Below are 144,179 nucleotides of genomic sequence, written 5' to 3'. Positions count from 1 at the left end.
CTATATACTCATAAGTTGCACCTTATTTCATACATATATGAATAAACATCCCCCCAGTATGTCCATACAAACATTTTCAAAAAGTAATGTCAATTTAACTATTTCACTAGTTACACTGATGATGCAAAGTTCACTAGTGAGCAAGCTAATCAATATGGACTGCTTCAGTGTTTATGAACAGGGAGGGGAGCATCTTGATGATCTACACCATCTAGCGTAGTGGAAAACATGCATACTTCGGTCAATAATTCCCCTCCCCTTCAATTCCCATCCAGCATGCAAACGCAGTAGTCCAGTCCAATCATCTAGCTGAGCTATAACTGTGAATGGCAACATACTGACTGAATGTGGCGTTCAATTCATCTAGCCCTTAGCCAAGACATTATTTAGTCAAGTCAAGTCAAGACAAGTCAAGCCAGATTTATTTAGTATAGCGCATTTAACATGCACATCTACGTACAGTATGCAATATGTAATACACATAGGCTAGGCCAGTCATAGTTTTAGGCACTATACAATATGTACAATGTCATAGTACACTGTACAATGTCACAGTTGTATGCACTTATGCACTGCACAGTATGTGATATTTTTATGAACATAGTTTATGCACATATGGTTTTATGCACTTGACAGAATTGATAATTACCTGTACAAGCAATCCATGTAATCTGCCCCCTTGCTGTATTCTTCCCAATATCTGTGATACATCACAAGAAGCTTTTCTTCTGACTCAAGTACTTTCTGTGACAGAAAAATAGTAATCAGATGCATACAGTTGACAAGCTAAATCAGATGGAGTCAATTATTCAAATCACTTCAATACTGTGTACAAAAAGTTGTAGTTTACCTTGTACAACTGACGAACATGATTCTCTAGGAATACTTTTGTCTCTGTGTACAATCTCTCACCCAGAGGTTCTGGGTAAGCAACACACAATGCATAAATGTCACTGTTCAATTTGTTAAGAATCCAAATATGACAGGAAACACAGAAGTGGTTAAAGTGTAGACATGTGAATTGGCTATAAACCTTTTACTGCCACAACCAGCTTCTATCATAAACATAACTATGACTACAATCACATAAGACTTTGAATCAAATCAAAATCCATAATTACTCCCTTATTTTTGGAAGAAAGAATAATTGGTTGTCTATTTTCGATAAGGATACGAAAATCGATCATTCCATGTTGCTCTTTCCACATAGTCAAGCATTACTACTGCTTTGATTGTCGTCAAGAGCTTGTTCCATGTCTCATCAAAATCCACCACCCGCGGTTTTAAGGACATTCTGTGGTTTCTTGTACAACCTGAAGAATGTTAAACAAAAACAAAAATAAATAGACTGCAACCAAGTCAGTTTCATAGACACATAGAACAGGTAGACAGACAGGTAGACAGACACAGACAAGAGGATGTCCTCCACAATTTGTACAGATATCAGTTTATTTTATCAAAAACGGCTTTTATATCCGTGGCTGACGTCTACAAATTTAGGGTGACATTAAGGCCAGTTCCTATCAAAACATTTGCCCTCCGAACGAGCAAGTTAACTTTGTAGACTCAGACAACAACTAGTGTTACCTGGCTAAACAGCTAACGTAAATATGACACTTGAAGGGTTCAGTTCGTAATGTTACAGACAAAAAATCCTAGATAAATTTCACGTTACCGTTAAGAGAGTGAACCTCTAGAAAGGCTTCAAGAGATGTCAACAATCGGTAACGGTAGCGAGTTACTTTGTTTGGACACAACATAGATCCTACTAACGTTAGGGACGACTTAGTTATTAGCAACGTTAGGCTACAAAGACATTCCATCACCACTCAATAATCATGTAACATTTAACTTAACTACTTTACAAGTTCCCGACCGTAAAGTCATAGTCGCACAACTAGCTAATGTTAACGTTAGCTGGCAAGCTCGAATAACTGCTATCTAATGATGCTGGCTAACTAATGTTAGCTCTTGCACAAGGCCTAGCCAGCTATCAGGAATGCCCCTATTAGCTAGGTGCGTTCGAATAGCTGTTTCTCTTATCATCCAATATACTGTCAATTGCATTTCCGTACATATCCCACAGTAACGAACTGTAACAAAACAATAAGTTTTGTCTTGAACCGACATGTTCGCTTTTTGCTGGTTGTTGTATTGTAATTGAAACGGGGACTTGCTACTGATACGAGGCTAGCTAGCGAACAGGTTAGCCTCCCGATTTGAGTTGAGCGACTAAGCAGTGAGTTAGCAAGCACGTCAGCTCATTGCTTTCTTCCCTGTGATTTGCACAAACCCATGATACACAACATAATTTATTTGTCAAAGTACTGTATACAATGAGAGGTAAGAAGACTGATAGGGCGATTACCTCCAACCAATGTCACGATGTTGGAAGAAAACTTAAGGTCCTCAACTGTCAGGAGCTTGATCTCTTTCACTTACACCTCTTCCATTACCTTACTTCATGGATGTTACCATTGTATCAGCTGTAGGTGATGTCAGACTTCCATAAATAATACATATTCAATACAATAATATGATGTATGATGTATCATTTTTTTAGAGCTCGTTACATACTTTTTAATCTGATTACATGGCATGGTTTGTCTAAAATCTGTTAACTTCATAGTATATATAAATACTACTTGATACTGTGACCCCGGTATTTGATGGTACTGACTAAAACTACGGATGGGGACTAGGATCAAGAAGTGTCATAAGACATTTAAGTTTGCGTACTGACGGAGTATGTTTGCGACAGGGCAGGCGTCAAATTAAATCTATGACATGACAGAATCGGAGACAACAGAACAAGACAATTTTTGTAGACCTTGTTGTTTGGAACTAAATTTGTGCAGGAAATGCTGATAATGATCAAAAATTGTCACACGGCCATGTTAGGCTACCAGGCCTATTTAGCCTGGTTTTTAACTTAATTTTCACTTGAGGGTTACTAGCAGTAGTAGCCTATTAGGCCTAGTAGTAGTAGTAGACTAGTAGTAGTAGTATTAGTAGTAGTAGTAGTAGTAGTAGTAGTAGCAGCAGCAGCAGCAGCAGCAACAACCTAGTAGTATACAGAATATTGCATAAATGCAGTAGGCCTAGCCTGTAGTCTAGAGTTAGTTAGGATCCCTAGCCTAACAATATTGTGGCAATAAAAAATAAATGTTAAAAATGTATGCCATTGAGGATAGATAGATATATAGATTGATTTATTCATTCATTCATTGACTGATTCATAAATAGATAGATAGATACTCTGATTAATCCTAGGGTCCATTAGCTTTTATTCCTACAAAACAATAGTGAATGAACAATAACAGGAAATGCAACAGTATGGTGACATTTGATCACAGAGAGTCAATAAAAAGAGCTGTTTACAGTGATGGAATATGTGCCAGTGAAGACATTGCAGTGATATTCTATGACGCTGTATTTGTTAGGTTGTATTGAGGATAACAGTGCAATTTGATTAATAAACAAATTGCAAGTAAACAGATTACAAGTAAAATGCAAGTAAAACAGATTAGCAATAATTATACAAACAGATATACTGTATATGATGCATAAAGGCTAATAGGGCCTATATCCACAGAGTCCAGTAGCATGGTAAGCACAGAGATGTAGTGTTAGCCTATGCACAGAAGTCAGTCTCCCCGCTCTCCCCTCTCTGAGATGTGTTGTACCTGTATGTACAAATTACCTCCGCAGTCTGTTCGTTGGGCAGTACAGTGACAGCAGTCTGTTACTGAACAAACTCCTCTGTTTCATGAATGTGGTTTACAAAAGGTGGCTGCATTGTCCATGATAGACATCAGTTTGTTAGGTGTCTGCTTCCTAGGATCAGCTCTAAGCCAATCACAGAGCCAGCTCTCATCATCAACTCCAACTGCATGTCTGGCATCCCTCTCTTCTTAATGGTGCCTCCCCAGTAGATATAGAAGAGAGCATTGGTGACGACAAACTAGTAAAACACCAGCAGGAGTTTACTGCAGATGTTAACAACCCCAACCTCACCAGGAAATACAGCTGCATCTACTACACCCATTTTCTCCTGGTAAGCGAATTGCAGTTAGTCCAGTGCATGACTGACCTGAGGTCCGAGTAGATGGAGCCATTTCATGGTTTTCATTTAGTGTGATGACAGCTCACTGGGGTGTGTCTCCTTTGGATGAGGCAAGATGTCTTTCAGAGTCCAGGGACCCCAAGCTCAAGTTCAAAACAGGCTGAAGTGGTTACCCCTCGCAAGTTCGACAGCACAGGCCTTGAGCAATCTTGGACACAGTCCAACCCAGAACTCCCTTGGCATGCAACAAAGTAGATCATATTGTCGACTTGTAAGGCAGCACAAGACGCAAGAAGAGAATAATGTTGGCTGTGAAGGTTTAGCGTGTCTTGAGCATTATAGGACAGAACAGTGCATCAATGGTAAATATTATAAGAAACTACAATTAATCTGACTCAATAAAATGAATTAAATTGACCTGGAATATTACCAAGTAGTTTATCAGATAGTAGCAGAGTGCATGACACGAGGAGAGATATATGAATGGTTGAATTTATTAAATGGTAAGCCATAAACTTAAATGTAACAGGCCCGGGGTGGGTAATCGGGAGAATCAGGAGTATTCCCGGTGGGCCGCTTCACTTTTGGGCCGGTCGAGGAAAAAAAATGTTGACATTTGTCACGTTAGTCTATAAGTAGGCTATACACGTTCCGCATTCTGTGCATGACACCGCTGCCTCTGCATGGGTTGTAGCCTACCATGTGAGGGAGTTCTCCCCTCCCAAAAAGAGTTGTTTGGGTCCATATAGTCCGTCTTTTCCAAAAAGTTTTCTCAGCCGGGCCGGCCCTACAGTAGCCATAAGCGTCAGGAAGGATGGATGGTAGAAAGAGGCCAGGAGGGACTGAAATGGCCAGGTAGATTGCTGCTAAATGTGCATAGCTTCCAGATTACAGACAAAAGTGGCAACTGGTAAAGAGAGATAGCCTATAGGCAATGATTATTTATTATCAATGTAATTATTGGGCTAATATTGGACGTTGTAGCGTTGTCAAGCTATTCGTAAGCAACATATTAAATTACTTAAAATATAGCCTTTTGTATCCGATTCATAGACTTTGCAGTATGCAAATAACAAAACTGAAGCTTGATCTGTGTAGGCCTTTGCGGTAAAAATTGTAGCCTCTGAACAGCAGATCAACCAGTCGACCATTGAAAATGATGAGCCCTATATTAGTGATGAGGAGGCCATGTCACAGGGACAAGTAGAGAGGATAAATTAAAGTTATTTAATGTAAGAAAGTGCAATTATGCTACATGATAAACCTATATGTCTTGTTTGCTCAGAAGAGGGTGTAGTAAAGGAGTAGCCTAGGCTAAATCACCAAACAATATAGCCTACCCATGCAAAAACGCATGTAGCCTAAATATTAGTTCAATATGACTCTTTGTGGAAGCGTGGGATAGGCTACATTTCAAAGGCTTTCTTTCTTTCTTTCTGTTTTTGTTAACTTGTGGAATAGTGGAATATTTTTGTTAGCTTCTCAGTTGAAGTGAATTATTATATAACCTTTACACATTTGTTGAACCATACTAATAAAAACTGCATTCATTTATCCAATTTCCACCACTATGGAAAAATTGGGCCGGTCTTGGGCCTGAAACTCCCGGGCTGAAAAGTGGCCCCACTCCGGCCCTGAAATGTAACCAATATAAATGAAAATGCAATGTAAAGAAATAAAAACAAACAGAGAGAGAGAGAGACCAAGAAGCAGAATGGCCTTCTCTAGATGAGCAAGACAAAAGAGGAAGACAGAATCAGAGTGATCCCCAAGAAAGAAAGAAAGAAAGAAAGAGTAAAGAGAGTTCATTTCAAAAAGTGTCAGTCTTTATTTGGAAACACATCTGCACATGCCCCAACCCAACAGACCTCCTCTCACCAGACCTGTCTGTCATTGGTGTGAAATGATAGGTGAGATTCTATACATAGTTCTTTGTCTTCTACACTGTTACTTCAGGTTGTAATGAAACCATGATCAGTCTGCTGCCCACATCACAAGGATCAATCCAAGACCAAACATGAATATTACATTCATATTATACATTTATGGATATTTTGGAAATAACAATCAGAGGTTCTTTTGTTTTATTTGGAGGGAAATTAAGTGACAATGCTGTATGTGAATTAGCTTTGGCCAGAACCCCTGTGTAGAGAGCACACAGGACCTTTTGGGCCGTATTTTAGTGATCTGGAACACCAGGGGCCCTATTATCGTATTCTAAAATGCATGGTCACTGGCGTAAACCTTATTTAAATTTAGTTGGATGTCCAGTTCACATTGGGAGTGTTTTTGTTATCAAACGTTGGGCGGATAGCACAACAAGGCGTTCCTAAGTTTCTTAATCAGTCATGGGTGTGTTTTGGGCGTCACATCATTTAAACCAATAAGAATGTCATTCCCTTTAACAGCAAGCAGCGCAACTTCAAACAGTGCATCTGTATTTTGATAGTCAGCGGCGTATTTGAAGGAATCCTATCCACACAGTGTTTCCCAACCTTTTTTCCTTGAAGGCCCCCTTGCCTGTGTCTAAGACAAGCCAGGGCCCCTACCTGAACTCCTACCCGCATACACACACACAAAGAATAAAGTGATTAATTACAAACTTATAAGTTCAGAGGTCAGAGGTAATAAATAGCTACATGAATTAAAATGTGGAACAAAAATATGTTTTAATTTGGATTATACAGAATGTTGATTATATAATTGGGTGTGTTATTGGGGTTTTATACATATAATGTGCGCAAATATAATTTTGGTAATTTTGGCTATCGCTACCTACTTTACACCGTAGAAGAAGTAATGAAGCCGCTCTAGTTGCCATGGTGAATCAGTGAATCTGTGATCGGTGGCGGGGTCTATTTGATGGAGCCATGAGCGCACACTTATCCAGGATAGGTTTCACCTGGCTTAATGAATCCGTGTCTGCTCATCCTGGCTTGGTCTTTGTGCAACCAATTAAGCCGGTACGCTCTTGTTTTGGATTCACTGAGCGCAGTTCAGTAACTTATCCCGGATGTCTTAATTCTGCTTTTGTGCAACGGGCCTCAGGTGTAGGAGAGGGCCCTTTGTGTTGATCAGTGGGGTATACTACGAAGCACGTTAACATATCTAGGCTATCTAGACATATCGAGGCTTCACGAAGCCTTGACTCAGGGGTATAAGTTAAGTGATACTACGATAACGGTTATGTGATATATTTGTCAAACTAGGCTTTCAGCTCAGATCTGTGCGCGTTCTCAGTGTTGGGATGATGTTGGCCAATCGTTAAACGTGGAGACGCAAAAGACCGCCTATATTTAAAAACAATTACTTCCGCATTTGCGAGCGATAGCGTAATCTACACTGCGGTCATTTTTAGTGTCTAACCTATAACAACAAATAAATCGATTGTCATCAGTTGTTGTATAGTATGCATGTCCATAGTGGGATATTTGCACGCACAGCACTATTAAAACGTAGTTTTTCAAGACAACTGATTGGTCAGTGGGCGGTAGACTACACTATTTGAGCTATAAATTAGCACATAACCTCCTCCCGACCAGGTTTAGTTGCGAGCATAAGATACCAGTGATATAGTGACGCTAAAACAGATCCACTTTTGTGTCACAGCATACCCTGGCTTTGAGCACAACATACCTCGCTAACCCACTAATCGAGATACGTAATATACCCCACTGGCGGCCCATTTGGCTACGATCTTGTGGATTTTTGTCTTACAGATTGATAAATGAAACAGTAAGATCTAGCAGAAATCAATCTAATTTGACACAGACAGAGAGAATCAAGTCATAGGCTACTAAATCAGAAGAAGTGTAGCAAATTCTCCATTAAGTAGCCTACCTTAAAAAACGTTACCTACAGATGTTGTTGTTTATAACACAGACTATGTTGTTGTTATTTGTTAAGTAAACAACTATTGATGGCACATCACTTAGTAAGGTACGTTTAAAAACGGCAAAAAAAAACGAATTAGTGTTAATAATCAAGGTATTTTTGGCCGGACTAACACACCCAGATAATGCAATCTTAGCTCGAGTTATCTCCTGCATACGCTCAAATGGACTGAAATCAGAGTGTGACATATGGCTGAAGCATGTCTGATTAGGTCCTGTTCCATTTAGTATTTTATAAACAAGCAGTAGGTTTTTATTATGTGCAGAGGAGGGCACAAATACATCAAAAAACTATTTTGTTACAAACTACAAATGCTGGCTCAGTAATGTAACAAAATAAAATACAAAATACTGATGTGAAAAATGTATTTTGTTAAAATACAATTAGTAATTTGAAAATACAAAAATAAATAAAAGTCTTTTTATTATACTGAAAGGTCAATAACACAAATAGTAACAATAACACAAATATGATAAATGTATTCATTCAAAATGGGGAAGTTGCAAAATAAAAAAGCATGGACATTTCACTAAATCATCAATAACATCTCTACAGGTCCTGAAATAGCTCTCTCTGACGCACATGTCATGTATAGCTAAGTTCACACCAGTGGTGTGGTAGGCTACCCTTAATATTGCAAAACATGTCTTTGATGTAGGCTACGTAGCCATGTTATTGTTGTCACTCTCTTGCCTTAAAGGTTGTATCAGCGATGGCGGGGTTACGTCACTTCTGTTGATGTTCAAACAAAACAAAGAGATAGCTCGCTACTCCCTCCCCCTCCCTCCCGTGCAATTAAAACTCTCCTAAACGCGTATCTCGTCGGTTATTGGTTGAAACACTTTATTTTGCCTATGAGTGGTTTGCCAACCGTTGTTGGTAGCAACTGTTTTTGTGTACAGATCTCGGGGCCTAGGCTGCCTACAGAGACGTGTTTTTTTGACGGCCTACCTATGGGGCAGACAGCATAGCGGATCGTAAGGAAAGATTTTTCACCTTTAAAGGAACCATATGTAAGAAATGTGTTTCAATTAATCATAAAATGGCCCTGATATGTCACTAGACATTAAGAAATCATGTTAATTTCAAATACTTATATCACTGACAACAGTAGTCTGGCCAGGATATTGCCTTTTAAAAAGTGAAGTTGCAGCCCTCAACTGATGTTGATGTTGTGTTTTGTCATGTCATGTTGTGTTTTGGCCTGATGCGCCACCCTCTACCTATCTACTAATCACGAAGTCAGTAGTGTTTTGGCATCCGGGTTGGCAACCTCGAGTCGGGGGGGGGATACACCGCTCTACAGTAATTTGAAAGTGATTGCAGTACCAGTTTTGGCCACAATCTTACATATGGTTCCTTTAAGGCTTCAATAAGCGTAAAGAGACCTTCTCACCACTCCTTAGGAAAAATGTATGAAAAGGGATGGGGCAACAGCCATAAATCTATCTGTATGTTATGTGCATTAACAATAGCTTTAATGAGGAACTTTACTGAAAGGACAATAACACAAATATGCTACAAAAGAGAAAACCAAACCATGTTTGTCATTTAAGCTAGTTGTTTTTAAGTACAACCAACTTCTATAATTCAGGAGTTAATCACCTTCTATGAGGGTGGTAGACCATGCAAAAGAAAAGAGATGCTCTACTGGTGCTAATGATGGCAGAGTGGTGTTGAATCTCACAAAGAGCAGCTTGATTAGAGGATACAAGTCCAGTAAAGCGCAGGTCTTTTCTGGGGTCATCCAGGAAGTGAAGGGTCCTCTAACTCTGCTTTGCTGTGGCTTGGCAAGACCTCTGTGTCCATCTGGTTGTCGATTGAGATTGAAGTCAATAAATCGGAAAACAAACATTGTTATCCATATACTTATACATAAGGTAACAATATGACATATGAATAACTTCTCATTTAATGATTAACACCTGAAATTGCGGTTTGCCTCAAGCCTTCTGAAGCAGACACATTTTCTCCTTACCTTGATCAGAGAAGACAAAGAATTAATCTATATTCCCCTCAGTGGTGCTTGTTGATACCATCACTCTCTGACAGAAGACCAAGCTCTTCAGCTGTGTGCAGAATGAGTTGATGTATCCTCTTCTTCTCACACGTTAGTCTCAAATGCAACCACCTCATCTTGAAAAATGGATATGTTACTGCAAGGATGGCTTCGTTTACATCCATCTTCAGCTGCAGGAAGTTGCTGAACTTCCTCTGAAAGCCAGCTAAGGTAGCTTGCAAAATGTGTGAGCAGTGACGCAGGTTTGAAGCTTGCAGGTGTTGTAATTTAGCGTAGATAGCAAAGAGATTTGGTAAAAGCTCACTATAGAAACATGAATTTTCACCTTAAAGGCGATCTATCAAGATGGCAATAGGCTTTAACATTTTGCAATATTCCTCAATGAAGTCAAGTTCCACTTCTCTGAATAATGGAAGTTGCAAGGCAGTCATGATCCCAGGAAGCTTGTCACAAAGACATGTCAGCTGACTCAAACAGTTATATAGAGAATTCCACCTACAAATGCAGGGTGTCTTGAGTTGCTGGTTAATAAGTTGGCTTAGTGTCTCAGCACTCTTTGGTCTGCCAGATGCAGTCCATACGGCTAAGCACTTTGCCATGGCTGAGTGATCAAGTCTAGAGAGAGTTGGATTCTCTTCGATTGATTTCTTGGCATCATTTATTGAGACCAAACTTGGCATCATTTATTGAGACCAAACTCACAGTGTGTGTGGCACACCTGATGTGAGGTGGTAAAATGATAGAACACCCTGACGTTTCTTCTCCATCGGGATCTAAGATCATGTAGGACACATCATGTGCCTCCAGGCCCGTCGCTAGAAGGCAAGCAAACCAAGCAATTGCTTGGGGCCCCGAGCTGGCCAGGGGCCCCAAGACATGGTTAAGAATAAAATGCAACAACAGACTGTGAGCGCCCCTTTGATAGTCAATGCAGTAAAGTGCAACGACACTGTTAATGGCAATATCGGGATCCCCCTCAAGGGGGCCCCTCTCAGTAGTTGCTGACAGCAGCCTGCCAGCCAGGTTCGTGATCTCTGCTGCCGCGAAAATATAAAACCTTGGCAGTCATAATGAAGCGGAGTTATGCGTCCGGAAGCCAGAAAAGAAAGAAGAGAAAGGAAGAGGATGACAAGAAAAAACAAGATAGTGGTAAGTGATAAATTACACTGGATAAAATAGCTCTACTTGTCTTGTACAAATGGTGTAATGTCGCAGCAGGAAGGCTAGCCTAGCAAAAAATGTTTATGTTAACTACCTGCCTGACAGCCCATGCTGCTTGTAACAAACTAGAACATTTAGCGCAACTTTTTTTTCCGAACGGACGGAATATGGTTACATACTGTAATATTCGTCGCTGCCCGATGAAACTCACGTATGTCCAAAACGGTTACTTTTCAGGAAGTAAAAAAACACCGTAATTTCAAAGCAGTTGAACGTAGCGTTGTCAAACTTGGTACGGCAAGTGAAGGGAGAGAACATCTCAGCATGCACATAGGTTCATGTACACACAGCTGCATAGGCACTGACACACACACATACACACGCACACACACAGCTGCATAGGCACTGACACACACACACGCACAGCTGCATAGGCACTGACACACACACGCACACACACACAGCTGCATAGGCACTGACACACTCACGCACACACACACACAGCTGCCTGGGCACTGACACACACACTAACACACACACACAGCTGCATAGGCACTCACATTACATTCACACGTAAACGAGGGAACTGTCACCTCTCTCACTGAGCTGAGCTGTTAATGACCTTTTCCAATATGCTAACAGTGAAATGGTCAAACGTACTTGACAGGTAATTTCAGATTTTTTTTCAATTATTTTACACCATCAACTTCATCCTCCATTCATGAGGAAGAAGCTGACATTGGATTTTATGGTACGGTGGTGTTTTTGCAAATGTTCAAAATGTTCAAAACTAATGCACAGTATATGCAACAGCAGTATTTGCACTGTCAACATTTTTTATTTATATAAAGTGTGGGTGAACTTAAACTGTATGGCTATGCTGTGGTTCCTGTAGGCTTTGCGTGCGGGGGGGGGGCCCTTCATGTCCATTTTGCTTGGGGCCCCCAAATTCCTTGAAACGGCCCTGTGTGCCTCCTCTTCAATTCAATCCCCAACCTTCTCTGGGTGGTTCGACCCTTAACCACAACACCCTCCAGGCTTCCAGCTTGTGTCCTCTCTCTTGTGCCAGAGCCAACAGGAGGCTCTCTCTGACGCTTCTCCCAGCCTACAAACGGCTGCTTTCCTTAAGTGGCCTCTCAGTCCAACCTTTGTCACTAGATTCCACACAGAATAAACTGGGAATCGTCGACATCTGACTTTCACCATCATCAGCCATGTTGTCCACCCCTTGTCCCGGCAGTCATAGACAAGTTGCTGGTATTTGGCTTTTTTCCCTCTCTGCAGCTTCCTCACAGCCCTCTTCCCATGGTACTGTCAACTCCACCAGGATGATCTTCTTTCCCTCTGGAGACCACATAACTAGCTGGTTATTTCTTCCTCCTTTCTTGCTCCAGGATGTCTGCGAGCACTACCAACACCTTGCCATGGCGCCACCTGTATCTCCCCTGTGTAAATGTGACCTTACACCATGACAGAATGTGCGCCATTTTTTCTTTCCCACCACACAACCTGCCCAGTGGGTCCTCCCTCATCCCCCACCTGTGCAAATTGACTGGGGTTGGTAAGGTGTCATACAATGCTCAGAGTAGAAAGGATATATTCCAAGGCATCTAATTGGGCTCCCCTGGATGTTCGGGATCACTTCCCCTTGAAGTAGCTTGAACCTTCCGGTTGTTTTGCCCTTTTGGATCACCAGGCTCCTTGATTTGTTGGGCTTGAAGACTTTGCCCAAGTGGCCATGTGATCCAATTCTGCCAGGACCCATCTTGCCTGCAAGTGAGTTGGTGTTATCAAGGTCATCCATGAATTTCCTGATTGCTGGCTGTTGACAGCCTGCAGTGGTCTTCGGCCCACTTGACTTTGTGACTTGACTCGCTGCAGAGATGAGACAGGTTCATTCCCATGATGAACAAGATGGGAGAGATTGTGCATCCTGTCACTATCCCCTTCTCCACTGGCTGCCACAATGTTGTAAACTTGGCAGACTGGAATTGTAGCTTGATGTCTCTCAGGTAACTGGTGATCTTGCCCTGGATGTTATGTGGGATATGGTAGTAGAGTCCAAAGCAACTTAGATCAAGTTATGGGGAATAGACCATATGCATATGCTAATGTAGCTGGCTAGACCAGTGGGGGCAGAATTGGAAATATGTCATCTATTGGTTATTATTGGTTTTTATTGTAATGATGCTATTCATAAACTAGGTGTACCGCATAGCGGTACAAAATATGACCGCCGCTCAGACCTGTACATCCGTTCCGCGGAAATAAATCACACTTATCAACAGTGTTGGGGAAGTTACTTTTAAAAAGTAGTGTTTGCTCGTTACTCGTTACTTCTCAAAAAAGTAACCTGTTACTTTACTTAGTTACCCTCTATGGAAAGTAACTTTTTACGTTACTTTTATGTTGCTCGACTTTGGGCAGAACCCAATATCTGTTCTTAAATGTTCTACTATGGAGGACATAACAAGTATTTCTTTTGTGCTCTTTATTATAAAAAATGCCACAGAGCACTTGACAAGAAAACATTGGGCTTATAGGCTTCAACACCACCACTAAAGCCCTATGAAACAATATCAAATAACATAGCCTCGATACATCTTGGGCATATAGGTGAACACAAAATATATGAGGGATTATTTTATAGCCTTTTACTCTTTCATTAAACAGGTGTTCCTCCGAAATTTGGTGCAAAGCTAGTGCAAATCGTATCAATAGGCTGACAGTTGAGTTAACGGCAGTGGACAAAATCAGGGCACAGTGTAGGCTACAACTAACACTCACATTCCTCCCCTTAGTTTCAACGAGTTCAAAGTAATGTGAATACCTCCATCCCTCAGAAGTTAGCGTTGGCTGCGTCTCACTTGCTATGATTGCTCTTCATTGCCACCAGCCTCTGTCACGTACCGTGTGGAGCTATGATTGCACTTCATGCTACCAGCCTCTGTCACGTAGGCTGCCGTGTGGAGCTCGTGCCTATTGCGCAAGCGTGCCGCTGAGAAAGCTGCGTCGCTGTCAAATATGTCCCTGGGAAAAGTAAATATGAAAAAGGAACTACGTTACATTACCAAATTTTTAGTAGTAGCGTGTTACACTACTTTTTTCTCGCGTTACGCACAACACTGCTTATCAATTTGTCTCCATCTCCTACTCCATCCCCCACTCTTGCCTGTGTGTGTGTTTGTGTGTGTGTGTATGTGTGCATGTGTGTTTCTACATTACAATCAAGGATTGATGCCCTTCCATCAAAGACAGATTAACCACGAGAGACATCTCATGAAGTTAGTACAGCAACACAAACCGGGAATGCTGAGAATTTACCCAAACAGGCTGATATCACTGCTAAGGATGAATGCATTGACTTAAAGGTGCTCTAAGCGATGCTGTGTAACGTCACTTCTGTTGACTTTCAAACAAAACAGAGAGCTAGCTCGCTACTTCCTCCCCCTCTCTCCCGCGCTGCTCCCGTGTAATTGAAACTCATCCTAAACGCGCATCTCGTCTGTGATTTGCTGGAACAGTTTGTTATGTTTTTATGGGCTAGGTTTACCCAGGTTGTTTTTGTTGCCGTTTTTGCAGCCTTGCAGCGTTTTTTTTCTGTGTATTCAGGACACAGACAGCTAGCAGTTGGTTAGGTGATGTTTGCAGTAAGTTACATAAAATGTTTTAGCCTAAAAAACGTGTGGCATCGCTTAGAGCACCTTTAACAAAGCCTAATGTGAGTACAGAACATTGGCAAGATGCTAGAAAATGAAATACAAAAGGAACTTTCGCTCCTCCTACTCAAGCGAGTAGGACGCTTTTCGCATCGCTCCTGCTAGCACTTTTCACTCTTTTTTTCTCTCTTTATTTTATTTGACTTATTATTATTAAGTTTGGTCAATAAAGATAGTGAAGCTAGTATATTTTAGTTTAGTGGTTAGTTTTGAAAAAAGACTTTACAGCTTTACAGGAGCCAGTAAAGTGAAAGGGAAACTGAACAGCAAGTCACCTTGAAGTTGGATTAAAACAAAATGGGAAGACCCAAGAAATCCTGTGGAAAATGTACTGAGCTTGAACAGAGGATTTCTACATTAGAATCAAGGATTGATGCCCTTCCATCAAAGAACCACGAGAGACATCTCATGAAGTGAGTACAGCAACACAAACCGGGAATGCAGAGAATGTACCCAAACAGGCTGATATTACTGCTAATGGAGCGGATGAATGCATTGACTTGACAAAGCATAATGTGAGTACAGAACATTGGCAAGATGCTAGAAAACGAAATACAAAAGGAACTGTAACTACCTCAACACCAGTAAATTCATATGTTCCTAGATGTATGCTTGGTATTAGAAATAGAGCCAGATCAGACAAGACTTGGGGCCCAAAGGAAAACCCACAGCCCCTAAGATTATCAAACAGATTTCAATGCCTCCGAGACATGAGAGAGGAACTTCCCAGGGAACAGATTCCAAGAATGATGTGCACAGACAAAGAACAGCACTCGGCACCTATCCATCCCACAACCCTTGTTCTTGGCGACTCTGCTGTGAGACATATACTGTAGATGGGGAAAGGATGATTGTAATTTCAATTTCAATTTATTGTGCTTATAGAGCGCCAAAACATTACACATGTACTGTATCATGGCGCTTTACAGAATGTAGGCAATCAGAGAAAAAAAAGAAAAGAAAGGAAGAAAAGAAAAGAAAGAAAGAAGGCCCATGGGTAACAGGGGCGAGTACGCTGTTTTCCAAATGCATCAGTGTCTGAGACAAAGAACAGACTTACAGAAATAGTGTCAAAATATAAAACAATCAAACGCATCATTGTGCATGTAAGAGCAAATGACATTTAAGAGCATGCTGTATGTCTGAGAAGATTTCAAGTAACTTTTTTCTGTCCTATATGAGCTTGGAATACAAATTTTCATCAGTGGTCCACTCCCAGCTGAGGGAAGCTTTGTTTTTACAAGACTTTTCAGTTTAAACACCTGGCTCGCAAAAACATGCTTTTCAGTTGGAATGAACTTCATTGACAATTTTAACCTTCTCTGGAATCGCAGAGAATATTTCAGACCAAGAAGCACAGAACTCAGTTGGTTTGGAGCCAAAATCTTAAGTGAAAACTATCGCCTCTCTCTGCACCACCCAGCATTTTTGCTGCCAACCTTGAGCCGACCCTCTAATAAGCGCTCAGTAGCCGACAGACGGAACAAGACATCAATAACTCGGCTAAACCAAAACACTCTGCATAAGCTGAAACAGAGTCCCCCCCCACCCCCTGCCAAACCCTCCCTGCTGTAGGGCCCACTGACAATCACCCGGTAGCCACCACTGAAATAAAGACCTTGGAGCAAGCGCTTTCACAGACATCTGTGAACTCTCAGAATCAGTAGATGATCATTTTAAGTCACAAATGGCTATTATGGATGATATTGCTCCATTTAGATTCAAGACACTTAAAGGAGAATTCCGGTGTGATTTTGACCTAGTGTTTTGAAACATGATACCGAGTGTGAACGTATGTCTCATAGCCCATCTCGGCTTGTCCCCTGCCATAGATATATACACTAGATGTCGCCTTGACTACTGCTGTTCATTGGAACGAATGCGTCAATCGAGACGCCATCTTGCTTCAGTGATCCACTCCTCTATAATGCATTAGCGTCAATCTGGGCAAAGATCTAGCGGAAATAAAATCACCATAAATCGTCAAAATCTCAAGCAATTATCTAGTTTTTTGGGTCGTTCCAACTGACAGGCATGTATTTATGGTTGAGTCTAGAGAAAACTAAGCTTAAGACGATAATAAAGATACATTTTACCCGTCTAGCCCCATAGACTCCCATTCATTCTGCACTAGCTAGCGGCGGCCCCTAGAGGAACAATGAGTAAACTGCAACCAGGTTCGATACAATGAAAGTAAACAGGCTCTTCGTAGACAGGCTCTGGTTGAGGCCACATACCCCTCGTCTCGTTTACTCATGTAAGTTGTAATCTCACCAGAAGTTGCTGTATATCTGTAGAACATTTACCTCTGCTACTACATAGGCTACGCCAGTCGTTACTTTTATATGCATGGGTCAGTGCCATGGGCAAACGAGATGTAGCTGAATTCATAAATGACAAAGCCATGAGAAAGGTGATTTTCTTACGTTTCAACAACAAAGAAGCCGATCTGCCATCATTGTGAGAAGTTCCCAAATTTGTCGCTAATCGCTAAAAAGGTTTTCTATCGCTGGGGATGGCCAAACGTCGCTAAATAGGTAACGCTGACAATACAGGAGAACTAGTTTAGCGCTTCAGATCCCTGTACCATGATGGCGGCGGTGTTGACGCATGCTGAGAAGCAGAAGGCGACATCTAGTGTATATATCTATGGTCCCCTGCACTCCGAAATCTGGCGCTAGTTAGCCGATGCTACCAACAAGGCGGTCAATGGTGGTGCCTCGGCATCGGCATAGCCATGCAAATAAATCACTGTTTTACACCATTTACGAGGCTCAATGTATCTCCACACTTCATTGGTAGACTTCCAAGGGCCCTGACATTTAAAACGAGACATTGAGAACTTTGAAAAAGCACTGGTAGTTTACTTACAAGACGATTTATACAGACAGTATCTTCTCGAAGTTTAGCGTTTGCAGCCATCTTGAATTTAGTCAAGATAAGTCGAGCGACGAGTAAGAATGAACAGGTATGATAAGGGATCAGATTCCAAAAATAATTCCGTGGAAATGCATGGATTCCAGTTGCTGCTACTGGAAGAAACTGTAATACATGCATTTCCACAGAATTATTTTTGGAATAAAAAATGGGCTATGAGACATACGTTCACACTCGGTATCATGTTTCAAAACACTTTAGGTCAAAATCACACCGGAATTCTCCTTTAAGGACAAGCGGAAAGCACCATGGAAACAAAATCCAACGGTTAAAATCCTAAAAAGAGAATGTAGGAAGACTGAAAGAAAATTGCTCAAATACAAACTTCAGATCCACTATGAAATCCATAAAGACATGCTCCGCATGTATAATTATGAAATATGCAAAGAAAGACAGTCTTTCTTCTCAAATATCATCATTAGAAGTACAAATAACTCTCGCATACTATTTTCAACTGTGGAGAAGTTAACAACCCCCCCCCCCCCTCACAATTAGCAACATCTGGAACTTCCAGCCTCAAGGGAAGGGGAACTTAACTTGATGTCAGAGTTTGATAGACTATGAAACTCTTGTAAAAACTGTCCAGAACTCCTCCACATGTGGCTTAGACACTCTACCTACCAGTTTCTTTAAATCTGTTCTTCACCTCATAGCAGCTGATGTGCTTCACATTGTAAATGCATAATTACTGTCTGGCACATTTCCTAAGTCCCTGAAAACAGCTGTTGTAAAGCCCCTTCTCAAGAAGAATAACTTAGATGCCACCATGCTAAACAACTACAGGCCCATATCGAATCTACCTTTTATTGGCAAAATTATTGAAAAAATAGTCTCTAATCAAGTAACCACCTTCCTAACATCAAATGGGTATTTTGATTACTTTCAGTCAGGTTTTCGGGCAAATCACAGCACTGAAACAGCTCTTATTAAAGGAGAAGTTTGGTGTGATATTGACGTAAAGTTTGTTGAAACATGATACCGAGTGTGAACTTTTGTCCCCTGCACGGCTTGTCCCCTGCACTCCGGCACTAGTTAGCCGATGCTACTGTAGCAAGTAGACCTTCTCTGCCTGCTATTTCCTATAACACCTGCCAGTGCTAATGAAGGAGGTGGGGCATAGGCAATTAATCAATCTGGCACCAGTGGAGCGCTACTTAAGAGGGGCAGCAGCTGTTAAGCACATTTGTGGTGTTTCTGGTGTATTGCTTGTAACTTTGCTGTGTACCTATGCTGTGTAACAGGAGAATCTTTTATGATGCTTGCATGATATTGGTGTGGAGTTCCATAGTTGCCACCCTCAGATCTCCACTTCCCAACCTTTGTGTATTAATAAATCCTTTGTTTTCCTGGAATTCATGTCTCCCCTGTGTAATTTTGAACCTGTAAGAGCTGTCTAGGTTTAGAGGTATGATCTCTTAAAGATTCCCTGATGCATTAGGCCTCAGGGTGGCGTAGTCAGGCTACTGTGATTGGCCCCTTGGCCCTTCCTATGTATCACCCTGTTACACTACCAACAGGTTTTCAATGGGGGTGCCTCGGGCATCGGGCCATGCAAATAATCCACTTTACAGACACACATATTAGAGCACTGGGTTGGACTTTCAGGTATAGTCAACTGGGTCAAATCATACCTACAAGAACATGGTGAAGCAGCGTTTAGTTGCTACTGTATGCACTTCAGCTCTGGAACCAACTTTCAGATAAGATCAAAGTTGCCCCAACTGTAGCCAGTTTCAAATCTAGACTTAAGACCAAACTTTTCTCAGATGCTTTCTGCTAACTGATCACTTATTTTTTACATTTCTAAATCTGGGAAAGTCTTTCAACTAAAATGTTAATAGTTTCTATGTTTTTTGTTGTTGTTTTTTTTAATTACTACTTTTTAAACACTTATTGCCCTTTTATGCTTTTATGTAACCTTGTGTGTTATGTTTTCTTCTTATTATTATTATATTATTGTTCTTTACTTTTTAAACTATTCTTTGACTATTGCCCTTCTATGCTTTTATCAACTATTCCTGTTTGCTTTTGTTTATGTAAAGCACATTGAATGTAACCTGACTCTCGGCAGATGAATTTCGTTCCGCCTAGCTCCACTCACATCCATTTGGGATCGCTTCCGTTGAGAGTGATTTCGGCACCAGATTTTATGGTAGCGCCAATCAGGACGCAGGGCAGGAGTTTATGTGACGTAGCGTAGAAGCGACTGTGAGACTGTTCTCAGCGTCACAGGTTGGTTTCGATGTGAGTGGTTGAAGTAGCACCTCAATAGATGACGGACAAGTGGCTTATGCAATCATATGCAAGAATTTTTGATAATACCCAGCCTTCTAAAACACCACTCCAATGGATCGATCCCAGATGGATGAGTGGAGCTAGGCGGAACGAAATTCATCTGGCGGGAGTCAGGTTACATTGAATGACCTCTGTGTATAAAATGTGCTATATAAATAAAGTTGACTTGACGTGTGTGTGTGTGTGTGTGTGTGTTCAGCTGATAGTCATTTTTAACAAACAGTTTATGCTTAATGACTCCCCCTTTATGCAAGCAAAACAATTTACAAATATGATCAGTTACTTTTAAAAATTATTTTTTTGATTTAGTCAACCAATCTAACAATTCATTTTTTGATTAATCTAACAATTAATTTGTCCATTAGCGATTATTTTCCCATTCCCAAATATCAGAAAGTTTCTTATTAACATGAGGGCTAGTTATTTCAGGGTTATAACATCAGCATGGTGTGTATATGTGTGATACCAGGGCTGTATGTTAACTTTTTTCATAAGTAGCCTACTGGTGCAAAGGTCAATAGATTTGTAGCACCACACCACAAAATCTGTATAGCATCGTTATAAAACCCTTAAAATCTCTAAAAACAATCACAAGTAGGGCAGTTCATTATGTTCATCCATTGCAACTGGACTGATGAAAGGTCATGTACACCTGTGGGCTACATCGTATTTAGGAAAAGCAGAAGGTATCAGCATAATGTTATTTATTTATTTTTATTTATAAATAAATAAATAAAACAAAACAATCCCTGTCAGTTCCATGCAGTTTTCAACAGCCATCAAGAAGAGAGGTCATGCCATGGATTTTTGAATGTTTCTTCTTCTACATTTGTAAGATTTTAGTCATATTTAGTTCATATGATATTCAACTTTATTTTCAATGCACAAATGAAATACCAGTAGTCTAAAACGAAATGCAGTTTTACATCTAACCAGTGGTGCTGAGATGTCCAAAAGGGCCTTCATGAAATGCGTCGCTAGACTGTTCCATACATAAACATACAGTAGCTGAAGGTCTGTGGCTAAAGCAGCGATAATAAAAGTGTTATAATTGTTTGGATACGGCCCCAACTGTGGCACAGCTGGCTGGGGCACCTGCATCGTACGCCGGCGACCCGGGTTCGATTCCCACCCCGTGGTCCTTTCCGGATCCCACCCCTGCTCTCTCTCCCACTCACTTCCTGTCACTCTCCACTGTCCTATAATTAAAGGCATAAAAAGCCCAAAAAAATATACTTTAAAAAAAATAAATAATTGTTTGGATACTTCACACACACATGGAGATGCTTTTTAATCACGTAGACTACAACTACCAAGCTGGAATCAAAGCACATCAATTCCCCTCTCACACCCTACTCACATACATCAAACAAACAAGCAAGTGTCTCAGTCTCACGCATGTATAGCCATAGGCAAAACTGTATCAGACCGGTGTAACGTTGGTAAATCATCCATCGCACAGAATGATTTTTTGTAGCACGTGCAACAAATATGTGTACCTACAGCCCTGCCTTGGATACATCTCTCAAAGTGCGCTCTAAAATATTTGGTTTAAATGGAGATATGCAATGATCATCACGAGTGCATTAATAAATCAACATTGCAGCGAGTTGACACAAATTATTCACTTTGACGAATTTATGTAGTCGATTACGCTGACTAATCGTCTCAGCCCTAGTTACTTTACTTTGAGCCATGCTCTTCCTTACTTGAAACACCTTTGAAAATAGAAGATTGAAGTAGTGGGTGTTTGGGAATTAACATTAGCTCAGATGCTTTTTGAGTCTTTTTGTGGTCTTAATGCAACATTTTACAAAGCACTGACAGGGCCACCAAGGACTGAGAGTTAATCAACAGCAGAAAAAAATATTTAGCAAGCAGAAATGTCCCAGCCCGGTGTTTAGGATGCATCATAGACAGTTATCTTTCAGGTAGGGCTGTCAATCAATAATTTTTTTTTTATCTAATTAACTACATACTCTGTGAATAATTAATCTAAATTAATCACATGCATCCATTTTTGCTATGAACATATCTTAAAAACAAGTTTGGCAGATGAGTGAATCAATGAACAGTCAAACCAACATTATAGACTTTAAAATTCAATGTGTCTCTTTTTTATTATCATTTTCCCTTTGGGTCAGGCATCAGCATAGTGCCTGGTGTCAGATTTTTAGCATGATAAATGCAAATGACTGAAGTTGCCACTCACTGTCAATGACATGTGCAGAGTAGGCTACCCTAATACCAAGGTAATGTGTGGAAAACCACCTATGATTTATCCTTTTTTTGGCCATTCAAACATGTAGATTTTTATTCATATAATTACTAGGTTGTTGCCTTTTCTATCCAGTAGGTGGCAGTCCAGGATTAGAAATAGCAGTTCAAGAAAATAAACTAAATAGTAGGAACAAAGAAATTAAAGCAGCATAGTCTACAAGTGCAAATGGAAATGTAATGTGAAGTTATTAGAATGGACATAAATGTAACCACCATCTACATACTTTTGAAGACATTTGTGTTTGAAGTGTGCAACAAATGTAGTCAATTTATTAAGGGAGTTTGCCAGTTAGTTAGTCGGTCATAGGGTAGGCTCAGCAAAACGTTAGCAAAGTTAACTTTGACAAGGCTGGCGGCTAGCATTATTATCATCAAGAGGTGTGCTAACTCGTAGGCCTAACTCCGGATTGTTTTGCATTGAGGTGCTACTTGACGAACTCCTACTATAGGCAACGGACATTCCTTACTGCAGAAATAGATTGATGCTCCTGTAGGCCTAGGCTAAATGTTTCATTCAAAGCAGTGCTTTCTTGGCTGTCTCCTTCAGTCACAATAGCCAGACTGCACTGGGTCAAATGTCACTATGAAATGCGATTAATCAGCATTACATTTTTTAACGCGTTATTATTTCTGTAATTAATTAATCAAAATGAACGTGTTATTTTGACAGCCATACTTTCAGCTATATTTTCCATTAGAAAACCATCGCGTTAGCAAACGTGTTGTGGTAAACTTAGATACTTAGCTCCTGTTAGTAGGCTATGGTCAGAAAAGAATGAGATGACAGTCGAAAGATACAATTACAGTGCTGTTATCAATTTGCTTGGTATAACCGCATTTATGTTTTTTCGTAAATACACCAACAATCAAACTGGCCTTCATCACTCAACCAATGTTAACGGTAACATTATTTTACCTAGGCTATTGATATAACATTTAGCTTGTATAAGATTAACGTACCTGCAGTAAAAACCAACCATCCGATAAACATTCTCAGGTTTATTTCGACTTCAAGAAGAAATGGGAATTACATTTCGTTTGAAAATCATCCTACCCTTATTAGACATTCTCTGCCGTAAACTACATTGTTGTCCTTGTAGGAAGCGTCTATTGTTTTTTCAATCCACTTTAGATTAACTTCCAACAAAGTTACGTCTTTCTGCAACGCTGCACCATCTACTATGTAACGCCAATACTGGAAATGCAGCCTAAATGATGATGAATATTCGGTTTTCCTTTAGGCCTACTGAATTTGTAATTATGTATCGGCCGATAAGGATAGTATGTGCATGCCTGTGTGTGTGTGCATGCGTATATGTGTGCGTGCGTGCGTGTGTGTGTTTGTGTGTGTATGTGTCTGTGTGTGTGGATGTGTGTGTGTGCATGTGTGTTTCAGTCTGTGTGTGTAAGTGTGCGTCCGTACATGTGTGTGTGTGTGTGTGTGTGTCTGTGCATGTGGATGTGTGTGTCTGTATCTGTGGATGTGAGTGTGTGTGCATGCGTGCGTGTGTGTGTATGTGTGCATGTGTGTGTGCGCATGTGTGTTGATGTGTGTATGTGTGTTTGTGCATGTGAGACAATATCCTCTTCCAGCAACCCTTCCCCCCATGGATGAAATTCTACGAAACTAAAGTATAATTACTTCTAGCTCACCCTTAGTAGACACAGAATTAATATTACAATTATTTTTTTACTGGAACGTGCTGTTGCTGGTAACCTGCTCGGTATTGTGAATAAGCCTGCAGTGTTTTCTCACACCTGAGTGTGCCTGGAGATTTTTGACCACGCCTATCTCTAAGTTACCTTTTATCTCAAATATTTCAGAAAAAGTTTTTTTTACCCAGTCTCATCTTATTTAAATACTTTTAATATATTTTAAAAGTTTTAGTCTGGTTTTAGAGCCAAGCACAGCACAGAATCCACTCTTTTGAAAATTCACAACAATATCATCCTCACTGTTTACTTTTTAATCTGGTCAGCTGTGTGGAAGACATTAAATGTTAGATGGCTAGCAATTTCCTTCAGTTGAACGACACAACACCAAAACAGAGGTGTTCATCTTTGGTCCCTCTCAGCCTCTAGCATAAACTCTTCTCTTGGTCCCCTTTCTGCTTATTTGCACAGTGAGGTTAAACATCCTGGATGTTTTTATGGACAGCTCTTTGAATTTTAAAGCTGCAGTTGGCAAGATTTTCTTTGATCATATTCACTGAAACCGACACTATGCACCGACAGAAGAACATAAATCTGCCGGTTTTATTAAAAAAACCTCTACCTCCACCTAGAGCCTGTTATTTGTTTTGCAAAATTCCACAGCTCCCGGTTCTTCTGGTCCAATCAGAGCAAGGCTGTGTGAGATCTGACTGTCAATCACAGTCTGGTGCAGTCTGGTGCGCACTGACGAGCACAAACTCGATGAGAGGGTGCTCGGTGGTAGTGGGGGAGGGGCATGAGAGTTCATTCAAAATTTTGAAAAAGTCCCCTCAATCTGTCTGACTTGCCAACTGCAGCTTTAACAAACAATTGAGTAATGTGGTGAGTGGCAGCTTTTGTCATCTTAGAAATATTGCAAAAGTAAAGTCATTTTTAACCCCCAAAGACCTGGAGATCGTAATCCATGCTTTTATTACTTCACGGCTAGATTACTGCAATGTAGGCCTACTTTATTTGGGACTGCCCCATTCAACACTCCCATGATTAGGCTAAATGGTCCAAAACGCAGCTGCTATTTTAACTGGTACAAAGAAACATCAACACATCACCCCAGTCCTTCCCCTGCTGCACTACCAGAGTTGATTTTAAAATGTTATTGTTTTTAAAGCTCTAAATGGTTTAGCCCTCTATACATTTACGATCCGCTCTCACCTTACTCTGATCCCCGGTCACTTAGGTCATCACTTCAAACAGAAAAGGCACAGTCACCTTTGGATTTCAGGAGTGAAAATGGCAGAGACTCTTTGATCATTGATATTAATGTCAATATGTTTAAGTACCTGCCTGCAACACATCATAAATGCATCTTCACAATTTAGTTTGCCAATTGAAACATCTTAGTGTAACATTGCCAACACTCCCATTTTCGCGGGTTTCTTTTTCGTGCGTTTTGTTATTTCTCCCATAAAACTCCCGGAACTTGCATTTAGTAGTTATAACATTTCCAGTTCAGCTGCCAAGGCCTATCATTAAAATATATATATTTTTTTATCTTCAGACAGAACTGGAAAACAACTGTGACTCAACATATCAGATCATATAGCCTATATGGACCATTCTGATCTTGGCCTGCCCTGAACTCTGGATTTCCAGGGTACCCTGAAATGACAGAAGCTCCAGTTCATCTTCACATAGCCTACTGGTTAAAGCAATGGTTTACACATTGGCATCATGATATTCATATTAAAGGTGCAGTCAGCAACTGCACTGCAGCATTTAATGTTTAAGTTTTGGTTCTATATTTAAATTTCTTAGCAGACAGTCCCAAGCAACATAGGGTCTATCTATATTATATTTTAACCAAGGACCAAACAAAACACAGAGGTGGCTCTCTTTTCTTAACAGTGATAGGACTAGGCCTGTAGGCTATAGCCTAGCCTAGGCCTATATCACAGGATGGGCATAGCAGATCGCGAGGAGATCCTACAATCGTAGAATGCACCTTTAATAATTAATGTCACGACACCCGCTAACAGCAACGAGGACACTCCACTTCCACAGCATTATTAATAGGCTAGTAGTAGTAGACTAGGCTATGGTTAATTCCTACCTGCCAACACTCCCATTTTCGGGTTTCTCCCGTATTTCAAGGTCATCTCCCGTCGCCCTTCCGTTTTGTTATTTCTCCCGGAATTTGCATGACCATCAAACTTCATTTGAAAATTACGGATCCATCAATTTTTTCTGTTAGTCTGACATTTCCCAGTTTGCCAGATTGTGTGGGTTGAAATACACTCTAGTGATTAACACATAACATAAACTATTATTCAGTGTTGTTTATAATGGCAAATTTGGAGTTTTGGAAGTAGCTGCAGGCATCAGGTGAACTGGCACTGCCCCCCCCCCCCCACACACACACACACACACACACACTTTTCAATTCTATTTCACTGGCATTGTGAAAGTTGGAAGCGATGAGCACTGCTCCCTTTACTTGCTGAGGTCAGGTCTTCGGTCTCCACTAGATGTCACCAACAAAGTAGTAATGACCAGAACCGGTATGTGTCCACTGAGAAGTCACAACGTTTCTAGGACACCTTAAAAAGGACAAAGCTGTTTCGTGTTGAAAACTGTTTCAGAAGAACGTTTAACCAAATGTTCCAAGTCAGTTGGTCATTAATTATTGGTTGTCCAATCCAGAGCCATATCTATAAGGCTCTGGTCCAATCAAAACGGAAGATTCTGCCGAAATTCTCACGTGCCAACCATACTTGAAACATTTTGAAATCACTGGCTAACGTTAACGTTCCTGTTATTTATTTTAACAAGTGGACTGCATTGACTCTCACTTTTTATTTACATTGGTAAGTAGCAAGTTTCATTTGCATTGGATTCCTTTAGTTTTGACACAGTTACTATCAGTGTATGAAAAAAGGCATTAGGGCTGATGTGAACACTCATCACATAGTAGTGATAAGTTACCTCAGTAGGAACGTAATAGTGACGATTAGCAGCAACATGACAACCATAGATCCTGGCTAAGATATACTCAGGTGAAGTTTCACCTGTTTTAAAAAATGAATCGAAAAGTGTGTGAAGAATACAAGTAAGCGCCAAAGAAGATATACAATAATTTAAACGATCAAAAGTATACCTTCCGTTAACCGAAGAGCATAAATAAATAACTTAAATCCATAAAGCGTTAGATAAATGTTAGCTTGCTCGCTAGTAGCTTCCATAGGTGCTGCCAACAACTTTCTACTGTTTCTTGTCACCAGGCTGCGACTCCGAAACCAGTTCTAACAAATTATCAGCTGTTTTGTTAGCCTTGGATAGCCTGTCTGAACAAATTATCTGCCTCCTTGCTGATAGAAACTGGTGTTATTATCATTTACGTTTTGATATTTTCTGTCATCAGTGTTGTATGACATACGTTTCCCCCCCCCCCCCCACTTGCTTTGTTTATTGATATTTATGTCAATAGGTTTAAGTAGCCTACCTGACTGCAACACATCATAGAAATGCATCTTCACAATTTACAATAACGTTAGTTTGCCAATTGAAATATCTTAGTGTAACGTTAGTAGACTAATGTAATTTAGCCTAAATGTTGCAAACAGGTTCATACAGACAAATGAAATTTGGAATGTCCAGTTTTGCTACTGGCCTAGCGTGAAGTTGGTTTATAATTTGTATTTTGTTAATAGTAGTTATAAGAACAGCATGGAGGAGGCTTCTCTGAAGAAATCAACTAGCTCCAAATGTTCCTCTCTTCATCCTCAGGTATAAGTGCAGGCATTCATTATGGAATATTAATGACCCATTTTACTAGATGCAGGCTATTATTTGTGGCACTGTAATGGGAGAATCAAGGATAAGTGTATGGGAATAGCAGGAAAACTTACTCTCAGTATTTTATAATGTCAGATTATGTGATATCATTTTAAACAGTACAGCTGAGGAATTAGTAGGCCTACACTGCACATGGCTCAGACTATATGAGTAATTTCACATTATGTCATTTCATGTAGTATTGAGATTTCTTATTTGTAGGGGCCTGCATGTGGCAGTAAAGGAGAGTCACAGGCAGCGACAATGGTGAAGTTGCCCAATGGCCAGATAATGCAAGTACAAAGAGTTATTCAGACACCTCAATCAACTGTCATCCAGTCCCCACAGGTCCAGAAACCTCAGGTAAAGAGTTAAGGCCATGCAACAAAAAATATGTGTAATGGCTAAATGTAATATTTTTCAGAAAGGATTTACACATATCTAAACAATTTAAACAGCAACAATACCCTTAACATTGTTAAAACAAGCATCATAATCATGAATTTGAAGTGGAACTAAAAAGTGTAAACAAGGAACATAATTCTAACACTTTAAAGGATTTTTCCAGTTTACAATATTGAGTAACAATTAAAAACACCACAAAGACAAGGGTATTAATAGAACAGTAATACTCATGTTCAGTTGTGTTCGTATATTTATTAGGCCTGTATATCTTTTGTCCTTCATTAGTCTCCCAAGGCCCAGGTACATTTGTGTAATGTTAGATTGTTTTTACGCCAACTATGGCTGACCAGCCTAAAATTACATAGAGATTGGGTCTCTCTGTTTTCTCTTTTTGAAGCTCGAAGATGCACATCATGGAAAAGATGCTCCAGGTTCTAAGACGCGACGAGAAAACGTCTCCCGTAGAGCTCCATACAGGTATATAAAAATCACAGTGTGACAAATTCCATGCATAAAACCCATGGTAAACCTGACAAGCCTTAGCAAACACTTGAGTAATATGGCACGAGTGAGAGTGGGGTTGGTAAAGGGTATACCCATGATAATCACAGCTGTGGGTATATCCTATATACCAATGCTAAAAACAGCTGGGGAAGGGTGTTGCGAACACGTCGAGCAAACAGGTGGCCAATCATAGAGATTTCAAACAAACGAGGGAACATCACCTCACAATGCAAAAGGGGAAGATCACGCGCATGTTAGGTTAGGTTAGGTCTAGGTTAAAAAAATAAAACTTTATACATCTCTACTAAACATCTGGTATGACTACCAATCGGTTAAAGTTCACAAAACAGGTTAAGGTTTGTTTCTATGTGCCCTAGATCAAAAGTTACAGCATTTTGAATATAATAACAAGTGGACTGTCAGGCATTAGGGGTTTCTGCTCTTGAAGAGCATACCTGAAAGTAATTGTGAGAGATATTCTATAACTTTTTTTATTATTCTATTGTTTTTTTTTATGTTATACACATTTCCCTTTTTATGGTTTGGCATGAAAATTAAAAAAATATATAAATAATAAATATAAATAAAAGTTAGGAAACTTTTAAAATATGCTGTTCAGTAACTCCGTTACTGTAACTCTGTTACCATGAAAAGCAGTTTTTTCCTCCTCCCTCAATGGCATTAAGCCCAAAAATTTCCAAAAGAAAAGCGCCTATCTATATCTTTTTATCACGTTTTTACGTGAGTGTTATTTTCTACTGTGGACCCCAGGAAGATTACAGTAGCAATAGGGCTGGGACAGTATGTATTTTTTCTTAAAATGTTTCATTGAACATAATAAGGAATAAGTTTATTATTTTACATTTAGGCTAATAGAACACCTTGAACAGCATACCGCATGTAAATCTGCTGGCTTCGATTGTACAGGATTGTGTAACCTTACACTTTTCATAAAATTTTGTATAGTGTGTAGCCTATTAAATTCAAAATGAAATGTTATTATGTGTCATGTAGGGCTGTCACGATTTCGGTTTCAAGTCGAAAATTGATCGAAATGACACCCCGATCTCAAACTTCTAATTCAAAAGTAGAATCGACAATGCAGCCACACCCCCAATGTCCAGCATGCATGCCAAGAGGGGGGAAAAACACACACACACGGGTGTTGACGTGCGGGATGTGAACATTAGCCTATATCCCCAAACTTGAAGCTACAGCCACTAAAAAGAAGACTTCAACCTAACTAGAACCCCCTCTTGTTTCCCTGAAATGACCGGTGTGTTCATATAACACATTTAGTCTTTTCAATAAAAATGCGGTTTCAAAATAAAACCCCCCCAAAATAGAACTGGATATAAGGCAAAAGTAAACATGAGAATTACATTAATAGTAATATAATTAAAAAAGATCGAAAATCGAATCCATGACACGCCTAGTGTCATGGAACTTTGCACTCCCCTACACGCGAAAAGTCTGGTTGGCTCCACCTTTTGATTATAAGTTTTAAAGTTTTGTTTAGAAAACCTTGAATCCATGTCATAAGATGATCCCTCACATAACACATCCGACACAGGGGATGACGTTGACAAGTTCAGACCCGTGGGAGGCGTCACGTGAATGCTGTATTGCCATAATGCGTTACCGCCCCAGGCCTAATAGGCAACCACTTAGTTTAAGCTAATGTGGATCAAATAAAGAATAAAGAATAGTCAAGTTCAAAGATATTTAACTATGTTTTGTGTCGTTATTTAGATTTTTGTTCATTAATCCTTCACCCCCAAAAGTAGTTCCATTGGTCTTGCCATCTACTGTTGCCAAGTAACACAAAAATATCACTCTTAGCTTTCAACAGTGCACACAATAATGTGTGTATACTTACTTGTCTTCACGTTACATGTTAATTTGAACCATTCATCCTACTGCATTTACCCCATTTTCTTACTCAATAACTGTCAAATGTGACTTAATGAAATCGCTTCCCTCTTGCTTTGAATGGATGGAATAGGATGTTGCGACAATTCACTGCAAAATGTGGAGTGATTACTAGCAGTGAAGGGTACAAGTGGGGATGTCTTGGGATATCCTCACTCATGGAATGCCTGTCCTCCAATCAGATATTAACAGATCTAACAAATGAATAATGTGATAACCGCAGGTGGAGATATCCTTTACAGTCATGACTGCCATAGCTTTTATAGTACTACCAAAATCTTCTAGGAAATTGATATTTTCATTTGTCCCTCAGAAAAGTCAACAACTTGGCATCCGACAGCCCCTCGGTACCTAGAATTGAAGACAAGGCAGAAGACGGTGATAATTCTGGTGTACCAGCAATTCCTTTGCAGACATCTATCTTTCAGACGAGCACTGGCCAGTACAGTAAGTTTCTTTTATTTTTTTTCTACAACATAATTGTTCATGTATTTTCTATCGTCAGCTGTAAAATACTTTTGGTCAAATTATGCTTTTAATGTGCTGTAAAAATAACTTGACCTTGGATTGTTTTGTGAATTGTGAATTGTGAAAGTGTGTGAGGTCATGTGATGTTATAACAGTATAAAATATAATTAAACAGTATGTGCCATTAAATGGATTTGTGTAAATAATAATAAAACATTTTATTTTTAAAGTACCTTTCAAGACACCCAAAGTCACTTCACAAATCAAATCTAAAAATAGAGACAATTCACAAAACACAAAAAAAGAATAAGTAATGGGCATTGGTGACTCTCCTGGTATTGAACAACACAACATTTTTTTGTCTACAATGCACAAGGATGTACAAAACACAATTTTAACGTTTCTCAAGTAAATTGTTGCTCATGCAACATTACACCAAAACAGAGCAGTATTTTTTTACGATTTACTGTTTTCTCGGTCCGGGTGTATTTACTCAAAGCTGTTTTATCTGTCTAGTTGCTTTCACACAGGGAGGTGCCATCCAAATCACAAATGCTGCAGGAGAGGGATTGCAGGGACTGCAGACTCTGACCATGCCCCCTTCAGGCGCACCTCAGTCTGGGCCACCCATGGTACCATATGGCACACAGTCAGGGGATGGGACCCAGCAGTACTACATGCCAGGCAGCAAGATGATGGTACAAGGTAAACAACCATTATTTAACTAACTTCACTAACAAAGGATTATGGTCTACTGCATTTAGTGATGGAAATAATCAGTAGTTTTTCCAGAAGGGCTCAATCATTCATTCCGGCATTATTTATTATGAGAAAATTGAACAGAAAAAGGATGTTGCAAAAGAAATGGACAAGTCTTATCTGGCAGCATTATATTTAGACATGAATCACATCAACTATGGGCTATATGATTAAAATATGACATACCGTGTTCACAGTACAATTTTTTTCAGTTGCATACGATATGGTAACCCGACACATTTCAATCGAACAGGATTTTTGTATTCACACTGTACGCTCTAATGCTCACACTGCAAGGCAAATTACTGAAAATTCTGATATGCCAGAAATTCACTTGGATTGGACTGGAGTTGAAACATTGATTGTGAAGTTTCCTTATAAGACATTGTGAGCGTGCTGAAGTTACATGAAGCAAAACTTTTGTTAGCTCTGATTTAGGGCTAAAATCACAGTGTCTGCTTGGCACCAAACATTACCTTTGTTTACGTTCAAAATGGCAAGTTCTCTGAGCTCATACTTAATGAATCATGTTAAATTGCTAATTAGTAGTTAATAAAGCCACCAATTAGCATAGTCAAATCCCATGATTGATTGGTGAGGAGATATCTTCAGGGAAGGCGGGGAGAAAGCAGGGAGAAAACTCTTTGCTATGCAGCTGAATCCTTCAACATTTCATCACATGGACATCACTTTTTCAATAATATTCAACATTACCAACAATAATCATACATTATCTTAACTTTTACTAATTACTAATTTTACTACTACTGTAATGATACAAATATTGTATCAGCTGAAATAGCTGAAAGGTAAAATGGTCAATAAAGAGTAGGGCCCTCAAGGAATACATATTATGGTTATGGTATTTTGCAACAAGAGCACCGGGCAAGTTCACTCTGGCTGGGCTGGGAAGGTCTTTTAAATTAAGTGACAAACTTAAAGCTCTTAAATATCCTTTATTTGAGACCTACTGTTTCATATGTGCTCTGAATGAAAGAGGTGGGGGGCATGATTTGTTTGACACCATGCTATTGACATCAGTTGTCTATTGATGTCATAGTGATGTCAATGGCTTTAATTGTAAATGCTTACATAGCTACTAGGAGCTACTAGGTACACTCCATATGGGCAGGATGAGAGTGCATCCTGGAGCTCTATGCAGTACACATGGCTGATACAGGGGATGAAACGGAATCAGGTATGTTCGTCATTTAATATATTATTTTATTTAGTTATTTATTTAACATTCAGATCATTGGCTATGTATGGTGTCACACTATTTATAAACACTATTGTCTATATTTGAAAGTACACATACAAACGGTTGGAATTGAAAACTTACCACGTACAGTAAAGGCGAAGAGAGGAAAAGTTTTGGTCCATGACCATTTCCATCAAATAACCATTGAGATTAGGTTGCAAGATTAATTTGAATGTATCCATTACTAGCCATGTTAAGCAATGTTGTTTCATTTTCACAAGCTTCACTGGAAACAGATCTGTAAAGGTCCATGCAAATCAACAAGTTGAACTCTGCTCAGTGTTTTCGTGGCAAAGTCTTCTGTGCCTTTTCATTGCATGTCCTTCTCCCTTCCTCTCACTGGCACGGTCTCCTTCTCTTGCTGTTTTCTCTCTTCCCTCTCCCTTCCCTTTTTTGAACGCTTGAATGCTCAGCCCATTCACATCTCTGACTGACGTCATCACGTTTCCTGGAATTGAACACCAGCAGGGAAATGTAAATGCTCAACCACAAATAAGATGTACATTGACGTCAGTCCAGGGTTTCAGAGTCACACTGTGATTACAGCCAGTTCCTTTCACGCAAGCAAGACGATAGGAGATTAATCATTTGTTAGATAATATGCTTCTTATGTCTCAGTGAAGATTCAGAATGGGTTCTAAATACAAGAATATGAATGCAGAAAATGCTTGTCATCTGGTATGCTGATTTTTTTTTTGTTCTTTTATTTTCTTTCACTATTGAAATAAATTCATCCTAGGAGTGTTTTAGAATGTATAGTTTACATATTATTTTTGATTGCTAGATGTATTTGCATAATAGATATTCATATGTTGACGCATGCCTAAATCAAACTAACATAAGAGAATGATGTTAGGCATTCACCACTATAACACCAGTCATCCTGGCTTACTTTGGTCTGGACATATCTGGACTTATACTAGTCTATATGGCTGATGTCAGGAGTCAGGACTTAACACCATGCCTACATTGATATTGAAGGTTCACACTGTCTCACTGTTATGCTCATATCATAACCCTAGGTGGTCAGTAGGACATATTTGATTTACTGCAGTGTTGGTTTCTTGTTCATTTAGCTGACGCTTTTTTGACACTTTGGATTTAACCATCAGCTAATAGAAAAAATGTAAATGTTTTTGTGTGCATATCTGTAACCCAAAGACTGTACTTTACAGTCTTTACATTCTGAACCTGCAGTTTCTCGTACTGAGCAGGTTTACCATTGCAACAACACATTATCAGTAGGCTGTCTCACAGCTGTTCTCATTTGTGTACCACACTAAATTCACTATATCCAGCAATAGTGCAGGGTGTGGCTTTCTCTCCCTCTCTCACACATGCATTCAAGGCTCCATGAATGTATTTAGTTCTAGTATCTCTCTGGCTCTCACATAATTACACACATAATAACCTCTTCATGATTCTCTTTTCCCATCGCAGCTGCCACTGGTGATATATCAGCATACCAAATTCGCACCTCCGCACCCAGTCTGCCTCAGGGGGTGATGATGTCTGGGTCCTCCAGCTCCATGCATAGACCCCAGCAGCACACTGAAGAGGCCACTCGCAAAAGGGAGCTGCGCTTGTTGAAGAATAGGTAAGCATAAGTTTACAGACATGCACATATATCATCTACACAAGGCTTTCCATCCACTTCAATTTTACAGGTTGGCTCAACACTTTTCTGCTTTATGGCACTAGGTTGCTACTTTCTGAAACTGTAACTAATCAGATTAACAATGTAACCAAGATATCCAGGAAGAGTTCAAGAAATCTCCAAACATTACGATTACCAACATCGCTTACCACCATGCCAGCCCATGTGTCCCCACGGTCATGGAAAACCTCATGGAATTGTGAAGTCATGGAATTGTGAAATCCCATTTTCCTGACCTGGAGAAATTATGGAATTCAGTATATTCATTGAAAGTTTTGGAAAAGTCATGCAATTTGAATTCGGGGCATAGGCAGAAAACAGTAACACATTTTAATTTCATGTCAGTTTAATTAAATTGTTTTCTTACCTCCTGACCTTAAAAACATATTATTACTAATTAGCCCCAACTTGTGGCGTAAAGTACAAAATTTGATATACTTGTAGATTTTGAAACGTCAAAAAGGTTTTGAAATGTTATCAGTGAAAATGGGGGGAACCCTGTAAATGAAGCCAACCGATTCTGTTACTTTTTGCTTTTGGACAGTAAAAGTTGTGTTGTAGCTGAGCTAGGATTTCTTTCAGCTTGCTAGCTAGACAATCTTTATATCTGACATCTGACAAGAGAAAATGTAGTTTTGAAACTTAAAGGAATACGCCAACATATTTTGAGAAAGAGAACATAGTTCTGTATATATGCTTAGAAAATGGCTGTGTCTCATTTGTCTTCATTGTTATTTGTACACGTTATAACTATATAAATTACAACATGTAAATAGGAAAAGATTGCAGTTCTTTTGTCACTATTGGGAGCTCTCAGGCTTTTGGAGCCGCTCACTTTGAGGCACTGTGCTAAGCTAGGCCAGCGGTGGGTGTGTTAGAATGAGTTACTGGACGCACTGAGACAAGAACGGTATCGACTTACCTAACTCTTGGAGATACTGTAAATAAGCTAATGTCCCAAAATGTTGCTGTGTTCTTTTAAAGTGGAAATGAAGCAGTCAAATAAAACAGATGTCTATAGCACTAGTTAAATATTTAATATACCATAAATACAAATAACGTCGGAAATATGACCCGTTATTCAGAATAAAGCACAAGTTGCATTAATTTCAGCCTGTGCGCAGCCATCTTTGTTTTCAGAACATGATGACATCACGAGAATGATTGGTACAACATTCTAGGTTGTTTACATAGCGGCTGTCATAGCCTCACAGTTAGCTTACTGCCTCAACAAAATGGATATGGACGAATGGGATAGACCCACCAATGAGGGCAGGCATCCAATTGCTTATGCTTTTGAGCCAGTAAGAGCAGTGAGAGTTTTAGTGCCCCCCACAGAGCCTGACTATGGAGGAGAAATAAATGATCGAGAGAGATGTATCTGAGCGCACAGGAAACAATCGGTGGTGCTTATGTGGGGTTTGTGTCCCTATGTCCACTGACATGGAGAGTGTCTGCTGCCAGGAAATGAACCTGGGACATTTCATCCAAAATAAAAGATGTATCACGTCCAATCCGAAGTGCCAAATGCTGTCATTAGAGCGCTGAGGGATATCCGAGCCGAAACACTGGAGCGCCCAAAAAAACAGCAGTTATCCAGCACCTCTTACTCACACATTAGAAGTTCGCTCCACTGAGTTTATTCACCAATTTATCAGCGATGCAACTGCATTTTCAGGTCGCAGTAATCCACAAGTTGTGCGAGAACATCCAAACATGCAACTGAACAGGAAGTTAAATCGAATAAAGTACTCTCTGATAGGCCTACAGGCTGCATTACAGCGGCCCTTGTTCTTGTACAAACACAAAAACAAACATCAACAGAATTTGCATAGGCATATTGAAATAAAGTGAACGTCCGCTAATGGCTAAAACATCCACAAACAAACGCTAACCATTCTGATGACAAAGCCCCTGCATTTTTAAAACATGGCTGCGCCCTAGTGGCGAAAGTCATTATCGACATGTCATTTTCCAGTGAAACTACTTAAATTTCAGGTTTAATGAAAATCCATGTATTTCCAAAAATGAAAAAGCTACCAAAAAATTGTCACAGTTCTCATTGCTTCATATCCACTTTAAAGACTTGACTTCAAAAAACATGAATGGCTGAAGACACCAAATTAGCTCAGCAACTACATGTTATGGCACGTTGGCCTTCCTCAGCTACCGCTTCTCAGTCTCCACCTCCTCAGCCGCCCCCTTTTCCCATCAGTGCATGCGTGCATTGGCTGGATATCAGAGCTGCTCTGTGGCATCTACCCAGACTGTCCTTGGTATTGTTTTTTTCTCCTTGCAGTTCTTGCGTTTCTTTCAGCTTTAGCACTCTGTATTACCTCTGCACTGGCACTCCTCCCACTCCGTATCCTTGTGTCAAAAGTTTGTTTGTTGTTTGTTTATGTGGACCCATGTTGTTGAGAAGGTATTTCCGTCATATTGGTTTTCTAGTATTAGCTCTCATTGGGCTGCCTTGTGTGACTTCTAGGGAGGCGGCACGGGAATGCCGCCGGAAGAAAAAGGAATATGTCAAATGTCTGGAAAACCGTGTGGCTGTTCTTGAAAACCAAAACAAGACACTCATAGAAGAACTCAAAGCGCTGAAACACCTATACTGCCACAAAGCCAACTAGCATCAGGGGGTGATGTGAAAAGGGACTGCAATTTTTACAGGATGCTATGTAAAATTTCGGGTATAACAAACAACAAACCCAACTAGAAAAAAAACAAAAAAAAACAATGTGATATTCAGCTTTTGTTTGTATAACCACGAAGACACAAACCCACTTACACACACCCCCCCACACACAAATAGCATTACTGAACATTGTCTGATAAGCAGTTTCTGTCATGAAGACAGCTTTGTCTATATGCTTGGGCTAGTCATGACATCTTTGCACCATATCCTCCTTATCAAGACACCTGTGGAGTGTGGCACAGTGCTGCCCTTTCTGTTGCTTATGCTTTGTGCAGGGAGGCTGCCAAGGAGTGCAGGCGGAGGAAGAGGGAATATGTTCGCTGCCTGGAGACCAGGCTGTCTGTGCTGGAGGTGCAGAACAAGAAGCTGCTGGAAGAGCTCCAGTACTTGAAGGACATCTACAGTGTCAAGTCAAGCTAAGACGTTCTTTAGGGTCTACTTCCCAGCAACAGGGAACAGAGGAAAATCAAAATGCTGCCTTGACTGTTCTGCCTTTTTCCCCCTTTCACTGTTACATTCCTCCAAAATGGCTGTTATTTCAAAGGTCTCAAAGGTTTAACTTTTCTACACAGCATCATTTGCTTCACTGCTATTGCAAAATATTTTCCTCTGCCATGGTGCTCAGCACAAATATGTATTACTATTTATGCTGTTTTCTATGAGGGTTTTAGAAACATTTAATCCCCCCCCCCCACACACACACACACCAGTTTTCAAAGGCACAAGAATGAGCATAATAAAGGGCTGTTATTTTTCAAATTTTCTAAAACTTTCCATCCTTAAACATAAGTGGAAAAGATTGGCTGCTCATGATTGTAAAATATAAATATACAGCTGTTTTGGTCTGTATTATGGTATGTTTTGAACAAGTCAATCTCTGTAAAAGGTATTTCCAACCATTTGGTATTATTTCCTTTTCATGTAATTCTGACCTTTTGACCTTTCATGTAATTCCGACCATACATGTGATTTTGTCTGTTTTGTGCTTTAATTGTATTTATATTAAATGGTCTTAAATCTACTACAACTGTACAGCTTTCTAAACTTGAAATAACACTTTGAGCAGTATATGATGATAGACCGTTATTTATTATCATAATAGTGCATAATGCACTACAATGGGCCTGTGTGAGAAAAAACATTGCTATTTAAGCATACATAAGCACAGGAAACATTTCCTCTTTTCACTTTTTTCCTTATTGTTTTGTTAATGTCCGCCTGTTAATTTTAATACTTTTCAGTTGTTGATTCAGTCTATTTTAGTTTGATTGCCACTGTTATGTGTGAAGATTTTGTAACAGTGATTATGATTGTGATTACTTTTATTTTGTTCTAAATCGATAATATGAATATAAAAATATTGGTAGAAAACACATTTGCACATCTGTATTTGTATAGTACTTGCTTGGACGATGTAACATACAAACTATGTACAAACAATTTTCCTAATATCTGCCCATGGTCTTGTCTTGAAAATGTTTTATCTCTGTCTCACAACAAACAAATAGCAAGCAGAAGCAGCTGTTACTGAGATCTCACATGTTTCCCCTAACCCCCCTAGGAACAATAAGAAGTATTTTAACAAAATGGCCCTTCTTTCAAAGTCCAAATTTATCTCAACCCAAAATATCAAAATACCCTTTTTTCTTCTCAATCTATTATTGCTCATTATTTATCCTAAGGGGGGCTTATGAAAAATAGATCTCATTTTGAATTTTGCTCTCTTATGGGCATTACATAGCAAGGTCAAAACTCTTTTCATTCATGGTTCCCCATTGATGGAATTTTTATTATGACTGCCGTGCAGTGAAGCGACGGTCATATAGTCAGAGTTTTGTTTTTTTCCAGATTTTTTTTTTACTTCAGTGATTTTGTGTCAACAAATCCCGGGACACTGAAAGACAGGTGCACGAAACTTGTTTGGGGTCACTTCAAAATGTCCATTCAACTCCATTATAGACAGAATACCAGCTTAGATCATTTGCATTGTTTGTTTTTAATCAGGGCAGCAGTTTTCAGATTACTGTATGTGCTTACATAATTGCAAAAGGGTTCTCCAATGTTTTCTCAGTTAGCCTTTTAAAATGATATCAGATTAGTAAACCGAATGTGCCTTTGGAACATTGGATGAATGGTTGCTCATTATGGGCCATGTATATTGCATTAAAGATCAGTCATTTCTTTCTACAACATTCAAGAACTCCTTTGTAATTATGTAAGCACATAGAAGGGTGTCGAACCGTAGTCGAGACGTGAGATAAACATGACCAGTGCCAGAAATTGGTAGCATACTGAGTAAGGTACAGCCTGATTTTTCTGATATTGAATAGTGGGAAGTGGCACGACCAAGGCAGCGTGGTCAGAGAAGGTCAGTTGGTCATCAATCATGACACCCACATTTCTTCCAACCTTGGTAGGAGCAAGATACTTGATTTTATAGCACTTTGGCTAACTTGTTTTTTCAGTAAGTATACTTCCAGTGAGGCTATTCGCAGGACATTTTTACCAGACATTAGTATTAATTCAGGTAATCCACAAATATAAAACATTCCAAACATTAAGTCCATAAGTAGAGTTATGTGTAATAAAGTGGAATAAAAGGAAAAAACTATTGGACAAACTTAGAAAAAGCAGTACACCTAGGCAAGGAATAAGCTGGGTTAGTGCATATTGATGGGATAAAAGGTTTTTACCAAGGTGTCACACAAGAAACATTTCATGATGGGTAAAAGCATAGAGCTCACCCAAGACCTTCGCAACCTTATTGTTGCATAACATATCATTGGAACTGGTTACAGATGCATTTCAAAACTTCAGAATCTTCGAGTAAGCAGCATTGGGGCCATTATCTGCAAGTGGAAGGAACATCACTGCATCATCAACCTGCCATGCACAGGATCTCCGCAAGATTTCTGACCAGGAATTTAGAAGGAGTCAGAAGAGTAGACCAAGAGCAAGGACCACTCAGAGAAAGCTCCAGAAAGACTTGAAGGCAGCAGGTACAATAATTACAGAGTAAATCATACGCAATGCACTCCACTGTCATGGCATGCACGCTCACCCCACGACTCCATTACTGAAGAAAAACATGCCGACGTCATTTAAAGTTTGCTACACAACATTTGGACAAGCTTAAATACTGAGAGAATGTCTGGTCAGGCGTGAGCAAAATCAAACTTTTTGGATGTCATACTACACACCATGTTTAAAGGAGAAATGGTACTGTACATCACCCTATAGAAATACTTACAGTGAGGTTTGGAGGTGGAAGCATCATGGTGTGGGGCTGTTTTTCTTGCCATTCACCAGGATGAGGATGAGACATGGCTAGACCTTCCAGCAGGACAATGATCCAAAGCATTCAGCAAAGGAAACTCAACTGGTTTCAGAGAGCCTTAAGCCTTGACTTAAATCCAATTGAACAATTCTGGAAGTTAACTAAAGATCAGGATTCACAAGATTTAAAGATTTAAAATAATGGGCCAAAATCACACCTGAATACTGCGACTGATTAGTTTCATCATACAGGAAATGTCTTGAAGCTGTCATTACAAATAAAAGGCTTTTCCACAAAGTACAGTATTTAAGAAATGTCAGTTCATGTGTCATTCAACTTTAATACACATAACTCTACTTATGGACTTTAATGTTTGGATCTTTTTATGGGTGGATTGCCTTAATAAATACTAATGTCTGGTGAAAATGTAATACAAATAGCCTAACTGGAAGTATACTTACTGAAAAACATGTTGACACGTTCAATTCTTGTTTAATAGACTGACAGACAGACATGCAGACTTGAGGGACAACATTTATGACAAGGCAACCAGGTTACTTATAGACCTTGAACTAGAGCTAGATCTGGTCTCTTTGGCTATGTGATTATGTTTCAGGCTATGTGGAGTCTTGTCTGGCTGAAGAATCAGCAAATCACCAAAGGGATGCTCTTCGATTGTCTCACCACCTGTTGTCAGCTCTACCAATGTCCCTTGGTATCGGTCCCCTCTTCTGGGAGTGACTTTGTACATGGAGACCTTCCTTCACTGACATCAGAGCCATTTCGGCTGAGCGGCCGTTCTTTAAGTCAGTTTGATTTGGATCGAGGAGGTAATTCCATGAGAGGAATTCTGAGACCTGTTTTGGAGACTACTCTTTCGATAGCTTTGAATAGGAAGGGGAGAAGCAAAACTGGACAATAGTTCTCAATCAGAGTAGGATTGAGAGAGGGTTAATTAAGTTGTGGAGTTGCACAAGCCAGTTTTTGAATACTTTGGGAAATGTGCTGGTAGTCAGTGAAGCATTTATCACATGTATGATTGGTGTGATCATAAGAGAAATGGTTTGTAGCAGTTGAATGGGATCCAATGGGCATGTAGCAGGACGGTTACATGTCAGGAGTTTAGATACCTCACTCTCAGGTCCTGTCCACATTAAGCCAGGTAAATCACACATAATACACTGCTCAAAAAAATTAAGGGAACACTTACAGTTTTCCACAATTGTCCACTTTTTTGAAACCTTCCACCCTTTTCTCCATTCTCAAACTACATTCACAGAATGTCTGACAGTTCTTGCAAAATAATAAAACACTCGCTTCAAAAGTTTTACTTGTGCTTAGAACCAAACAGTGTGAGAGTACCGATCCAGTGTATGATTGAAGTGTTCCCTTAATTTTTTTGAGCAGTATATTTTGCCATTTAGCCCTTAGAAAATTATAATGTGGAAGGAGAATCATTTTCACCTCATGCTAATTTAGGCCTATATTTACCCTGGTTAATGTGGACATGACCTCAGTGAGAGGGGTAAATTAACTGTGTGCATTAACTTACCTTGAGACCTCAGATAATTTGACAATGTAATCACTTTTCTTGGTAAAATCCACATCATTGACTTGATCTGGTTTCAGTCACTTAGACTGTATTCTTAGACTGTTCACACCAAGCAATTACAATCTGTTGATGTAATTGCATATTTGACTGTTTGACACATTCCATTAACTTCTGCGAACAGACCACCGTGTCGTCCATTATCCCTTACTTAATGTTATGGTTATAATGCCATTGAACCATGTCGGATTTGTAGGATTTTAAAAATGTTTCAATATTAAACAAACTGATAACATCAGAGTCCGACATTGATTTAGAAGTTCATGTCAGTAGAACATTAATTTAAATTAATTTAAATTTAACAATTGTTTGCTATCTGGGCTGGTTGGTGCAGGTTCATTCAGTCTCACATACCAGAACCAAAAATGTCCCACTTCACCCTCCATTTACAATTTGCGCAGAATACATTTTTTGTGCTTCCTGTCCGTCTCATAGTTATGACATAGGCAAGTGAAAAGAAGCTGTGGGAGCGAGTCCAGACCAAATTCCCCGACCTCAAATGTTGTGGGCAGGGTCAATTCAGGCTAGTGTGCCTATCCAGATTTACAGTGTAGTTGCAAGCAATTTTTCAAGTCCAAAATATGACCTGCAAAGATTCTTCAAAAACTGCTGTTATGACCAAAAAACAGCAGTTTTGAAAGTTGAAAACTGCATTTGTTTTTTTTTTGTAAAGGAGATTAAAATTACAGATTAATTTGAGGTAATTTAAAAGAGATTTTAGGGCCTCTGGTAGCCTACTTTCAAATAATTGCTGATTGCTGGGTGTGTGGAACAACACCCACACACCCAGCAAATGCACACTACAAATACAAGCAACATTCAGCTCCCCTAACTCTCACATAAGGCCAAACTGGAGGCGTCGTTGCAAGTGCAAAAATGGCAGATGTTTTTTTTTTTTTATTAACTTCATAATGCAGTAGGCCTAGGCTACTAGGTATTCTGAAAGATATAATCAGACACCTTTTGTGATTTAACGGCCTGCTGATTGGCAGATGCGCTTAAAGCCGACTAGCCTATCATTGACCGTAAGGGAGGCAGCTGTTTCAAAATAACGCCGTGAACAATAGCCTAATCCAAGTAAAATGTAAGTATGCTGGAGATATATCCTCCTTATCGTCTGAATATTGTGTTTTTATTGAACGCGAAGGGAATGTTAGGGGCAAACGGATGCACTATGTAAACGGACCTAGGCTACTTTGTTACCACCCACTTGAACCGGAACCATTACACTGGGAACAGTCGCCTCCGTAAGCCTGTAAGCCGAGCCCTACATTGACAGCTGACGCTGTTAAAATGTTGCTTGGGCTATTTTAACATAGCCCTTCTTATATTTTTCGACGGATAAAAAATGCTTCTGGTGCGGTTTTTGATATTGCTGTGGTAGAATTTTGACAGCAACGGCGGCTGTTGCGTTATCGACGCGAGCTGCGTCGGTCGGGTCGGGGGGAATATTTGGTTGATAATTGGGGTGGGGTGGCCAGTAGCCCCGGCGATTTATTTGTTATGTGTCGGTAAATGGGTTTATATTAGGATTATTGCAAATTAGAACCCAACAAGGGTGCATAAACTCCGTGAGGTATTCTTGCGTTTCCTATTTTAGTGAGTGTAGCGTCGTGATACGCCCCAGCCTGTCCTCGTGCCAGCTGTATCGAAAGGCTAGGAGAAAGCTGGATATTACACTGCGTAGCGCTACCATCAACATTAGCCTCTGCAAGGAAACCTAATCATGGGGAATACGACCTCTTGCTGCGTATCGTCCAGCCCGAAGATTCGGAGAAATGCGCACTCGAGGCTGGAGCCGTACCACCCGGAGCCGGAGCTTCCTCGGGACGACACTGGGGGCAATCTTCAACACATCAGCGATAGGGAGAACATTGACGGTAGGATATCACACCTTAGAAACAGATGATTAAAAAATATCCCACTTCCATGTAGCCTACCCCAAAGGCAACTGTATAATATCCTAATGAACGACAAAATAAAGAAAAAATACAGCTGAATGACACGCATCTGTCAATTGGTCACTGTAAACGAGCAAGGCCGTGAATCCAGCATTTGGAAACCGCGTCCGTGGTTCAGCTGCTGCAAAGAATAATCAACATTTAAGGTCAATTTAAGAAAAGCAAAAAAAATATGTTATACTAACGTACATTCCGTATCTGTAATTTAGGAACTAAGGAGTCTTATACCCACAGCTTACGTATAAGTTAATCTAAGATACTGCTCTCTTTTCGATTCATTCGTAGGCTTTGTTCAGGCCTAGGCTACTTACAAATAAAATAATTAGTCACATCAGGCTACTTATCGTGTTATTGTGCTATAATGATCTACTGTGACATTCACTCGTTACTTGTCCTAATTTTTGTCAGTGATGGTCTGAGTTGAGGACTGCAAGGATTTGACAGGCCTTTAACCATTTCACACTTGGCATCTGTGCATAGTTGGCCTCACTTATGTGAATTCATTACTTCTCTCTGCAGTTTCATTTAAGTGTAGGCCTACAATTTGTAGTATTTCCTTTCTCTTGTAATTATTGATATCGTTATAGATTTATTTGCAAAGTATCAGACAGACATGCAAGTATGCCAAATGAAAACAACAAACATGTCTGCAAACAAGTTTGTTGGAGTATGGTACATCTGTTGGAGTAGTTAGTACACTCATTCTTGTCTCAAATATGCTCTGAGGTCAGACACTAGGCTTTCAGGTGTATGCCAAGACTGAAAAAGAAAGACGTATCTTCTGTTTGCATGCATTTTCTTTTTGCGTGTTTGTCTGATAGCAACACAATGAACAGCAAGATGCACACTGGTGTTTTTGTCAGGACACTAAAGTTCTGCGCTTCTAATTGATATGAATAGAGCCCTAGATTTTGGTTATCTGACGGCTTTTCATATTGTTTTTGTGCTTGTGTCACCTCTAGGTGGCTTTTCTCTTAATACAATTTCATGACTAAAAGTGGAGCCAGAAGCAGGGTTAGCCAGGTTTCAATAAGTCATGTGATTGCAGAAGAACATTATTGTTGGTAGCTTTAATCAGTCTTTCTGCAGTAGACCAGTCCCTAGTGTGTGGTGTGGTTGGATTCTGTTTTAGAGAACTACTTTAGCTGTCTTTGTGGGTGGATAGACTGAGGAAGATCAGCACCATCTGAAGGGTCTGTTCTGATATGCAGAGAAAGAATCCCTGTCTATGAATCCCACTGATTTAAAACGTGGCACTGTGAGCAAGACAACATGTGAGTCACTGTAAGAGAACAGTCTATTCACTTGGCATGGGCTGTGTGCCTATGTTTTTGCTATAAGCCACTGAATCAAGTAAGATTATCTTCAACTTTCTCAGTCAGATGACCGGTCCTCGAAAGGGTGTTTATTTAAGTCACGAAGAACTGTGTTGTGCTTACTAACTGTGAAGACACCAGCAGTGTCTTCCCTCAAAAAGAAAAAAATGTGTGGCATTAGAGTGCATTAGTGTCTCCTGCCTGTGCACAGCTCCCAGTTAAAGTAATGAAGCTGAACAATGTTAGCTCTGTTAGCAAAAACAAAGAAGCTATAGTGAAAATATGGATATTGAGGAGGATGCATTTGTTATGTGCTTGTGTGCGTCCTTTTGTCTGCCACCATGTTTCTCTCAAAGATATGTATTCTCATCTCCCGTTCTCCTCCAGGGTAGTGAAAAAGAGGCATGCAATAAAGCTGTCCTGACAGTGTGCACAAATGTATCCTTAAATAGGCAGGGAAGTCCCTGGTTTCCTGTACACTCCAGACCTGATCTGATGAATTGGGTCAGATGTGGGTTGCCCACATTGTACGGAAACATAACAATGATAAACTCTGAAAACAGGCGTTGCACATCAAAAGTACATAACAATGACTTTTGGATAAATGCTGAAGTACAAGCACAGTTTGGGAAGGCACATTGAACTTATGATGCCCACTCGATACAGTGCATACGGAAAGTATTCACAGCGCTTTACTTCTTCCACATTTTGTTATGTTTCACTCATCTTACAATGGATTATTGATATTATTTAGCAATTATTTACTTTTTCTCATCAATGTACACACGATACTCCAACACCCGACAAATTGTTTTGTAAATGTATAAAAAATAAAAGACTGAAATATTCCATTTGCATAAGTATTCACACATTTTGTTATGACACTTGCCATTGAACTCTGGTGCATCCTACTTCTATCAATGGTCCTTGGAATGATTCTACAACTTGATTGGAGTTCACCTATGCCTAAATGAATTCACTGGACATTATTAGGACAGGCACACATTTCTTTATATAAGGTCTCACATTTGACTGTGTATGTCAGAGTGAAAGCCAAGCCACGAGGTTGAGAGAATTGTCTGTAGACCTGCGAGACAAGGTTGTGTGAAGACAGATCTTGGGAAGGGTATAACATTTCTGCAGCATTGGAAGTGTCCAAGAGTGCGGTAGCCTACATCATTCTCAAATGGAAAAGTTTGGAACAACAGTCTTCTTAGATCTGGCCGCTCAGCCTAACTGAGTAATCCGGGATGAAGGGCCTTGGTCAGACAGGTAACCAAGGACCCAATGATCACTACGAATGATATCTAGAGTTCCTTTGAGAAGATGAGAGAAGCATAAAGAAGGACAAAAATCAGTGCAGCTCAGTGCCTGGTTTCTTCCATTGGGTATTGTGGCCAAATAGTTCAGTCTTTGTTCGGTCCTTCTTTACACTTCTCTGAACAGTCAAACCAATAGACTATGATAAGCTACCCTACTTGGTAGAGATGCACCAAAATGGAATTTTAGGGCCGATAACGATTACCGATATTTATCAGTCTGTTGTGGCCAATAATATTACCTTTGGAAAAAAATGTGAAAAGTGAATTGGGGACAGCATTTAATAAGCATCATGTAATTGCAGTAATTTTACCTACCACCAAGGATGGACAGAACTCAGTCCTCAATGGTACAGCAGTCAACAAAAGTGTTACAAAATCGAAGTCCGTTGCTGTAAGGAACTAGTTGTTCGCCATAAGATCCATTCTATTTATAAGGATCAGACTGCCAGGACATACAAGGAAACTAAACAAGGAACCAAAATGGAGATGATTAATTTCAATATTGACTGAACAAGAGACTGTTACAGTTACTGTTAGAAGACTGTTAGAAAGCATTTTACAATATTGGGAGATGTGTATAACAGCTTTCAAGGCAAAATCACATCCACACAAGGCGCTGCTGCTGCTGCTGAACGGATTCTTCTAGTATTAAGGGTGTTCTTATTAAGTCACAGAAGCAGAATTCACTTTGAGTAGCAATGGACAACTTCAACAAAGAAGCTTGTCCCAATAAAGAGCATTATTGTAAAATATACAAAAAATATAAAACATTTCAAGGTCGCTATACAAAGGGTCAGGACATGTAAACAAGCAAGCAACTTACACTGGAGAAAAAATATATAATGCAGAGGTGGAGAAGGAGAAATGTCACTCCACTGCTCGTCGGGGCCGCATTAACGTACCTCGTACGTAACGTGCATTATTTTTCTGTTAACTGATCGCTGTGTCGTCCATTATTATCCCTTACATATTTTGGGGTTAGGGATGTAATGATTACCGGTTTAAACCAAGATAAAAAAAATCTTGACTATAACAATTACCGTTTGATTATCTTAATTACTGAGCTGCAAAAAACGTGTGTAGAATTCTTTCCAGTATCATCCGAGTCCCCTCAAAGTCTTGTCTTCCATGCCTGCTTCATCCTGACCGGAACGAATTAAACATTCTGCACGTTCTTTGACAGAGAATAGATGTAGGTTTCTAGTGACAAAATAGTAACTTTCAGTGTGGCACGATCCCTTTGTAAATTGCATTTAATTAAAAAGTGTTTTTCCCTGGCTCTCCCTTAGTCTAGTAGGGCAGGCATGCACAAGATGCAGCTACAATCAAAGGAGTTGCAGCTTTATTTAGTGACCACCAATTAATTTACTTTACCTCAGTCACCCCATCTAACTCCTATTAGTTTTGCGTATGCGTTTTCTCTCTCCCTCTGCACTAACCCTAGATGCACACAGTTGTGTTGCTGTTGAACAACTGTCCCCCTACCAGCTCCTCCAACCCCAGCACCAATAATAGATTAACCAAACGTGACGATACAACGAATCCTTGCGAGGGTTGGAGTAGCTGGAAGGGGGAAAGTTGGTAAGTGTTCTTAACAGTCTTCTGTAATAAACTCCGGGTTCACTAAAAATACTGTCTCTATGGCTTATTTGTTAGACCTTGGGGTCAATTTTCGGCAGAGTTACACTTTAATTGCGTTGCGATTAACGCGTTAATACTGACAGATTGATCTTGATTGCATCATTGTAGTTCATCATAGCGAATAACTTGATCGTCACACATCTGGTTCAAGGATGGCAGCATGCCATCTAAAAGCAAAGATGGTGGGGCAAAGGCAGCATAATGAGGGTTTTTGTAACACCATTATAACGGGATCTCTGTATAAAAAGGAGCCCCCCACCCTCTCTCTGTTAAAGTGTGTGCAAGTGTGACAGGGGAATTGCTGACTGGGGATAGTGAACGGTTTCTGTACTGCCCTCCTCTTCTGCTCCTCTCGTCTCTTCCTCCTCACTCCCCAACCTCCCCCAGCCATATTTAACCTCATTCCAGACTGGTTCACAGACCCCACCCCCACCAAGTTCATAGGCAGGCCTGCTAACCCAGTGCAACTTATGTACCACCTCTTCTTAACTCAGGCACACCATACTCACCTATTTTTTCTTTAAGTGCATCCTGAAGGGAGATGAAGAGAGGCAAATAGACAAGCATTCTGCATTTGTTTGGTGCTATACAGGCACATGGAAACATTAGATTGATAGAAGAGCAATAAATTAAAGGATCCACTTAAACTCAGGTCAAGCATATTAAAGGGGAATTCCGGCGTTTTTTCACATATATTCTCTATCTGCCAGATAAGAAGACCCCATAGAATGCCTTGTCCAAGTAGTGTATCATATTAAAATAATAATAAAATAAAGTAAAAACACAAAACAGAGCTTTAACTCAATACACAGCCCTGGACAATTTGCCAATCCATGCAGCTTTATGGACTACAAAACGTCACACATGAATGGACATAGAAACTCCATATCCATGTCGCATTTAAAGCTTGCTTGTTAGACCGTCTCTGAGGCATGAAGACATCCATGTTTAAAATGGGATTGAGATTAGGAATAATATGGTGGTCATAGGCTATAAGGTTTTTTGAAACCATGTTTGATAACTGGCATCTTTAGAGCCCCTGTGAGTCATTGCTGAGCATTGCTCAGAAAGGGAGAGGGCTGACATCAGGTGCTGAAAGAGTGCGTTGTTCAGAAACACAAATATCCCTGACCTTTCATCTGAAGCCCCTGGAACTAAAAGCCAACAGCCATCTCTGCCAAGTGGTCCTCTCTTAACAGTGCTCTTTCATTCTCTGTTTAATACTGTGGGTTTCTTTTATCTCTGAATCTTTTGTGTTCTGTATACCTCTATAATAATATAGCACCTTTCCCAAACCCAAGGTTTTGTTTCTTCACTTTTATTCCTGGCACAGTGGTGTCTATCACCATATTGCTGTATTTCCCCCTAAATCACATCCCTTGAAATGGGATTCCCACCAAAATGCAACAGTCCCCATATTCTTCATTAAAGGGACATATTTCTTAAATGAGAAGACATACTATATGACCATTTTCTCAACTCATCTCTCTTCTACATGGGGAGTAGATGAATAATATCTTGATTCATTTGCATGTTTGAGCAGACTCTGCCTTCCCAGCCCCCTTACTCACTCATTCTCAAAGCCGAGGGTTCTTACCCGGTATGACATCACATACACAGCTGCCCAGTGTAGTGGAACGACATGCCATCATGGCTTAATAATTGCAGTTGGTATATGTGAATGCACAGCAAAAGATTATGGCACAACCAAATGGAGGGATGTTATGATCTTGTGAACATTTGAAAATGCAGTCGAACACACTTCTGGATTTTCCCTTAAATGTTCCCACCAGCTGGACGTCCATTCAGCCCAGGGTAGTTTGTGTACTAGCTAAAACTTGGCATATAGAATGAGTCAGTAAATGGTTGTTATGTTAATGTTCATTCTGTGAGATGTTGATAAAATTCAGATAACATATGCATGATTTTCCTGATGACCTCAGCCAGTTATCCCTGTTGGGTTAACCACAGGAGAGAAGGGGATCTGAAAAAATAAGAGTGAGCAAGAAAATAAGCACTTGAGAGAGCAGGTGCGAGTAATTATCTCCAGAAGGGGCTCTCTTCTCAGTTGAGACCATGATAAATTGGCATATGCTAGAGGCCAGGAGCCCATCTTCTATAGGCCTATCAGTTATGACCAGATGAGCCCAAAAATCATGCATTATTATATGAACCCTGATAAGGTTTCAGGCACATGACTGCGCAAACCCTTACAGAAATTTCAGACTTCTGGCAAACAGTTGCTGCAAATTTGTGACAAGGTCATATTTTCGCATGCAAATTGGGTCTCTGACACTCTGCCAATGGAGATCCCCCCTTTATGCAGACCAGAGTAGGCCCATGCTGCACTAATGTCAATTTGAGACATAAGTGGATGGAATTTCTCCAATAAATTGATCATTAGTTAGATAGATAGATAGATAGATACTTTATTGATCCCCAGGGGAAATTCAAGGTCTCAGCAGCATACAGACAACACATACACATTCTTTAACAGCAGAAAAAGTAATTAAAGTATATAATATAAAAACACAACTAAGCAATAAGGACAGTAGAAGATAAAGAATATACTAAATATACTAAAATACAAATTATACTAACTAACACTTAATCTAAATCAATTCTAAAAACAGTATCCACATAGTGGTGATTAATCAATCAGAGGCGCTTGCAATGACTAATCAATGAATGATTATGTCTTTCTGGATTTGCTGAGGTTTTTTTTGGAACAATTTATCATAAACCCCCCAAAGCAAAAGGGATGCTCTTCGATTGCCTCACCACCTGTTGTCAGCTCTACCAATGTCCCTTGATATCGGTCTCCTCTTCTGGGAGTGACTTTGTACATGGAGACCTTCCTTACCCTACAGTCACATTAGCTACAGGAGGCAGCGACAACTCTGCAACCTGCAGCTGAGTGGGCATTACAGACTTGTAAACAAGGCTGGGCTTCGCAGGTTAGTTGCTTGCTAACAGCACAAAGTTAGTGGCTGGCAGATGGATCGTTCATTAACTCAGATGGAATTCTTGGCTACAAAACCAGAGTTTTCAGATTTAATAGTGCTTATTTCTTGCTAACTTTTACAAAATATAAGGGCTCAACTATGAAATACTGCCATCTATGAGTTAGCTCTGCCATCTTGAATTATTTTCAAGAAATGTACGTCACAGCGCCTTCACTTCGCTTGACAGTTGCCGAGTTGCAACACTCAGCATTTGCATAAAATAGACTTCTTGTCTATTTTGGCCCTGCTTAGCTGGCGTCATAACGACCACTTGTATCTGTCGCTGTGAAGCGCCCACTCTCATTGAAAATGAATGCCCGTCTGTCACTTTGTCACTGTCTCTTGTAGCTAGTGTGACTGTAGGGTTACTCAGCACAAATAATTGGCTCTGACACTGCTGATTTCTCCCTTCCTCAGGGATACTCTTGAGGGATCTGTCCTTCAATCGGTCACATTTTGTGCCCTAAAACATTATGTAGTGCCATAATTTAGGCTCTCCCATATTAGTATTAGAGTTCAGTGTCAACTCATGCTTAGTCTCTCATTAGCAGCTAGTTGGTAGGTTTTTGTGTGTGAGGGAGTGAGCATGAGATCTCATCTATCTGCCTTTAACTGTCTGGAGCAACTGAGCCTTTTCATGTCTCTGTTGCCTAGCAACAGTATTTTGAGTGAGAGTTGAGGAGGGGGTTGGGTGAAGGGGTGGGCACAGCTGGATTGGTGAAGGGAGGGGCGGTTTTGGTGATACCTTCTCTGCCCAGCCTCTGATGTTAACCAGCTGGTTATAATGTGATGTTTCCCACATTAATTTGCTAGTTAATTTGTTAGTTAAGGTGGTGGCTGTTGGGCCGGGGGACGGATGGACGGACGGACCGACTATATTCATGGAACTATATTCTCATTCAGGCAACGCTACATGGGATGTGTTGTGCAGAAGTAACACCCAAGCTATTCAGGTGCTGTGTGGATATCACTCCACCCAAGTAGCAGTGCTTTGCCTGAATGAGAAGATAGTTCCAAGTTTGTATGCTTAGAAAATCATTGGTTTTTGAAATTTGAAAATGTTGGGAGTTCTTTTGTCACTTTTGGGAGCTATAGGCTAGTTGGTTTCAATCACCTCATTGAACTATTCTAAGCTAGGCTAATGGTTGGTGCATCAGGCTTACTGCATGTACAGAGGCGAGAATGGTTTATATCATCTTATCTAACTCAGGTGGAGATGGCAAAATGTTGGTGTGTTCCTTTAATTGAAGAGTTTGGTCTATGTTGTGATAAGAACTTAGCAGAGTTAACTTGGATAAAACCGTTTTGATCGTGATTTAGCGTCAAGGTGGACATAGCTCTACAATGAAAATATTTTATCTAATTTAAGTAGTACAACATAAATAACAAACAAGTCAGTGGGAAACCCTTATTGTTATTATTATTATTATTTGACATCACAGTTAAGGTGGGAGTTATGTGTCGCTTCGGCAGCCACCTAAGCTGAAACTCCCAGTAACCTGAGTCAGCTTCACACACTGAACCCTGTGCTATCTGCATTGTATTACATCACTATATACAGGTCAGTCCATCACTAATATTGCTTTTATTCCTTCTATTTTTCTTTATTCACTTCCATTTTCTTCCTGGTTTTATCCACAGTCCCTTGCTTAAAGCAACACCAAAGAACTTTTCCTCTGTCGCATGCACGCTATTTGTTTATCCAGTACTGGCTTTGCAAATAACGATGTCCACAGACAAGGTAGAATATGTTGCATGAGTTTATCAAAGTACGATGTATTGCGACATCAGATGCAAGTCAAATTTGTAGTTTCTTATGTCTCATTCCATTGAACTACAGATCCGCTACCCGATCTGGCAAACTTACATAGTGCGGTTATAGCAGATAGAGGGCCGCAAAGCGAATGCAGAAGTGCCGTTCACCCTGTTAAGATTTTGGAAACATTATTTTAAGGTACAAAAAACTCTTTGGTGTTGCTTTAAATGTTTTTTACCTGGCCTCTGATTGGAGAGATGGTGTGCCTTACCCTGTTGGTTAAAGGCTGCTTCAATTATGAGATGGGCGCAGTAGCAGTTTTGTTTCCTGAGAACATGCATCCAACACTCTTTTTAAGCATGCAGAATAGTCCTCCCTTACTCACACTCATTCTCAGATGATCTCAGAGCCGACAGGATTCTGGCCAGTTTTGTTTCCTGAGTGCATCCATCCAACACTTTTTTCAGGCATTCAGAAATGTAATTAATAGAGCTCATGACCGCTGTAATTTAAGACCCCCCTTCTTGAGAAAATACTATAATGATTCTGTGCATTTGTAATTTAATGTAGTTCATTTTTAGCGAATATCTTAGTCTCTTATAATGTCTCCTGTTTTTTAGCTCCGATGCAGTAACATCAGTGAGAGAGAATGGGCTTTGACGTGCCTTCTGATGCGTTGCTATGGCACCGCTCGGGAGGCTAGCAGATCTCAAAGGTTTGGTGTCCGGGTGGGGTAGCACTTAAACTTTACCTAATTACAGCTATCCTTCCTGCCCATTTCACACACACACATACACACACACACACACACTGATAGGTGGAGCTGTTAGTAAAAGTAAAACACACACAGGTATTATGTAGGCTAGATAGTTGATATTCTTACTCAAAAGCCAATTAAATTACTGTCCTTCCCTCCCTGCTCCATAACCCAACATGTTGATTGGCTGAAATAGTGTATAGCTTGGTCCAAGGCACATTATTGGTTAGAGGATCGTTGGGAGATGTACTACTGGATACTTTGAAGTTGCAATGGCTTGATGATAATTGATGCATTCACTGTATGTTGGTCATATCCAGCACTAGTAATACTAAAGATGGCGGGATGGATAGAAGTTACTAGCAACCATGGCGTTATAGCAATCATTCTTTACACATAGACAAGCTAAACGGATGAGTCAAAAAAGCAAAGAAACAAAGGTTTTTTTTTTATTCCCTAGGTTTGTTGAATTCTCTGAGTTACCATTGGAGCGTATTGGAAAATTGTCATGCCTTCAGATGATAGATGTCGTCTACTCAGGATAGTATTTTGTGATGTCAGGTACCAGGCAAGTATGCTTGAGTTACCTGAAGCACAAAATCGCTGTATTTCATGATTTGCAGCATGTTGGCTCGTTGGCATGTTACGCAAAGCCAACTCAGTTGGCCAAATGCCAGTCTCTTCATGCAAACACCACGCCATAACAAAATACCTTAATTTACTGGGATATGCATTTACAAATAAATTACATATAGAATAGACTTTGGGGGCAGCTTTGTTACGTCAAAGGAAATCACTTTTTTCAACCATCAACAAGGCTCTGACACATCTATCTTGCCATAGTGAAGGTCTCTACAGACAAACTGAAGTATTTTAACCTGAAGTGTGAAAAGGGTATAAAAAGAGACAGTCTGTTCAGTCAGTGCATTATCTTACTATTGTTCCGGTCACTGGCATGTTTTTGTTTTTTTTGGTTTTGGGCTTTGTATGCCTTTAATCAACTAAGTTAGCAACTTTGTTGGTTGCAATACAATCTCACATTGCCCACCAACTAAGTTGCTAACAGGTTAGCAACTATGGTTTTGGGAAACGTATCCCAGGACAGTAGAGAGAGTGACCAGAAGCGAGCGGGAGAGAGATGGGGTGGGACAGGGAAATGACCCTGGTCGGACTCAAACCTGGGTTTCCGTGGGCATATGGACCTGGCTATGGTATGAACACTGTAACCAGGCTGTGGCAAAGCCATGTAGTTGTAACAGCATATTCCGGTCTTAAAAGGGAATATTAATTTTGTGGAAAATATCTGTATTTTCACAAAATCCTCTTGCTCCTGTTGCACCTCCTATGTGACTTGGGCAAGCAGCGCCACCCCATCAGCATTCCCCGTCCTTTTCCCCATCCCCTTATCTGTGTCTGTGCCAATCTGCCCAGCATTTACAACACAATGGAACCCACCCACCACACACACACACACACACACACACACACACACACACCAGACGCCTCACGCCACCAACACCCCACACACAATGAGTCTATTCATTTACTTGCCCTTAAAGGAAAGCAGGAGGGGAGAGGAGGGAGGGCGATCGGGTGAGCTAAAACAAGAAAAGCTGAAACAAAACATTCGATTTGTTCTATTAGGGGTTTGGGTGTTAAGATTTTTTTTTTAATGATATTATGCATGTGGCTTTCAGTCCAAAATGAGTTTCACACACCCTTATGTGTTGCTTTACTCCTTTTTATTGTTGCTCCTCAGATTGACAGTGCTATTTGTATATGTAACAGCAACTGATTGGGCCACCTGATAAACTGGGCACTTACACTTAGGTCATTGTAGGTTTCAGTGCTACTTTTGACATACAAAAACCCTTTATGTATGCAGTGGGTGACTAACACATTCTTCTGTCAGGAGGAGTTGCTGTTTGACCACTACAAAATCCATACAAACAACATTCTGAAACTTGTCAACCACGATCCATTTTAATGACCACTCATTAATCACTGTTTTTGTCACATTGGACATCAATGCTGTGTACCAACGTAGTGGTGGGTTGATCGTGAAGATCAGTACTTCTAAGTTTTGTGTGCGTCAGATCAGTTGAACTGCCCAGACTATCAGGTTAATCAACTCCTGCCAAGTTATTGGAGCGTACATCAAGCATTTGTCATAAAATAACCCACTGTGTAAACTAGCCCACTGAGGCCACGTCAACACAATTGACTGGTATGGTGTATGTCCCCACCAAAGCTGAGTCCAAAACTATGCCCTTGACTATTACCATGATTATTTACAAGCACTTAGGTTTGTCCTGGTACTCTGTCCTGGGTTGGCCTTATTTGAGATAATCAGGTCTGCTGTGAAAGCACTCGCAGGACTAGGAACTGAATAAACTGATGCAGACCATTTACTCAGTGCTACCAAGAATAGTGAGCTTTAAACATATTTCATTCAGTAATTGTTAACATTTATTATTTGATTACAACAATAAACACATACAATATTGCATCATTTCCAACCCCCAAGGCTTGCACCATTAAAACAAGTGCTCAAATCACCCCTTTCTTCATCATCTCCATCTTTACTGAACAACCTTTTCAAACCCCACCGCCAGAAAAATCATCAATCAAGTGATGATAAACATATATTCAAAAGACTCGTCTTAGAATTGCATATAATCAGTGTTTTTAGGTGTAGGCATTATGCGTCATCATTTTTATTCCATGATTCTGCTTGTATTGGATAGGCTTCAATTATTTTTCACGCACCTTACACTTATCTAATGCGAAGTTTGAGAGAGAGAAAGTCCCAAGCACAAACAGATAGCTTATCATAATATGGCCACTTTTGTGGCTGGTCCTTTTATTGTCTGCTTTGCTGTAGATGATTGCTATATGAGCTTTACTCTCAGTGAAAGAACATTATATTAAAGTAAAAGCCCTTCAAGGTCACTCTCAATACCCTGGTGTTGGTGAAACATAGCTGTTCTATTTTCTTCTGTTTCAGATGGTATGCGCCAACACATTGGGAGTCATGCTAATGATATGCAAATGGATTTTTATTTTTGTTTGTATCTTGTATCTGTCTTAGTACCCATTCATTTCTGGGATTCACCAATATTTTCTTATTTCTGCCTTTCTCTTGGCTAAGAGAATTTTACGCACGGTCGAGAAAATGTCGAATTTTCACATTCCACTAATTGGCTGACCAATATAAGGAAGCAAATGCATGAATTTAGTAAGAAAAGATCATGAGACCTGCTAATTTAGTTTATTCCATGCTTCAGCGAATCTTAGGTAATTAGATTACAGATTACCAGCAACAGTATTTTAAGGTAGATAGTGTTCATATTTAAAAGACTGAATGCTGTTAAAGTGTCTGACAAATCTATAGACCATTAAAAAGAACTGCTATAGATTAATGATATTTACTTAAAACTGACTGATAGCACATGTAGGCTAGAGGACCTAATGCTACAGTATGCAACTACAAAGCTACATACGAAAGTGCGCACCACAAGTTGAAATGCTCTTGCCGGGCCGTGCACTTCCAATGTATGACCAAGTGAGATTCGTCGTTCTGTACACCAGGGTTAGCAAATTTGAGTGGTAACAGTGTTTGTTGCATCCAGAGTTGAGTTCTCTATTTTTTTTCTCTCTCAAAAGAAAATTAAGATGGAATTTAAGAGAATATTGCTGCATGAGGTACATGTGTCCTAAGCTTTCGCATCGGTGGTATTTAAATCTAAACTCAACTAGCCTAGCGTACTCCAGGAGAGGTCCAGATTTCACTGGTTTTGCACACCACACGGTTATTACAATTTTCTCCTTGTGGACTCCTGATCGTGGACTTGGATATTTAAACGTCTCTGAAATTGTTAAAATAATGGTCATGCAGGAATTCCTGATGACACTGAGTTCTTAGTGAAATGAAATTAAAGCTCTCATTTTCAGATTGTGTCAATTTCCTTACAGGCCCTCTTGCTCTTGTACTCTTTGTTCTCAATGATTTATTAATTATCAAAAAATAATGCTTGGTTTTTTGCTAACCTCTGTTCATAGTAATCCTTACCAAGGCTAAGTTGACAATGAAATGAAAATCCTGATATTTCACAGTATTTCATATGAACTAGATATATTCAGTCACAAGGCAGGGCCCAGCTCCGTAGAGCTACTTTTCCCATAATCATCTTGTCTAGTGTGCTGAATCATGCACAGCACAAATGTGGCACATGTCCTGGGGCATTCTCACAAAGTAGGCCTACAGTTCCATGGACCCACCATTAAGATATGTCATGTTCATTTGGCTCCATATATTATTTTTTTTTATACATTTTGGACAGGTGGCTGTATGCCTTTGTGCTAGTGTCTCCTGAAGTGGGGTAGGCTCAAAAGAGTTTTATACAGGCCTTCATTCTTTAGATATTGGACAACTTTTGTCACATTTTGTCCATTTAAGGCCAATCATAACAGAATTTTGTAGGCACATTAAAATAGTATAAGTATATATATACTCTTTTGATCCTGTGAGGGAAATTTGGTCTCTGCATTTATCCCAATCTGTGAATTAGTGAATGAGCTGCCTGCTACAGCAGTGCTCGGGGAGCAGTGAGGGGTTAGGTGCCTTGCTCAAGGGCACTTCAGCCGTTCCTACGTTCCTACTGGTCGGGGTTCGAACCGGCAACCCTCCGGTTACAAGTCCAAAGCGCTAACCAGTAAGCCACGGCTGCCCCCAATAAAGCAATATAGAAGCTATTTAACCAATTGTTATCAAATCATCAATAAGAAGATAAGATAAGCTACTTTATTTTCCCATGCAAAAATGTTTTTGTCCAATATTTGACATCAAACATAAATAACAGTATTACACACAAAGAAATAGCTCATGAGAATTATTAAGTCAGTGGGTGAGTGAAGGTCAAGCATAGAGAATGGTGTACCATAGCATTAGTCAATTTGAGTGTACATTTACATACCACATTCAAAATAATACAGTACATTTACAGCCATTCAAAATAATAGACCTTTCCTGGATGGGAAAAAATGTTTTTAATTCTCATTCTCTCACTTTGTGGAGGTCATATTACGCAGTGCTTTGCAGTATGTATGCAGTATCAAATTCAAGGCTCTTGCCTACAAAGTAGTCTCCGGTTCTGCTCCCGCCTACTTGAATGCCCTCATACAGACATACGCTACCTCTAGACCGCTGCGCTCCTCAGACGAACGACGTCTAGCTTTACCACCGGTACGCTCAGTCCAATCCAAACTTTTCTCATCTGTTGTTCCTCGTTGGTGGAACACACTGCCAGTTCCTACAAGGGCAGGGACATCCCTCCATTTTCAAAAAACTCCTGAAGACCCAGCTCTTTAGAGAACATCTCCTCTCATAGCACCACTTTCAACAAGTCTTGCTGATCCTAGCACTTACCAGCCATCTTGAACTGACACGTAACTGTTAGAAACAGCACTTACTGATGCACTTATTCTTACTGTACTCTACCGTTTTTTAAATTGTCCTAAAATTGTTGAGAATGCTTTAAAACTTAAACTGTTTACCATGTTGTTAGTCGCTTTGGCTAATGCATCAGCCAAATGTAATGTAATGTAAAGTATGTCAAGTTTGTAAGGGTGCTTTGATTATCTCTGTTGGTTCAATGGATGAGAGTAAGATTACAAAAAATCTCTATAGGACTCAGAACATTTTGTGCGCGCACACACACACACACACACACGTGCACACACACGCATGCACACACACACAAAAAAGCACACACACTTCTTAACCATCTGTTTCTGTTTCCTGACCTGCCCTCTGTTGTGGGCAGATAACTTTACAATCTACAACTTCATATTGTAGCTTCAGAGTTGGTGGTACACTACAAGTACTGCTTGAGTTATTGCTAATCAGCCATGATGTATCCCAGTATAAGTATTAGACTACATTAATATTAGTTGTGTGTGGATCTTATTTGGACTGAGTGGTCTGATTTCCCTATGGACAGGATCTACCAGTTAATGATAAGGGACACCGTTCAAAGGAAAGGAACTGTCTTTCAAGGACAAATACCTTTTGGTATGTTTACTGGTGTGTTTACAGTCACTACATATCATTATTCTGTGCTCAGGCTTGTGTGTATGTGTTTTCACCAAGAGCTGAGCAACTTAGCTAGTTACCTCTTATTGTGTGTGTGTGTGTGTGTGTGTCCTGTAGTTTGGGAGGAGGGAGCTTGTGTGGTTGCCTGCTGATTTCTTTTCCTGCAGTTTCCTGCTGGAAAGGAAGTTTTCTGTGACGTCCATTCCATTCTCTGTATAAGGGTTTAAGGCACTTAAATCATAACATTGCTTTGACACTAGCGTTGAATATATTCTCATAAAACACCCACTATGAACACAGTTTTACATTTTCTACCTTTGCATTTCAGGGGGCTGAGCTGAATGTGCTCATGCTGCTCTCTTTCCTTTGAGCTTTGAGCGGCTCGTGCATACAAAAGGCTGATACTTCAAAAGAGTGTGCACACAAAAGATATGACATGTTTACGTGGGCTGCATCCTTAACAGTGCCCTTTTTAAAGAGTGTCTCTGTTTCAGCCATATCAGTGTTTGTGGTCATTTGTCCCTTTTGTCTGTGACATTTATTAGCTAATTTCTAAGATCGGATTAATTTTTTATTTTTTTTTAGTTTAAGGGTTCTCCACTCCCTCAAGGACGTTGAGGGAACCACACTTAACGTTTAACTGTAGGATCAGTTATGTGCCACCTGGTGTTGAATGAGCGATATTGCAGTTAGGGGAATTACCTCTAGTCTGCTGATTTATAATGGGCTCTTTCTGTTTAAAAGCAAGACACTCTGAACACATTGGTTTATTGTCATAATGCCAAATGGCTTTCTTTATGTTGTTACTGTGCTGTGCCACACAGATCAATATTCTGCATTGTGGCTGTGCCAAAACCATACCCACACACCCTTAATGATCAATAGTTGGTAATAGCAGTGTACATCTATGAGTTGCCTACAAACTCTATTTCTCATCCTCCTACATTTTTCACTTAGATCCAAACATGGAGTACAACCCCTCGGATCATCCACGTGCCAGCACGATCTTTCTCAGCAAGTCTCAGACAGATGGTGAGTAAACATCTAATCCATCCCTTGCAAGAACTCCTGGACATTCCTACACCTGCCTGACCTTCACATTAGCCCGGAAGGAGAGAATCTGTTAAGCACATAACGTAAACAATGTGCGGCAAACTTATCTTCATTTACATGATATTACCAATATCCTGTCCTCATAGGTATATGAACACTATAAGCCATCGATGTGAAAAATGTCTTTGCTCGGTTCCGCACACTCCAGGCTGTGGTTATCAAGTGACTGCCAAAACAAATTTAAAACTTAGACCAGCACTCTCTTTTTTCAGTTGCTGCCCCCAATAAGAAAGGTAAGCTTGAGTGGATAGCTGTGTGTGTCTCAAGCGTCTGGGTGCACATTGGCAGTGTGCTTGAATTTGTGAGTGTTCATATGCAGTGCGTCTCTGTTGTAGTGTGTTGTGGGCTCATTGCTTTATACAGAATGATCTATTTCTAGACTATGAGGTTTTGATGTAACTCTTTATTCATAAAGAAGTCAATTTGTTAAACAGCCCATGAGACTTGAATCCAGTCAAAAATAATTTCCATGGGCAGTTAAAGCAGCCCTAAAGAGTTTTTATTTTACCTTAAAATGTTTCCAAAATCATTTTGATGGTATGTTAATAGGGCGAACAACACTTTTGCCGCACTCTGAGCAGGTCACATTACTTGTAATAGAGACTAAGCAAGTTGCTTTAGCGGGTCGGAACACTGAAACTCTCCCACCACTAGTAGGCTCGTACAGTAGGTGGAGTTAGCCAGATAGCGATGTTAATTGATACATACTTTGATATCCTACAAAGATAACAACAAATGTCAGGTCGTAAAAAGTTGCCTATTTATCAGTTTATGTTCCTAAGCCAAGTTATTCAAGTAGTCAGCGGTTTAACCAGTGGGTTAGCTAATGTTATGCCCACTGGCTTCGACAGCTAGCATGCTACTTGCTACACTCCTAATTGGAGTGTTTGCAAAAAGGATGACTGCCAACCCACAACAGATGTCTGATGTGAATGTAATTTACTTCCATGGCAACAACTTCTGAAGATGTACTGTAATGTTCACTATGCACACATCACAGCATAAGTCATCTTGGTTACTATCACTGAGTGGCAAACAGATGAATTCAGTAGAAGCCTTCCATTTGAATCTTCAGCAAAAATCGAAATGGAAAAGAGCTGCTATGCTATAGACTGTAGAGTAAATAGATAGGCTACTTACATGAATTTGGAGCTCTTTCTTTACAGACTGCTGTCCATGCATTCCCCTTATATGGTATCGGAGTTATGTTTATAGTTTGTTACAAAGATGCACATTTATTATATTAACAAGTTCATTTATTATTGCGCTTCTCAACTGAAAGGGGACCCTGAGAGCAAATCTTTAGTGCTGATTATACTCTTGCAATGTTACATGGGTCTGAAATGTCCTTATAGGTCTGAATCAAGACTGGAACATAGGCTTCCTGCTGTCATTGTATATTGTTGATTTTCAGACAGTGTTGACAATGAGAATAATCAGTGTGTTCAATGATTTTCAACTGTAATATTTAGGGCTGTCAAAATAACTGATTAATTTTGATTAATTAATTTGAGAAAAAATAACTGATTAAAAAAATTAGTGCAGATTAATCGATTCCGTATGACCTTTGACCCCGAGCCGTTCTAGTCAGTAAAAATTAGACTGTAAAATGAATGAGAGAGAAGAAAATGTGCTGCCTGGATCATTGATTGGAACATTTACTTTTAAAAAATGGCCTGATGGTGTTGATAAAAATAAAGTGTTGAAAATAAAGTCCTCCGCAATGTCTGCAGCAAGGAATTTGCATATCACCGGAGTTCATCAACTCTATAGTCACACATCAATGCAAAAAATAAGTGTTGACATTGAGGGGAGGGTTAATTTATTTTCATTGTGTCCCCTAGGTTATATCTGTGCCCTGAAATGCCTTGTATGTGAAAAAAAAAAATTCTTCCCGAAGCACTGTGGAATTTATTTCCTCAGCATATTAGGTCATATCATAGATTATTATGGCCATTATTTGAACAGTGAAAATAATAATAAAAGAATTTTTGAACTTTAATGTCACTAATGCTGATTATTCAATGATTCATTTAAAAATTTAAAATACTTTCACAGCAAAAATTATATATGTGATTAATTTAGATTAGTTAATCACAGAGTATGTAATTAATTAGATTAATTTTTTTAATCGATTGACAGCCCTAGTAATATTTGTTCATATTTGACCAAAGTGTGGGACCAATGGCATATGGGCCATATTTAAGACGTTAAGTTAGTGCAGTATGTGTGAGAGAGATGGGGCCATTGATGTGGAGGGGTTTCATGTTGCATGAGAACAACATCTGTACCCTGCTACAGTATGATCCTGCTGCTCAAACACATCTTCCCAGGAAATTGCAGTTTCTTTTTATTGTTTGTCAACATAATGATGGATGTCACCTCAAAACTCTAGCCTACTTTTGTGGCTTAGTAAATTTAATCACTTATTATCATTTCCCAAGCAGCATGGTGCTACAGACACTGGCCAACATCTGTTGAGTGTGACCTCTTGGTTGGGCTTTGCTATGCAAAGAACTTGAGCCCATCAAACTATGGCTCTCTTGAGAACAGCACTTTTTATTTCAAGTTATTTTTTATTTATTTTTATTTTTGAGTTTCACCACACCAGTGTAAAAAAAAATGATGTTTGATTAAGATTCACCATAGTAATCAACCTCGCAAACAAAGGTTCAGTCACAGAGGACAATATGCCAGCTTCGCCCTGTACAGTGATTATTCAAATATGTTGCTGCTATCCATGATCTACTTTGTTAGATCTGTCGATCTTTGCTTGACCAAGGTGTTGGTCAGCCCTTTCCGGTGTAGTCCTGATAGAGATAATTCAGGCAGAGGAAGTGACTGAGATTTGCTGTGACCATTGCCTCTGGGAAATAATCTGTTCCCCTTTGGTAATGCTGCTGCCATTTTTGCTACTGCTGCTGCTGCTGTTGTCGTTGTTGTCAGTGAAGTGTCTTTTCAGTTTTTAACTTGATGTATGTGATTGCTGTCACGATAATGTTTTATCATTTTGTCATCAAATTTGATATTAGAATAACTTGTTCTGACCAAATACAGAATTTCTAAAACATGTCATTTTGATGCAGTGTGTGCAAAATAGTATTGAATAGCACTGTGTTGCTCAGTTAGGTGTCTTCTTTTGAGAAAATAGTTTTACTTTTAATGACTCTACTGTCAACAGTACACAACAAGTTACACCATCTTTGAAATACATAAAATAGGGGCTGTGTAATATAATTATCTTTCATACTCTGCACAGAACATGTGCTTTGGTTAATTCTGTCCTCCTTTTTTCAGTACGGGAAAAGCGGAAAAGCCTATACATTAACCATGTGAGTATAACCATCATTTTTCTGCTAAATGGATTTCAGTGCTGCACAACCATGAAAATGTTTACAGAAAATGTGAAACATATATGTACATTCACAGTTTCAGTTACTGTTTTAGTGTAATATTTGCTTGTTTGTCTTTGTGCACACTAATGACAAGTGTAAAACAGACATGTTTTACAATCAGGAAAGCATGACAAAATTAACTCTGCATGGTATTATTCAGTGCCTCATTTGCATTGCTAATTTTAGTTTTTTTTTCAAAATGCCTTACTTAAAAATACATGCTAATGTCTTCACTAGCTAGTTATGGTGGACATAAAGGCTGATAAATTAATATGTGAATTACATTAATTATTCATTCAGTTAGAATGCTTTGCAAGTCTAGCCAAGGCTTTACTGTAGCCTGGCCCTCCACTTATGTCAATTGTTAAAATGTTGATCTCCCCCTATTGCTTTGCAAGTTAACACACATCTCGGAGTCCAAGGTACAGTATGACTGCACACCTTCACATTTCTGTCTTTTTAATTTGTGCTTGCCTGTTGCAATGTGTTTAATTTCAAGTGCCTTTAACACTTTGACTGCAAATAGGGTGTGTGGAATGTACTTACTATATTACATACAGTACAGTAAATTAGATTAATATAATGCATGGACGCTCCCCTTCCCTCTTCTGGTAGACAGAAGCACCACGTTAGACCAGCATTAGCAGATGTGACAAACACAGAATTATTGTAGTGGAGATATGGGGCAGCTGCTGTCTGTAGGCTCTTCCCCTTTCCCTCCCTCGACAGGAAGCAGAACTTCCGCCTGGAGGAGAAAGGCTTTAAATTAAGGCTCCAGGTGGCCTATTCTGCAAGTCCTTTGGCAAGGTTCTGTCATCCCTGCTGACATTGACCCATGTATCCTGTGTGTCTGTCTGTCTGCGTTTAAGCATGCGGCTGCCCCCTTGAGACGCAAGTACAGCTCTTGTTCAACCATTTTCTTGGACGATAGTACCGTCAGCCAGCCCAACCTCAAATACACCATCAAATGGTAAGTTACTTTTGACAGTCTTGAAGAACAAATGTCAATGCTACATTTTTAAATATTCATACAAAAAATATACAAAAAGTCACTTACACTAACTGTTTCTCTTACAGTGTAGCTCTTGCAATATACTACCATATAAAGAACAGGTAAGTATTGTAATTGCCAAATAGCAGAACCTTCTTAGAGGTTCACTCTTCAAAGGTTTCGTACATTTCCCCTTATTCAAAAGATGCAAAAGCCACACAGTAGAAACTCCGACATTTGTTTTTAAATTGTGTAAGAGGGAAGATTGTTCATGTGTGAGTGAGTATTGTTAGTATGGTTTGTGCATATTCTGTATGGTTGTGTATGCCCTTGCAGTGATATTGTGTTTTATTCATGTGTGTATGCATATGTGAAATTCAAGCATAATCAACTAAATATCTAAAGACAGGGCACTTTGTTAGAATTTCACTGTGGTTTTCATAGCTCCTCCTGCATATTTGTAATTGGAAATAAATGAAAATCAATGTTTAGATTAATTTGATCTTTTCCTTATCGTCTCCTTATTGTCTGACTTTCTCTCCCACTTTTTCTTTGCAGAGATGTGGATGGTAGGATGGTATTAGATATTTTTGATGAAAAACTCCATCCTCTTTCAGTAAGTTTTACCTTTGTAATTTACCATTGAATAGTACTTGTCTTACACTTCTCACTTATCTTAAAATGGTACCAATATTGGTTCAAATTATGATATAATGTCAACACTTCTGTGTGCAGAATTAAATCTCTACGAATGAGCATGTAGTATAGAGTAAATGTTTATGTATTTGAAAGGCTTTACTCATTATTCACCTATGCTTCTACCTTTCTCCACAGAAATCGGAGGTGCCGTCAGACTATGAGAAGCATGACCCAGAGCAGAAGCAAATTTACCGGTTTGTGCGTACACTCTTCAGTGCAGCTCAACTCACTGCTGAGTGCGCCATCGTCACACTGGTAAGTGAAACGGCCTTTGGAGCGTTACCCCATATGGCAATGCACAATGCCATATGTTCCGAAAATGTATGGCAATGAATATAAAAAAAAAAAAAATAAGATTATAAAAACGGAGAACAAAATACTTGAATAGTTATTTTTTTTAAAGGTGATGTTGCCCAGGATCTCAGGAACTCAACTGACAAAACTTCACTGTTTATTATTTGTAACAAAGTACAACATTACATATGCGAATAAATAATTCTGAAAGCTAAAGTAGATTTAGTGTCTGACAATGTCTGTATGGTGATGGTGTGGGGTAGTGTGATATAATTGCTGGCAAAAGAGAGGAGAGAAGGTGCTCTCTGGTGTTACACAGGCCTGCTTATAGGCCTGTCATTTTGTAATGATGGTAATTATTGGTATATTGGTAAATAGTAATACCATTGACCATACTTAGATTGTCTTTGTAAGCAGATATTAGAAGCAGGAACAGGTGCACTTAATTCAGGACAAGTTTATGTTATGACACCTCCAATGTCTTCACCACAATGTGCATGCAAATGTTTCTCTAGATCACAAACTTCATGCTGGCTTTGGGTGGCATTGTATGTATGATGTTGCTACTCTGTGGAAGCATGTAATGCAGTGGTCTTTGGCATCTCAGGGGCAGCCGTGGCCTACTGGTTAGCACTTCGGACCTTTAAGCGGAGGGTTGCCGGTTCGAACCCTTACCAGTAGGAACGGCTGAAGTGCCCTTGAGCAAGGCACCTAACCCCTCACTGCTCCCCGAGCGCCGCTGTAGCAGGCAGCTCACTGCGTCGAGATTAGTGTGTGCTTCACCTCACTGTGTGTTCACTGTGTGCGGAGTGTGTTTCACTAATTCACAGATTGGGATAAATGCAGAGACCAAATTTCCCTCACGGGATCAAAAGAGTATATATACTTGGTACGAACAGAATAAAAAAAAAAAGACAAGCAACAGCTGCTGGTGTAGCCACTCCCCTGCTGGGAAGTTCAGTGCATATAGCAGCTGGGCTTTATTAGGAATGAAATATAACTGTTTATGTTGCGGTTTTAAGGTGTGGTCCAGGCTTATCAGGTAGTCATTTCCGGAAGTGTTCCCTGGCAGGGCACAGTTGGAGGACAGTTCGTGTTAGTGTGTGTGCGTGTGTGTGCCTCTTGCCTGTACCGCCGTAAGAGTCGGTGTGAATGCCACAAAGCAGTGATCCTACGGGAGCTTATGGATGGATTCCGGGAGTAATTGAGGGAGGCCCAGGACCTGATGGTTATCTGCTAAAAATAGCCACAGGATCTGTGTGCGGAAAGGAGACTCAGCAGGGTTAGTCTTTACCTCTGTAACAAACACACCGACATAGGAGAGGCACTTCTCTGGAATTTTTAGTTTTTGGTTTTTCGCTTCTACATGTCTGTCTGCATCGCAGTTAATTATCAGTTGCACTATTTTACCTGCTGGTGAGTCTGTGCTATATGCTCCCATCACATTGCACACCTCCTGATGCTCAACACCCTTGTTGTTACCCACGGGGGAGAGCATGTGATGTCTTCACAGCGTTGCCTTCCCCTTTCCTCGTGAAGTCTGGTAGTCTGTTTTCCACAAAGCACAAGCATCTCATGTGTAACGTGTGACTCCTCATGCTGCTTTTGACGTCAGTTATTTGTGATGGTGACATAATGCTGTTGAGCATTTGGCGTTCTCTATAGAGCTGTAACTACCCAGGTAACTGATAAGATTTGGTTCCAGCCTTATTTCCAAATTGCTGATTCATTCTTTCATTTATTTTTCTAAAATACATACAATTTTCATGGGCAGTCATCATGACCATTTTATTGTAACTATGGATGCATCGATCTGACTTTTTCAGTCCTGACACCAATAACGATACCCAAGTATCGGCTGATTGTGAGTACTGTTCTGATACCAGTGATTAATTAGTCTTTAATATTAGTCATAGAACTTAGAGCCAAAGAGGCCTTAAAGAGACCAACGCTGAATAGATTGATTGAATCACTGAGCAGTGAGCATGGATGGGTATATTAAGAGATGGTTCTGTAGAATGAAATGTGGCTTTGCAGAATTTATTCTGCCCTGTAATATAAGCCCTTTAATGTTTTCATTTTTATGTGTAGTGTGGCCTTCAGACCAAACGTTTCTTTCACAAAAAGCCTGTCCATGACTATGCTTTATTGTAGTAAAACCAACCATTTAAGCAATTTAATTTTGTACCATGACCCAAGTTCTTTTACGCGCTATATGAGCAGGTCATTCCACTGTGTAAAATAATAACAGCTTTTCCTCTGTTGTGACATGGAGGTGTCTGAAAGAGCTCTCTAAGTGTGTACTTTGAAAATGTACTACTGTCAGCCTACAGTCTATATAGCCTACAGTATGTCATCATTAATGGGACTCTTGGGTGTCAAAGGGTTGTCCACAACAGCATTCCTACCAGTCTGCCCCACAACAAAAATCTTGGTGTATATGGTTCATGGAGGTATTATATATAACTGGAGAGAGTGACTAAATCCCGCCACCATTCATTTCAATGGCCCATGCTAGGCTAGCTACTTCAGCCAAAAAAACATGAAATTGACCGCAGCCATCTTTACGAAAATGGCGTTTCATGGGTGTTCGATTCCGGCACCAGCTAGAATTAGCCTATTAGATTCCACGTTACAGACGGAGACAACGTAAGGTACAACGGTATGTCGTTGATGAAGATTGGACATTCCCTCAGAGGAAAAGAAGTTGTTCGGGAACGCCCTTCACCTCGTTATAAGCGCAAATTCATTTAATTGGTTGGGATAATATTTTGGGAATGGTGGTAAAGTTTGCCCTGTCTCTGAAGTCCTAGGTTATTTAATGTGAGGTTCATATGTGATAATAAATTATGCGAATCAATATTGTGTCACTTTAGGCTTCACAAATAATGATCCCTAAATACTATTTGGACAGGTTGTAGGCCTCTTAGGCCTACGCAATAGGCTATCCAACGAAAATGACTATTAATTAAGTAGACATGGTATGTAAGAAACGTGTGGATAGCTGGGATTTTTGCTGCACCCAGTGTGAATTCGCAGCTTGTTAAGCCTAGGCTACATTTGCAGGCAGACGAAAAGAAGCCAACGCAAGTTAAACTTCCGATAGAAGCGCACATCCCTCGGGTATTGTGGTTCGAGCAGGCATAGAGTCTGCAACTGTTGTTGGACATTTGGCTTTTGCCTCGACTGGCAGCCTGAACATTTAAATCAAATGCATAGCCTAATCATGTCAATGTTGCAAGAAAGCAAACGAAATAAGTCATTGACATTTGTTTCGTTTTAAATCACTTGGGGAGACAGGTTATATGATCCAGACGTTGCGTTCTACAGAACTACAGCCTGTGCGTTTGAAAATAGTCTTCATACACAACGCAATGAGTAGGCTAATAATTGGATATAGGTCATTGCTATGCATCTGCTAAAATGTATGGTCATAGTCAGTTACCTTGTCAACCCACACATAAGGCAAATAATATCCTGATATGACAACATTTAATTTTTCTTTTAACCACAAAGTCCGGTATAATACAGCCTAACCATGTAGGCACTAAAACAAGTATCAGTAGCTTAATCCAAGTAGGTAGTTATTTATTTGTCGTCTTCCAGAAATGCAAACCAACGTGGACGCGCGAGGACGCTCGTGCCCAACACTAAACTCGTGCATGAGCTGTCATCTACCAATCAGCATGTAAAACCTGGTGCCGGAAGTTGCAACCATGTAACGCCATGTTTTCAAAAATGTCGGCGGCCAAATGCCATGCTAAGTGGCTGAAGCTAACCCTTCAAATCCTGACCCCCTGGTATGGTTCCACAAATTCAGCCGAGCAAAGTTGTGTGAGTGTGTATGTGTGGTGAATTGTGATTCAATTTGACTCACGCTATTGTGTGACTGTTCACTTTGATCACACTTCAAAGCTATAGCACTACAAACCAAATGTAATATGCTGTGTTGCTTTATATTTTCAAGGTAGCATAACTGATATGTACTGTATGTAGTGTTGTATTGCACTTTCCCCCTGAAGTTGAAGGCCTTTTGTTTAATTCAGAATGAACAAGTCACAGGAAAATCTTTTTTCGTTCTGGATGTGTAGTTAAATGATATGGATTCAAAAAAATGTCTCATTGAATTGAGATTTATTTTCATTCCTGATGCAACCTTTAGTTCTATGAAATATGGTGGAATTAGGGTAGCCTGACGAGCCAGACCCACATCAAGATGTAGGGTCTGGGGACTCACCATTTGCAGTGCTCAGTCCGAGGGGCGGGATAATCGGTTGTCTTTCAAATTCCCTCTGCACGCAATAGGATAGCGCTACAGCTCATGAGTCCCATGCGTTTTCCTACCAGCGGAGCAAGTTGGCTAGTTCAAACTTTTGCCAACTTAAAAAAAAGTTGGCAAAACGTGTCACCCTGTTCGCCAACAGCAACATCCATCATCTTTGTTTTCAAGTAGCAGGGAATTCACGCCTAACCGTTGCAACTCTGCCATCAATCTTTATGTTAAGCCCGCCTACCGACTCTACACACGATGTGATTGGCCTTATCGAAGTTTAATTTTTCCAGCTCGCAAGCCAACGGAGAGTTGCTAGACTACATATAATTATATTTGCTGCCGCTAGGGTGCGTCTAGATTTCTAGGCTAGGAATTAGGCTGATTAGCAGCAGGATAATGACTTTGAAAGTGAATTTTCTGAAGTGCTTTATCTGGCCCGCAGGTCTACCTTGAAAGGCTGCTGACATATGCAGAGATTGACATATGTCCTGCTAACTGGAAGAGGATTGTTTTGGGTGCCATACTTCTGGCCTCCAAGGTATGGGATGACCAGGCAGTCTGGAACGTGGACTATTGCCAGATTCTAAAGGACATCACCGTTGAAGACATGTGAGTGTTTGTGAGATTGCCAGATATCCACAGGACTATCTATAGTATTTCTGGGTTGATACATATTGACACATGCTATGTATGTACCAAGGTACAAGTTTATGCTTTGAAGAACAAGAGAGAAAGAAAATCGAAGAGTGAATAATTGTCATGTTTTTTTCAACTACAAGCTATTTTGATGCAGACTAGAAATAGCTCTGGTAAAGGTGTAGTCTGCCATCATGGGGTTGGTGGGGGGAGGTATTTGAGCTGACAAGCAGTATATCACCCTTTGGATTGTTGGAAGTGTATACGACAGCCTCTGTCTGGGTATTTCCATTTCCATTTCCAATAATACTCTCTCAGATTTTTTCAGTCTATTATTAATATAATCCCACATAAAACACACAACGCAGTGCTTGGTGATTCCTTACTCTGTGAGCATGTTGATATCCTAGATATCTGACCTGTGTGGATATACACTTTGTTATTTTGCATAGATTAAAGCTGCAGTTGGCAAGTCTGACAGATTGAGGGGACAGTAGCCAAAATCTTGAATGTTTACAACGATCATGCCCCTCCCCCACTAACACCGAGCACCCTCTCATCGAGTTCGTGCTCGTCAGTGCACACCAGACTGCACCAGACTGTGATTGACAGATCTCACACAGCCCTGCTCTGATTGGACCAGAAGAACCGGGGATTTTTGCAAAATAAATAACAGGCTCTAGGTGGAGGTAGAAGTGTGGGTTTTTTCCTAAAACCGGCTGATTTATGTTGTTCTGTTGGTGCATAGTGTCGGTTTCAGTGAATATGATCAAAAAAGTCTTGACAACTGCAGCTTTAAGGCAGATGTCAGTCACATATCAAATACCAGTGGTCATTATATTTCTCAACATTTCTGCTTTCCTTTTTCGTTAGCCTCCACCCTGCGCTAAATATAGTGTGTTTGCTCCGTTTGTTAAACAGCAAAACTAATTGGGCTAACTTTTGGAAGTCATGTCTCGGAAAAATGTTTCCCATCACTGTATTGATTTAAGATGTAGACCTGCATTCTCGTTCTCATTCTCTATGGTCAGACACTGAGGTTGTTCGCTTATACTGTATGTATATTATCTGTGTATGTATTCTGTTTTATGTTGTTTTGTTAACCACCAGGAATGAGCTGGAGAGGCAGTTTTTGGAGCTGCTTCAGTTCAACATCAATGTGCCGTCAAGTGTCTATGCCAAGTACTACTTTGACCTGCGCTCACTGTCGGAGGCCAACAACCTAAGCTTCCCTCTGGAGCCCCTTAGCAGAGACAAGGCACAGAAGCTTGAGGTGAGCCGCCTCTTTGGCCTGGACTGAGCTGACCCTAGAACTTGATTTAGACTGTTTTGTCTTAGCTTAATCATATCCCCTGATAAGACGGGGACATCCTTCATGCAGCTGTTAGTGTAATTTATACCATACTGAGGACACTTGTTGAATTAGTTTAACAGGTTAGCAACTATGGTTTTGGGAAACGCACCCCAGGTTGATTTTTATATGAAAAACGTGCATCCATAATGTAACTAATTTGTCATTTATCTTTTTTCTCTCTCTCTCTCTGTTATCTCTTCTCAGGCCATCTCTAGATTGTGTGATGACAAATACAAGGACTTGAGAAAAGGCTCCAAGAAGCGATCAGTCAGTGCCGATAACCTAACGGTGGTCAGATGGTCCCCTGCCATCATCTCCTAACAACCAGAGACCTTGGGACAGATAGCCAGAACATGTGAGGGGGCCAGGGGCTACAAGAGGCATCAGACTCCTCACAGGCACGGGCAGGTCTCTCGTTTAAAGGGATGCCTCTCCTGCTTAGATACACCACTCTTGATCAGAGCCTGTGAGGCTCTCACAGAGTGGGGACTCCTCCCCCCTCTTACTCTAAGGTTTTTCCTACCATAAGTATTACAGTTTGTGTCTCACTGTACATAAGAGATGGTCCATCACTTCCCCCCTCCACCATTTGCTTTTCTTTCTGTTCCTCCTCTTTATCCTCCTCCATCTGGACAGCATAAAGTTTGATTTTGAAGAAGGCATCCCAAGTTGGGAAGGACATCACCACTAGTCACTTGCCACGAAGGTCAAGGTCAAGGACATTTGAAGAGGACTCGTAAAAAGACCAATTTTTGCAAAGCCACCCACCAAGTAATCGGAGCAGCCACCTACCACTAAGAGCACCATTCCAACAGTGCAGTTCAATCATTAATGGCTTCCTGCTGTTGCTTTGATTTGATATTTAATAGCTACCTATAATTTTACATTCCTTTTGATTCTAGTGGCTTTTGAGTAACATTGACTCAGCATGAGATGTGCATCAAAGACAGCCCTCATGTTTGAAGTCATTAAGTGTGGACATAGTGGTCTATGCTCCTTCCCAGAATTCCCACCATTTAGAAGATCCTTCTTGTTTTATTTTTCTACGATTCTAATCCTATTCTTGGTCAGATGTCAGTCAAGGTGCAAATGTTTCATCAAGCTCAAAGTATGCCCCAGAAACCCAACTAAGGTCAGCTGTATGAGCAGGAGCACAGGACTTTCTCATCTACTCGAGCGTCAACATTTTGGTGAAGGGACCTATTCTAGTCTTTGAATGGCAAAACAACATGTGAAGCACAGAGAGGCTGAGCGGAATCATTCCTCTCCTTCATACAGATTGCAGTTATGTATGCTGTAGGCTTTTAAGGTGCTTTTTTAGGTCTGTGAGGTTTACTGCTGCAGATCTTTTCCCTAGGCTTGCCCCTCTCTCTGATCAGTAGTCATCAGCATAGTGGTGAGGCCCTGGGAACCATTTTCAGAAAGAGTCATCTTTGAAGCAAAGAAGGATGAGAGTATGGAAGGTAAAGAAAGTAAAAAGTCACATTACTATTGGCAAACACAGATGCCACCAAGTGGAAAGACCTACACATATTATCATTGTTAATTTTGAGATTACATTACATTTTAAGATATTCTTTCAGTGAATCTACATGCAGTGACTTAAACCAAGGCCATCAGGAAATGACTTGTACATTTAGATTTTTTTTTTTTTAATGTTAAAGATTAGTGAGATGTAGCCTTCGGTAGAGGACTTTAGTCTTCATTACTGGTGAAGTCTTGTGCTGCTAACCAACTATTTGGACTAGGGCCGGGATAAGGCCGAAAGTGGCTGAAGAGATGGGCTGTGTAGCATTTGTCTGCTCTGCCATGTAATGTCCTTAAACTCAAAAGTCCTGAGTTGACTGAATTTCTGTTCTTTTTTATTTTCAAAAGAAACAATTGAGATTGAAAACATGTTATGGAAATGATGAGTTGGCACGTGAGGTCTTAAAAAGTTTAATGTCACCATTTTTATTTCAAAATAAACTGGAGTTCGTACACTAAACAGAGATGGTCCATGCATCACCGTGTAAATGGACTTAGAATATTTATTTTCTAAAATATGGTATAAAATAAATTTTCGTGAAGATTCATACTGGTAGCTGTTATTTTTTATTGAATTTCTGACATACACCTAATCTCAAAAGCATTATAGAATAATAAATGTTACATTAAGATTGGTTTGTACAATGTATATACAAGACCCTATGCGCTCAGACCGTGATTAAAAAAAAAAATGAAAATGATGTATATGTAACAGATCAGTATTGATATGTAAGAAGTAATCTATCAGAGTGTAATATAACAACACCATGAAATAAGGAGCCACTGATTTGGCATTATCAAATACAATACGGAAAGGGCGGTATATTCTTCTGATTTCAAAAGCTTTTCATAAATTGAGTGTTGACACGGCATCTGAAATTTGAATGAAATTGGAGTAGTTTTCATTGTTTTTCTTGCTTTCTATTGTGAGAACTTTATTTTTGCAATGATGATTAATTCAGTTTGTGCTATTTCTGCCTATCCGTAATCGAGTATCAGATTTCTCCAAAATATCAGCTGTACATTGTCCACTCTTAATTTTATTGTTTACATAGTTACAAACTGTATTGTGACAGTAGTCCCATATTTCATTTTGATCAGTTATTCATGGTTAGACATTTTGTAGTGATTCAAAAAGGGATGGATCTTTACCAAAGTAAAAAAAAACAAACAATGAAGGACTCTCCTATGAGGAGTACTAGTGCTTTAGAGGCCCTTTGCACATTGTGTTTGGATGGCAGGAGTTAGAGGAGCAAGCAAGAGAGAGAAGGAGAGAGAGAGGGGGGAATAGTTGCCAAGGAGAGAATTAAACACAAGTGTCTAATTTGGGTTGGAGGTTGGTGTCGTCCCTGGGGAGGCATTGGAAAAAGTATTCAAAGATTGTATTATCCTATTTATTGTATGTGTGAGTGTGTGTTAATTCAGAGCCTGCTGTCATCACTGACCCATGGCAGCTATCTGAATTGTCTGATAGCCTTGTGCACTCAACTCTACCTCTGTTTAGACATGCTTTGTTGTTTCCTTTTCTCCCCATCTGTCCCAGACTCTATATATATATATATATATATATATATATATATATATATATATATATATATGCATATATTTAATTGCCCTATCTGTCTATCTCAGTACCTCTCTTGTTTGTCGCTCTTCAATTTCTTTTTATTTCATTTTTAGGATTTACAAATTAATCTTTCCAATTTGTCTTTGTACTATTGGTGGTTTCCTGTGTTAACATAAAGAGAACTGCTGTAAACTGTATGTGAATTCTCCTGTTTTTTTCCTTTTTGAATATTGGTCATATGACTGGTAACAGTTAATGAATTATTGTTGTTATTGTTGATTTTTTTTTTTATGTTCTGTAGGTCAACCCCATTATCTGTGCGCAGTTTGCCAAAAGCTAAAGCGCTATCTGTTTGGATATTCTCTTAGTTCATCATCAGTCTTTCTTTTTAGTGAGGTCTCTTCAACCTCAAGCGCCCCTGGGGCCAATAGGTTTAAACGCTGCATGCTGACTCTTCAACCATGGTTTTTAAATGATGATCCCAGTTCAGAAGCAATGTTTAGGAACCTGCACAAGAAAAATAAACTTTTAAAACTTGCAATAAAAAACCCACCTGCCTCAGACCTCCTTAATATCTGAGTACACAGACATTTTTAGTTGAAACACACTAAAATTGTGCTACTCTAAATCAGGTTCTGCAGGATGCAGAGGGAGCTTCTTCACCAAACCTGGACTATTTGAAGAGCAGTGATTCAGAATGTAGTGATGAGATTAAGGGTCATGTACCCTGATTACAGACTAAAGGTCAAATAACGACTGGTCAGGGTTCTGAGGACCGTGATTCTTAACATGTTAAAAGGAGTTGGTGCCATGGCATGCCTGATCAAGATGCAGGATTAACACTCTGTCTAAATATGGAACAGCTGGGCCTGTAATTAAGTTACAGACAAGTAGTGATGATGAGGGCAACTAGATTTTTTTTTTTTTTAAATCACGGACATAATTCAGACATTTCTGAAGCAGAGGACCATTTAATCCACCAGTGCTTAATATGATAAATGTTTCACTGATAGGTCTAGTTCATATTAAGTTTACCAAAGAAAAACCTATAATGTACAATACATATATCTGCATGTATCTGCATGATACTTTGTTTACTGTTTGATTGGGACAGCGCTCATTGATCAACAGAAACAATATTGTAAATTACCTGTATGGTCTAATTTTCATCTGTTTTCTGTAGCCAGTTCTTAAAGACCTAGCCGAGAATAAAAAAAAAAAATTCCAACAGGAAGTTACAGTAATATCACATGACCCTCGGACAATGTGTCTGTCTATGGTCTGACTCCAAATGCAGAAGTTAATGAATAAGATGACACCAGACTTGCTCTTGCCGGGCTATAATCCACATATTTTATGTTTTGTCAAATATATTGTGAAGGTAAAGGATGCCAGAACTCAACAGCCTTCAAACACCCAATTAGACTAGGTTCAGAGTCATAGCAATTAAATAACTATTACTGAACTCTAACTAGAAGACATCCAATGATATGCACAATGACATTAATTTTAGGACAAAGTACTCCACACTACTGTCCTGTCCTTTGTTTGTACCTTACTGAGATTACTTCAATAACAGATTTCTGTTCATGCTGCCACTGCTTTTGTTGATACAGCAATAACTGGTCATACCCATGAGTTGCCCTGGATTTTTAAGGCATGAGGACCAGATATGGCTGGTGTCAGAATTGACCAAATTAATTAAGTTGTCATTCAAATATGGTAACTACTACATTATTGTAACTGTAAACTTGAGTAAACTGTGAACTGAGCTGAATGAATGAGTGACAAATGACATTCAATCAATGAGACATAGCACTCAAATTTTGTTTTGAGCGATTTATAACTGGTTATAAACAACTAAGAAATATATACTGTGGTCAGTAGATGATCTTGCCCCTCTGACCAAGAGGCTACATCTCGACCTTGGAGTGCATTCTTAATGTTGACACTGACATGCTTTCCATTTTACATGAGAACTTAATACTGGTTATTTAATGGCTAATCCAGAGGCCTCGTTATTCTTCTCTAAGGACAAACAACTCCACAAATATCTCCGCAATGTCAGGAGGGTGACGTGCCTTTGGTGGGTAAGAATAGCTTCACAATGGGGCTCACTGCCCTCTTCTTCTGTTGTCTGAGAACAGTTGTTACTAGGACAGGGGGAGAAAGAGAGGTAAGACGAGGAGACAAAGCCCAGCAGTAGACTGTGAGAGGTAACTGGCTACCGTGAATTCTACACAGACCTAGATTTGTATCACCTCAACATGAGTGAATTCACTGGAAGCAGGATTCCATCACCCTGTTGAGCTGAGAAGTGTGAGCCATAAGACAAAAGGCCTGCAAGACTGGGTCCAACCCCCAGTCAATATGGGGAGCCAATCTGCATCTGAAGCTATTGTTGTTACAGTCAACCACAACATCACTGTTGTAGGTGAGTAGAAGTAGGAACTCATTGAGACATCTGTGATGAGACATTTTAAAAGGAGTAGGGTGCAGTGTGGCAGTTGAACTTTGAGTTGTCAAATGTATGTGGGCTTTTGCTGAAATCAGTCATCAAACATCAAATGTTTCTAGGTCAATTGGTCTGTAGGCTATATTTAAATACAAAGGCAAGGTGAGTCACAATGACTCCTCACGCTATGTTTATGAGTTCACCAAATGATCAGACTATGATTTAAATGGAAGTAACATCCCAAAACTTGGCATGGCTTTTGATGGAAACATGACTTCATATATGCTATATGTGAAGCCTTGCCATTTGAATAATCCTGAAACTCACTGTAACATGTGGTGTACTTCTTTTACAGGAAAATTATGGCTGCTCGTTATGGTTTTCCTGCGTATTGTCATCCTCATCTTTGCTGGATACCCACTCTATCTGGATGAGCAGGAGAGATTTGTTTGCAACACAATTCAACCAGGCTGCTCAAATGTGTGTTATGATCTTTTTGCTCCATTCTCCCTCTTCCGTTTCTGGCTGTTTCAGTTTACCATCCTCTGTCTGCCATATGTGACATTTGTTGCCTACATCATTCACAAAGTGCTATCAGATTATGTTGTTTTCTCTGACACTTCACACAAGATGAAATCCATTGAAATCCAGCAGGGATCTACCCAGAAAGGAGCCCTGCGCAAGGCAAGTCACATTCAAGCAGAGCTCAGCATGTTGAGGAACTTCAATGGAGCTTACATCCTCCAGCTGCTCCTGCGGATTCTTTTGGAGGCAGGATTTGGGGCAGCCCACTACTATCTATTCGGTTTTTACATTCCCAAGCGCTTCTTGTGCCAGCAATCACCTTGTACAACTACAGTGGACTGCTATGTCTCCAGACCCACAGAGAAAACTGTCATGCTGAACTTCATGTTGGGGACAACTGCCCTTTCCCTTCTTCTCAATATTTTGGACATGATCTGTGCCATTAAGCGCTCGGTAAGGCAGAAGTCCAAAAGGAGGATGCTAGTGCGGAATATGTATGAGGAGCAGCAGTTTTACCTCTCACCGGCAGAAAGCCACGGAGCCATTGATGCTAATGTGTCCACAGTGGAGGAAATGGTGGCTTCAGTAGCAAATGGAAGTTTCAGGAAAAGAGGGATGAGTAGGTCCAGCAGGGATGATGGTGTGTCAGCACATCTGGAGGATCCTCCTTGTGGTCGAGGAACACCTCTTGTTCCCATGCTGGGTCCTGTGAATGCTAACAGTGGGGATAATGGCTACCTAACACCCACTCAGGAAGAATGCCCTGAGAGAGAGGGCAGTGATGTGGCACTGTGTCCTACAGAGCAAATTGGTACGCCCAGGCCCATCCGGGTCAGTAAACGGAGCCGTCTTAAACCACCCCCACCACCCAGACGGGATAAGCCGCCTGGGACAAGTTCTGTAGATGTGGTTACAGCAGCTACTGCAGTCTGTACCAGAAGAGTAGGACACTACACATTGGTAGAGATGAGTGGCCCCGACATGCCCTCAAACAGTAGTGACAACCAGGAGAAGAAGTCGGAGTGGGTCTGACAGAAAGACATAAATACAAAACAGATCAGAATGCAAACCCATTCTCTGTGTTCTCTGTCACAAGCTTGTAGTCTATGTGAAGGTGAATTGTATATTAACTATTGGTTTATGTATTCAAAGGCTAAAGTGCAATAGTCATCACAAAGTGCTTGTACACAAGATCCTTGGTACAGCTCTTCTCCAAATGTTTTTTCCCCCTGCGCAGCCCACCTGGTTTTGTTTGCATCACCATCCCGTTTTGTCTCAACAAACAAAGGCATACCTTGACCTGTCTTCACCCCACTCAGAGGTCAACAATCATTCTAACATTGTGCTGGAGTTACACAGCTGTAAGGCTGAGAAAAGCGGTTGGCTCAGTTGTCTGTCACTGCATCTACCATTTATCACCATTGACATTGTTATTCATTCTTACTATTGATAATCTAGCTGGCTGTCATGACAGACTTTTTACCACTTTTAACATCCTACAAGAACTTCATACCCAAGGAAGTCAGACCTGAAGCTGAAGATTAGCAAAACAATTACAAGGCAGACTTATGAACGGTATTTATGGAAACGACTTGTCACACTATTTCAAGGTGCTTGGGGCTTCAGTCTGAGCTTTGGAGATATATTCAAACCCTTAAAATAGAGCCTTGTAGAACTGTGTAATGTGAAACCTCTGTGATGTCCAACCTTCCCCCATCACGACTTTAACCTCTCTGCCATGCTATCCACTGTCAATCCCAGCCTCTCTCTATTGACCTTGGCAGCCCAATATCACAGAAAAGTAGACCTAACAATTCAAGGATATGATTTTGATTGGTGTTCTGGTGTATTAAAATATAATGAAAACTCATCTGAATGCTTTGGAAGCAATGGCACATGTGCAACTCTCCCTTTGAGGATAGGGAAAGGCCTCCCTCTAGTGGTGTACTACATCACATTAGAGTTAGGACTGAGGATGTGCATTTAGGCTAGAGCACAAATGAGCTAAAAAAAAAGAAGGTATTTGACACATGCTAACATTTGTACCATAATCAATCATCGATATGATTAAATGTTTTTTGTCAGTGGTATCATAGGGTTATATTTTTTATTTTAAAATCAAGTTTTTAAGTTAATACAACTCTGCACTACCACAGCAACTAAAGAATGAGCAGACCACATATCAACGCATGAACACATATCAAAAACAATAAGAAAAATATATGTGCAAGATGGATAAAGTTTTAAAAGGTGGTTAAGGTAAGTCTATTTTGGGCATTTTGGCATTGTTATTGTTTGAATATTGCTATATAAAAATGTAGCATCCCCTCTTTGCAAATCTGCAAAAGTTTACTTCTTCCTCAAAGTTTCTCCTTCCCTTTGTTATTTAAAACTACACTGGGTGAAATTCCAAAGCAAGAAGTAGTCAAGCCAGTTACAGTAGCATAGTATTACTTTTACACAGTAACACTGAAAGCCAGTCTGTTTAATTGGCAATTCTGAATGTTGAATCCCAACAGCTTATGGAAATGTCATGTGTTTGGAAAAATGTCAAAAGTGTTATCACAATGATCTACTATTTATCCTATGATTCTTCTATTTCTCTTCCCTCTTCCGTTTCAACCAACGCAACCAAGAGCTATTTGGTCATTTACTAACTTCAGACAGGGCCTAGTATCATATCTACATATCCTGAAGTACTGTAAAATCTACCAGTATGTGGAAAAACTACATTTTACATTATAGTACTCATCTGCATCATCCTGCAAAATGTGATACAGTAGAATTCAATGATGACACACACACACACCATTCTGACATTTTTATTGCTTTCATTATTATACTGATACAAGACAGCTTATTGATTTGATTTCTGAAGCATGATCATGGACAAAGGTCATGGCAATTTTAGTGTTAGTTCTTTTTTTTTACTGGAGTTAGAGAGAACCTGGCTCCCATAATGTCGTTCAGTGATGAGCGCAGCAACCACACAGTTCCCTTTTACATGGTGGATCTAAAGGTTTAAACAATGACTGGCAGCAGGCAATGTTTTGACGGTTGAGCTCTCTTCAGAAGAAAAGGATTAAAAAAAAAAAAAACATGGCAGGATTTTTAACAAAAACAAACAAAAAAACAGACCCAGCCCTGTCCAGCAAATTTGCACAGTGAAGACACAATTGTAAAATGTGCTCTTAGACGATCCATTTCTCTGCACAAGTGATATGAATTCACAGTCAAGTGCTGATTGTAGTGATTGACAGTCTTTCATTAAAGAACTAATGTACTCAATATTAATATATCAACACTTCTATTGACATACACATTTTAGTAAAGACCCTGAGAGCTGAAGAGGAGGGAAATAATATGAAATCATTCATAGATCAAAATGAAGATTTAACATACAAAATCAAAACAAAACACTCTACCCTACAGATTCACCAAGAACAGCTGAACACAATAACTTTCACAGTTTTATATAAGAAATCCACTAGAAAGACATAAAATAACAAGAAAAAACCCAAACCATACACTCTATCAATACATGAAAATCAAAGTAAAGCTTTAGATCAATAGTGATTATTGCTAGGAAAAAGTCTCAGATCAAGGCTCTAAGACAATTGCGTTTGAATCCTTTTCTGCAGCATATATGTATTAACACATGGCTTCTCTCCAGGTTGTATTAGCTCCATTAAGGAGTTAACCCAAGTTATAATAAATATACTTAAATGAATTTGTGTGCATTCTTGGGTTATGATACATGCACACTGTTGGTCTCTCTCCAGTTGCTCGCCCTCTCTCTCTCTTACACCCCCCAAACCCCACCCCACCAACACACACACAGACCGAAGCTTTACCATAGCGCAATGCATACGAACCCAGTGCCTTTACAATGTGTGTATTTACACCCTAATCATGGATGGACCAACCACAAAGAGGAATCTCATTACAGACCATCATTCCAAGAGCAGCAAGAAGAATAACCTTTTGTAGCATCTTTGAAATTATCTGAAATTATTCTGTCTTGTGTGTTCTTAAACACTCTTTTCCATGGTCCCGTATGTCAATAGGGTTTTGAAAAACAAAAAACACAAGCTGTTTTGAGGTTTTTGCAGTTTGAGGTTCCTTTATGAAGAGAAATGAGACTTATACATCAGGAAAAATACTTTAAAAACTTAAAATTATGATTGACTAGGGTGATGATAGGCAGCAGTACGACACTGTTCAAGTTCACAGTGAATACGTAAGGGTAGTGTTCTGACAGATAAAAAGGAGAGATATCTGTAGTAAAAACTGAAAGGAAACAACAGGATCACAGGTAAGGCTTAAAGTGAAGGTGTTATTGTTTTTGGAAGACGTTTTCAAACAGGAAAGTGTATAGAACAAAACAAAGCAGGGAATCTAATCTTCCTAGGCAAATATTGCCCATATTTACTGTTGTAAATATAATTTCTTCAATGATGAAACAAAACAAGAAAAACACTGACAACATTATTCAGTTACTCTATTCATTCATTGCACTCCAACAGAGGTCATTGGAGTCATTCTGTCAGTGGAAGTTTTATGTATTCTGTAGGCATAAAAGAGGCAGGAAAGAAGTAATTTTGATGCCCCATGTGACCAACATATTATATACACAGCTATGGGAAAAATTGAGATCACTGCACATCCTACGGTTGCTGAGTGACATTCGAAGTCATTTTTAATTTTGAATATGACCGTCAACTCATTCGAACGTCACTCAGCAACAGTAGGATGACATCAGAAAAAATGTGCAGTGATCTCTAATTGTTTTCCAGAGCTGTATGTTGTTGTTGAGCTCTTTGAGACCCCCCCCTCCCCCATCTTCCAGTTACGAAAACCCTTGACAAAACCTGACACAGGCTTGCATTCTCATTGATCAGCCTCTTCAGTTCCAGCCAGGCTGGATCACACACACACAAAAATATCATTCACACCCTCTCTAACATTAATATAGGTATTCTGTTTATTGCGTCTGTAAAGTCATTTAAAAAGATAATCATAAAATACTGAGCTTAAAAAATCCATTCAGCACATACTGATACAGACAGAGCCCAAAGAAGTAGCAAGGCACTTGGAAACACCATTATGCTCTGAAAGTCCACGCGGTCATCTGATGTGTCCCTTTATATTTAGTTTCCGCAACACTTCATTGTATGGCACAGTGTCCAGCAAATCCGCAAATGTTTCACTGCATAGAAAAAAAAGAGCACCTCAAAATAAATTGGGGGCTCTTCCCTTAATCCACCCCCACAAAAGGATGCTCAGCAGATGGCTGCATGTGCTCATGGGAAGGCTTAGCAGTGCGGATCTCAAGTAGTCCCTGGATGAAACCATTACTGGGGGTATCCACTGAATCCTCTGGCTCTGGCTGAGGGGGGGAGGTCTTGGAGGGGAGAACACCTACTTTTCGCGCTGCTTCCTCGGGCATTTCAGAAACTGTATCTGGCTCAGGATCAACCTCAACCCCTGATCCGGGCTCAGCCTCAGTGCTCGAGGTCTCTGATGGGTCCTCCACTTCGGGGGCTTCTCGAGGATCCTCTGCAGTAATGACTTGTGCGAGGCCTTCAATACTTAGCCTGTCTGTGAGCTGTGGGCTCGACTGACCACTGTGCGCCTCACCCACTTTCTCCGTCGCCTCACTCTCCTGCTCATGCTCATTCTCAGAATGAGGGTTGGTGCCAGGTTGAGAGCTCTCTCCTTCACTAGCGGAGCCCCCTAACGATTCCGACCCCCCACCATTGGTCACCTCGCTCTGAGGTTTTTGGTGGATGCGCTGGTGGCGAACCAGACTGTGCTTCAGGGTGAAGGTGCGCTCGCAAGTAGTGCACCGGTAGGGCCGTTCTCCTGTACGTAAAAAATCAATCCAAAATCACTCAATCAAAATCAATCCAAAATCCATTCCAAAAGGCAGTCCAACTTGTCCCAAACTCAACATCACAATTTAATTCAAATCAATTGAATTCATTTATGTAGCACATTAACAATTGTCTTGAGGGACTTTTGGGAGCTGGTGATGGTGAAATTGAAGACGTTAGAATTTAAAGGAGGGTGGGCCCTGGACAGTCTCACTTGGTAATGTTCCATCACAACTTCTAAATGTATTACACAGTGAATATTGAACTAAAGCTTGACTGTAAAAAAGTATATCACAAACAGGAGCATGCTGGCTCACTGTTTCTAAACATGCCCAGTCCTTTGACGTCATGTTTGGTAATCAAACGCACACTTTTCACTATGTTTGACAAGGTTCAGAGCATCAAACCAAGCTACCAAAATTCCTTGCATGAACATGCATAGGTGGAATTTCATTCCAATTACTTTGGATAAACGTGTCTGCCAAATGAATAAATGTAATGTAAATGTAAATGTAATATTCCCAAAAGGGCATTTTCTGACTAATGAGTTTATATGCCACGATATTCCGGTTAAAAGAGGCATATGCCAGTGGTGTTATTCAGGTTTTTATTAAACAGAATATGAGCTTAATTGTGTTATGGCAGTTGAAATAAGGTGTTTACATGACTCACACACAATCAGAATATTGTCATTATTACGAATAAGACTGGAATATGGTATGAAACATAGTCATTTGCGTGGGCCGCGATTAATTTACACTATAGTACAGAATTTCAGCACTGACATATTAAAACTGTACATGTGTGTGAGTGCTGAATACACTGCTGATGATGAGGAAACAACGGTCATGGTATTAACAAATATGGATGCATTCTGTGTATGTGTGTGTATGTGTGTGTGTGTGTGTGTGTGTGTTACCTGTATGAGAACGCATGTGTCTGGTTAGGTCCTGTAGACTCCAGAAGCGCTTGCTGCACACATTGCAGACCTTCTTCCTCTTGTCTGCCTTGATCTCCAGTCCCCCTCCAGCATCACCCTCATTGTCCTTTGGTTCTGAGCCTCCTTCCTCATCACTCTGGTCCACCTCCTCATCTTCCTCTGAGCCACTCTCCATGCTGCTCTCTGCTGCTCTTTTCTTCTCCCCCTCGGCTTCCATTTCTTCCTCCTCCTCCTCCTCCTCCTCTTCCTCCTCCCTTTTTATTTTTGTGCAACTGTTCTTATCTTCCTTGCAATGGCTCTCAGTAATGCTCTCACAGATGTGAGCCTTCTCGTGTCGGGCCAGTGTAGCAGCGTAGCGGAAACTTTTCCCACAGGTCTTGCAGGTGTGCTTGGTGTCCTCTGGGGGTGGTGCTGAATCCTCTATCTGTACTGCTACATTCTTCCCACTGCCTCCATCCAGGGAGTATGTTTGGGACTGTGGTCCGTGCTCCGAGAGCTTGAAGTCCATCAGTTTGCTGGCAAAATTGAAGTCTAGGCTCTTGCTGCTGTGGGCATCATCGTCGTTGTCATGGGTGGTAGGGAGGTTTGTGCTATCCTGTGCAAGGTCTGTCAGGATCTCAGTCTCCTCCTGCTTTGTGCAGTCTTTGTCAGTACTGGGGGTGGTAGCATCATTAGAAACGCCTGTCGGAGGGGAAGGCTTCTGAGTTCCAGGGATGGTGGACTGGGAACAGTGGTCGGTACCACTCTCATCCATAGCTTCTGCTGTGGGGAGCTCTGTTTCAGACATACTCTCTGAACACACAGATAGAACCATAGTTAATAAAAAAAAATTACATCAGAGTGAAATACTTTGAAGAGATATTCCTTCTATATACAGGGTTCCCACTTTAGGTCATGTGTAAAATTCCATGACTTTTCCCTAACTTTCCCTGACAAAAACCCTGAATTTCCATGACCTATAATGAGATAAGATTTCAGAGCAGCCTCATAGCATTCAAGAATCTTTGACTTTTTTAGAGTGGAATGTGAATAAATGGCCATTGAATAAAAAAAGTTGGGCTAACCATCACCACTCAAACGAGCAATAAAGCTAATAACCAAATATACACCAATTCTGTGTGGAAATATATTTGTATTAATGTAAGTAAGGCAAGTATATTCTAAACTGCTACAACAAAATTCCCTGATATTCCATGACTTTGCCCCAAATATGATAAAATTCCCTGACTTTCCATGTCTGGAATAGACTTTATAAAAATTCCATGGTATTCCAGAAATGCCATGACCCGTGGGAACCCTGTATATAAATGTCAAGTATAAATGTATATGTATAGAAATGTAGAAGTATAAATGTATATGTATAGAAATGTAAATGTATAAATTTATATGTATAGAAATGTAAATATATAAGTATAAATGTATGGTTCAGGATTTAGCATGTACCTGCACTCTCAGGTGAACCCTCTTCGGTTTCTTTGACCTTTGGCATGACACCATTGCGACGCAGCACTCTATTGGTCACACCATGTTTACGCAACAGGTGACGCTCACAGTTAGACTTTGTGGAAAAAAAAGCGTCGCATTTGGGACACGGATATGGCTTTTGACCTGCAAGACACACACAATTACAGAAGTCTTAGAATAGTTGTTCATTTTCTAATACTAACGGTAAATGTACAACTAATAATTTGGCAAATTTGGGCTTTGGGCTCTTAAGCACCTGGACTAAGTGTGTGTGTGTGTGTGTGTGTGTGTGTGTGAGTGAGTGAGTGAGTGAGTGAGTGAGTGAGTGAGTGAGTGAGTGAGTGAGTGAGTGAGTGAGTGAGTGAGTGAGTGAGTGAGTGAGTGAGGTGAGTGAGGTGAGTGAGGTGAGTGAGTGAGTGAGGTGAGTGTGTGTGTGTGTGTGTGTGTGTGGAGTGAGTGAGTGAGTGAGTGAGTGAACGTCCTACCTGTATGTGTAAGCATATGCCTCTGCAGGGAGCTGGCCCAGGGGAAAACTCTTGGACAAAAAGGACAGGTCATCTTCTGCACTGAGTTTGAGTAGGCATTCTTCTTCCCCTTTGGTGGTGGCTGCAGCTGGCCTGGAGCTGGGTTGTGCTTGCGCACCTGTTGTCCTTTCTGAGGGTGCAGCTGCTGTTTCTCTTCATTCTTCACACTTTTCTCAAGTGAAACTCCTCCCTCCTTCTGACCAATTTCTACATCTTCTGACTGCAGGTAGGGACTAAACTTGTTGGTGTTGGTTGTGGCTAGCATCTTTTCAATACTGGCAAACTCACCACTGGACTCAAGGTCAATACTACTGCCTGTGTTTCCTTTGTTTATGTCTGCACCCTTCATGCATTTCACAGGTCTTTTCCTGCCCCTCTTAGCTGCTCTCTCCAAGGGAAGCTCATCTAACAAGCCATCCTGGGAGGCTGAATCTACTTTGCCAGTAGAGTCTCTCTCTCTTTGCATGTTAGGGCTGCCATTGTTCTCCATGAGAGAGTCTCGCTTCAGAAGATCCGGAGCTCCTGAGACAGAGGAGATGATCTGGGCTATGGAGGCTAGCGGTGGCAACTCTTTCAGGGTGGAGGAGGAAGTGGATGAGGAGACTGGTTTGGGTAGGAGAGGTTTTAGTCGTAGGGCCCGACCAGCAGGCCCCCCTGCACTGAGGGCTGAGGCAACAGCCAAAGGCATCTGGTAGCCCCCTTGCTGCAACAACTTGTCATCCTTCTCTCTCTGTACGGTCTGGTTCACACTGTGGACAAGGGGGGTGATGAATGAGGTCTCCTTCTTGATTTCTCTATGTTCCAGTGCTGAAACAGTCATCTCCATCTTCATTCGCTTCTCTGGGTTCTTTGGTATGGAAAGGTCAATAGGCTCCATGTCACAGTCATCGCTTAATAGAGAGGAGATACTACCCTCTACTTTTATCTGTGGCAATCCAGCACTGCTTCCTCCAACATGTTTGTTTGAAAAGTCCAGGGGCTGTTCGAGCTCCCCACTGTAGAAGCTCAGATCTTCCATCTTCACAACAGGTGATGTGGAGGAGGCAGGCAGGCCATTGACAGGCTGGGAGTTCAGTCTTGGTTGCAAGGCAGTTCCAGCTGGCATTACAGCTATATGCTCCTCAATCTGCTCCTGGATCTCGGGGTGCCCTTTCAGTAGGTGATGGATGCAGTTTCTCTTGGTCAGGAAAGCCGCCCCACAGCGGCGGCACTCATAAGGCTTGCGCTGGCAACCACTGTGGGTACGGAGGTGGATCTGCAGGGCTCGGTAGGTTTTCAGATCCTCCCCGCAGAAGCGACAAAGGGTCTCGCCGGCCCCCACCTGCTCCAGGATGGCCTCTTGGGTAGAGACCGGTGATGAGGCTGTAGTGGTGGAGGTGACATACTTGATATTCTTCTCAATCTCTTTCCGTGTGTTCTTCATATGCTTCTTGCGCAAATGGCGCTCACAGTTGGCCTTGACAGTGAAGGGATAGTGGCAGACACGACAAACATAGGGCCGCTCACCAGTGTGTGTGCGCAGGTGGCGAATCAGCGTGGCTTTGTCAGGTGCCACATAGTCACAGATGTTGCACTGGCGGGGCTGGATGCCCAAGTGGTAGCGCATGTGGGCCTGCAGCAAACCAGAGAAGGCAAAGACCTGGTTACAGAACCTGCAAGGATAGGATGCCTTCTGGGCCCCTGAGCCTGAGGCCTTCTTTTCACCACCCTCCGCACCCTGGCCTGCCTCACTCTTAAGTTTATCCGATTCCTGTGGCATTTCAGCATCGCCCATGCAGTCTGCCTCCATCTGCATCCTCTCTGAAGACACCTGACAACCAGAGACAACGGAGGAGGAAGACAAAGCTGAGGACATTTCCCTAGAGTTACGGAGTAGCTGGCTATTTGGGGGAGGCAGATTGGGACTGATGCAGCCTAGCGAAGCCTGTTGTGTAGTGATCAGTGAGGGAGGGGTAGAAGTACTCATATTGGTCCACGGAGTCACCAGTGGCTTGGGCTTGAGTGGCGGCATCTGCTTGTGGCCAGCTGCCTGCGTAGCGCTACATGGTGCCTTGGACAAGGTGGGCAGTGCAATCTGGTTAGGTGCTGCAGATGCCACCTTCAGGATCTGTTGGATGTCAGCCAGCTCTAGACCACCCTCTCCACAGACGGGCTTGGACACAGCACCCCCATCTGGCTGAAGAACAAACCCTCCCTGGAACGGCTTGAGGGAGAGGATGCTTAGAGCCTCGCGCTGCGAGAGACTCTGGAGTGACAATGGGTCCACGAGGTGAAAACCCATCCCACTCAGCCCTGTCACGACACCGCCCTCTTGTGGCAAGGAGTGCGTGGGCTGCTCCACATGGATGACGCGTATGCTGTCCAACTTCGCCTGGTAAACTTCTTCCTCAGAAGGGGTAGGCTTGACCTTGGAAGTGTGCTGCAGACCCAGACCGCCCATAAAAGAGAACTGATCAGGTGATGGGATCTCGGCTTTCTCAGCTCCAAGAGAGGGGGGAGGGTCAGGTGAGCCATCTTTTTGTTGGTGGGTGTCTTTATGCAGGTCAAGAGCAGACTGGAGAGGGAAAGCCTTGTCACACACATCACACACAAAGCGGTGGATTTTGCTGGTGCACCGACGCAAATTGGTTTCACACCAAACCTAAAAATATATAAATGATTAATGAATTATTAAAATATTAACATGAACAAAAAGACACGGAATTCTAATATATTAATCAAACAATTTAAATAGTCTAGTACAATCACCTGTGCGATCTGAGGGAACTTGTGGCAAGAAAAGTCAATGAAGGCCATGTCATTGAAACCGAGGGGAATGGATGGGTTGTTCTGGATAAAAGGCTGGCCGCTGGGATCTGTGGGAAGTTGGTGGTGGGTGGCGGCATTGTGACGTAGAACACCTCGGTGAGTGCGGAATGAGAGACAGCAGAGATCACATCTGAAAGAAATGACATGAATTGGCATGATTGTACATTCATCAAAGACCCACTGAATGCAGATATGCAAACAATTTGAAGGGTGTGCGCTTTAGTTATTAAGCATGTCTTGAAAAACAAATCTGCAGATATGCAGTCGCAGTTAACACAACTAGTTTCTGTGATTATTTGAATGCAGTCTAGCACATAATATGACAAGAAACTGAGTCACTGAGAGACTGATCACATAACCTTTTTAGTTAGGTGTTGCCACTAACATGTCGTCTGATTTGTATGGGTGTGAATGTGTGTCAAGTGTCAAGTATGTGTGTGTGTGAGTGTGTGTGTGTTTGTGTGATAAGCTATTGCCATGGCACCGTCACTGGCACATAATGAGGCAACTGGGGAGTGTCTGTGGCACCACCCTGTGGTCTTATCACACTGTGACAATGTGCCCATGGATGATGTAAGCTGCTTTCTCATACATACACTGTACACACAGACACGGGCACTCTCACACCCAAACGCAGCTACGGGCACACAGATGACTACAAACACAGTCCAAGTAGCCTTGCAATTTAAGAGGCTTCTCACACTGCTGTCTGAAAACTTGGTACACTTTCCTGGTGTAACTTAGGAGTATATGGTACTTAGTGTCTTCTAGTTTTACAAATGAAACCTAGACAGTAGACAAATGCAGTGTGTGTATACAACTGTGAGTGTGTATTGACATATATGTGATGTTGAATATCTGCAGCGATGCACCAACAGATTATGTGCAACAGTATGTGTGACAGGCCTGTGTGCAGTCATCTTTAATCCCATTGGAGCTGCCTCAAACAGCCAATTCTGCCCTTCCCCCACTACCATAGGAACTGTGACGTGTGAAAGAGCAGAGTACATTTGAGTTGTAGCAAGCAACCATGTTTGGAGGTGCACATAATAGGAAAGTGTGCACATGTAAGTATGTGCATGTGTACATAGCTCATGTGTGAAAGTACAGTTCTGCTGCTTCACAAAAGCCGTTGACCATGGAACCGGCAATACTGCTGCTAATATCCTCTTAACTGGCCCTCTCGGTTCCAGCGATTACCCAGGATTAGAGCTAAATTTGCAGTCCTTGCCTAAAGCAAGACCACAATACAGAGTCTGTGTGTTTACTCACATTTTAAAGACTGGCCTGTTGTGTCTCATTCTAATTTCTGCCTGTATATCTTCCCCTTTTCATAGCATTCCTAAACAGCCTCCCGTCAACTGAAGCTGGGATGTGCAGTGATTTACTTGGGATTTTCAGAGCAGTGGTCTGGAAATTCGGTTTCCTAGGAAACCAGTCCCACAGTCACCAACCCCACCAACAGTGGACAGCATCCTGAGGCCCTCCTTCTGTGATTCATTAAGACTTGACCCCACCACTAACTACCACCACCCTCAGCAGTATTCCACCCACTTTATCCATCCCTTCCTCCCTCCTTCTCTCCTCTGAGCAATACCCTCCCCAGAGCATAGCCAGAAAAATTAAGGTCAGTAGAAGGGAGCAAGAACTGGGACTAAGGGGTTGGACTAATAATGGGACTTGGACAACAGTATGTGCCTTGTACATCTAGACAAATCAAAAGAAGTTCATTTTCAACATTTCAACAGTTCAAAAGCTTGCCAGTGACAAAAGGGTCCACAGTCTGCACAAAAGGTCCACAACCTGATGATATCCTGCTACAAGATATCTGTTGCTGTGTTATGCTGCACTGATACACAGAGTAAAAAGCCTGGACTGGCCTATGTTACAATGACTTACAATGATCACAAACTTAGCACGGACACTTCTGCACGATATAATGTAGGTATACTTGGATGTCCCATCTGTAATTGCTCCATAGCAGATCCTTGTCCCTCCAATATGTGCAAAGGCTGCATGTTTGACATTGCTGAAGGCTGTGCAGTGGGGGTTTGGGGTAAACAGCAATTGCTGGGAGATTATGAAGGCATGCTTTGTGTTCAAGCAGACATAACTTTAACACATCTGAGCAGAGCAGCAGAAACACCACCTGCCTGCTAAATGTACCTTTAGTCCTCCACCACAATGAAGTAAAACCTACTTTGTGTAAACCAGTCTTTGGAAATTTTATAACAAATCAATTGTTATTAAATATTCATAATGCATCACAATAATTCACATAAATCTATAAAACTACGTTTACATAGTATAGTCATTCTTGAGACATTGGACAGAGCATGTCCACCAAATGCAATGGCTATCAGGTTTATAATGAATAATAATGAACATATGTTTTATTTGTAAATGTTATTAAGGATTAATAATAGAATGTATTTCACACAAAATATGTTGAATTTTATTTAGTCAGTCATTACTACACTTTTGTGACACCTAATGACTTGTGGGTTCAAATTTCAATTCCAAAATTATTTATTTATTTATTTCTGTGAGGGAACTTAATTTGTGATCAGGCAGTCATACCCAACATACTTCTTCCAACAATAAATACACAAGAATAAATAAATGCCTAAAGAGCTTGCCGAAAACCCCTGAGAGTTGCCTGTAACAAGTGCAACCTGATATGTTGTCAGAACCCAGGTGCTTTGCTGGGGTTTACGCCCATCAAGACTGAATCACTCATAATGTTAAATTCACTCAACACTGTCATGACATTTATTAAAATGTACTAAAATTAGGAAATATCAAAAGAACACAATGCTCTTTCTTTACCTTAAACAATCCATATTGCTAAAAATGACATTCATTAATGACTGTACCATTATTTCTTAACTGTTGACTTATGTGTTATGATGGAGGTCTTTGAGTTTAGTGCACTGATTTGAGGTTAGGGAATCTATGGCTCCCTTACTTAAATACTTTGCCCTGATGCAACCAGTGCTTGTTTGGTTTGTTGTGGAGCCACTAGTGCTTAGCGTCTTCATTGTGTATGTGTTCATTCTTAATTTTCAAATTTCAGAGTACCAGTACCTTAGGCTAGAGTCAGGGTGTGTTTCCATGTGGGTCTCTAGATCGCTCTTACATCTGAATGCTTTGAAGCAAATAGAGCAGGGCAGCTTGTCATCTTCACCTTTGCCCTGAGGTGCATTTTCAGTATCCCTTTCCTCAGATACCTGTAGGACGGATGGATAAGGACTCAGACAAGCACATAGTACAGACAGACAGACAGACAGACACACACACACACACACACACACAAACAAACACAAAAGGCCCATTTCCACTTCAGGAACTCAGGGGTAGTTTTAGGGGTCTCACACATTGTGCATGTTCCTCCCACAGAACCTACCCCTGTAAGAGTGATAGGAAGTGGAGAGAGAGAGGTGGAGTGGGAACACCGCAGGTCAGATTCGACAATGCCAAGAAGCACCATTTTTTTGCAACTCACAAAGACTTACCAGTGGTTACACAGATAAAGCTATACTTAATCTAACCTTGTATTTATCTTGCTGTGGTTACACACCCTGAATTAACAAACTAACATATGCTGAAATATCAGCTTTAACTAATCAGAGTTTTGATGGTGTATTCACTTCACATTTCAATTACGAAATGAAACCAGCATAAAGTTATCTTTCTTAAAATTTGGAACAGCTATTCTTAGGTAAGCTCTGTATACAGACTTCAATTCACTCCATCGTACTTATTTCCGCAAATACCGCAGGATGAAAGGGCAGATTTTGGGGCCGTTCCTGTAAATGTCCCTGCCACCTGGGTAATGTGCAGAGTTCCGACGATGAAGACAAGACTATAGATCATAATGGAGATCATGATCATAGATACTTACACACCCACATACATTATACCCCTGGGTCACACACACACACACACACACACACACACACACACACACACACACACACACACACACACACACACACACCATCTTGTTGTTGGCTTCCTCTGTTTGCTCTCCATCCTCATCCTGGCTACCCTTTCTCTTGGCTGAGGCCCGTCTGCGCTTTGTGGGAGAGGGTGGACTAATGGGAATGGAGCCGGCTGGCTCCTTGACATGGATCTTCATATGTCTGTAGCAAAGGAATAGGACAATAAGGAAAATCAATTGAAAAAACAAAACAGGAATGGCACGAATAAGGACTGACGTTTGACATTACATTTTCTAACACAAATCTAGAACAACAATCTAGATTTGATCTAGAGAGGTGGTATGCCAACTTCTCATGACCACGCTTTGCTTGTTTCTATTTGATGGGTCAGCCATGACAAACAGATTTTGCAGTCACCTCACTTATGTAAACCCCACATTTTATATTCATAACATTGCCCATGACCAAATAAAGGTATCTTCCTACTGACCTCTAAATCCTCCCTTTCTCAACTTTACTATTACCGTATTTTCCGGACTATAAGTCGCACCGGAGTATAAGTCGCACCAGTCAAAAAATGTCATGAAGAGGAAAAAAACATATATATAAACATATATATATATATGTTGCACCTGAGTCGCAGGACCAGCCAAACTATGAAAAAAAGTGTGACTTATAGTCCGGAAAGTCAATTTTACAAGTTGTCATCTACACAAAGTTGCATCAACATTTGTATAACATACAGTAAGCTAAGCATTTAGGCTAGTTGTTAGCGCTTAACTCCCAACTGAGCAACAGGAACACATCAAGGAAATGTAGGCTATTTTTACACTCATGATTTTGATACACAGGTCTGAATTTTTGCCTATATCTTAAAACTTCAACTGTGTGGTGGCATGCATCAGAGAATAGATTTGTATACGATAGCTCCTTTAACAATCATTGTCAAAAAAACACCCTGCAAATCTGTATACACCAACATCTGGATAGCTCAGGGCCCCAGTAATACATAAAGGTCAGTGACAATTTTTCCACCAGTCACCATCATGAGTCAGCTCAGCTCACCTGTAATGCTGGTTGACGATAAGCATAGGAGGCCACTAAAATAAAGAGGGAGCCCATTACAATAAATTAACAGTTTTGAGTAAAAGTGACTTTTCTGGGCCAGTAAATACAAGGGGCCGCACAAATCTGTATAAAAAAATATACTGGCCCGCCCAAGGGGAAAACGTTTAATTAGACACTGGTGTAAATTGATTTACACATGAGTAGATATCTAATCTATATCCAAAGTAGTACAATAAATGAATGAGGCCCAGCCCAGATCTGAAGAGCCCACATCCAAACAGTCCACACACCCTCAACCAATCAGGTCCATTACTATTCACACACTCTTGTCCTGTTTGGACTGTTAGTAAACATAACCCAAGATGACAGCATTCTTCATCTTTTGACAGTAGTCACAGATGAGGACCCTTGGAATGGAATTTGGCTTTTTGGCAAGACTCTTTTTGACAAAGTTGTGAAATCTCCATAGCAAGATCTCTCTCATAGCAAGTCTCTGACAGTACTCTATTTTTTCGTGAATATTTTGCTTACACAGGCAGCGCAGAATTTAAAAACATTTAAATGCAGATTTGACAGTGGGTTTGGCTTATGAGTTGGACCAATCAACGCAGACCTAGGTCACTAAGGGTTCCTATGCAAAGGGAAAAGACCCGCCTGAGGCAGGAGTTGAAAGCGTTAAAGGAACTGCGGTCAGAACTTAATAATCCCCAAATTCGTCTGGTGCGAAAGCAAAAAAAAAAAGGGGTTCTAGGAACTGCAAAAATTCCTCTGGTGCAAAAGGGACTAATGTGATGTTTTGCCACAAAATGGCTGGCACTTTACCAACGCCACAGACTGGGTATCCTCATGCATCGTTGCCTCCACATCCTTAACAAAGCTCTCTAAACCAAATTTCTTGTTGAAATCTGGAATAGTGTAGACATAGCTTCGGTGTTCAAGAGTATAGACAGAATACAGAGGTCATGTACGGGAATATAGTAATCTACATGCACTCACACACACAACCACCAACTACAACACCCCCCTATACAACCTCCTCTAGACCCTTAACCATAGGCTGTCAGTTGGTTTAAGCACATATGAGTATGGTACATTTGTGCAATCCATCAAGCCAAAATCTTTTAAGGCAAGCCATGCCACTCTGCGGCCATCTTGGTAACGTCTCTGGGCAGCTATTTCGGACTAACAAGATCAGGTTCCTATTCAAATGAATGGAGAGGCATAGATAACTCCAAATAAGGAGGTCATATCGACATAAAAAGCCAGGTGAATTTGTGTTTAAATCAGATTCTGTATAAATATCTCCCTCCAAAACGCTAAAATATGGCTTAAAAAAAGACATTATTTTTTATGTTAACTTGCTCACCACACGTGCAACAACATGCTATTATCATGGTGACGGGGAAGTAAACTGAAGACAAAATGTACATCATGCCATTTCCAACAATGCGGTTGGATATGTGTAGACAACTGCCATATTAGCGTTACAAACTGTCCCTATACATTTCTATGGAGAATTCTGTAAGTGCCATGTCTCTTTGTTAATAAAGTCTCTGATCAAGCTCTACAAACTGAGGAAGTGTGCTATTCATCCCCCATGACTGACCAGCCTGCTGAAAGCAGATACCAGAGCTCCAGAGGCAGGGCTGCTGACAGGTGATGTGGTGATGGAGGAAGGGCCGGAATCATCTTTCTCCTTCCTGCTCCACACTATGGGCTCTCCTTGAGGGCAGACCTTATCCTTAACAAAACCCAAACCCTGCTATTATTGCAGAACCACACCCAAACCCTGTTGCGGTAACCAATCCCAACACACACACACACACACATCTAATCAACACCCGCTGGTTTATCTGTATCACGCACACAGAATGGCCCACATCCTGCCCAAATAACTCATTGAGTGCCAAAAATGTAATATTACGTTTTTCCTTCCCATGCGTTGAGTGTCAAAAACGTAATATTACGTTTTTAGCTTTTTTTTTCCATTACGAAACTAGACACTCTAACACACCGTATATGTGATTTTGGGAACTCTGTGATGAATGGAAATGAAATATATGACTATCGAAAACTCATGAAATGCAAGATCTGGACATTTTATCTGGACGTTTGATTTTAACTCGGCTTTTGATGGTTGCCGCTTTGTTTTCGAATCAGTCACTGATTAGCCTATCAGTGACATGCACGCCAGGTCAAAATCAGGTCATTTATTTTCGTGGGTTTATCACTAGGTGGCAGGTCTCGTTAGATCTCTTCCCAGAAACTTTGCAGGCAACACTTCTCAGGTCATAAAAGAAAAAAAACAGGGATTTTGATGAAAACTAGCCACTGTTTAGCTTGGGATTTCTCAGGAACAGAGGCGTGTAGAAATACACGGTTTGCACCCACCGAGAGCTTAAAGTCTCACCTTTCAAACGAGCCATTGTATGTGTTCATAGCTATAACACAGAATATGCTGTGGCTGTACAAAAATCATCAACAATGGTCTAGATTGCTGGCACTCTAGGACAAAGCTTCCGAAAACAGCTTGGCATTCAATGAGTTAAGAAAAAAAGTTAAAGAAACCACTTAATGTTACACTACTGCTCATAGTGCTTCAGTTGAGATTGTTAAATAGTATTTTAATATGGCTCATCAGAATGCTGCAGAAAGCTCCACTAACATGAACGGGCCTTCCCAATGTTCGGAGGTCCACAAAATCCGTACAAAACTGCTGCAAAAATATAATGAGCGTTGTGAAAGGCAACAGGTTTTGTGCTTCGGATTCCTGTCTTTCATATCATGCCGGGAGTAGTTCATGCAATATGACTTAATTGAAAGTGAATATCAGCAAGTAATACGTAATCTGAAGCTTTCCCGTTCTGTATGTGTGGGGAACAATTTGTTTTCTCAGTGGAAGCCATAAAACGAGAACAAAATAATAATAAAAGAAATGTGTGAGGTTTCTTTTCTCATTTTGGCAGGTAGCCTTATAATATGCGGGGAAATGTATTGTCCGCCGAAAATTTTTGGAAAACAAGTCCCTTCACGACATAACAAGACCCGCTTCATGTCAGGGTCCTGTTCGCCCTGTCGGGACTTATTTTTTAATAATGAACCGGGACAGTACATTATCACTTACTTTAATCATGGATAAGGTGCATAAGGATTGCCATATCATCTCTACTGTGCGCTAGACAAACGATCAAACGGTCATTCCATCAGGCACACTCATCTCTTTTCACACACTCAATTCAAGGAGCATTAAAGAAATCTCTCTCTGCAAAAAGTAACATATATTGCCACAGCTAAAGTATAGTATCTGGCAAAGCCTCTGAAACAATGACACGTGAAAACTATTTTCTTCCTTAAGAATGGGTAACACAACTAACCACCTACAACTACCGGGGGGGGGGTGTGTCAAAACTTTACTGTTTATTCTTGGCCGGGAAGTCAAGAGTTGTAAGGACCATTAAAACAGCAGTAGATGTATTGGTCAAGGTTTCTAGGGTGATTAGGGGCTTTTTGTAATGCTAATGTAAATAAAGGCAATAACTTGGTCTCTGTGTTGATATTGGCTTTTGAGCAAGGCTTTTGAGACAGGGAGACAATAAGATCAAGAAAATGAGACCAAGATACAAATGTGAGAAAACCTTAGAAGAAAAAAAAAAATCAGGCGGGCGTTAGAAATTCTGACCTGTGCATATTGCCGTTGGTGGTGAAAGTTTGTCCACATACAGAGCACTTGTAGGGCCGCTCACCGCTGTGAACCAGCATGTGACGGTCCAATGAGCTGGCAGAGCTCAGGGACTTGCCGCAGATACTGCATGAGTGGTCAGTTGCACCATTGTCCTGATTGTGCTGGAGTGGCAGAAGACAAACAGAGCCAGTGTCAGCAATGCAGTGCTGTCTTAGGGATGTTAACATGACCATCACATCGGTTCCATAGCAACAGCCTGGCATTCTGAGGTACCAATCTTAGATAGATAGATAAATAGATACTATAATGATCCCCAAGGGGAAATTCAAGAATCTTGGCCATTATAATGTTTTTACAGCTGATGATACAAACGTAAGATACCTGTTGATCTATATATTTAACTGGCTCCCATAGCCAATCATTTGCAGAAGTGTCTGCTGTTGCAAGGTTTCTAGGAAATGACACACTATTGGCTACAGAAATCTTGAACATAACAATAGCACCCAGTGTTGTTGTTCACTTCACTGCCAAAATGTCTAAGGAATAGTATAATGTAAGTTGATGTAGTGGTATGTACTGGTATGTTGCTGTATGAGCAAGTACCTGGCGGATGTGTGTAGTGAGCTGATGCTGGGTTAAGCAATCCTTGTCACATAGAGGGCAGATGAAAGATGTACCCTCCTCTTTGGCTTCCTGGAAGACAAACACACACAGAACCTTTGTACAAAGTTGGAAAGGAAAAATGCACATGCATATGGATATCGTTCAATTCAGCTTTAATTTAAACACAGATTCGCCTGATGTACTTTTTATGTCCTATGACCTTCCTTACGTATGCCTCCCCTCACTTGAATAGGAAAATAGCTAGGAAAATAGCTGCCCAATTACGAGCCCAAAGTGCATTACCAAGATGGCCGCCGAGTGGGGGGACTTGCCTAAAAGGACTTTGATGGTTTAATGCAGCTTTGCCAAAGTTACAATAAAAGACTAATCCTAACCCTAACACCAACAGTGTACAATCTAAGTAGTGTCTCACTGCAAATAATAGGCATGTCAATACAGTCATCAAGTCTATCACAAAATAGTTTTCCCTTCTTGTACGTCTTAAGTTAATCTACACAGCTTTTGTCTGTCTGTTGCTTTGGTTCAGTAATGAAAAAAGGTAGCCTGGGTGTTCCCATGCTGCCTTGCGCACGATTTGATTCACGCTGCTAAGGCAGCCTGGAAACTACCGCCCTAATTTTTGCCTCAGATAGGGAACCAATCACAGAACAGGGGGGAAAGCAAGACGATGATGAGCTATGCACAGACGCATTTGATAGACATCCATGGCACCCAATAAACGGATCTGGGCATTTTTTTCAAATACGAGAAAATTAACGTTTGGTTCCCAGACCACGTCTCATTGAGAAGTGGTGGCGCTAGCCAGGCTAGAAAAAAGGGGCACCTAAATACTATTTGTATGAGCAACTGCAATCGAAAAGACTGACAGTCAGGTAACCAGTTGTAATGAGTTGTGTGTACAAGAGAGGGAGGCAACGTATCCTGAGAGGAAAGGTGTGTATGTACTTGTAGCTGATCTGAGTAACCCGACACCTTGAGCTCTAGCACAGACTGGTTGTTGACAAAAGCTGTGATCATTAACTCTTAGATGACTGCATGTAGTGGATTGCCACACACACACACACATCAATAAGCGCTTTCAGACATACGTGTAAGACCGGAGGTTCTGCGGATGTTAAACGGTGGGGCCGTATATCTGAACGACATAACTGGTCATATGGAAGTCCGAATTTAGCCGTTTGTTCTACTACTCCCCCCCCTAGTATTTCCTCCGGACATTATGTAAATGTGCTGTGTCTGAACGAAGCGTAGAACATGCGGTTAAAATTCACACCTAGTGAGAGGGCGTGTCGGTGACGTTTCTTTCGTGCGTCCATGTGGTTAGATCTGACTTAAATGCCAGTGTTATGAAAACAAAGAAAACCCAACTTTGTTCCAAGCTCCTTACGTAAATGCAATAGACACATGGGGAGAGGATGCTTTTGGAAAAAATAAACCATGAAAAAAACGAACCACTTAAAGCGATGGTTCAGAGTAATTTCACCCTAGGGTCCTTTGCACCATGACCCCGAGCCAAACACCCTCCCAGAACCTGTTTTCCCTTGGTCGAACCCTGGACGAGTAGCGCTGTCAGAAACTAATGAGTTTCTGCAGGCGTAATGGAACCAACTTTTATCTCATAAATTACCCCACTAATAATGCCCTGAATGGTACGAAACTTCTACAGTATGTTCTTTACTCATAAAACGAGGCATTGAAGTTTGTAGGTACACCAGGAGTTTATTTAAATAACACTTGCCTGATGGATGCTATCTGCTACTATACTGCTGCGTCGACGTTACTTTCGTGATTTGGGAAAAGCCCGTAAAAGTCCTGTCGTTCACACATAGGTCCGTATAAGGTCAGTATAAGGTCCGCAGGTTAGCATCATATCTGAATCATCCGAAGGGTAGGACCTCCGTTTGACAAACCTCTGCATATACTCCGGAGGTTATATCTGAAAGCGCTTAATGACTGACCTACCAAACTGAAACAAGGGGGTTCTTCCAATTCCACTTACAGGCAAAATATTCAAAAAGATGCATCTGAGGATATGATAAGGCTTATGGTATAGTACTGATGCATGCCAGCGAATTGAGGGAAGCCAATTTCCGGAGTTTCATTCATTTCTATAGACTTCTGAAGTTCATCTACAAAAAAAAAACTGCCATCTTTGCCCATAAGGATCTGGTATATTGTGATTTTTCTTATGGGAAAATAACATGGGGATTTTGAATTATCGAACCTGTTAAATTCTCGTGGGAACAAAGAAGTCTGAAATGCAGATGTTTTACTCTACACACCATTGTCCTCTGCTTTCGAATGGGTACTGTACATTTCAGTATGTTAAGACAGCAAAATTTGCAGTGCAAATGGCCATAGGTAGTTATCTTTGATTGACACTCGGATCTCTTCTTTGGGCTAAGATGGCAGCTTTGGGTACTTTTTGGAGGCAAACTTCAGAGGTCTAATGGGAGCAGGTGATGATGATGATAAGCAAAGATGAATACTATGCAAATGAGGAGTGCATTTTGTGAACGACGGCCAATCAGGTGTTGATGGCTGGTAAATTGCCGGTTCATGGCATTGTTTGGTTTGTTCATTTGATTAAAAACAGCTTGGAGGACTTTGTAAGGTTTTCTTGTTGTTCCTGGCACATTAAACATTTAATCATGGGCTTACTATGACCAGATAGCCAACTAGCTTGCTAATTCTGTCTGTCACAGACCATGAAATACCCACACCGTGTGAAGATAACATTTTACGCTGCTGTCATGTCGTAACTGGTACACTACTAAAAAGTGTTTCACATATTTGTTGTCTCAAGTTTTTGGCAGGTTGTTAGATATGTTTAGGAGGGGAAATGAGGAAGAGACAACAATAAAAACCAAACTGAGTGCTTTACCGTGAGTGTGTGTATATATATGTGTGTGTGTGTGTGTATATATATATATATGTGTGTATATATATGTGTGTGTGTATATATATGTGTGTGTGTGTATATATATATATGTGTGTGTGTGTGTGTGTGTGTGTGTGTGTGTGACTGATTAAACTATGAATGAATGTGTAGACCAGAATGTATGGAATCTTTAGGATGTTTATGAAATGTTTCAGGTCAGCATGTCTGCATATATGTGTGTGTTATGCAAAAGCATCATCCTCGTGCATATATATTTTGTGTGTGTACCGGATTCTTCCTTGCTGCGCGGCTGATGGTAGGAGATCTGCTGTTAATGGACTTGCTGTGGACAGGACTCTTTGTGGGGGTGCATGAGGCTGAATCCACCCCTGACCCGTTCAGCGTGGACACACTCATCACAGTGGACATCATTGAGTTGATGGAGGAGAGGTCCACCCCATATGTCTCCTCCAGCATGTCATCAGCACCCGCTGCTCCATTCTCAGAGCTCATTGCTGTATCTCTTCTCCCTAGAAAAGGTTATGTGGATTAGTGACACACTTTTGGACAGAACACAAGTGTTGTGATGTACTGGGAGTGGATGCTAGTAGGTGTTGGTATTGTCTGCACAATCTGATTGCACAGATCTAGACAATCACATCAACCACTCCACGGCATTTCTGAAGTTTCTCACCTCTGTGGCTACATTTAGATGTGGCCGGCTATTTTCATAAAAGGACATTTCACCCTCTCCGTTTTCAAAAAATAACATTGTGCACAGCTTCAGTAAGTTTTCAGAAAAGTTTTTGTTTACACTAATCCCAGTATATATGCCGTAAAGAGTATGCCAAACCTTTAGGTGGCAGTGTAACGAGAAGCTCAAGCCCACATTAGCCAATCAGAATCCCGAAAATAGCAACAACAGCAACAAATCACTTCCTCTTTCTCTTTGGAACAAAATGTAAACATAGGTCACACTTTTGGTGCAGGTGCAAGTTCTGGCACATACTGTGACGTCAGCTGTCTAAAACTCAGTTTTTCTCATTTTACATGCAAATGTGCAAACAAAAGTTTTCCAAAATCTCCACTCTGGCCGTTATTTTCAGACGAGAATTCTCCATTTGCGTGTAAACGAAAGGCACAAACGAAGGAAAATGTCTCCATTTTTCAAAATAACCATGTACGTGTAAACAGGGTCTGTGTCTCTGAAATGTGTTGCATGAGCCAGAGTGGCACACCTGACATTAATGCAACTATAATTATGGCTTGGCTCTGCTCTGCTTGTTACCTACACCCTGATAAAGGCCGGAAGGCCGATACACGTTGGTGTATGTTAATACTTTAGCCCTAAAAAATAAAGCCTTTCCAACATTTACAATCCTACCCAGTGCCTGGATATGGAAATGTTTCCTCTCCTTGGTAATGAACACTTGACCCTTCCAAGAGCACCAGGGGATACCAGCAGCACTCCAGTTCTCTTTTGTCCTTTCTCACCTCTGTGTTCAACTAGGTCTTCTGAGTGGAGGTCATTGCACTTTTCTTCTGGTTCCTCCTCCCTGGTGGTCATTGTGAGAGCAGCTTCCTCCCCTAGCAACTTGTCCTCTGGACCATTCTCCATCACTACAGAAAATAAAGGAGACGTAGGAAGGAAACAGAGAAAAATAATAGACTGAAAACGCAGAAATTATGGACTTGGAAAACTCACACACACACACACGCGCACACATATACGAGTTTGTAAAAGGCACAAGCTGTGTCCTCTATCCTCCTTGTCACATCACAACAGCATCAGCACAGCCAATGCTTTACTGCTCAAACCTGTCATTCCAAAAGTGTATGTGTGTCTGTGTCTGTGTGTGTGTGTGTGTGTATTGTCCATGTTGGATTGTAGTCAGATTCTCACTCAGCCAACAGGCCCCCACAAAAAGGGACAGGAGTTAGACAACACCACTATACAGACACATGTACATTTATTCATACCATGCATGTACACACAAATCATGAACACACGGCACACACAAGCACATGCACGCACACACACACACCATAAAGCAAACATGCATGCGAAAACACACACACTGACACCAGTTTGCCTCTTTATCTTGGATGCATATCTATGTTTGTCATGTGAGAGAGAGAGAGAGAGAGAGAAAAAAGAAAGAGGTAATTCCAGGCTTCTCCTAATTGTTGTTTCCTTTTCACGGTCTAACAACAAGCTCTTCTCTTCACTTCTTCCTCACCAAAACGGAGACAGAAAGTATGAGAGGACATTGTTGAGCTCCCTCCTGCAGAGGCCCTGAGATGAAGCAGGCAGAAATAGTAGTAGGAATGCACCCCTATTAAGAGTGTTGGATGTTTAAATGTTTTTCAACATTTCAGTCGAGTTAAAGGAGAAATTCTACGAGTTTTCACATAGATCTCCGTTTCTCAAGGTCACGGAGTAGGCTATTGTCGGTCCGAAAACCCCCCAAAAACAATCGTTTTACTTAGGAGTTGCTAAAGCCTGCAGTTAACATAGCCAGGCAGCACTCTGGGGGCATGTCTGTGAGCTCTCGTTGACCTTGAGAAACAGATTTATGTGAAAACTCGCTGGATTTCAATTGGGTAAATGAGAAGGAAGATGAGAGACAGAGGGCAAATAATTATTTTAGAATGGAGATCACTACCCGGGGAATATGTTGCATATATTGCAAAGGTTCCAACAACCTTTACTCTTCTATCAGATCTATGATACTGTGTTTGTGTGTGTTTGTGTGTGTGTGTGTGTGTGTGTGTGTGTGTGTGTGTGTAATTGATGGCTAGGAACAGATGTAGCTCTTTCCAGCTCCCTGCTTCCATCATTCTCACTAGCACACTGCCACACCCTGACAATTGTTTGTAAAATAGGGAGTGGAGAACACAACTGAAATGCGGTTGTCCCGTTGTCTTAACGGTTCAGTAGATTGTGATTATTCAGTCCACCTAAGAAGCACTCCAACACACACACACATACACAGCTGTATAGTTTTTAATTATTCTGATGTTAACAGGTGGCTGGTAAAAAGGTCAAATAGTCCTGTGCAAAACAGACTAAACACCAGGGGGGAAATTACACTGAAAAGGAAAAGCAGCACAAAGGATTTCAACATGCAGGTTTTCTTCTTTGACTACTTGAATTTCCAGTACCAGTTTTCTCTCCCTGGGAAAACAGGAAAAGTTTGTGTCATGGGTGTGAATGTGTGTCCATGTGAACTTGCTTTTCTGAGGCATTCAGTGTCCGCCTGTCCCACTTTTTTATTTTTTATTCCTGTTCATCTCTCCTTCCTCCAGGAAGGAAAAAGTTTCTCACTATCCCTAAATGTACCCCCTCACCCAGCCATCCTCTTCTCTTCTTCCATTTACTCTCCACTACACTCCCTTGCTAGTCTCCACCACTCATGCAATCAATAGGCCCTGTCCTGACTTGCAAAACACGCACATTCACACATATGCTACCTTTGTGCACACTCAACAGCACATCATGTTCAGCCACACACATTTATCAAACTGTACAGGACTTTCAAACCCCAGAAAAGACTGCTGAGTAGTGTTCAAAAAACGTCCTTCTGTCTAATGATACAAGCCTACTAAGATGCACATTATCTAAGTATCCTGACATGTTGCTACCCCCAGTTTTTACGCACAGTGGCATCATGTATGCCTGTATTCTCACATGCTTGTTTTTAATGTAGGGTGAACCACCGGTGCAGTAGCCTAAAAATCTAGATGCACCCTAGCGGCAGCAAATTACATTTGCTTTCAAGACTAGTCTAGCAACTCTCGGTTGGCTTGTGAGCTCGAAAAATTAAACTTCTATCAGGCCAATCAAATCGTGTATAGAGTCGTTAGGAGGGCTTAACATAATGATTGATGGCAGAGTTGCAACGATTTGGCTTGAATTCCCTGCTACTTGAAAACAAAGAAGATGGATGTTGCTGTTGGCCAACAGTGTGACACGAGTTAAGCTTTTGGCTAAGTTGGCAAAAGTTTGAACTAGCCAACTAGCTCCGCTGGTGGAAAAACGCATGGGACTCATAGCGCTGTCCTATTGTGTGCAGAGGGAATTTGAAAGACAACCGATTATCCCGCCCCTCTGACTGAGCACTGCGAACGGTGAGTGCCCAGACCCTACATTTTTTTCCTATTTGATTGAAAATGTAAAAAAGATATATATTCTTTTATTTATAATTTCATTAAACAACCTTACATTTTTCCGTAGCGAGAGGTGTGTAGATGTGGACAAAATCCGACCTGGCTCTTACTGGGAGTATTTACTACCTAAATTACCAATTACGTTTAACATACTAGAAGTTTGGTACTGTGTCACTCTGTCCCTCAAGGTGTTACGAGGGACATTAAAATGTGGTGGTGAATTGAAAGCCAAATTCAGACAAAGTTTTATCCTCTCGAGATTCCCACTTCACTAATCAGCATATTAGCTCAGATTACCTACTACAGAAAGCGTTGAGGGTAAAACTCAAGAGGGAAACAAATTAACATCAGACAACAAATTCTCATTGGGAAAACATAATTCCACTAGTTGCTCCATGCGGTTTTGTACACGCAGTATTACAACACTGTTTACCGCACTTCGAGTGACTGTACATTGTCATTCTCGGCACAAACATAATTTAGGTAAGATACCCTTTTCGGACAGGAGCTTATGTTTTTTCCTGAATCCGCCGTCTTGGTTAGTAGGGAAATTATTATCAATTGGCCCATACATGTAAAGGGATGGGTGGAAATAGGGGAGTGCTCTATATACAGTAGGCTTACTATAAGCACCCACAGCATTAACCTGTATAGTTTTGGGCAGAATCAAATTCAAGAATGCTACACCTTCACGCTTCGAGTTGCATCCACACACTTAAAAGACACTTTTCCCAGACAGACTGACATATATTAAGATCGGTGTTTACAATCACCTCACACCAGGGATACCAGTTTGCTGACTGATGGACATACACTGGCTGTTGTCTCAGACAAGCATTGGCTTGCACTCCGCCTCAAGGAGACTGGGCAGGTTTTGACTAGCTGTGAGGCCCCCAAAAACTCTAGCTGTACCTACCAAACAAGAGTCAAAGAGTCACCCAAAAAAAGCAAATCAGTAGCCAGGTTTTGAGTCTATAGCTCTTTTGTGTCTATTGTGGTGGACTATGAAAGGCACCATATGTTTATTTCGCAACAACAACAAAAAAAGTATGGTGCAAAGTCTGTACCACAAATCAGGTAATACCACCTGGCTGAGTAATGGGGAGTGGAGCTGACACACAAAGCTTTATCTCCACAGTTATGAGAGGGTGTAGGCACACCTGGGGAAAGAGGCTGCATAACCCTGAGGACATTCACCAAGTCTGAAAGATTCTGCATGGCTCTGTATGTGTGTGTGTGTATGCATGAGTCTGTGGCCAATCAGATGGAGAGAAAGGCCTGCTGGCGGTGTTATCCTGAAAGCTTTGGAGGAGACGGTAGGACTGTGTTTAGACAACAGGATGCGTCATGCACACTGACTAAGTCAGACAGCACAGCAGCCAAAGAAAAATGTGATAAAGCATATTGCAAGCCTATTAAGAAGCAAGTCAAAGAATTAGGATGGGACAGTATTGGCAAGATGGATATGGATGTATAGTTAAATGCTATCAGAGGGAAGAAAAAGCAGGATGGCAAAACAATCCAAATTAAAATGTACATAAGCATACTATATTCAAATGTACACATATGGCAAAGTGCTCCATGCTGTCTGTGCATGTAAAAACAGGTCTGAGGGCAGGCATGCTGCAGGTGGTTTCAGCTGCAGGGGACAGTGTCGAGCAGTGGTGTGCATATAAGCAGTTATCGGGCGACATATTTACCCATCCACAGATACAGGTGCTAAAGATGGTCACAGATGAGCGGGGTGCAGGTCACCTCACCTCACCTCACTACACACCTCACGTGCCCAGCAAACACACACTGCTTACACTGAAAAAGGAGATGACAAGAGATGCAGTTTAGTAACAAAAATGTGCATACACACAGACGCAGATCAATAATAAAGACACACACACACACACACACAGGTATCTGAGCTGTTTCCCAGAAATGAGTGGTTGCTGCTTCTTTATTATAAATTGTCCATAAGAGAACTTTCACCCACAAATCAATCTCTTTTTGATGCCTGTACATGAAATAAAAACACTTCATTGTAAAACAGTCGCTCCTCTGTCTACGATTGCGAGAGAACAGGAAGGTGACAAATAGAAAGAGTAAGAATGTTCCTAGAATGTAATCTCTGGCCTCATTAAATGTGGTTATATAAAATAGTCCACCTTGGGCCATGTCAGGAGGAAAGCAGGTCAGGGATGGAGGGAGCAGACATGGAGGAGAGTGACAGAAAGACTTAGGAAGCCAACAACAGCTTATCGTCTTTAGGATGTGAGAACTGGAAAAGCTGGCGAGTGTAGAAGGAGAGGATGATGAAGTGTCTTTGTGTGTCTCACACATAAAAGGAGGAGGGGTGAGGGAGAGAGAAAGAGAATAGTAAAAGATCAAACAGGTTGAAGAGGAACAGTCGTCAAGAACCATCATATGAGGGACAGAGTCAAGGAATGTATGTGGGGGGTTGGGGGGGGGCACAGAAGTCTACAGAATAAGGATGAGAGGATGAGAGAGACAGAGAGGAAGGAGGATGGGAGGCAAAGAGAGAAACAGATTATCAGATTAGTGGCTGGTAAGACTGCCTAATTGAGAGCCACAAGGGGAGTTATAGTGGGTTGATGTGGAGGAAGCATTTCAAGTTGGAACAAAGCAGACATGTTTCCAGAAAAGATTTCACACTGACAAGTAAAAGAGAGGCCTTGCAGCGATTGAATCAAATAAAACCCATACACAGGAAGACTAGCAAACAGGGAAAAAAAGATGACAAACATTTCATGTCCTAATCTAAAATAGAGCACCTCTTGTATGTGGCAGCCCCTAGCAATATGACAAAAAGTAGCAAAATATCCCTGCTCAAGGACACAGCCTTCAAGTACTTTTTGCATGTGTGTCAAGTTAGGGACTAAAATGTTCAAGAAGTGATAGTGCATGGCCTCTCTGCTCTGTGTAGAACATTTGTTTAAAAATGTCGGCTTTACTGTTCCCATACAGTTTAATAGGCAAAGACAACAGGTAACCGTGGTTTTAGGACAGCTGACACTAGCAGAAAGCACACAAAATGCCTTGCTATATTATGAGGAATTTACTAAGCACTCACTTCATCAGGTAAACAGTGCTCGTCACCGCCCTCCAACATTTATTTGCGGTGCCCACAACTGAACAGTAATATTCATTCAAACACGGGCACAGTTGAATTGAGACAACATTAAAAGGATCAAGACAACATTAAAAGGAAAGCCAAAGTTGCTTCTGAGTGGTTCAAAGAAGCAGAACTGGTGCTCTGAATACTGGTACTGTTGTTTCTGAAAGTTTCTCCTATGAATGCATTTTATCACAATCTGGGTTATACCTGCGGAAACATTTGACCACAAAACAGACATACACTGTTTTCATACATATGCCAGAACACCTTTGCTCTTGGGCCTAACACTTCTCTTCATAGCTTGCCTGACGGCTCCCCTGTGCCCCGCAAAATGCGCTTTCATTCATGTGAGGTCTGTACATAAAAATGCCATGTTTAAAGCAGCACTGAAGATTTGCTATCGGATTCCCCCTACAGTTGAGAAGAGCAATGATAAATTAACTTGTTAATGTAATAAATGTGCATCTTTGTAATAAACTATGAACATAACTCGGATAAAATGTAGAGGGAATGCATGGACAGCAGTCTGTAGAAAGAGCTCTGAATTCCTGTAAGTAGCCTACCTATCCGTACTCTGCAGACTATAGCATAGCAGCACTTTTCCAATTCCATTTTTTGTTTGCCCAGTGTTCCTACCCGCTACAGCAACTTCCTTAGTCTATTTTACAAATGATATGACCTGCTCAGAGTGGGGCAGAAGTGCCGTTCGCACTATTAGGAGTTTTATGTGCCATCAAAATGATTTTGGAAACGTTACTTTAAGTAAAACACTCTTTAGGGCTGCTTTAAAGTGCAACTAAAGAAGAAACAAACAGACACTAATGTCTTAGTACATCAGCTCCTATGACTCGTGTGCCTTCAACACATATCAAGTCTCAGGACCTGTTACTACAGAGCTTATAAGGGCAGACAGAGCATTTGTGGAAAATACAGCTGTTGAGAGTGATAAGGAGTGCAAATGTAAGAGTGAGAAGAGCAAGGCAGAAGACGGAGAGCAAGGGGAGTGTGTGTGTGTGTGTGTGTGTGTGTGTGTGTGTGTGTGTGTGTGTGTGTGTGTGTGTGTAGGTGAGAGGGAGGGGGAGAGAGAGAGAGAGAGAGAGAGAGAGAGAGAGAAACACTTTAGCAGTGAGAATCCTAACAGACAAGATCAGCCGGTTCTTTGTCTACATTCCAAGGAGAAGCCTGCACTCGTCTGTTCATTTGGCCCCTGCTCTGTCAACCACAGCTCATCAAGGACAATAAGAAAGGGAGGAGGTACACTAGGAAGGGAAATCTTTATCAGAATTAAAGAGCATGTCGAGAAACCTAATAGAAAAATTGCCTAGCTGTAACATAAGGCACAAATATGACTAAACCAACACCACTGCTTTAAATTCAAGCAAGAAACTACACAACGTATACAGAATACAAGAATTGATAATGACACTAAAAAAAGTCAGATAACATAGTTATCTTTAATGGCAAATGGCCTGTTTGAACTGAACATTGTGCAACAACCTAATACACTTCCCAGTTTGCCTACCCACATTCTCTCTAAAACGTGAAACCTTCTTGAAAGTGAGACATCTTGCGCATGCTTGCCAGTCAGCACTTTTTCCTTTTCTCCTTCTAAAGCTGCAGAAATGAGACATCCAAACAGGAAACAAACTGCTAACAATAATTGAAGTCATCTGATGCACAGTCATAGACTGTGGCTGCAACAGGGAACTCTGGTCACATGCAACCACCCTGCTGAAATGCCTGGCACAGCTCATATATAATGTCATCTATCGGGAGCAAAGAACTAGCTATACAATTTTTTTCTTATGAGTGCACTGATCTCAACAGACATTTCATTTCATTCATCCTTTTAAGATCTCAGAGACGGGCAGAAACGGGTAGTTTCTTCTGACCAAAAGGCATAACTAAGTGTAAGTACAATTCCCTGCCTGTTGTGGTGAATGTAGGGACACTGGTCATCCTGTTGTTTCTGCAGCACAGTATTTCTAAAACATTCAGATAATTTGCCCAAAGCTCTATGTGATGATGCAATAAGTTTCCTTTCCATCTGAATACCATATTCAGCTAGCTCTTAACCTATACATTAGTTGCAGTTACTCATCCTTAAACTTATTTTTTAAGCATCTGCTATGTCAAATCTGCTAGAATCTCTTATAATGATAGAAATGCTGTCTGGGAAGACTTCAGTTTATGAGGACCATTGGGTGGATTCAGCCATTTGCTTGGCCTTTGGAACATGTGCAATCATTGCACTGCGATGTAGCTCTTATCCCAGTGAGCAGAATACAGGCTTGCTTCCCTTCTATCCTTCTTACCCATCTCCAGAATGAAGTCTCTCACTCAATCCTCCACCACTCCTTCCTACATCTCTCTATGTCTCTCTCTCTCTCTCTCTCTCTCTCCCTGTTCTGGAGGCTATTATAGCTGTGTAGGACACAATTTGGTCTCACTGTAGTGTCCACCATTACTCTGACAGTTGTCTGTCTGCACAACAAATGGTACATTCATTCAGAAGCTGCAGTGACAGCTCAACTCCATAAATTCGGGGGCCCAGCCAAGGGCCAGGGGCTCCCCCCACCCAAACCCAGGCCGCAACCAGGCAACAAGCAGCAGCCCTATCCACAGCAAAGGGTGCAAAAAGGTCTGTCCAAAACTTGTTTCATCTAAAGCTAGGAAAGACTTAAAATGACAAGCGGTAGTGAAGGCTAACTGTTGAGTCACCTTGCATTGCCTGTGTTGGGCTAAAAAAAAAGTTTCATTCAAACAAAAAACTACTGCAGCAGACAGCCAACTAGCACGTACATTCAAGATTTTAAGAGAAATGTAAAAACAGTCCACAGTTAAAACAGTATACAACTAGCAGTGAAATGTAAACCTGGTCAACTCCATGTCAACTCCTATACAAAATGGAGAAGAATATAAATAAAATGGATAAAAGAAAAGTAATAATAGTTAATAATAATTCAATTAAACCAATAAAATAAGATAAATAAGTATAGATACTTATAGATACATATAAAATATGAATAATTGGCACATTAAAAATACAACTAAAAAGTACCCAAAGTATGTACATGCTGTGTGATATGCAGATACAAAAGGGACCCCCAAAATTTAAGTAAAGCAGAGCTTGCTTACCATTTTCACGCTAAGGTTTTATAATATAGCCACCATCATGCTCACAGGGCAATAATTTCAATGCGCAGTGCCCAGTAGCTACGGCTAATGTGCTGTGAAAACCATGCAACGCGAACAGGAGGTAATATCGTTATCTGCTTATTTATCGCACAGTGTGCTAATAATTAGATGACTAATTTGTAGCGTTTTGTTTAACATATAATGAAATCATGGATGATCAAAGAAACAGTGTCACTTTAAATTAATTCATGTACTCCTCTGTGCATTGAGCCACTGGTGCTTGCATATCGTTTTGCCAAGTTCATTAAATCAACATTAGTTCTTGCATGTCAGTATTAACACATTGCATCATATACAAATCAGAGCCCATAATGATAAAATTGTATTTGATTGATACTGACAGCCATTTAGCTATTTCCTTTGAGAGAATTGACATATCGCTGGCAGCCTAGAGTCTAAATGCGCGAAAATACACAAACACCAAAAAAGCAGTGCATTGCCAGAACAAATCAGTGATGTACTTTGGAGAAATCATTTGTACTTAATATCATCCTTTAAAGGGGTTAAAGTTTGTCTGGCAGAATCCGATGAACCTTCAGCAACTTTGAATTTGCTCTGCAAACTGTTAACGTCATCATATCATAATCTGCACTGCAAGTTAATGAGGTTACTGACGCATACGATCACTCCAATAAATCTGCGTTGTTTCTACCTAATAGGAACTGATTCTAATAGGACCTATGATTGTGCAATACTCCGCAGTTGGTTACTATAATATCAGGTCTATTAGGTATGCTAAACTTTATTTTATTGAGTAACATCACCTTATCTACGACAGGTGAAGGCTAAACTAAGATGCTGACAAGGGCCACTACTCTGTGTTCCAACAAGCCTGTTTTTGAGATGAGGAAATCACTGGAGGGGATGGGGGAGCATCCATGGAGAAAGAGGCAGAGACGCCTCTCACACAGCCCCATAATAGGGCTCTTTGTAAAGCCAAGAAGAATACACCCTTCATGAGGATGAAGACTGAGGCTATCCCTCTGTCAGACACACTCGGAAAGACACACACAGTTTCATGCAGTGACCACACATGATTTGTGCTTGTGTGAAACTTTTTTTCCTTCCTTAAGGGAGACAGTCACTTGTGGGGGCTGGGAGACAGAAAAACACTGGACAGTCGCAGTGTCATCAATTGCTGAAGCAAGTAGTGTTCAATGTTCTTTTATTTAAGACAGAGTACAATACATAATACTTTCACAAACTTGTCTCCCACCTTTCTCCTCTTTGCTATTTTAAACACTTCATTCTTTATACCGGTAGTTGTATCACATACAAAAGAAATAGAAAAACAAAAAACAAAAACATCAACCCATGAACAATCTGGATTCTCCTCTTTTCTATGGTTACCCTTCTACCATCTTGGGCTAGTGCCTGCATGTTACTTGACTACGAGTGAAGATGCAGACCAAAGTTCAAGGCAAAAACATCAACCAAATGTTGAGCAGCAGTAGTTTACACCCACCCAAGTTTGAACACGCCCCCCAGTACTGTCCCCCTCCTCTACCTATCCAGAATGCTATGTACTCTTTTTTTTTTTTATTTCTTTGCTGTTGCCCGATTGGCAACAAAGTCCGGCAGGCTTTTACTGGGACCATCCATCGTACCTTCAGGGATTAAAATGGAGTCAGCTCCACACATCCACAATGAAAGAACGTCCTAGACAGTAACCTATAGCATGGACTATGTTTAGATGTAGCAGTTTAGATGTAGCAGACAAAAAAAGTTAAGAGTAAGGACTCAGGAATCATCACATCTCTATTATGCTACCCCAAAACAGTCATCCCACAAATATGGCTAAAAGTAGTCATGACAAGAACATACAGACAATGCATGTTAAGTGCTGTGTTCCACAGCTATACAAAATAATCTTTTGTCCTTTTGTGTTCCTTGATAGTAGCTTCTGCAGCATTCGGTAATCAACTGTACAGACTTCTCCAAGCAAGATGGCCGGAAGAAGAACTGAGACTGCACAAAACACTCTTTTTTTATAACCTTTCTGTACACTAAGTTAAAAACACTTCCCCAAGCCAATTGTTATATACTTTTGTGTTGTAAATGCATATTCTAATCTTACTCAAAACTACTCCGACTGACGTTGTTAACATACCCAATGAGTTTACACAATCGAAAAATAGACCCTAGGTTGTTGTTACCACCAAGCTCTTCCTTTAATAAGCAACACGAAAGAACAAAAGGAGTGATTGTGAAACTCATCCCCAACATGTGCACAACTCCATTACAGAGCTGCCACACTATCCCTCCTAACTGATCCTCTCCCAACCCCCACCCTCCACTCCTGCTGCAGCTGTGCAAAGCGATGCTCTTGAGAATAACTATGTGTGTGTGTGTGTGTGTGTGTGTGTGTGTGTGTGTGTGTGTGTGTGTGTGTGTGTGTGTAAGGGAGGTGTGTGATCACCTTCCATCCTGACCAAAAGAGGAACAACCTGACTGCGGGCATGTACTATAGTTACCATGGAGATGAGGTGTCCCATGTTTACGGAGCAAACAATACTACCTTTTCAGCCAAAGGAGAGCATGTGTGTGGAAAAGATGTGGCAGCAATACAAGGAATCTAAGTGATACATTCAAAGCATCTTTAAAGAAGCTATACTGACTAAATTTAGACTCAAACTTGCAGTTTGTCTCAGTCATTTTCTATTGTCGTGGTTATAAGCCTGGTTCGCAGGAATGTTAGCCTCTCACCTGTGTTTCTCAAATAGCCTTCAAAACCCAGCCGCACATGGACCACAATGTATAAATGAATGTGTGTTGGAGTACTTCTAGTTTTGGTGGAGTATAAAGTACAACTCCAGGTCGCGTATGGCTGCAGCTGCTGTGTTTGCCCCTTGCTAATCTAGCAACCAGGGTATTGTAATGCCAGTCTGGCTGCTATTGGTGCCTAATAGGCAAGGGGTAGTATCTGGCTGCTATTGAGGCCTAAAGGGGTAGTATTCAAATCTCTGCTGACAAATGATGGTCAACTTATGATTAATTACAATAAATGGGTCACATATACGCCATTTAAAAAGCATTGTATTAAACTAGCAAGCAAACTGTAACAGCCAACACGCATGACTTGCAAACACCACCAACAACACAACAGAGCTTTTAAGAATCAACCTGCAACAAACAACAATTGTGAACTATTAGGCTACCCGTCAGAATACTGCTGCTGCTACAGGTCTAGAGGCATCTATTTTTTTCACAAAAAACAAAACAAAAAAACATTGTTCACTCATTGATACTTGCCACTTTCCCATTCCCACCAATGGTACAAAACAAAAAATCCAAGCCACAACATTGGATAGTGACTGTGCTGTCTGTGATATGAATGAAACATCACAAACGGCACTATCTTTCTAGGAAAGATCATTGCAAATTCATTCCAGGATATTCCCATCAACTGATCATGGGTGAATGTACAAAAACAAACTGGTTGGACGAAGCTACACTGTTCTGCACCCCCAAACACTATCCAAGAGTCTTCTTCTGTCTCTTCTCTACTCTCCTCCCACCCTCCCATCCATCCATCCATCCATCCATCCTCACTGCACAGCTCCGCTCCGCTCCACGTCACTGCACCACTCCACTCAGCAACAAGTGCTGTCTGTGAATAACACCCCTCCCCCTTACCCTGCTAAACTCCAGAAGGTATTACAAATCCTCAGCCTATGAACAACAGCCAGCTGACAAAACTGTTTAGTCAGCAAAGACAAACTTTGAAGGAGGGAGAAAGAGAAGAGACGGACAGAACAAGAAATTGCACAGAGAGAACAAAACAGGAAAAAAAGAGCAGTCACAGACTCAGCCGAGTCTCCCTCTCTTCCCTCTCTATCAGTCTCTCAGATCATCAAGTTACCCAGGCAATGATAAACTTGGCCTACTTACTGAAAGCAATAAGTTCATAGAAAACTGTAAAACAGGTTAAAAACCAGTCACAGTGCCAAAAGAAACAATTATGCATACAAATAATAATCTCTTATGTAATACTCAGGAACTACACTTTGGTTTAAAATTGAGTAAACTAGGCATACAAACAATGCATGTAGCCCTAAAGGCTAAGCAGAGAATGGACTTTCTCCACATATACTGAAGAGAGAAAATGAACAAATTAGGACACACGTGAAGAAGGTGAGGCTTCACTCAGGGCTATTGTTTCTACACATCCTCTGTCTCTTCCTCCTTCAGCTCAGTTTCCTGACACCATGTGCTCCTGTCCCCTTCATATTTCGAGGTCATGTGCTCCTAGGTCGATCCACCAGAACTGTGTAACATTTCCTTTCTTTCCTTGCACCCTCCTTTGTGCTTGCTCACTAGTCTAATGTCTGACTCTTACACACCAACCCCCTCTCTCTCCTATTTAACAAGGTAGGATTGCATTTTATCCCTCTCTTCTCTCCCATCCCTTTTTCCTCTGCCCTCTACCACTGAAGCCAGCATTCTTTCACACTAGAGATAGCAGTCAATTTAGACTTTGAACCTGTAGTAAACACCTATTTTATTTGAAGGTTGTCGCAGGGAAGGGGGTTGGGAAGGGGTGAGCTAGGAATGGAGGAGGAAGAAGGAAGAAAGTTTTAACACCCTGTCTTTTCACTGGTGAGCAAGTTGTCACCAAGAAGTGTCATAACAAGTGTCCATAACAATCTACCAATCACAACTGTGACACAATTATTTCTTCCTCATAGTACAAAGGAGCATTTCCTGGCACTCTCACACCCAGACATGCTTGGACTCAAAGGCAAAACACGTAACCTCCATTATCAAAAATAAAATTCAGCAATATTCACAATATTCCATACAGCTCTATGCATCTATATTTCATGGGATAAATAGGATGGATAATTCATGGATAAATGCAATCCATGCATAAAATTCACAAAATGGTAAACACTATATGTTCACTATGCAGCTAGTTGCACATAGTATAGTTTAGTATAACATGCACCTAAAATAAATTTAAATACATTTTATATAAGTTATTCACATAAAGCAAAAAAAAATGACACCTCATGAAACCCACAGTAAAAAGGGCAAATGTCAAAGGTGAATTCCTATAGCAGGCAGAAACCTTAACCAGACCCCAACTAAAAATAAGTTATCCATCAGCTTAAAGTTGGACTGCCGAGATAGGCCATGGTTGTACATTATAGTTCAAATAATAGATATATACAGGACAAGAACTGCTACAGCCAATTAAAAGACTTTAAAACAAACACAGGCCTTTCAAGAAATATTGCAGCTGACTGCAGATGATAAATGGAAATAAGTGAGAGTCTAAATGTATTTTAACACATGATTCCGTTAACCCCTGCATGTGTAATTAGTGAATTCACTTATAGAAATGAAACCTTTCATACTGACTGACTGACTTTATTTGAAGTTCCAACTTCCACTAAAGTTCCAACTTAAACTAAAGTTCTATTCGCTTTAAATGCAATACAATTTCATCCACTCTGTTGCCAGGGTTTTACAAACAATAGAGTACCAAAACCATGGTGCTGTCATGGTTGCAATTTGGCTGGATCTAAACAATAAAACTAACAAGCCATGACCATAGATGACCGTAGTTTCTTAAACTATTTAAAACATTTCTATAACATTAGTATATATTTTTACACTCCCAGATAGCAAGAGACTGGTGGACCACTGTCTGTCCACTCCGGGCAGATCTGGTGGTCTGCTGGTGTTTTGCTCATCAATTTTCTGGGAGTCCACTAGCAGGTTGGTGACAAACACCCCACCGTTTTTTATAGTCCAAACAGTTGTTAGTTTTTTCAGTTATAACAGCAAACCACTGTGCCACACCACTAATGCAAACCACTGGTGGTCTAATATCTGCAAATCTGATTTTATCTACATGGACAGTAAACAAAAATAAAAAACAAATGATGTCTCCCAACTTCCTAAATCGTGCCCACTCGTTCATTATCAACGGAAAAAGATGCCATGAGCAAAACCTTTTTTCTGGTTCTTGTTTTCTAGCATCCCTGCACACAGTAGCCTAGTGAGTCCAGTGCCTAAGCACCTCTCTCCCAAACCTCCAAAAACCTGAAAGCGTGGACTTACACTAACATAGCCTACTAGACAAAACTTGTTTAAAGTGTTTAAATGGATTCCAGAGAAAGTTAGGGCGGCCTATTGTTGCTTAAAGTCTACTTGGTTACTCCATGGGCAACTAAATTAACTCATAAAATGGAGACATAGGAGTCGGTCTTTAATGACAGGTCTACAAAGCAGCGCTGCTGATGTAGGCCTCCGATGTACAGTGTAGAATTTCGTAATGGAATGCGAAGTGCTCATCCGGATCTGTTCTCTTCCCTCATCCTAAATTGACTGGAGTTCGTATGCAGGACATCTTTTCATGTGCTGCCCTCCTCCAAAATAAGCTAAAATTAAAAACTGAAAAACCTAATACCTGCACTGAAAATGACTGTAGAAAACCAACCAAAATCCCCACACATCTACACGTAATTAAGCATGATGGTGCTTTATGCAACTCATGGAGCGAGTTGGGCTCGCCACGTTTACCTAAAGCAGAGTAGGCTACTGCCGTGCACTGCTCTTGCGCTCTTGAATAGCACCGGCAACGCGAGAGGCGCTGCACAAGGGACAGAGGAAAAATGCCTAGCAACCATTACCTAACAGCTCGAGCTATGTGTCTGTTCACGTTACCCCAGAGACCAGGAGTCATCCATTCCTCCAGTCCACCACTACATGTCTCATCAGCTAGTAAAATGTGTAAAACACAAAAAAAATCTCAAAGCGAATCTATTTAAACGTCAAGTGTTCGTAAAAATTGTGATGCGCTACAACCCATAATAAAAGTTTACTAACCCAAGTAGCAGTACGCTAATCAGTAGTATCCGCTAATTTACAATTACTTACGTCCCATGAATTATTGTAGCCAATCATTGTCAATAATCAAATCCACGTTTAATATGCCAATGTACCAGACGTTAACTTCGGTAGTGTGGCTTTCTAGGTGAGAGATGGACGTTAGATTGACAAAATAAGTAACCCATGCTGTTCGAACATGCGTTCAAATAACAGTTAATATTAGCCATCCGATGGATTTTTTACTAAAAACGAGAGATGTGAGCCAAGGCCAAACAGAAACTCTACGCATGTCAACTAGCCAGCTAAGTTGTTGATTCGATCAAAGTGCACGAAGATATGGATGCTCCGTGCAACACTAGCAGCTAGTTAGCTAGCTGTTAGACTTTGAACCTTCAGTTGCAGCCCCCATCACAAACTTACAGGAAGCGCAACAGTTTAAATCGGTGTTTACGACTGAATCAACCAAATCAATAAAGTCACTTAAAAATGGCGATAACGTGTGAGAAGAGAACGTGTCAAATTCCAATGCTTGTTTTTTTCTCTCGTTTTTTTTTTTGACCAAGGAGCATCAAGCCCTCGGAGGAAAAAAACAAACTAGGAAGCAAGCGAACAGGAGTTGAGAAAACTCAATGCCACCACTTCGCTTAATTGTACCTTAGTTAAAAATGTTGCCATTTCATTGTCCCATTATATTTAAATTAAAATACATGTTCAGATAAACAAATAAGCGATTTAAAAGAGTAATCCGCAAGCGACTTACGTCTGACTTTGTTGGGGTTGGGCTGCTTACGCCGAGACATACTGATGATGGTGAATAGAGATGATGGGCTGAGGGGAAAAAAGGAACAGGCAAACTTGTTCCGGAAAGCAATCAAAATGGCGATACTAAAGATGTGCAAAGTTAGTCAACTTTGAAATGTTCCTCTCCTTTCCAAATACTGCAAACCGAAATAATGAAATTAATCGACGTAAGAGAGGAAGACACTTTCCTCGCCCGTCCTCAAAGCGCCGTTCTCTGCCCCTAAACCTGATAAGTAAGTGGCCACATCACGTGTTGCTCCTGCTAGTCTCCAAGGGGACGTGTAACTGAGGCTGCCTCGTAGGTAGACTCGAGGCATTAGCATCTCTAGGACGTTGAGAGGGTGCGGGGCGTGAAGAAAGTTTCTGACAGTGCAGTGGAACGCAATCCTTCGTTGTCAGTACAAGTTATCTAAGATTTTAAGTTCATTTTAGGCCTGTTTTAATGCACGGGTTGTTGACATTATTGCCCATAACGGTCTATTCGAAGCTTTCTTATCAGTCGTCAATTCAAGTTGGAATGGATGAGAGATCTCTAACGTTACACGATGATGCGATGTTTTTGGGACGTGAGGCTGGCCTATTCAGGCATCTTTCTTATTCAGTTAGGCAAGTCTATGCCACTAGTCTAACTACACAAATAGTGAAGAGTTAGGCTGCTTTGTATGGCTATAGAAAGTTGTACAGCTGTTAGATGGAGAGAGGTAGGGTTGATGAAAATTGCTAACCATATAGCCTAGTAGCCTAACACACACACACACGTGTCAGACACACACACAGGCTGGTGTAGGCCTGTCCCTTCTGAAGGCCAATAACAGCAGTGTGCTGCCCAACTGTTGTAGCATGAACATTGCACACTTTTAAAGGTTGTATCAGCGATTCATTGCAGCCCCAAAAAGACCAAAGACCATTCTTTCCTAACGAATGGCTTGGGTAAATCCAAGCATAATAATATTGGCAATAATAATGCCCTTCACAGTGCCATTCATGGTATTTTTAGTGCATGTTTACATTTAACAAGGCAAATAAAAGCAACATTTTTCATGCAGTAGCCTATTTTTCTTTATTGGGTTATACATGCATTTCATATTGCATGGCTATGCTGGTTGCTAGAGTAATCATGTTGGAATAATCTCCAGAGTGCTGCTGTTCACTGGGTGCTATGTTGTTTTTTTTATGTCTTTTAATTATTACTTTTTAAACACTTTTAAACTATTGCGCTTTTATGTTTTTATATACTATTACCTTGTGTGTTTTATGTTTTCTTTTTTATTCTTTACTTTTTAAACTATTCCAGTTTGTTTTTGTTTATGTAACGCTCATTGAATGACCTCTGTGTATGAAATGCACTACATGAATAAACTTGACTTGACAATATTGTAGATGTTGCTAGGATAATTGAGATGGTTGTTTGGTTGTTGCTAGTGTAGATATGGTGGTTGCTATGTTAAATAAAGTGGTTGCTATGCTGATTGTCAGGGTAATCATGTTGATTGCTGTGGTGGTTACCAGGTTGACATTATTGAGTGGTTATTAGGTTGTTGCTAGGGTAGTTGAGGTGGTTGCTAGATTGTTGCCAAGGTAGATATGGTGGTTGCTATGTTAAATAAAGCATTTACTATGTCGGTTGCTAGGGTAATTGTGTTGGTTGCTATGGTGGTTGCTTGGTTGACATTATGGTGGTGGTAGCTAGGATTTGGGTTTGTTGTTATGGTGTTGCTAGGGTAGATATGGTGGTTGCTATGCTAAATAAAGCAGATTCTATGCTGGTCGCTAGGGTAATCATGTTGGTTAATGTAAGACCTGTATGGTATTCAGTGTTATAATCTGTTACACCTATAATGTTTGTCCAGTGGGTGGCAGTAGAGTGCTTATATAAGTATATGAAATGGTGTTGCTAGTAGTAAAGATCAAAGAAGTGCGAGAGCGCATTGTGTTCAGTTGAACATAGGATCTGAATATAGACTGAAGTGTGCTGAATAGCGGAAGATACTGTGGCTGGTTGTTTGGAGCTGGCTAATATCAGGATAACCTTGATGTCTTGCTGAAGCCAAAGACGGCATTCTACTTTTAGTGTTAGTCAGTACATGCAAGAAAATGTCTGAAATATGCAAAGAATTGTTAAATGACATTGAAAAACACTGGATCCTATAGAAACACTGGAACACTATGGATCCTACTGCGGAGTCAAAGAGAGAAGCCGTGCAGTCACCCCAAGCACAGGAGCCGGAGACCATGCCAAGAGGGAGGAGCAATGCACTTCATAGGGGCAAATCGGGAGCCACAGTTTCAGTATGTCATGGAATGGCTACAGAAAGGACTTCAAACTCTGTTGGTTACATTCTACCCCCCCCCCCCCGGCGTCCCACAGATAAACAAAAATAAAGCGCACAAAATGTCTGACACAAAACAAAAACAAAGTTCGTAGCCCCAGCGGTGGTCCAGAAGGTCCTTCATAAAATCAAATTAGGTAGGTTGTGTCTGGGTTCCTGGTGCGCTCACAACGACCTACTGACCAGTGTGATCATCTTCAGTCTCATGATCAGCTGCTGCATGATCATGCATTGTGTGGTTGAACCGCTCATACTGGACATTGCCCTGTGGGTGGTAGGGTGTCGTCCAGGTCTTTTGGACCCCATAGGCAGCACAGCTGATAAATAACAGCACTCTTGAAACTGCGGCCTTGGCCTTGACTAGCACCACTGCAGCACTCAACACTTCCGGCCACTGTCGCCGCCCTCTGGTCCTGGGTGGTCACTGCCTGTGTGAACTTAGAAAGCACATCAGTTATAATTAAAACCTGTTCCTTACCATCTCTGGAAGGCTCCAGGAAGGTGTAGTCCACTTCTAGGATCTGAGTTGGACGGGACGCTAGCAGGTGTCCCATTGGTTTCTGCACCCACTGCAATGGGAGGAAGACATTGATAGTGGGGTCTGCCTCATTCAGAGCTGTATGTGAAGGAAAGACAGACATGGCCGCTTGGGTCACCTGAAGACATGCCTCTCATCGAGCAGCTTGTTGCACAGGCACAGGTAGAGCAGTTCCTCTGGCCGACGGCCCTGAAAAAGGCTTGGGGCATTCTGCAGGGGGCTGTCTAGACAGAGAGTTGGCATTCTTATTTGAGCGACCAGAATGGTATTGAATGTTGTAGTTATAGGCAGACAGCTACCCATCGCTGCTGGGTCACGCCCAACTTGGCTGTATCCAGATGGCTCAAAGGGTTGTTATCAGTCCAGACAGTGTATTGCTACTGCCATGGCTAATGTATGGCCACTTCAGGGCCCAATCAGACAGAACACGCTCAACAGGTTGCCAAATGCAAGGCACAAAGGACACATACACAGAGTGCCAAACATTTACTGTCTACACAAAACAGCTGGAAAGAAACGCCCTGTCTGATGGGGTCCATAAGACAGACTCCACAGTTCTCCATTCTCTGGTTAGCCTCCTGGATGACCAGCCTTATTGAACCATATTCCTAGCACCCTATTATGAGTATTTTGCAGAACTATTTAAGTGATGAAGAAAGACTTTGAATTTTGAGTACCTCATTCCATCATTGTGCAGCCTAGATTCAGGAAACACGTCAATCCAAATTCTTAGATATGGGGAAGTTGTTTTTCTCATCACTGTCAGCAACAGTCTACAGTTGACCTCAACTGATCTATGATAAACATGCTCTTCACCAGATCCACTACGGACACCTAGCCTGGGTGCCATTCCGAACTTAGTCCCGCCCCACGGGAAGTTCGGTCTGGCATTGCTCCATTGTGGTGGAAGTATGCTCGCCCTAAATCGGGCGGACCAATCAAATCAGGCTTTACGATGATGGACAGGTGAGCAACAGCGCCTGGTCTATCACGTCATCTGAGCACGCTTAGATTAGGCTTATGTTAGAAACAAAAACGCTGTGGCTAGAAGGATACATGGCTTTTAAGACCCAATATGGAAAATTCATATTATTTAATGAGTTTGTATCACTGAAAACGATTATTTCTCAAAACTTTGGCCTTAGTTAGATGTGGGAAAACTGGTGGTTTCACTTTCATCAAGGGGAAACAGCGCTGTTGCATTGCGACATGTTCCCTTGTTCGTTTGAAATCTCTGATTGACCACCTGTTAGAGGGATTTGCGACAGCCTTTCCCAGCTGTTTAACATGTTTGTAGCATATCACAACAGAATTATTTAAAAACGGAGGGGATATAGGAGCAGAAGGATGGTTTGTGTGTTTTCTTCCTACACCTCACGGTAAGCTATTTTGTTGCTCTGATTGGTTAGGTCTATCCAATTGAGTGCAGAGGCATCCCCCCCCGTATCGGTTGAAACACGCCCCATAATTACGTCCCAATGGAGCAGTATCAGACTCATATTCTGACTAGAATTTGAGTATGACAATGTCAGGCTAACGGACACCAGTAACCTACAGTATCTCCACTTTTTAGGACCTCAGTATTGTGAGTTCAGGAGTATAAATATCTTGGCATCTGTTTGGATGAAAAACTAAATTTTAAACATCATATGAACTCCCTGACACGTATGTTAAGGCATAAGCTGGGATACTTACCCCAAACATTCTCAACAAAGAGGAAGATTTTTTGCTAAGAGTGCATGTCAATGCATTTTTCTGCTGAGTTACTTTGGTCTCAGATAATTAGCTTGATCAATTCACAGCTATAAGAAAGTAATGAACTTTCTTAGTTTTTTTTCCCCCATCAAATAAGCACAAGTGTTTCCATCTCACCTGTTCGAAGGTCCTTCTATATCCCATAGAGTTTATGAATGAGTCAGTGTCTCTCCGAGTCTCTATCCTGGTGATTTCTGTTAAGATATTCTGGAGTCCTGGGTCTCTGTGAAAACTCAGAGGTGATACAGATTTTCAATCATCTTGACAAGATTAAAGAAATTAACCCAATTAGTGTTGGAAAAAGGTAAGGAAATCTAAAAGACAACAACAAGAGATACAAGAAATTTATAAAGTTAAACATACGTTTTATAGTTTATAGTTTATGAATTTAATGGAGTTTAGGCATTATATATTTGCACACTAAAATACTGCATATGAAACAAAGCATTCAAAATGTGCTTGAATGTAGACTTTCAGCTTCAATTCAAGGAGTTGTCTATAAACCCTTTAGGAAAATTACAGCCGTTATATCTTCTAACTGAGACACTGTACAGTATATGTGGACATTGTGCATTTTGCTTTAAATACTTTTATATCTCATCTATGAAAGGCACTATGTGGTGACATATATGAATGACATATTCTGCACCAGACATCCTCACACTTAACAAACAGGATCATGTTTATTACCAATGGTGATGATGTTGAGGTTTGCCAGGCACATTTTGTAGTGTGGTGGTACGCTGAAATCTCACCTCAGTGTCTTTTGTGGAAACAAGATTTATTGCAGACTTGGGAAACTCATCTGCAATTGAAGTGGGGGGTGAGTTGTCCGAGAATATTATGTGTTTTACTGATTTTTACTGAAGCTGTGTCCTATTCACATGTAGGGATTCTTGAATTAAATGCACATTATGTTATGATTAAATCTCTTTTTTAATTCAATTCTGTCTGTGATCAGTACACATTTGAATGGCTTTATGTGTTTAAATATCAAAAGTTTGTGTTGAAATAGAGTATCCCGACAAACACAGGACATCCCCCGGACCTTATGCCGACATTCACGACGTCCCCGATTGGTCCCGAACGTCATGTTCTCTAGCGGACGTTCCGGTGACCTTATTGACGTCCGGAGCAAGTTATCGTTTGGTTATTGCGTGACGTCCAGTGCAGGACTTTCTTGGGACGTCACCGTCAGGTCCCTCGGATGACATTTGCATTTGGTCATTTCAAATACCTCTTAAGGACCTGACAATAATGCTATACCGGGGACATGGGGGGGAAGTTTGTTTATTCACACATGGCAGCGGAGTTGAGAGCGCTCTGGCTACCGCCTTTAGGACGGAGACATCACATCCATGCACGACTTCACGTTACACGTCTGGGGATGACTAAAGTATCTATCTATCTAGTCTCTAGCAGTAGCTGCATTAGCCTACCGTAGTCTAAGGCAACATATCATACAGTTTATGAAGTTGTGCGTCTATGAGCAAAGTAGAACCATATGTCTACTTTGCTCATAGACGCACAGCTTCATAGACTGGGAAAAGGGTTGTTAACGTTAAACTCAAAATGTATGTGCTACATAATTCAGCATGTGCAGATACATTTTTGAGTTTAACGTTAATGTATAACCAGGGTTGGGTAGTAACGGATTACATGTAATCTGGATTACGTAATCAGATTACAAAAATCAAGTAATAATCAGCCCAGATTACAATAAAAAAAATTGTGTAATCACGGATTGAGGTCCGCTCTAAAATGTTGATATTGTTCTCTGTTAACCATTTCTTGCATTGTTGGCTGTATGTTTTGGATCATTGTGTGATTTAATGTTCAAATGCTACCTTTTGGGGCAGCCATGGCCTACTGGTTAGGGCTTCGGCCTTTGGGCTTGCCGGTTCGACTTCACTAATTCACGGATTGGGATAAATGCAGAGACCAAATGTCCCTCACTGGATCAAAAGATATACTTACTAACTTACATACTATTGGGGCAGGTCTCTCGGCACACTGCCTGATCTTTTCCTCCTAATCTTAATGTAGCCTCTTGTTTTAGTGTTACCGTTTACTTTGAGAAAGTCACCAGGTCCCCCTGGTTGAAAAATAATAAATCCCAAAATAATAAATTTCTCACCCCCACAATTGAAATGGACACGGTGTCATATGGGTTTAATGCTTCCCTTTTTTATGCCAATCTCAGGCCATGTCCCTGGGTCAAAAGAAATCCAGCGAAAGCTAAATTCTTTGTCCAGGTGTGCCCTTATATTGGTTAAGCGGAGTTGTGCTTGTTTGGAGAAGAGCAGAGAAAAATAGAATGAGAATTCTTTCATCAATTCTGTGGTGGTGTCTTTTACTTAATGGGCATATTTATTGAAGTAATCTAAAAGTAATCCTAAAGTAATCAGATTACGTTACAGTACTGTGCAAACACTCAGAGTCCGGTGTAAAAATCACTTGTTATTTCTAATCAATGGCTGTATTGCTGTTGTAAATATATCTATCAAAAATATCTATTTAATACATGTATTGTTTATTTTTATGTATTTCTAGTTCTAAACACCCTACCTCCCCCAGTCTCTCCTGCAGATGTGGTGTCCTCTGTGAGTCCTTCAGGTCCAGCAGCAGGGGGCAGTAGTGTGACTCTGACCTGTAACAGCAGTGAGGCCAACCCTCCAGTGCAGAACTACACCTGGTTTAGAGGAGACCAGCACACCCCTATAGGATCTGGACAAACCCTCACCTTTAATCTCAGCTCCAGTGATGAAGGACAGTACTACTGCAGGGCAGAACATTCACAAGGGGGAAAGGAGTCTGATGCAGTGAGACTGGTGATTATGTTTTTTCACTTAATTATGTTTAATGGTATGACTTCTGGTCTCTGACTTCTGGTCTCTGACTATGACTTCTTTTGTGTCCCTGACCAGGACTCAGACTAAGCACATGGACATGGTCCCTGGGTGTCGTCTGTTGGCTGCCTATACTTGAGTGCCACTGCTTGGATGGGGAAAAAATATACCTTTGCCATATGACTACATAGTTTACATAATTTCTACTAACCCTAAAGAAGTGAGAGAGCAGTTGTCAAATAGTAGTACCACAGACCACCATCTACAGTTCTACATGTCCGCCTTGACATTAAAGTATTATAAGCTGTGCAGCATTGTACTGTGTCTCCCTACAAACTTTAAACTTGGCATGACTCATTCCCATATATAGGGGTATTGATTGATAGAGGTTTTACTATGTTATATTTCCAAGTTGATATTCATTTTGAAAACTGGTTCTCTTTAGGCGGAGATGGTTTTTTTCATGTTCTTGTTTTGTTGTCTCTTACACTGTACAATCAATGTTCATTCTGACACTTCTACAGACAGCCCATGAGTGTTAGCTTTCATTTGATACAATTTTTATGTATATGTACAGTATTGTTGGTATGTCGTGTTGAGCAGAAAACCAAAAAATCGTACAAAAAATTGTACAAGTCACACAGAAAAAAATCAGCTTGACAACCACCCTGATATCTTACCTATGGGTGTCTTCTAACTAAAAAAATAGGGTGACAGCTTGTACCAAAACATGTCCGCAAAAGTCTTAACGGAAGCCCTTTTTAGAATTGGCCCTCTGACTATTATAAATATTTTGCATTTACATGATGAAGAAAGAGCTTGAGAACTACATTTTGATGATCTTTTTTCATCAGTGCATGTGCATCCTATGCAACAGTAGTTCACCAAATATGCCCACCCAAATTCTCAGATATGGGGAAGTTATTTTTCTCATCACAGTCAGAGATCTGACCTCAACAAGTTTATGATATGAACAGTGACTTGTGATCTCTGAAACGATACAAGTCTTTTTGCGCTGCTTCTCTCTAGGCGACAGGGAGTAGCATTCTGTTGAGTTATACTCATTATTTCTGATTAAATATAGATGGTATGGGAAAAGTATATGAAAAAGTGATATCTTAAAAATGTAGAAAGATGCATTCTGCTGTAAAAGAGGAGCGATAAAGTCCAAATAAAAATAAAGCCCAAACAAGGTTTATGCTCTCTACAGATCCACTACGGACATGAATAACCTACATAGTATAGGGCCTTGGTATTGTGAGCTCAGGAATATAAATATTTTTGCATCTGTTTGGATGAAAAACTACAATTTTAGCAGACAGATTTTTTAAGACACACAACATCAACCCAGGGCTAATAGGTTAGCTGACTTTTATCCCTTTAATGCTGTGCGTATCATATTTGAGACATGCATTTCTGAGACCCATTGCATCACCATGAGATATAAACTTTGCATAAAACCCTGTTGTATACAATCTAATAATACTTGTCCTCTGCCCCCTGTTGGATACCTTTTGCACTACAACAATTCTGACATGTAGTTTGTTAAAATTTAAAATGGTGGAATCTCATTAGTACCCTGCCGATTATGTAAAGGTCAAGAATATTGGTAATTTGATCATTTTATGGTGTGATTTACCTTTACATATTTATCAATATTTTAAGATTAAAAATGACTGTTCAAAAAACTTAAAATTTCCAAAAATTGTAAAATGTAGTTTGGTGTAAAATCGAGCAGAATTTGTTTGTATCACAATTGATACAGCAGGTATTTAGTAGTAAATCTTTCAATGGGCATAGTTATTTTTTTCTGGATGTTATATGTATATTATGTCTTCCATAGTCCATAATACAGTGTTTTAATGAATCAATTAAACAATTTACAGATTGAAATGTGATATTCACAACAAATAATCAATAAATCTTATTCATAATTCATAAATATCTATGGCTAATTTATAGATGGCTAAAAGGGAAAAGGCTAAAAGGAAGTTCTCTACTGAATATGTCCTGAATTTCCTTGTTGGCAATTTGAGCGACATACAGGGCCTTGTAGAGACAGATGATGAAGTGGAAGATATAAATTGGACTTTTGGACATCACTCCCCAAGGCCAGGTGAAACACTGGGATCGGAAGACGTATACGTTATGGTTCCCAGAACAGCCATTGTGGAGACCTACAACAAATTTATGGGTGGTGTTTTTGGATATGCTCTCTGCCCTGTACAAATACAGTTTGAAAACCAGGAGATGGTACTTGGTAGGCCACTGTCCTCTCCATCACATTCCCCTTCGCCACACTCCTCCTCACCATCACAAACACATACCCCACCACGGAAGAGGCCACTATGCAGTGTTCCTCCAGATGTTAGGAGAGATGGGGTTGACCACTTCCCAGCCTGGGCACGACAAAGGTGCAAGCACTGCAAAGAAACTCCTCACTTCTCCTATGTGTTCGGTGTAAAATGCAATGTCCACCTCTGCCTAAACAAATACAGGAACTGTTTCCTTGCTTATACCATTTGGCAAAGTAAAGGAAAGAAAAGACTGTCGTTTCAACGTTCAAAGATGCAGATATTACACAAAGAAAGAGTTTTTGAAGTTCAAAATGAAAGAAAAGGATGGAAAAAGCCAGCTGTTTAAAGAAAAAAAAGATTTAAATGTTATGGATATCCAAAGATCTTACAAAGTTCTTGTTATTGCCCAAATTGTGTGTAATGCCCAAAGTATCAAATATGATACAAACAAAAATTGTGTGTAATGCCCAAAGTATCAAATATGATACAAACAAAAAAACACACTTGCAAATTATTTTTGTTATTTATTTTTTTTATATTTTGTTAAAGGGCCTAATTGAGACTTCAGATTTTAAAAAAATAGAAATTTCTGTCCATTATTTCTTGGTTTAGGCATTAAAGGGTTTTAACCTCCAGATCCCAAAGGGTTAAAGTTAACGGCGTTTCATCTGGCAATGAAGCGCTCATTTTAAACATAAATGTAGCAAAGACCAAGGAACTAATTATTGACTTCAGGAAGCAATGCCCCCCTCTTCCCCCCACTATCATTGATGGTCAACCAATTGAGATAGTACAAGAGTATAAGTACCTTGGCATAATTATTGACAGCAAGCTATGTTTTGATTCATACACTGATGCTGTTTGTGCCAAAGCCCATCAGCGCATGTACTTTTATCGCAAACTGAGGAATTTTAACATTGACCCTACTTTTATGAGAATGTTTTATTCCTGTTTTATTGAGTCTGTTTTAACCTTCTGTTTTATCTGCTGGTTTGGTTCTCTGTCCATAAAAAACAAAAATAGACTGGAGAGTATCGTCAGGACATGTAGCAAGATTGCAGGCATCAACTTCCCCACTCTCTCTCACACCTACACTAAAAGAGTGGCAAAGAAGGCCCAATCTATTGCAGCTGACCCCAGCCATCCCTTGTCCTGTCAGTTTAAAGGAACACGCCACCCAATGTCAGTAGTAATATATGTTCTTACCTTAACTTTCACGAGTTGAGTCATACCTCTCCCGTGTCGGTACGTGCACTCAAACGCTCTGGTGCGCGGGGACTAAGCGTAGAAGTAATCAAAAACATCCACGTTTTCCCGACTTAAATACAGTTGCACGAGTAGTTGATAGAAATGCTACGGCCACGCAACATAAAACGTGGCGATTTTCCAAGCGAATAAACCGGAGAACTACAATGTGTGGCGCAATAGCACTCGGGAGTACTTCGACCTAGCGTAGTAGTATTGTTAACACCTAATTGTAGATCCTATCCACCACAGAGTTTAGAATCCATGCTAGATCGACCCTCAGCCTCTTCCTCCCCTCTGAGCGAGAGAGAGGCACACACAGTAGAGATGCGCTGATGGGCTATTATTTCAACCATAACTGCATAGCAAAACTTATCATCCATCAGCCATCCATCAGCACCAAAGTTTTTTGACCAATTTTCAAAACCGCACCCGCCCACCATCCGCTGGTTGTTTTAATGTAGGCTATGGGTGATGCAGCGCTGCTGACGTGAGGCTAGAAAGCCCTTGCCTGTTCTAGAAAGACTGATCTAATGCAGCAAATATATTAAAAGGCTAAAGTCGTACATTGGCTATGTTAGCCTATCCAGAATATCAGCAGCAAACTCAGTCTCTGTCTCGCAAAACAGTCTCCAAATAAAACGCACATCGGCCTGTTGCCTATTCTGCCAGCTTGTGACAATATATCGTCCAAAATGCTTGATTGCATTGCATTCTCCACATTTTTAGCTAAATTTTCATGTACCACATCAGCATTTTTGTTCAGTGAATCTTTTGTAAATTTCTTTACAATAGCGTCGGGCCCTTGTCAGCAGCCTTCGGCTTGCCTCTTGCCACTATTCACTCCTTGTCTTCCGATGTCATTTCTGAGTCATCTACAGATGTTTACACACATTCACCTCCCTAAATAGAACCAACTTGACATTGACTTCAACCTGTGTTATATCCTAGATGAGACTGCCTGGGTTATTTTGTTTCGATATTAGCCTATATATAAAACACATAATTGTAGCCTAATATTCAGGGAATAGGCATTTAAAAGAGAGGCAGAGAGTGATATGACTCAGAAATGACATCGGGCGATGGCAGTGCGAGATGTTCAGAACGTAAGAGCTAAAACTTCTACAAACTCACTAACATCCACAGCGGAAAAAGAAGGTAAGAAAAATAGTCGGAAAACTTAGATGTGTAAGGCAAGCAAGCAAGTTTGGCGGTTGTTACTAAAAATGTGAACATGCACGTTGCACTGTTGTGCGGTGGACTTTCAGAATGAATGGAGTCGAAGTTTCTTTAATATCGAGGCGTCATAAAATATAAAATGAATTGCGTTTTTTATTACAATGATAAAATTGTAAAAGGACGTGACCGAAGCTGAGGCAAGCCAGGCAATAGGCCTATAGGCCCAACGGTAATTGTAAAGCAATTTACAAAAGATTCACTGAACAAAAATGCTGATGTGGTACATGAAAATGTATCTAAAAATGTAGAGAATGCAATGCAATCAAGCATTTTGGACGATATATTGTCACAAACTGGCAGAATAGGCAACAGGCCGATGTGCGTTTTATTTGGAGACTGTTTTGCGAGACAGAGACTGAGTTTGCTGCTGATATTCTGGGGATAGGCCTAGCCAATGTACGACTTTAGCCTTTTAATATATTTGCTGCATTAGATCAGTCTTTCTAGAACAGGCAAGGGCTTTCTAGACTCACGTCAGCAGCGCTGCATCACCCATATAGCCTAGCCTACATTAAAACAACCAGCGGATGGTGGGCGGGTGCGGTTTTGAAAATTGGTCAAAAAACTTTGGTGCTGATGGATGGCTGATGGATGATAAGTTTTGCTATGCAGTTATGGTTGAAATAATAGCCCATCAGCACATCTCTAGTGTGTGTGCCTCTCTCTCGCTCAGAGGGGAGGAAGAGGCTGAGGGTCAATCCAGCATGGATTCTAAACTCTGTGGTGGATAGGATCTACAATTAGGTGTTAACAATACTACTACGCTAGGTCGAAGTACTCCCAAGTGCTATTGCGCCACACATTGTAGTTCTCCGGTTTATTCGCTTGGAAAATCGCCACGTTTCATGTTGCGTGGCCGTAGCATTTCTATCAATTACTCGTGCAACTGTATTTAAGTCGGGAAAACGTGGATGTTTTTGATTACTTCTATGCTTAGTCCCCGTCAAAGCCCGCTAGCATAGCAACATGCTAACACAGTCCAGCCGCGCACCAGAGCGTTTGAGTGCACGTACCGACACGGGAGAGGTATGACTCAACTCGTGAAAGTTAAGGTAAGAACATATATTACTACTGACATTGGGTAGCGTGTTCCTTTAAGCTACTCCCCTCAGGCCGTAGGTACTCCATGCCCAGATCCAGGTCCAATAGACTCAGAAAACTCTTTTATCCCGACTTCCATTTCCATTTTAAACAATCTGCCAGAACTGTTTTAACTATATTTATTTTTATTTATTACTGTGTTAGATCCTGTGTGTATTTATGTTTATATGTATTGTTGTGTGTCTTGTCCTTATGTCTGTCTGCTTGCTGTGCAATTAATTGCCCCTCGGGGACAATAAAGTTACCATGACCTTGATTTTTAACTCATATTAACTCCCTGACCACTATGTTAAGGCAGAAGCTGGGGACTCTACCCCAAACATTCTCAACAAAGAGGAAGATATTTTGCCAAGAGTGCAAGTCAGTGCATTTTTCCGCTGAAAACTTTGGTCTCAGATAATCAGCTTTATCAGTTCACAACTATGAGAAGGTACTGAACTCTCTGTGTTTTTTTCCATCAAGCAAGCACAAGTGTTTCCATCTCACTTCTTCAAAGTTCCTTGTACATCCCATACAGTTGTTGAAAGAGTCAGTCTCTCTCTGAGTCACTCTCTATCCTGGTTATTTCTGTGAGGACATTGGAGTCTGTGTCAGACTATAAAGTGTCCTGGTGCGTCTCTGCATGTAAACTCAGAGGTGATGCTTTAGTGGAGATACAGCTTTTCAATAATCTTGACAAGATTAACACAATTAATAAACATGAAACGTGACGATTTTCCAAGCGAATAAACATGAGAACTACAATGTGTGGCGCAATAGCACTTGGGAGTACTTTGACCTAGCGTGGTAATATTATTAACACCTAATTGTAGATCCTATCCACCACAGAGTTTAGAATCCATGCTGGATCGACCCTCAGCCTCTCCCTCCCCTCTGAGCGAAAGAGGCACACACACTAGAGATGCGCTGATGGGCTATTATTTCAACCTTAACTGCATAGCAAAACTTATCATCCATCAGCCATCCATCAGCACCAAAGTTTGTTGACCAATTTTCAAAACTGCACCTGCCCACCATCCGCTGGTTGTTTTAATGTAGGCTATATGGGTGATGCAGCGCTGCTGACGTGAGGCTAGAAAGCCCTTGCCTGTTCTAGAAAGACTGATCTAATGCAGCAAATATATTAAAAGGCAAAGGTCGTACATTGGCTAGGCTTATCCCCAGAATATCAGCAGCAAACTCGCAAAACGCGCAAAACAGTCTCCAAATAAAACGCACATCGGCCTGTTGCCTATTCTTCCAGCTTGTGACAATATATCGTCCAAAATGCTTGATTGCATTGCATTCTCCACATTTTTAGCTACATTTTCATGTACCACATCAGCATTTTTGTTCAGTGAATCTTTTGTAAATTGCTTTACAATCATTCATTAGCGCTGCATCACCCATATAGCCTACATTAAAACAACCAGCGGATGGTGGGCAGGTGCAGTTTTGAAAATTGGTCAACAAACTTTGGTGCTGATGGATGGCTGATGGATGATAAGTTTTGCTATGCAGTTATGGTTGAAATAATAGCCCATCAGCGCATCTCTAGTGTGTGTGCCTCTCTCGGTCAGAGGGGAGGGAGAGGCTGAGGGTCGATCGATCTACAATTAGGTGTTAATAATATTACCACGCTAGGTCGAAGTACTCCCAAGTGCTATTGCGCCACACATTGTAGTTCTCATGTTTATTCGCTTGGAAAATCGTCACGTTTCATGTTGTGTGCCCTAACATTTTTCATCAACTACTCGTGCAACTGTATTTAAGTAGGTAAAACGTGGAGGTGTTTGAATACTGCTATGTGCCTCTCTCTACGGCCACGGCAGAGCCCGCTAGCATAGCAACATGCTAACACATTCGCGCCGCGCGACAGAGCGTTTGAGTGCACCTACCGACGCGGGAGAGGTACGACTGAACTCGTGAAAGTTACGGTAAGAACATATATCACTACTGATTTTGGGTGGCGTGTTCCTTTAATGCCTTTTGTGTGAATGGGATTTACTTGGGAATGGGAATACTAGGGAAAATGGTCTACGGTTAAAATGGGAGTGGTTTGCCAGTGAATATGTGTTTCACTGATTTTGCTGTTTTTGCTGAGTGCTGCTCATGGCCTCCTTACACCAAGCAACTTTGACAAGATTTGGGAAAGATTCTTGAAAGATTGTAGTCTTTTGAGTATAGCTTGAATGGGGGGCACTAGTTAAAAGACTCCAATCTTTCAAGAATCTTTCCCAAATCTTGTCAAAGTTGTTTGGTGTAAGGAGGCCATCAGATGTAGGAATTCTTGAATAAAATGCAAATTATGTCATAATTAAATTGTCTTTTTTATATTAATTCTGTCTGCGGTTGTTGGTCAGTACACTTTTGTTTAACCATTGTGTGTTTAACCATTTAACAGATACAGATTGACACAATGATTTTCTTCAAGACCCTCTTTTTCTTTCATTTCCTGCTTTTAGCATTAGGTGGGTGTTTAAACTATTTTTTGTAATATTTGTGATCAACATAATTTAAGCACTACTACAGTGACAGCTATTAAATTAATTCTTCAACATTTCATTTTTTAAACTGGTGAAAGAAGGCTTTACAATATAATGATACATTGCTTTTGTCATTTTAGGGAATAAAAAAGAGAGATGATGTATACTCAGTGTCACTGCCAGACAAGATTTATGCTTTCATCTTGCGCACTGATACCATGCACATTTGATATCTCTGATTTTGAGACTAAACTGACCAAATCTGGATCAATTTACGCCATGTGGATTAAAGGGGGTTCTAAATTTGATTTTCAATGGCAACACGACCAGGTTGCTTGAGAGAGTAGAGATCACTGGAAATCTACGTCAGAACAATTGATTATGCTCCTTGACAAAAAGTTTACTGAGACAGCTTGTCCACTTAGCCTAATTGATGTAGCCTTCCTAAAACCAATGGGCCAGCTGTATCTGTTCAGCTGTTAATGAAATTAAAGAGTAGGCCCAGAGCCCTATAGTAGGTCTTGATTATTTAAGTGTTCAGCTGCATCATCAATTAAAACCTGATCAGAGGCTTGGTCACTGATCTCATTTCAATTGGTGGTAATTGAGTAGGCCTATTTATAGGCTACTGAAAGAGTTGCGAGTCCAAGGTTAGTCCAGCTCCCTGGTTGTAGGTTACCACTTTTATAAAAATGAGGCTTAAACCAAACAGGGGTGGTGGTTTGATTTTGTGTCTTGTATTTCTTTACATTGGCCAAACATGTGGTATAAGCCTCGAAATAGTGCAAAGAGACGAGCTACATCGTAAGGAAAGGTCCGAGAACATTCACACTGGGACAATTACTTTCGGCACAGGTGATATTTCACTGGGTCGAAATCTGGAATATGAGGGACGATCTGTTGGAGCAAACGCTGCAGACGATGGCTCCGTTAACTTTCAAGCTGACGATCCACATCCTGGCCTGGTGGGTGGACAAAGCACCACTGAAGACTTTAAGGCTTGGCGTCGTATGCAACCAAATTTATTATGTACTGATGACCTTATGGAGTTATCTGCACAAGGCCCTGGATGTTCTTCACTCCAGTTAGACATAGGTAAGAAAAGTGTTTTTTTTTTTTTTTTTTTTGCAGTGTACACGATAACTGTCTGTCGACATTAGTAGCCTAATTTAGCTGATTCCTTGCAACCCTTTCACTTGCGGTGTTCGCATCAATAACTGGAGATTTTTTTTTTCTTTTTTCTATTCAACAGGTGGCACACCTCTCTCACTAAGCGAGCTACCAAGAGACTGTGGCTACTCTGTGAAAAGGACTGCAGTGGGCCTTGTGTTTGTTGCCCCATTTAATGGTTGTGATGTTAAAAAACAGGTAGGCTATGGTTTTCATGTCGCGTCAGGGGATTTTCTCTTTTTTTAAATTGTCAGAGTGGGAGTAACATTAGCCCATAGAGATGCCATCAATCACTATGAAACAACTCATTTTCACTCCCTTTAATGCTTTATTTTTGACTTTAAAAACAACTACTTAATTAGGCTACAGAAGGGTTTTAAGTAGAAATGTGTGTAGATTTAGGTCAATTAAGGAGGGAAGCCTACTGAATTTACCCCTTTTTCCCCCCTTTACCCGATTTCCCCCTAATCCCCGCCCCCCCTTAATCAAGGAATCCCTGAATTAACACCTGAAAATATAATTAAGATCCTTATTGTCCTTAATCACAAATATAGGGACCCCCTGACTTGACACCTTAAATGTAAGATTAAGGAGGTTCACACTCGCACATTAAAAAGGCAAGCTCACTTAACAGTGATCTCTGTATCCTGTTTTAGTATTCTGTTGCCTTCAGCCTTTTTTGTTGGCATACATTTCATGAATAGATTTCAGTAGCTTGAACAGTTAGACTTTCCTGGGTGAAGTCCAATCCCCTCACCAGAGGGGTGGAAGCTAATGGTGAACATGATCAAAATTGCAAACAATTTGAATACCATTTGGTCCCTTGTAAATGTGTGCATAGGAGTGGCCTTACTGGTTGTAGATGTAAGGCTCTTAAACCAAAAGTGTTCCTAAAGTTAGGCAAAGGGACCCCAAGCAATTTAGCATTTCAATTAATGTGGGACAGTTTTGTTGAGCTAGGTAACCGGAGGGTTGCCAGTTCGAACCTTGACCAGTAGGCATGGCTGAAGTGCCCTTGAGCAAGGCACCTAACCCCTCAATGCTCTCCGAGCGCTGCTGTTGCAGGCAGCTCACTGCGCCGGGATTTGTGTGTGCTTCACCTCACTGTGTTCACTGTGTACAGTGTGATTCACGGATTGGGATAAATGCAGAGACCAAATTTCCCTCACAGGATCAAGAGTATATATACTTATACTTAGTGTATGACTGCATTATTTTATGTCTTCCTCCAGGGAAATGGCCACTTGCTGCAGATGTTGTGGCACAACAATCCAGTAACCCTCTCCTGCCCTGCATCAAGCTCAGACCAAGTCTCACCAGCTTTATCCACTACTCCAGCTCCAACTGCAGAAGCACCTACCACAGCTGCTGGGCTTCCTCCACAGAATCAACAGTGGATGCCCCCCTTCTTTGGAGGCTACTACCCTGTAATGCCGGTGAAGACTCCCTCTGAAACTACTGTTGCACCAACTACACAAGCACCTACCACAGCTGCTGGGCTTCCTCCACAGAATCAACAGTGGATGCCCCCCTTCTTTGGAGGCTACTACCCTGTAATGCCTGTGAAGACTCCCTCTGAAACTACTGTTGCACCAACTACACAAGCACCTACCACAGCTGCCGGGCTTCCTCCACAGAATCAACAGTGGATGCCCCCCTTCTTTGGAGGCTACCCTGTGAAGACTCCCTCTGAAACTACTGTTGCACCAACTACACAAGCACCTACCACAGCTGCCGGGCTTCCTCCACAGAATCAACAGTGGATGCCCCCCTTCTTTGGAGGCTACTACCCTGTAATGCCTGTGAAGACTCCCTCTGAAACTACTGTTGCACCAACTACACAAGCACCTACCACAGCTGCCGGGCTTCCTCCACAGAATCAACAGTGGATGCCCCCCTTCTTTGGAGGCTACTACCCTGTAATGCCTGTGAAGACTCCCTCTGAAACTACTGTTGCACCAACTACACAAGCACCTACCACAGCTGCCGGGCCTCCTCCACAGAATCAACAGTGGATGTCCCCCTTCTTTGGAGGCTACCCTGTGAAGACTCCCTCTGAAACTACTGTTGCACCAACTACACAAGCACCTACCACAGCTGCTGGGCTTCCTCCACAGAATCAACAGTGGATGCCCCCCTTCTTTGGAGGCTACTACCCTGTAATGCCTGTGAAGACTCCCTCTGAAACTACTGTTGCACCAACTACACAAGCACCTACCACAGCTGCCGGGCTTCCTCCACAGAATCAACAGTGGATGCCCCCCTTTGGAGGCTACTACCCTGTAATGCCTGTGAAGACTCCCTCTGAAACTACTGTTGCACCTACCACAGCTGCCGGGCCTCCTCCACAGAATCAACAGTGGATGCCCCCCTTCTTTGGAGGCTACTACCCTGTAATGCCTGTGAAGACTCCCTCTGAAACTACTGTTGCACCAACTACAGAAGCACCTACCACAGCTGCCGGGCTTCCTCCACAGAATCAACAGTGGATGCCCCCCTTCTTTGGAGGCTACCCTGTAATGCCTGTGAAGACTCCCTCTGAAACTACTGTTGCACCAACTACACAAGCACCTACCACAGCTGCCGGGCCTCCTCCACAGAATCAACAGTGGATGCCCCCCTTCTTTGGAGGCTACCCTGTGAAGACTCCCTCTGAAACTACTGTTGCACCAACTACACAAGCACCTACCACAGCTGCCGGGCTTCCTCCACAGAATCAACAGTGGATGCCCCCCTTCTTTGGAGGCTACTACCCTGTAATGCCTGTGAAGACTCCCTCTGAAACTACTGTTGCACCAACTACACAAGCACCTACCACAGCTGCAGGGCTTCCTCCACAGAATCAACAGTGGATGCCCCCCTTTGGAGGCTACTACCCTGCAATGCCTGTGAAAACTCTCTAAAACTCCTGTTGCACCAACTACGGAAGCACATTCTACAGCTTCCACAGAATCAATGTGGAATCAGTTCAACAGCACTCCAAAACCATTCCCTACTCAACCTTTTATTTTCTAACTCTTTATTCCAATATGTGTCATTTAATGCATATATTAAAAAGTGTATTTGGAATTTAGTTGTCCGAGATCATTTGTTCAAGCTGCTTGTCGAGGGTTTTACTGACTACTTGTCTCATGGTTTAGCCAAAACTGAAAGTTTAAAATTCTACTGCCATATTGCTGCATGATAATGGAGATCAAGGTTTTAACACAATCCAAATTGAGTCTTTGTTTCTACTCATGTGCCACAGGCAAGGATAAGGGTTTTAGGAGTCTGTACTCATCCTTCAAATTTTGTTCAGCTCAGTTTCTCTTCAGATAAAGAAAACAGATGGTCCTGCACTGATGACACATCTGCAACGCATAAGCAAGTAAATAAAGCTTTGGTGTTGAGTGTTCTAAGATTATACTACAATTGGGTTCTTTGGAATTATTTATTTGTTTCTGATTGGCCAAGAGACGTTCCATTGAGTAGTTTTTTTTTTCTTTCATAAAGATGCATTAATCACTTAATTATATCAATATATACAATAAAAAAAATCCTTGATCAATGAAGTTAACTTAACTTTTTTTTTCTTGGGGGAAAAATGATTTAAAACAGTATGTACAATGTAAAATATGTAGTTTATTTGGTCTACACTACTGAATTTTAATGTCAGTCATAATGGTGGGACTTGGAGAGCCAATTGTTTTCTGAGGTGCTACTCATTGTGAAAAGTTTGAGAACCACTTTTCTAGGAAGTTTAAGCATACTCCCCACAGAATGCAATAAGCCTGCTGGATGTCCTTGGGCCTTTTGTAGGCATGGGTGACATGCACCAACAACTATTGCTGATCACCAATCCCTGAGCACTCTCGGGGATATACCTCTGCGTTATTATTGGTTGGATGTCAGTGGTTCAGAGTTCAAATTATCAATATACACTGCTCAAAAAAATTAAGGCAACACTTACAGTTTTCCACAATTGTTAAAACACATTTTTTGAAACCTTCCACCCTTTTCTCCATTCTCAAACTACATTCACAGAATGTCTGACAGTTCTTTCAAAACAAAAGTTTTACTTGTGCTCAGAACCAAACAGTGTCAGAGTACTGATCCAGTGTATGATTGAAGTGTTCCCTTAATTTTTTTGAGCAGTATATTTGTTAAACAGATCCATGTCATTAATATAGTTGTATGGGGAGAGGTCTGACAACATATTTAAAATAGCTCACTCTGCCTTTGTGTGCTTGGCCCTTGATTAAAAAAAAACAGGCAGCTGCAAGCCTCACCACAATTTCAAATATATCCACACTGTAAAGTATCAAATATGCAATTAGCCATGCCTGAACATATACTAGTAGGTTTTCCAGTGTTCTCTGAAATACACCATGAACACACGACTTTGCACACAGCAAAAAAATGCTGTTTGCTCAGGATAAATTTGATGCAATCAGACTTGTTACACCTACACACACACACACACACACACACATACAAACCCACACGCATACAGACGCCTAAACACACGCATATGCCCACACACACACACACTTGCACACAAGTACACACGCACGCACAAACACAAACAAGCACACGCACACATGCACACAAACACCTCTGCATGAAGTAAGCCCAGTTGACTATTGAGAAAAGGCGCCTATAACCATTCACAAAGGGACACAGCCTGAACGTCTGATCAAAACATATACAATTTAAGCCTACAGTACTTCAGAGTTGAGATGACCAACTTTAGAGGAACGTTCAAAAAGTCATTTAATCTGATTGTTGAAGGTAGGAGGTTAACCTCTTGGGTTATGTTAATTATTGCTGCAATATTCTAACTTCAGAGCAACATCCCTTGTTAAGTTAGTTTAGTGTTCAATATACGAGACCTGATGTTGACTCTGATGTTTTTGTGTCAAACTGGTTTTAATGCCAAAATGAAGGTTGAATTTAAAGCTCTCCTCCCCAACAGATGTCTGAGGTGTCAGAGGGGACATCAGTGACTCTGACCCGCACTGCTGCTGCTCCCTGTCCCTCTCAGCCTCCTACCATCACCTGGTCTCCTCCCACTGGGAACACACACACTCCCATACAGGATAAGGAGAATGGCAACAGATCCCTCACGTCTTTTTTGACCTTCACTGCTTCCCCTAGTCACCATGGGAAAAATATCTCCTGCACAGCCTCTTATCTCAGACTGAATTTGAACACTCCGCAAACCAGTGCTGTGCAAACACTAAGAGTCTGGTGTAAGAATAACTTTTCATTTCTAATCGATGGCTGTATTTCTGCTGTATAAAGATTTCTCAAACTGAAGTCCTCGGCTTTGCATTCAATTACTTTCAGTGTATATTTTAATGTATTTTTTGTTCTAAACTCAACGCCATTCCCCAGTCTCCCCTGCAGATGTGGTGTCCTCTGTGAGTCCTTCAGGTCCAGCAGCAGGGGGCAGTAGTGTGACTCTGACCTGTAACAGCAGTGAGGCCAACCCTCCAGTGCAGAACTACACCTGGTTTAGAGGAGACCAGCACACCCCTATAGGATCTGGACAAACCCTCACCTTTAATCTCAGCTCCAGTGATGAAGGACAGTACTACTGCAGGGCAGAACATTCACAAGGGGGAAAGAAGTCCGATGCAGTGAGACTGGAGATTAAAGGAACACGCCACCCAAAATCAGTAGTGATATATGTTCTTACCGTAACTTTCACGAGTTGAGTCGTACCTCTCCCGCGTCGGTAGGTGCACTCAAACGCGCTGTCGCGCGGCGCGAATGTGTTAGCATGTTGCTATGCTAGCGGGCTCTGCCGTGGCCGTAGAGAGAGGCACATAGCAGTATTCAAACACCTCCACGTTTTACCTACTTAAATACAGTTGCACGAGTAGTTGATGAAAAATGTTAGGGCACACAACATGAAACGTGACGATTTTCCAAAAAAGTAAAGCAATTTACAAAAGATTCACTGAACAAAAATGCTGATGTGGTACATGAAAATGTAGCTAAAAATGTGGAGAATGCAATCCAATCAAGCATTTTGGACGATATATTGTCACAAGCTGGCAGAATAGGCAACAGGCCGATGTGCGTTTTATTTGGAGACTGTTTTGCGCGACAGAGACTGAGTTTGCTGCTGATATTCTGGGGATAGGCCTAGCTA

The 144,179-nt window shown here is 40.9% G+C and overlaps 5 protein-coding genes across 13 annotated transcripts in view; 3 read left to right on the top strand and 2 right to left on the bottom strand.

The window, feature by feature from the left end:
* cul2 (cullin 2) overlaps positions 1-2,456 on the bottom strand; it is a 30,039-nt gene extending 27,583 nt beyond the window's left edge. Inside the window, exons 1-4 of the mRNA XM_076290386.1 lie at positions 2,369-2,456; positions 1,175-1,313; positions 851-953; positions 650-744 (exon numbers count right to left, since the gene is read on the bottom strand). Of these exons, the coding sequence (XP_076146501.1) occupies positions 650-744; positions 851-953; positions 1,175-1,293 (317 nt within the window). The 5' untranslated portion in view covers positions 1,294-1,313; positions 2,369-2,456. The remainder of the gene's footprint in view (positions 1-649; positions 745-850; positions 954-1,174; positions 1,314-2,368) is intronic.
* A 30,615-nt stretch (positions 2,457-33,071) lies between these two features.
* LOC143131030 (cAMP-responsive element modulator-like) lies at positions 33,072-38,805 on the top strand. 3 transcript variants are annotated; one of them, XM_076290385.1, is made up of 3 exons: positions 33,072-33,122; positions 34,626-34,782; positions 37,813-38,805. In XM_076290385.1, the coding sequence occupies exons 1-3, from the start codon at positions 33,092-33,094 to the stop codon at positions 37,955-37,957; spliced, it is 333 nt and encodes a 110-aa protein (XP_076146500.1). In that variant the 5' UTR covers positions 33,072-33,091; the 3' UTR covers positions 37,958-38,805. The 3 variants fall into 3 exon arrangements, 2 of the variants coding, with proteins under 2 accessions (XP_076146500.1, XP_076146499.1); XM_076290384.1 differs by having other exon boundaries at positions 37,328-37,904; XR_012988028.1 differs by lacking the exons at positions 33,072-33,122; positions 37,813-38,805 and adding an exon at positions 33,735-33,863 and having other exon boundaries at positions 34,626-35,694.
* A 4,834-nt stretch (positions 38,806-43,639) lies between these two features.
* ccny (cyclin Y) lies at positions 43,640-76,674 on the top strand. 4 transcript variants are annotated; one of them, XM_076290380.1, is made up of 12 exons: positions 43,640-44,303; positions 61,233-61,307; positions 61,601-61,621; positions 64,686-64,720; positions 65,182-65,205; positions 65,653-65,753; positions 65,861-65,896; positions 66,333-66,390; positions 66,609-66,728; positions 71,483-71,649; positions 72,787-72,949; positions 73,235-76,674. In XM_076290380.1, the coding sequence occupies exons 1-12, from the start codon at positions 44,150-44,152 to the stop codon at positions 73,349-73,351; spliced, it is 1,071 nt and encodes a 356-aa protein (XP_076146495.1). In that variant the 5' UTR covers positions 43,640-44,149; the 3' UTR covers positions 73,352-76,674. The 4 variants fall into 4 exon arrangements, with proteins under 4 accessions (XP_076146495.1, XP_076146496.1, XP_076146497.1 ...); XM_076290381.1 differs by lacking the exon at positions 61,601-61,621; XM_076290382.1 differs by lacking the exon at positions 65,182-65,205.
* Positions 76,675-78,494: 1,820 nt separating this feature from the next.
* On the top strand, positions 78,495-80,136 carry gjd4 (gap junction protein delta 4). Its single transcript, XM_076291277.1, has 2 exons — positions 78,495-78,558; positions 78,935-80,136. Exons 1-2 carry the CDS (start codon positions 78,495-78,497, stop codon positions 80,134-80,136), a joined length of 1,266 nt encoding a protein of 421 aa, XP_076147392.1.
* Positions 80,137-82,934: 2,798 nt separating this feature from the next.
* On the bottom strand, positions 82,935-121,283 carry rreb1a (ras responsive element binding protein 1a). Of its 4 annotated transcripts, XM_076290377.1 has the most exons (13): positions 121,011-121,283; positions 108,786-108,894; positions 104,410-104,535; positions 103,204-103,445; positions 100,014-100,103; positions 99,408-99,571; positions 94,717-94,861; positions 93,804-93,946; positions 90,657-90,846; positions 87,870-90,549; positions 87,364-87,528; positions 85,900-86,712; positions 82,935-84,969 (listed from the first exon to the last, which is right to left on the bottom strand). In XM_076290377.1, exons 2-13 carry the CDS (start codon positions 108,787-108,789, stop codon positions 84,362-84,364), a joined length of 5,370 nt encoding a protein of 1,789 aa, XP_076146492.1. In that variant the 5' UTR covers positions 108,790-108,894; positions 121,011-121,283; the 3' UTR covers positions 82,935-84,361. The 4 variants fall into 4 exon arrangements, with proteins under 4 accessions (XP_076146492.1, XP_076146491.1, XP_076146493.1 ...); XM_076290376.1 differs by lacking the exon at positions 108,786-108,894; XM_076290378.1 differs by lacking the exons at positions 87,364-87,528; positions 108,786-108,894.
* Between the last annotated feature and the right edge of the window lie 22,896 nt (positions 121,284-144,179).

The sequence above is a fragment of the Alosa pseudoharengus genome, unplaced genomic scaffold, assembly GCF_046254945.1.
Source record: "Alosa pseudoharengus isolate Yale_2024_CS ecotype anadromous, Long Island Sound unplaced genomic scaffold, YU_APseudo_1.1 YU_APseudo_1.1_scf_18, whole genome shotgun sequence".
Taxonomy (NCBI): domain Eukaryota; kingdom Metazoa; phylum Chordata; class Actinopteri; order Clupeiformes; family Clupeidae; genus Alosa; species Alosa pseudoharengus.
Note: the sequence above shows the minus strand (reverse complement) of the source record. Positions and strands in the feature narration are given on the sequence as shown.

Excerpts from the sequence above, each read along its gene's own strand:
- LOC143131030 (XM_076290385.1), top strand. The coding sequence starts at position 33,092 with ATGGCTGATACAGGGGATGAAACGGAATCAG. Across the intron at positions 33,123-34,625 it reads AGGGGATGAAACGGAATCAG|CTGCCACTGGTGATATATCA; the intron begins GTATGTTCGTCA and ends TTCCCATCGCAG. Across the intron at positions 34,783-37,812 it reads CTGCGCTTGTTGAAGAATAG|GGAGGCTGCCAAGGAGTGCA; the intron begins GTAAGCATAAGT and ends TGCTTTGTGCAG.
- ccny (XM_076290380.1), top strand. The coding sequence starts at position 44,150 with ATGGGGAATACGACCTCTTGCTGCGTATCGTCCAGCCCGAAGATTCGG. Across the intron at positions 65,897-66,332 it reads TACTACCATATAAAGAACAG|AGATGTGGATGGTAGGATGG; the intron begins GTAAGTATTGTA and ends TTTTCTTTGCAG. Across the intron at positions 72,950-73,234 it reads ACAAGGCACAGAAGCTTGAG|GCCATCTCTAGATTGTGTGA; the intron begins GTGAGCCGCCTC and ends ATCTCTTCTCAG.
- gjd4 (XM_076291277.1), top strand. The coding sequence starts at position 78,495 with ATGGGGAGCCAATCTGCATCTGAAGCTATTGTTGTTACAGTCAACCAC. Across the intron at positions 78,559-78,934 it reads CCACAACATCACTGTTGTAG|GAAAATTATGGCTGCTCGTT; the intron begins GTGAGTAGAAGT and ends CTTCTTTTACAG.
- rreb1a (XM_076290376.1), bottom strand. The coding sequence starts at position 121,050 with ATGTCTCGGCGTAAGCAGCCCAACCCCAACAAAGTCAGAC. Across the intron at positions 99,572-100,013 it reads TCACTACACACATCCGCCAG|CACAATCAGGACAATGGTGC; the intron begins GTACTTGCTCAT and ends CTGCCACTCCAG. Across the intron at positions 93,947-94,716 it reads AGGAAGCCAACAACAAGATG|GTATCTGAGGAAAGGGATAC; the intron begins GTGTGTGTGTGT and ends TCCGTCCTACAG.